The 123095-nt window shown below is 39.3% G+C and overlaps 13 protein-coding genes and 1 long non-coding RNA gene across 21 annotated transcripts; 5 read left to right on the top strand and 9 right to left on the bottom strand.

The window, feature by feature from the left end:
- Nucleotides 1-11596: 11596 nt before the first annotated feature.
- Nucleotides 11597-14414, bottom strand: LOC133718906 (uncharacterized). Of its 2 annotated transcripts, XM_062145788.1 has the most exons (3): nt 14215-14414; nt 13180-13820; nt 11597-12420 (listed from the first exon to the last, which is right to left on the bottom strand). In XM_062145788.1, exons 2-3 carry the CDS (start codon nt 13786-13788, stop codon nt 12388-12390), a joined length of 642 nt encoding a protein of 213 aa, XP_062001772.1. In that variant the 5' UTR covers nt 13789-13820; nt 14215-14414; the 3' UTR covers nt 11597-12387. The 2 variants fall into 2 exon arrangements, with proteins under 2 accessions (XP_062001772.1, XP_062001767.1); XM_062145783.1 differs by lacking the exon at nt 11597-12420 and having other exon boundaries at nt 12927-13820; nt 14215-14413.
- Nucleotides 14415-28378: 13964 nt separating this feature from the next.
- Nucleotides 28379-29948, top strand: LOC133718887 (elongation of fatty acids protein 3-like). Its single transcript, XM_062145769.1, has one exon. The coding sequence runs from the start codon at nt 28589-28591 to the stop codon at nt 29495-29497; it is 909 nt and encodes a 302-aa protein (XP_062001753.1). The 5' UTR covers nt 28379-28588; the 3' UTR covers nt 29498-29948.
- Nucleotides 29949-36711: 6763 nt separating this feature from the next.
- LOC133718877 (calcium uniporter protein 2, mitochondrial) lies at nt 36712-39219 on the bottom strand. The gene is made up of 2 exons (XM_062145761.1): nt 38549-39219; nt 36712-37447 (listed from the first exon to the last, which is right to left on the bottom strand). The coding sequence occupies exons 1-2, from the start codon at nt 39131-39133 to the stop codon at nt 36947-36949; spliced, it is 1086 nt and encodes a 361-aa protein (XP_062001745.1). The 5' UTR covers nt 39134-39219; the 3' UTR covers nt 36712-36946.
- Nucleotides 39220-45314: 6095 nt separating this feature from the next.
- LOC133718844 (uncharacterized) lies at nt 45315-55832 on the bottom strand. The gene is made up of 2 exons (XM_062145722.1): nt 54174-55832; nt 45315-46810 (listed from the first exon to the last, which is right to left on the bottom strand). The coding sequence occupies exons 1-2, from the start codon at nt 55482-55484 to the stop codon at nt 45542-45544; spliced, it is 2580 nt and encodes an 859-aa protein (XP_062001706.1). The 5' UTR covers nt 55485-55832; the 3' UTR covers nt 45315-45541.
- A 147-nt stretch (nt 55833-55979) lies between these two features.
- Nucleotides 55980-64336, bottom strand: LOC133718852 (UPF0496 protein At4g34320-like). 4 transcript variants are annotated; one of them, XM_062145730.1, is made up of 3 exons: nt 64198-64336; nt 62655-64093; nt 55980-56423 (listed from the first exon to the last, which is right to left on the bottom strand). In XM_062145730.1, exon 2 carries the CDS (start codon nt 63827-63829, stop codon nt 62666-62668), a length of 1164 nt encoding a protein of 387 aa, XP_062001714.1. In that variant the 5' UTR covers nt 63830-64093; nt 64198-64336; the 3' UTR covers nt 55980-56423; nt 62655-62665. The 4 variants fall into 4 exon arrangements, with proteins under 4 accessions (XP_062001714.1, XP_062001725.1, XP_062001719.1 ...); XM_062145741.1 differs by having other exon boundaries at nt 55980-56470; nt 62655-64204; XM_062145735.1 differs by having other exon boundaries at nt 55980-56419; nt 62655-64204.
- A 4453-nt stretch (nt 64337-68789) lies between these two features.
- LOC133746516 (eIF-2-alpha kinase GCN2-like) lies at nt 68790-71097 on the bottom strand. The gene is made up of 5 exons (XM_062174718.1): nt 71007-71097; nt 70755-70909; nt 70422-70549; nt 69125-69321; nt 68790-69016 (listed from the first exon to the last, which is right to left on the bottom strand). The coding sequence occupies exons 1-5, from the start codon at nt 71095-71097 to the stop codon at nt 68790-68792; spliced, it is 798 nt and encodes a 265-aa protein (XP_062030702.1).
- Nucleotides 71098-78024: 6927 nt separating this feature from the next.
- On the bottom strand, nt 78025-79662 carry LOC133718832 (geranylgeranyl pyrophosphate synthase, chloroplastic-like). Its single transcript, XM_062145712.1, has one exon. The coding sequence runs from the start codon at nt 79294-79296 to the stop codon at nt 78199-78201; it is 1098 nt and encodes a 365-aa protein (XP_062001696.1). The 5' UTR covers nt 79297-79662; the 3' UTR covers nt 78025-78198.
- A 2587-nt stretch (nt 79663-82249) lies between these two features.
- On the top strand, nt 82250-83461 carry LOC133746429 (uncharacterized mitochondrial protein AtMg00810-like). Its single transcript, XM_062174639.1, has one exon. It carries the CDS (start codon nt 82250-82252, stop codon nt 83459-83461), a length of 1212 nt encoding a protein of 403 aa, XP_062030623.1.
- A 1825-nt stretch (nt 83462-85286) lies between these two features.
- On the bottom strand, nt 85287-87295 carry LOC133727298 (uncharacterized). The gene is made up of 4 exons (XR_009855112.1): nt 87155-87295; nt 86889-87044; nt 85828-85979; nt 85287-85731 (listed from the first exon to the last, which is right to left on the bottom strand). It is a non-coding gene; the product is annotated as an uncharacterized LOC133727298 (long non-coding RNA).
- A 7336-nt stretch (nt 87296-94631) lies between these two features.
- Nucleotides 94632-97193, top strand: LOC133718814 (NEDD8-conjugating enzyme Ubc12). Of its 3 annotated transcripts, none has more exons than XM_062145704.1 (7): nt 94666-94766; nt 95167-95217; nt 95364-95471; nt 96050-96158; nt 96427-96505; nt 96605-96721; nt 96809-97193. In XM_062145704.1, the coding sequence occupies exons 3-7, from the start codon at nt 95366-95368 to the stop codon at nt 96944-96946; spliced, it is 549 nt and encodes a 182-aa protein (XP_062001688.1). In that variant the 5' UTR covers nt 94666-94766; nt 95167-95217; nt 95364-95365; the 3' UTR covers nt 96947-97193. The 3 variants fall into 3 exon arrangements, with proteins under 3 accessions (XP_062001692.1, XP_062001688.1, XP_062001684.1); XM_062145700.1 differs by having other exon boundaries at nt 94751-94816; nt 95167-95219; XM_062145708.1 differs by lacking the exon at nt 95167-95217 and having other exon boundaries at nt 94632-94766.
- On the bottom strand, nt 97044-100230 carry LOC133718800 (uncharacterized). 2 transcript variants are annotated; one of them, XM_062145690.1, is made up of 4 exons: nt 99950-100230; nt 98659-99110; nt 98392-98573; nt 97044-98315 (listed from the first exon to the last, which is right to left on the bottom strand). In XM_062145690.1, the coding sequence occupies exons 2-4, from the start codon at nt 99105-99107 to the stop codon at nt 97708-97710; spliced, it is 1239 nt and encodes a 412-aa protein (XP_062001674.1). In that variant the 5' UTR covers nt 99108-99110; nt 99950-100230; the 3' UTR covers nt 97044-97707. The 2 variants fall into 2 exon arrangements, with proteins under 2 accessions (XP_062001674.1, XP_062001669.1); XM_062145685.1 differs by having other exon boundaries at nt 98659-99282; nt 99950-100228.
- Nucleotides 100231-105984: 5754 nt separating this feature from the next.
- Nucleotides 105985-108208, top strand: LOC133718793 (BES1/BZR1 homolog protein 2-like). The gene is made up of 2 exons (XM_062145676.1): nt 105985-106366; nt 106866-108208. The coding sequence occupies exons 1-2, from the start codon at nt 106142-106144 to the stop codon at nt 107610-107612; spliced, it is 972 nt and encodes a 323-aa protein (XP_062001660.1). The 5' UTR covers nt 105985-106141; the 3' UTR covers nt 107613-108208.
- A 10075-nt stretch (nt 108209-118283) lies between these two features.
- LOC133718782 (uncharacterized) lies at nt 118284-119773 on the top strand. Its single transcript, XM_062145664.1, has 2 exons — nt 118284-118565; nt 118880-119773. Exons 1-2 carry the CDS (start codon nt 118554-118556, stop codon nt 119771-119773), a joined length of 906 nt encoding a protein of 301 aa, XP_062001648.1. The 5' UTR covers nt 118284-118553.
- Nucleotides 119774-120048: 275 nt separating this feature from the next.
- LOC133746262 (uncharacterized) lies at nt 120049-121384 on the bottom strand. Its single transcript, XM_062174470.1, has 2 exons — nt 120994-121384; nt 120049-120890 (listed from the first exon to the last, which is right to left on the bottom strand). The coding sequence occupies exons 1-2, from the start codon at nt 121382-121384 to the stop codon at nt 120049-120051; spliced, it is 1233 nt and encodes a 410-aa protein (XP_062030454.1).
- Between the last annotated feature and the right edge of the window lie 1711 nt (nt 121385-123095).

The following is a 123095-nucleotide window of genomic DNA, read 5'->3' as shown; positions in this document are numbered from 1 at the left end:
TTCGAATATTGATTGAGTGGGTGTGTTACTAACTCGCTAACGTAACAGAGGTGACTTGCTACCTCACTCCTGATAAAAAATATAAAAATAAATAAATAAATAAAAAATTAAGAACATGAAACAAAACAAATGGGAAAGTCTTCTTAATTTATTTTTAGAAATTTCTACCACCAAACTAGCTCGTCTAATATATATTAATGTATAGTTTATACTGGTTCTGATTAAATAGCAAGAGAAAAAGAAGAAGTGCATGCATCTCCATTGTATTATAAGTAATCCTTTATTTGGTTATTTTATAAGGGTTGGGTCACTTACACCGTCGGTGTATAGAATAATTTCCAATCATTAGCTGGTGTAACTGGTGTTACTATTTGCCTTAAATAAAATATACACGTCTCATTAGCAACCCTTTCATTTTATTTTTTTGAAATAAGCAACTCTTTTATTATTGGTCATAAAATTCAAATTAAGTGTACTTATACTTTAAAACGTCAAGAATTATCAAATTTTTTTGAATGAAAAAACAAAATTTGCATATTGATACAAATATTGTTAGGGGCAACCAAATGGTACTAATATGAAAGAAAAACGTATTAGTTATTTAAAAGTGCTTTTAAGTTTTAACACCCTGAATCACATGGTAAATGACAAACCATTAGATTGTGACCCTAGCTAATTTACTAATTAATGTGAACACTCACCAGTACTACTTGATCGATTTGAATGTCATTATCAGTGCCAATAAATAAGTTGAAAGTCAATGCAAACTCATATAACGGTGACCATACCATAGAATCATCAACTTTCTAAATATTAACTGTTGAAATGATTGTACAATAATATGCAACAATATACATATATGCTAGATTTATTATACAGTTCCGAATCACCACAGACTCTTAATCTCAGACTCTCAGTCATATGATATCGTTATTGTGTTAAATCCAACCACTTCTTAATAATGTTACTTGACATGATAGTCTAAAACTATCGAAAAATTAGTTTATTCTTAAATTTTGATGCCCCCTTCATTACAGGAATTCGATTGAGAAGTGTGAGAGCGGAAACCCCACACAAACAAGCCATGTCTCCTGATGGGGGCACTTAGTAAAGTTAGGTCCTAAATTTGTGTGTACAACCTGAGACACCTCACTAGATTGTAAGGCAGATATTTCGTAGCCTTAATTGGCTGACGATTGTACAAAAGGAGTGGCCACGTAGCCCTATGATTGGAACCCAATTAATGGCAGCCACCTGGACAGTAGCCCTTTATTGGCATGGGAAAATTAGTTGGTTTTGCCCGTTTTGGTTGTATTAAATTTGAAAATGGATAGAGACATATTCAAACCAGAAAATTAATAGTAGAAACTGATTTTGTTTGGTTGTGATCCCTTTTAACACTTTTTTGGTTTCCCTAATTAGCTAAAAGGAAAAGATGATGACTGTAGTTAACTTTCTCTAGTGTGATATTTATATAGGAAAACGAAAGGGAAAAAAGTCTAAAGTGAAGAGATCCTTCATGATTTGTTCCCCGTTCTTTTGTACATTAGCCATTTGACATTGTTCCTCATGCATGCTCTTACCTCTTCACTTGAACAAAATCACATTTGGAATCTCTGCAGGATTGAAGTTAAAGAAGTCGTGGTACCAGAAAAGAAAAATCTTTCAAAGTCTAAGCTAGTAACTTTGTAAGTTTTTATCACTTCAGGTGTCGTTTGTCATGTGAAGTGCAGCCAACAAAACGAGAAGAAGAAAAAAGTATTGAATCCTAATATGTGTAATACTAGGCTACAACACTTGCGGTTATTTTCGTATATGTTCATTATGTGTACAGCAGTATAAGAGAATGCGATACTTAATGATGGACATGAATTTCAATTATTTTCCAATATATTGAACATGGGGTTGGCAAGTTTGATTATTTAATTAACATGATTGGTCCATGCTTATCAAAGATTTTACTTGCAATTAAATTAAACTTTTAGTTTCTGACCGACACATAAGTATTAATTCCAAAGTTAGGTTTTTCTTTTTTGTTGTTTTTGTTATTTTGTTTTCGGGAGATAACATCCAAATAATTAGTTAGGTTAATTAACTTGTCCATTAGTCTATACGCCATAGAACTTATACAATATTCAAAACTCAATCCTTGATTGATTGCATAGCTTGCCAATCATGACTTGTAAGGAGAAAACACACTGTACTAATCAAGGAAGTGGATGGACAAGTAGGCTAGGCTTTGTTTTATTGTAATAGTTATATGCATGCTTAGATTAATTTGAATTTCTATTCCTTTTGGGGATAAACTAATTAACTGCAACCCCCACAACTATATCATTGAATGGCATGTGTACCTCACATGCCCTCCTAGCCGCTTACATTTTTAACAGAAAAGATGGGAGAAAAATCCCCCTTCCATTATTAGGGTTTTGTTGCAGACTTGCAGCCTTGTTTGAATAAAAACCAAACCATGTGCAAGCCACAGCCAACATGGCGAACCCACAAAACATATAAAGTGTACTTCCCAATTATGAGCAAAATCTTCTTCTTCTTCAACCTTCAACCTTCAACCTTCTAGTCTCTAATCTAATTAATTATATTCCTTTCCCGAGTATCAGAATTTTACTGTGCCGGAGTTACAGTAGAGTGCCACCGACAGAAATGGTGGGGTCCGAGGAGGTCGGCGGAAAAGTCAGCCTTGTGGCCAATGCAGCGAGTTCGTCGTACGTGTTGTCTGTTTGTGAGGCCAATATAGAATACTTACTATTCGTTTACCATGCAAATTCAAACTATATATATATATATATATATATATATATATATATATATATATATATACGTTGTCGACGACTTGGAATGAAACGCGTTTACATTATCCGGTCGGGGCAATGGACCCGGATTCTCTGACAAAACCTAGTGAGATCCGAGTCGATCTTCTTTGTAGAGCTGGTGCTGGTATACGTAGACTAAGTGATGAAGTATAATGATGCCAGAAACGTCTAGGATAGTAGTCAGCACATATATGTATATATGGATCTGCTTGGTTACTTAATTAGTGAGACTTGGGTTTGTTTATCCTTTAGTGATATTTTAGCTATAGTTAAACTGGTTTGGCAGACTAGCATAAGATTTGTCAACTAGCAAATTGTGGGCACTTACCTAAACTCGAAGATTGTTTATTTGTTCAGAGGAGCTGGAAATTGACTGAGGCATTTGTTTTCAAAATCCTGTAGCTTATTATGATTAGGGTTCATCTGTAATGGTGTAGATGATCTTGATCCTCTAGTTCTTTCAAAGATTCAACGAAATAGTAGAATAAACAGTTATATACAAAGACGAAGTGCTTACTGCCTAGCAAGAACGAAATGGAGATGGGTGGGTGTGTACCTAGCTAGCTAGCTAGGTCAAAGATATCGAGGAAGAAGATGAATCCACAGAAACCTACCAAATTAAATACAATGCAATACGCAATGCTAATTAGATTAATGTGGTCAATTAGGTGAGTCATTAGACTATCTCGTACTCATAGTACACTGAGTCACCGACGCGGTTTGTTTGGTAGATTTGATGGCAATAAGCCAATAAGTTGGTCCAAGTCTCTTTCTGAAAGTTATGAGAACGAATGATTCGTACGGATTGATAGGTATGTAACGTTAATATTGCTCTCTTTCACTTTTGCACATTGTTTTCACTCGTTCATACCTCATTTGAGTCTTCCCCAGTTGGAAGCATTAGATCTAGATCTTTTGAGGGAAACGTTTTTTAATTGTTTAATTTCGGGGATTAGATTAGGTCATTTGGATAGTGATCGAGTAGCTAGAGGCATCTTGAAAGCACTCATTTGTGTGGAGAGTGCTTTTAAACTGCGGGAAAGGAGCACATGAAAAAAGCCCCTATCCCTTAAATAATGTCTCTCAATGAAGTGCATTACATCCAGCTATATGGCGAGAAATAATATCTGAACTCCAAATGGTCGCAGAAGAGTAAAAGAGTACTGGCCACATGAGGAATAGACTCTTGAGCTCTGGCTTTTTTACCGACCAAGGTCAGAGTTAGAATCTTTATTACTCCTTTCGACGAGGCCAAAATTCAAATCACCCTACAAGGCAAATCAATAATGGAGATAGGAATAACTGAATAAGACCACCCTGTCGTCTGTTAACTCCAAGGCAGACTAATAATATGCTTCTTAGCTAGGCCACACCAAAGGGTTATAATGGAGATAGGAAGACCACCCTGTCCTCTGTCCTCATTCTCATATGGTTCCATTAATCATTTCAAGAACAAGACACAAAGAGTTTGCAGGCATAGTTGGTTAATAACATGGATGTTTTCCGAGCATTATTGTGTGAAATAGCTGCATAATGCTTATGGTCATGAAAAGACAAAAACATGTCACCAGCTAACCAAATCCAATTGTTAGTAATGCAATATCAGATTATCAACCACTCTTATAATGCAAGAATGGAGCACCATCTTTGATGAGAGTTTCTATTAAGACCTCTTAATTTGCTCATTTGACCTCTCATACTCTCTATACCTCTTTTTTGCTTTTTTTTTTTTTGCTAGTTGGTGCCTAGTTTAATACAGTTGTTTACTGTTTAGTAGAGACTCATGATAGTATTTCAGGATGTTCTCTAGATGCGTATTATAATCAGGGGTTTTGGCTCATTGTCACCCCCTTGTATTCGACAATTTCTTTAATCAAGGCTTGAGGGCAGCTGCACCGCCCTTTATTCAAAAAAAAAAAATTCTTTTTTGTTTTTAAATATAAATATTTGCTCACTAAACTCCGTTTGAATTTCTCAAATAACCTTAGTTATACTATTCACATACAAGACAATAAAATACTCATTATACATCTAATTCACTCACTACACCTCCATTCTTGGTTTTTTTTTTCCTGCAAACCTGAAAAATGCCCAAAATAGATTTCTAGAACTTAAATCATGAAAACGGTCATAACACAGAAATTGATCAAAACGTCATAAATCAAATGGTTAGACAATGATTCCTATGTTTCTAACCCTTCTAAAAAATGAAACATTACAGAAATTGATATAAATACAAAAACCCAGAACACAACAAAAAAAAAACAAAGAAAGAAACACGCAACTCATGAAGGTAGAACAAAAAAAATAAAAAATAAAAAATAAATAAAAACAAAAACCACCGTCTCCCACCCAAAACTCTCATCCTCCAACCAAACCTTGAACGAAGTCTAGATTAGGAACTCAATAAAAGTTTTGAAACAATTTCTTAATCTTTAATTTGTGTTAAAACTAGGCGGAAAGGGTTGTAAAGAAAATACTAGTTGATTATAATTCGGGTTGTAAAGAAAATACTAGTTGTGTTTTAGAGAAACGGGAATTGAGAGAAAATCGCTGTGTATTCTCATTGATAATAGGGGCCTCTTTATATAGAGGATTACAATGCATAGAGTCTGAATCATACAAGGAAATATAATCTCTAGATTCTTCTAATTAAACCCTATTACCACTAGGTCAAGTAACCTAGAGTTTGGGCCAAACACAAATTAAGGTTTTACTTGAACATTCCCCCTTGTGTTGCCTAAACGTGGTGCTTCTCTCGTTGCCTCGCTAAAAACCTTGCCGAGTAACAAAAACTCAGTGGGACAAAAATAACCTCGGTCGAAGGGGAAAAAGAGCACAACACACCCTTCACGTTTCGAGACCATACATGTAAACATCTCTCCCTGATGACAACGGTCATGGGAGTTCGGATAACTTCCGCAAACGATGCTACCAACATGTTTCTCGAAAGTGGAATTTAGGCAATGACTTAATGAGCAAGCTTGCCACACTGTCCTCAGATTGAGCCTAGTTCACTTTGATCTTGAGGAGAGTCTGTTGTTGCTGATTATCCTTGGTGTTGTCGCTTTTGATGTAGCCTTGCTTCATTTGTGTAGGCTCATCTGTGGTAGACTTCAAACCACATCTTTTCGAACATGCGTAATTATGGATCCAATCCATATACATTCATGAACCACTTCGTGAAGAGTAATAATCTCTGCATGATTTGAAGAGGTAGCGACTAAGGTGTGCTTTGTAGACCTCCAAGATATCACGGTCTTTACCCATGGTGAACACTTAACCATTTTGGGAATGACCTTTGTGTGGGTCAGAGAGATACCCAACATCAGCAAAACCTTCCAAAACACATGTCGTTTTGGGATGGGGATAGTGGACGCAGGCCAGTGTTGGCGGCGTTTCTGGTGTGTGATGGATCCGAATCCATCATCTCTCTATAGGGATAAAACATGCCCATATCAGTCGTACATCTCAAGTACCGAAAGATATATTTTACACCAATCCAATGGGGTCACGTTGGCGCTAAGCTATATCTAGCTAACAAGTTCACTGCAAATGAGATGTCTGGTCTTGTGCATTGAGCTAAGTACAATAATGCGCCTATTGTACTCAAGTAAGGCACTCCTGCCTCTAGCACATCTTCGTCATCATCCTTTGGACGAAGATGATCATTTTCAGGATCAAGACTACGAACGATCATGGGGGTGCTTGAAGGTTTGACCTTGTCAAAATGCCTAAGCATCTATCAACACGGTTCTCAAGTTCCAAACCGAGGCATAATTGTGCTCTCCCAAAATCCTTCATCTTCAAACTCGGATTTCAAGTGTTCAGCAGTTTCCCTTAACTCTTTAAGGGCTTCTAATGAAAATCATGTCCAACATGAACCGCAATAGAATCCGAAACTTGTTATGGAAACGCGTGGGCATATCCCTTCCCAATCAAGTAGTCATCTTAGTGAGCGTTTCAACCTTATTGTAAACGCGCTCCGTGGTCTAGAGCCACTTGACTTGGGTAAATGAAGTTCACCATGAACCTTCATGTATATTCCGTATCTAGATCCCCATAGAGATACGTAGTGACCACATTTGTAAGCTGCTTGTTCAGTTATTCGGAAACTACCAAACTGACAGGGTAGTGGAGTGCAATGACATCCATTACGAGAGAATATGTCTCATCGTAGTCGATTCCAGGGCGTTTTGTGAGAAGCCTTGCGCCATAAGGCGAGATTACCATATCTTTTTCTCATCACGCTTTCTAACGAAGACTCATTATTCAATAGGTTTTAGGTTTTATGTTAGGAGGTGTTGGCATCACTGGCTCAAAAACCTTCCTCTTTGTTAGAGAATCCAACATAACATGGATCGCATCTTTCCATTTAGGCCAAATCTCTCTACGTTGGCATTCATTCATCAACGGAGCGTGGTTCGATGTCATCGGACTCAAACAAACTCATGCGCAACGAAATGCGTGACTACATCATCAATTATGATTGAGTTTCTATCTCACGTCTCATGTACACTAGTGTAAGTTTCATAGAGCTCTATATTCTCAGGAATAGGTTCTGACGTTGAGGCGTCCCCCAACGATAACCATAACCCGGAAGATACTCATGAGACGGATTTTGAGTGTCGATGATCAAAGGATTGGAATGTGCCAAAGTATCCTTCGAACCCACGGGCCTCCCACGCATCCTAGCTGGGGCGATGGCCTATAACGCCAGAGTGCCACTCTCATTGGCGTTGGCGCCATGCCTACCTCCGTGTAGGGTGGCGCTACGTCCTCTTGTAGGTAGGGACGTCCATCCTTGCGGGCATGTTTGCAGCATATTTGTGTGATCTCGTCACTTTAATGGGGATCAAGATGAGACATAGTGGGGACAGACCACGACAATTCATGTCGTTCCTGCTGAACATCTGTGTTCTTATCTCCCCCTAACGACGGGAAGACTGTCTCATCAAAGTGACATCCGCAAAGCTAGCGGTAAGGAGATCGCCTTGCAAGGGCATTAAGTGGCGGACGATTGTTGGAGTCTCAAATCCAACATAATTACCCATTCGTCTGTAAGGACTCATCATAGAGCATTGTGGCGGCGCAATTGGCACATAAACGCACACTCAAATTGGTGTAAGTACGATACTTGTACCCAGTCACTAGTTGTAACGCAGAGGTACATTGAGTGGCGGTGGGTCGTAGACGAATTAGCATAGTTGCATGCAATATTGCATCACCCCAAGCGGATATAAGGAGATTGATGCGCATTACCAATATCCGGGCTACCATCGTAGTCGTTTCCGCGAGATCATTTGGGTGTGGTCATGGGAATATGATGTCCAACATTAGTCCCAATGCAATAACCATCGAAAGTCTTCGATGTAAACTCTCAAGCAATGTCAAATCCAATTGACTGAATAGGATGATCCGGGGAGTGAGCCCGTTGTCATATGGTATGTGCTAGGAGTGTAGCATAAGCAACATTACAATTGGACAATGGCACAACATGTGACTAGCGTGTTTGCGTGTCAACTAACATCATGAGATATTTAAACGTCTGCAAGTTGGTTGAATCAGTCCACAGAATCCCCACGGATTCTATGTAAGAACAAAATGAGTATTTTCATATCCTTTGCATAGGACGGTCTCAGTCCTAATTTTCCTAAGGAACGACTTTTGTAAAACGAGCGAGAGGCTTTAGAAGCAACCAATGAGAATTTTGGTTAGGCCTGAGCGTCTGAAACGCTATTTGAAGCAAGTTGGTGATTGCAGCATCACCTAGGGCGCCATCACCATGATGGACGCCATCCATGGCGTCATGGATGAGGACTACGCCAGCCCAAGGCTGGTGGTGGACGGAGGTGGTGCCCTAGGCAGCACCGTCGGTCACACTTAATCCAAGAATCAACTTTTGATTCATGCTTCATTTCGCTCGATAGAAAAGATGTCCATGTGAAGTCTTTTGTAGACAGATCATCATATCATGACTAGGATGATCTATCATGTCGTGACAAAGCCAATATGTATCTAAATCCAAGAGATCTTCTCTCATAACTTTATTGGATTTAATAGCTCGAATAGTGACATAAGGTCCACTAGAGAGACACATAAACTTCTCTAAGATGCGCCTTTGTTCGCAATCATTAGAGGTATTGCAAAGGAACTCATTTCCGTTCTCTACATGTGTTTTCGTATGGAATCCGTTGGCAATTCATAGGTGCGATTTGCCCTAGGAGCGTAGAGAGTTTTTGCGACAGTAATCAAGGTGCCATTTGGCAGGGGGAACTTGGGCTATTCCATGTCCTTGAATTAATATTGATGACCCAGCCATCGTAGTCACAAAAGTAATATGCTCAAAATCAAAATTGAGTCATCATGAGAAGAACTCGAAATTTTATTCATAAGCCAACGGAGTTACATCATTGTCTCTTTGACCAAAGAAAATCTAATCCAAAATGCTAGCTAATGCAAAATAATGGTAGTCGGCTAACTTCTTTCGGTAATTCCAAAATAAATGTGACCAGGTGAGTAGAGAGATGTCGGTGGAGCAAGGCTCGCTTAAGTACCACTAATCTCAGAAACTTCCTAGACATCACACTTACTTTGGGTGAGCCTACTTTGAAGAAAGACTAAACCATTGGCATTTACTACAAAAACATATGGCAATTGCCTATTACATCTCTTGGAAAAATAAAGACTTAAACAGAATTGGCGATTTATTGATCTCAGCCAGATTTGTAGCCTTCAACCCTTCACTCTAGATCATCTTCTTGATCTTCTTGTTCCACATAGTGAGCTTCTCTTGCTTCACAATATGCTTTGTAGGCGGTGACAATTTCTTCACGAGCTCTACAAATGTGTGCCCAATGATCAGACACTCCACATCGAGAACATACATCTCTTTGCTCAAACTCCATTGATTGAGGCGCTTTGAAAGCGTCATTTAGATGGCTCTTAGTGTTGGTGGCGCCACCAACATGGCCAGAGGCGTTGCCTCCCTCTCTCTTTCCACGTTGACCTATTCGGTTTCGTGTTCGCCTATATTGGCGGTTACCTTCCCAAGTAGAGCTATTATATGGACAAGAACGTCCTGAAGTATCCCTAAGGTTAGGGTTTCGCTCTTGGCGCCTTCTCTTTGGGGCGCGACTATAATTGGACTCCGGAATATGCTCTATTTCCACGGATCTTGAATTATAGTTCTTCACAATGATGTTGTCATGCTTTTCAACGACATTCAGCTCCAATGAGCTCATGAAACCTTGTGATCCGTCCTGCAGTAACATCGATTCAATAGTTCTTAGCAACCATCAATGCAGAGACGGGGAAGGTAGAGAGAGTCTTCTCAATCAACATCGCATCTGTGATCTCTTTACCACAGAATTCCATTAAGGATTTAATGCGAAGTGCTTCCGAGTTATATTCAAGAACTTACTTGAAATCACAGAAGCGGAGGCTATGCCATCTCACTTCTAGGTCAGGAAGCAAGGTGTCACGGACGTTGCCAAATATTTCTTCGAGTGAGACCCACAGCCTTCTGGAGTCTTCTTCATTCATACACTCGTACTGGAGCGAATCATCAATATGACGAGTCATTAGGATGATGACTTTCGCCTTATTTGCCTCTAAGGCTGCTCTATTTGCTTCCAAAGCTTGAGCTTGCTCAACAGTTAGCACGTCTTAGCTAGGCTCAAGAATCATATCCAGGATTCCATCAGCCTTGAGATGCTGGCGGACATCACGAACCCACCTGTGATATCCAGAGCCAGTTGTTCCCAATGGAGCAAAGTCCAATTTGTTCAGGTTACTCATCCTGAAAGAGAACAAGAAATTAGGGTTAGTTTCAGAGCGAAATAGGCTACCACGAAAACATATAAAATTTCTGAGCGTAATTGCTTCCAAGAAATTCGATTCCAAGAGATATTGGATTAGATCGAAACAATGACGTAAGTGGTCGATCATAAATTCTCTACAAACTCTAAGTTTGGAGATCTCAACAAGCTCTAAGCTTGGAGTGAGCACGAACCCCCACAGTTCGGCTTAATTTGGTCTTCCCTATGATGAAGAAAGGGGGGTAGAAGAAGGGAGGTTGCAAGTCCCCGAAAAAGAAGAGAAATTGAATTTTAAAAACTCTAAAAAAACGGGAACGTTTAGTAAAAAAATACCTTTAAATAGGTCGCCGGGAAATTTTGACCGGAAAAAGTGGTCGGAAAAGTCGCCGGAAAATGGCAGGAAAAAAGTCGTTGACCGGAGGCTTACGTGGCACTGATGCTGACGTGGCAGTGGGTCTTGCTGCTGACGTGGCGCGGGTCCTAGGGCTGATGTCAGCGGGCTTCTCGGCCTGTTCCTTTTTTTTTTTTCCTTCTTTTCTTCTTTTCTGCCGGTTCAAGATGCAGCTGCTCAGGTGGCTGATTCACGTCTTTTTAGGCCGGTTTTTGGACTTTTTCTTCTGGTTCCTGAAACTTCAGATCAAGGGGCTTCTGCTACCAAAATATGATGGAAATTGGAGGTCCGGAAGATGGTGAACCGGTGGAATATTTGCTGCGAGTTGTATGGGGCTTCCGGTGGCCGGTTCGGTAGGTTTCCGGCCGGTTCTTGGGGTTCCGCCGCCGGTTCTGGACTTCTGGAATCGAGTTCTTCAAGGTGTGAGGTGGAGGCAGAAAATGCTTCAAGGTTTTGTATTCGGATTCAAGGTTTTTAGCTTCTTGAATCAGGGTTTGACTATTTGTTTCAGGGTTAGAGCTTCGTGCTGATAACTTGTTTTAGAGAAACGGGAATTGAGAGAAAATCGCTGTGTATTCTCATTGATAATAGATGCCTCTTTATATAGAGGATTACAATGCATAGAGTCTAAATCATACAAGGAAAGATAATCTCTAGATTCTTCTAATTAAATCCTATTACCACTAGGTCAAATAACCTAGAGTTTGAGCCAAACACAAATTAGGGTTTTACTTGAACAAGTTGATTATAATTCATTGTCTATAATTGTCATTTTACAAAAGGATATATATGTAATTCAATAATTCAAAAGATACAGAGATCAAATGAGCAAAATTAGAGTTTCTTATAGAAATCCTCTCTTTGATTTGATTTGGTGGTGAAGATGCTTGATATGTTTCCTTTCTGATAGCCATGCGAAGAGTACTACTGTCAGCATCCAAATCCAGCTTAAAGCAAAAGAATTATTAGCATTGCTTGCACACTACTTACAAGGACAGGACATCTCAGATCTCAAGGCAGCTTATATTCGGAGGGTTGCATTAGTTACAACGCCAAGTACAGGTCGCATTCAAAAATTCAAATTTGAAACCAAGCCATACATCAGTTGTGCTTCTAAATCACAACACCAATATCAAACTAGGCAAGGAAACTACTTTACAAGCATTTATCACTTCACTTCAGAATGCAATGTATGCTCTTCCCCAACTGTTAGGGACCTGACCTTGTTCTGGCAGCATCCATGAGAGAGAAGTTTTCTTTCCATTTAAGGGTATAACCAGATAAACCAAGAACCAGAAATAACAACGAGTTTATGCCACAGGAGCAACTCTTAATGTACCATCCTCTATACCGTCATCAATGCCAATACAAACAGCAGCTATAGAATAATACCCAAATAAAAATGTAAGTATTCTATCCTTACACAAGCAAAAGCAAATTATCGGGGAACATATTACCTTCATCACCAAAAGTCATGCTTCAGCAATATCAAATCAACACAACCAACATTACAGACTTATGAACCATTCAACAGTGTTTTTCAAGTTTCACTACCTAAAATCCCTCACGCAAATTATCGGGGAACATATTACCTTCATCACCAAAAGTCATGCTTCAGCCATATCAAATCAACACAACCAACATTACAGACTTATGAACCATTCAACAGTGTTTTTCAAGTTTCACTACCTAAAATCCCTCACACCCCCTCCATAGCTAACTTTGGAAGTCATAGTTTCCAAATAAGACAGTAATAAGTACGCCAAGCTAGGAAATACTGCTTCCATCCACCTGGTACAGAACATAAAAAGAAAAGCATACTCCCCACATTCATGCGAGTAAATACATCTAATGTTGAAGTCACTAAATCTCAAAACAATCATATTCACAAATGCAAGCCATTTATTAAGAAATTTATGTCCGTTGCAGATGTTTTTGAAAGGTAACAGAACTGACCAAGAGTCTAACCGCCGAACATTCTCAAGCAGGAATACAGCTAATGTATATACAGATATAAGAGCAGCAACACTAAACAACCATGCTGATTTCAAAGTTCAGTCTTGGACTAACAAAAAATCAGCGCAGCAATCACAAATACACCAATCAACAAAAACAGATTCTTCAACACATTATCAACCTGCTGCCTTTGAGTTGCTGGCTGAGGGAACCCATGGGCATGGCCCCCATGAAATGAACTGCTGAACCCGTAAGGAAAACCAGAAGTTGTTCCATATACAGTAGCATCTGGAAACCCATGATAATGAATATTAAGCAATGAGGGTATCAGACCACCAAATGCAGTGGCCAAAGTGAAGTTACCAATCCTGGCAGTTGCCGTTGGCATAAATCCTCCCATAAACCCAAAGCTGTAATTGGGAAACTGATTGTTCTCCTGGGGAGGAGCAGTCTCAGGCCTCTGCCCAGCAGGGCGATTAGGAATATTGATACCCGGATACGATTTTGATCTTGGATCAGTCTGTGTCTTGCCCCTGCCATAAAGAGGAACCAACTTGTCTTCCTGTACGAGGGCCTTGCACACCGGGCATTCTTGGCAATGTGAGTGATGGTGGAGCCATCTGTAGAGACAAGGCCAGCAGAAGAGATGACCGCAAAGAGTTATGATTGGATCTTGCGCCAATTCGAAGCAGATGTTGCACTCGAAATCCCCTGCATCATTGGCATTATTCCCCGAGCAAGACTGGCTTTGGGGCGGCACGCTTGTTGATTCCCCAAAACCACTTGCCATCCCTGCACCCAGAAAACTTCAAAATCGCAAACCTGTAGTCCATACAAACCCATCATTAACTCTTCCCTTGTTTCCCACAACATCGAAAACAATTTCTAAACCCAACAAAATCCACGTTATTCATCAAATTACTCAAACTACTCCAACTAAATTCACAACAACAGGTTCCAAACACTAAATTTTCAATCCACTAAACAAAATCACAAAGAAAATCCTCATCAAAGTAAGATCACATCACAAAACAATCAAATCTTGCCCAAATTCCCCCCAAAACCTCCCACAGATCACAAAAATACACAGATCAGAAAAAAATTAAGTAAAAATTCATCCAAACACCTAATTACAGCTAACAAAATCAATCAGCCCTAAATTAACCACAATTGACCGAGAGTAAATAAAAAAAAAAATACAGATCGGAGAAGTTACCTTGAAATTTGATTGGGACGCAGCAGAGGAGGAGGGAGGAGGATAGCAGTAGAAAAGCCTGGGCTGCTAAAAATAGAAGCGAGAAAGTCTCTGTAATGATGGGGAAGTCGAAGAAGGAAGGAAGAAGAAGAAGATTCCAGGTTTTTCCGAATTGAATTTGTGTTTACGATCCTAATTCCACGCTGGCGGGCTGGTGTTGTTATATATAATTATATATATATATATATATATGTTCTCTCTGTCGTTCCCACTAAAATTGTCGTCGCATCGTACGGGCTTATCGAGTCCAGATGTCCCAGACGGACGGTTGGGATTGGGATTGGGGAAGTTTGGTTTTGACTCGGTTTAGGGCTAATAACGATGATGAGGTTTACGAGCCCGGCCCGTTAGTCAAAAGTGTCGGCTTTCGGATGAGAAATTAAGGGTCCTGTACCGATTAGGAGAAACCTCGTAATCCCGTCTGATTCGTTTAATGTCCGGTAGCGTTGGATCTTATGATAGAGGTTTCGTAATTAACGACGAGCGTTGTTTTCTCTTTTAATTAAAAAATAATTAAATCACACAATTGACATCTAAGGATAAGGAAATTGACATGTTAATAACAATCGTCAATTCATGTGGTAGTGGGTAGTGATACATCATACACCTATTGCCTATTGGGTAGAGTCTATGAAAGAACATACAACAACACAGCCCACATACTTTGATTAATTAGGATCATTTTCGGACCCACATTATGAGCGTAGTTGGGTCCTTCATTAACTTAATAGAATGTACTTGGGCCAGGGCTGGGTATGAGTTATATGGTACATGGATTTTTCTTTACGGTAGAATGGTAGATCAAACTATAAACGAATCCACGGTCTTCGACTGTCTGTCCATTTGATCTCTCTGCGGATCGTTCTCCTTCTCCTCTTCTCTTCTTCTGTTTTGGTTACTGTGTTTATTTCTGAGGATGTTTTATATGGTTTAGAGATTTGGGTTATGGAGATCTTTCGATGGGTTCTATGCTGCTGTTCTTGCACAGGATTGTTTTGGTTGGACTCCAAGTTTTCGCCAGCCGATCTAGTGAAGTTTTTGTGTCACCTTTAGGGTTGGTTGGTGGCGGCATCGTCACTACGTCATCTCTCTCCCGGTAGATCTGTATTGTGGTTGAAGTTTGTAGGGCTATTTGGGCTTGTTTGTTTTTGTTTGTTGGTTGGGCTCTTTTTAGATCTTTTCCTTGTAATGTAGTTCTTGTTTGAATAAAAATCTTTCCATCGCCTAAAAAAAAAAAAAAAAAAAAAACTATAAACGAATCCAAGTGATCGATCCATGAGAAAAGCACATCTTTATTTTGGTTATCCAAGCTAGCTAGCCCTTAGGGTTTAGGCTCATTTTCAGACCCACATTATGAGTGTAGTTGGGTTCTTCTTTAAATCGCTATATAAGCTTGTTGCTTCGGGATGATAGCCATGGCAGCTGAGATGAGCTAGGGTTTACAAAGATCACACAGAAATTGAGAGAGAAGAATCGAGAGAAAGATTAGGAGTAGTATTTCAATTAACCAAGTTTTCGTTACAGGAAAATGAGAGAGCTCAGCTATTTATACTACATAGCTAACTAACTAACTAGTACAGCTGGAAAGAATAGAAATCCTATTAAGGTTCCAAATCCTATTAAGCTTTGCAATCCTATTAAGCTTTGCAATCCTATTAAGCTTTACAATCCTATTAAGCTTCACAGATTCTATTAAGCTTCCAAATCCTATTAAGTCTAATAACAGATTCTGTTAAAAAGACTAACAGCAAGGTCAACACGATTTTACATCATGGTCAACACCCTCCCTCAAGCTCAGCTAGGGTGACTAGTCTGAGATTGACACAGTGAGTTCGAAATATAGGTGAGGCTAACCCCTTTGTCAGTACATCTGCAGTTTGTTCTGTAGTGGAAACATACTCAAGACGAAGATCATTGTGCTGAACTCGTTCCTGGACAAAATGAAAATCGTTGTCTAAATGCTTGATCTTAGAATGGAACACTGGATTTGAGGCCAAAGCGAGAGCAGACAAGTTGTCATACTTAAGCAAAGGAGCACAAGGAACTTTAATCTTCAAGTCACACAGAAGATGACGAAGCCAACTAATTTCAGCTGCAGTATTGGCCAAACTCCTATACTCTGACTCAGTAGAACTTCTGGAGACACTACCTTGTTTCTTAGACTGCCAAGACACAGGACATAGACCAAGATAGACAACAAAGCCAGTAGTAGATCGTTTCTGTATCACTTCTCCAGCCCAATCAGCATCACAAAATGCCTTAATATTCACAGCATCATGCAAAGCACCACAAGAGCTATAAAAGATACCCTTATCAAGTGTTCCCTTCAAGTATCTTAAAATTCGTTTAACAGCAGCATAATGTATATCTGTAGGGCTTGTCATGAACTGACATACAGTATTAACTGCATATGCTATGTCTGGACGAGTGAAAGTTAAGTATTGTAAAGCTCCTACTATACTCCTGTACATAGTGGGGTCCTTAAGAAGAGTACCTTGATTTGATGTCATCTGAGAGTGAGGAAGACAAGGTGAGTTGCAAGACCTAACAGACTCCATTCCTGTTTTGGCAAGCAAATCTCTGGCATACTTAGATTGACTAAGTAAGATGCCTTGCTGAACTTTGGTGACTTCTAAACCAAGAAAGTATGACAATAAACCAAGATCCTTCATATCAAACACCATGCTTAACTCAGAGATGACCTCATGAATACCAGCAGTATCTGAACCAGTAATGACTATATCATCCACATATAGTAATAATGCAACCAGTCCTGCAGATGAATGTTTAACAAACAAGCTTGGATCAGAGTGAGAAAACTGAAAACCTAAGCTTGGTAGAAAACTTGTAAATTTCTCATTCCAAGCTCTTGGAGCTTGTTTTAGACCATAAAGAGATTTTCGTAGTAAGCAGACATGATTTGGATATTGAGGATCAACAAAACCTTGTGGCTGAGACATATAGACTTCTTCTTTTAGTTCCCCATGCAGAAAAGCATTCTTGACATCTAACTGCCTCAATTCCCAACCATTCATAGCAGCAAGTGCAAGTAAAACTCTCACAGTACTATGTCTAACCACAGGACTAAAAGTTTCCTCATAATCTAGCCCCTTAGCTTGACTAAATCCTTGAGCTACTAACCTTGCTTTATATCTAGAAATACTGCCATCAGGATTTTTCTTGATTTTGTATATCCATTTGCTTCCTACAATATTTCTATTTTGTGGACAGGGAACAAGAGTCCATGTACCTTGCTTCTGTAAAGCCTCAATCTCTTCCAACATTGCTTGATCCCACTCACTTTTACCAGAAGCTGCTCTAAATGATTTTGGTTCAACAATTTCACTTATATCAGACACAGCAGTAAATCCACTAAAGAATGGAAGCTCAGTGTATAGTTGTTGTTGAGCAACTGCAGAATAACAGTAAAAGTCCTCAAAACCTTTTTGCTTGACAATGCCATTCTTGGCCCTAGTCATCATGGAGTGGTCATTATAGTTTTGGTGAACTATGAAATTAAGTTCTTGAGGAAGATTATGATCTAGATTTCCACCAAACTGCAAAGCATTCACTTCATCATTATTAAGTGCAGAAATATCACCTATCACAGTATCTGTAGACTCAACATTGTTCATTGTATGATGAGGAACTTCTTCAGCAATACCATGACTAATCTCAGTATGCTCAACCATTTGATTCACATTATCAGCATCAGTGAAATTTTCACTTATACTCTCAGAGATATCAACATCTGAATGACTAGAATTATCAAAACCCGCAGAGTCATTACCAGAATTATTTTCTTCAACTTCATGAATTCCTGCTACATCTTCAGTGTCATGAGTGTCATTATTAGATTCATGAACCCATATATTTTCTGCACAAGTTGTCCTATCAGCATCAGTAGTGGCCACATAGTCTGTGTTAGCACCATTGCTAGAAAAGGGCAGGCCTACTGTTGAAGTAGGTGTATTAATACTAGGAGTAGTATCTGAATTTTCATTTTCTAATGCTGAAGTAGATGGGACAGGCACCCAGGGATGAAGAGTAGTGAGTGAGGAAGAAGATGGAAAGAAAGTAACAGGATCAATGGGAGATGGCTCAGGTGGAGATGAAGAAAGAAAGGGAAAAACATTCTCATCATGAATGACATGCCTAGACATCCAAAGTTTATTTCTAGAAATACTATAGCAGAAGACTCCTTTGTATCCTAGAGCATATCCCAAAAAAACACACTGTGTGGTTCTAGGATCTAACTTGTCATGAGCATAAGGTCTGAGATAGGGATAGCAAGAAGAACCAAAGATTTTCAGCTGAGAGATATCTGGAGGGTTATGAAATAGAAGCTCATATGGTGATGACAAGTTTAAGGATTTGCTAGGCATTCTGTTTATAAGATAGCAAGAATGAGCAACACTATGGAACCAAAACTGTTTAGGGACACCAGCTGTAGATAACAATGATATTGCAGTTTCTACTATATGTCTATTTTTTCTCTCAGCAACTCCATTTTGCTGAGGAGTATGAGGGCAAGTGATTTGATGTAAAATGCCTTTGGATGAGAGAAAATTATGAAAAGCTTTACTATTGAATTCACCCCCACCATCTGTTTGAAATTGCTTAATTGTAGAACTGAACTGAGTTTCCACAAAGGCACAAAAATGCACAAATTTGGCAAGAACATCAGATTTATTAGTAAGTGGAAAAATCCACACAAACTTGGTACAATCATCTATAAAAGTAACATAGTATCTATATCCCTCAATGGATAGCATGGAGCTGGTCCCCATACATCAGAATGCACCTTGGTAAAGGGCACAGATGTTGTTGTCACAGAATCACTAAAAGGAAGTCTATGCATCTTGCCTTCTAAACAAAAAGAACACAAAGACCTAGAGGCTGAACTAGGTTCTTTTATTTGTGAACTAGACAACATTTTAGACATGACAGGTTGAGAAGGATGACCTAATCTTTGATGCCATACTGGAAATGATGATGATGAGCTGACAAAAGCAGATGGAGATGGCTGGGATATAGATGATACTGGTGGAGACTTGAAGAGAAATAAACCTTCCTCACTACTATTTCCTTGATAGAGAACTGTTTTGGATGCCTTGTCCTGCACAGCAATATTAGCTTCATCAAGAGTTATAAAACAACCATTGTCTCTGCATAGTTTTGTGAAAGATAACAAATTCATAGCTAAGTCTGGAACATGCAAAACTTGTTTCAATTGTAAGACATGATCAGCAGGTTTAATGCAACTAGAGCCAGTGTGTGCCACATTCAAACCTGTACCATTACCAATGGTTATCTTGTTGTCAGAAGAATATGGTTGAGCAATTGTGAGATTTCTCAGTTCTGAAGTCATATGGTGAGGTGCTCCAGAGTCTCCTATCCAAATTTCACTGTTTGAATGAGTGTTTGATGGAGCAGCCAAGTTATTGGATGAAGAAGCACCACTGCTAGGATGAAAACCACCAGGAAATCAAGAGCTGGATGATCCATTAGATACCAAACATCCTCCTCCTTGAGTTTGATGAAACACACCATTAACACTTCCTGTTGATTGAGCAGTTAGAGCAGCCAGAGAAGCAGGAGGATCAGAACCTTGATAAGCAAAGTTGGTTCTATGAGAACAGTTCAAAGCAACATGTCCTTTGAGCCCACATATTTGACAGGTGGGAATAGACAGAGATGGATGTCCCTCAGGAACATTAGTTCTGTAAAAGCAGTTAGCTGCTGTGTGACCTTTCTTAGAACAAATTTGACATTCAGGAGATGGTACATTGCTTGAAAGCCTGAATTGTGACTGAGAAGTTTGTTGAGGTTTGTAGTCAGGGTTCTGATAGCAAGTACTTGTAAGATGACCATGTTTGCCACATATTTGGCATTTATGAACACGAAAGCATGTGTCCACAGTATGACCCTTTTTACCACATACAGAACACTCAACACCATTCCCATTATATTTAGCATCTTTATTTTTTCCTCCACCCTTGTTATCCCAGCCTCTACTACTTCCATCTCTTTCTCCAGTCCTTGTCTCACCTCCTTGAGCTACCATAGCACTCATGGTAGACAAAAGAGAAAAACTTCCTTCAATTCTTCTTTCTGCAGCAAGCAATTGAGACCTCAAATCTCGAAGAGAAATAGGTGTTTCTCTGCCTTCACCAACAGTTCTAACAGTGGAGTATTCATCAGGGAGACCATTCAAGATGACAATGATAATGTCTTCATCTGGAATAGAAACTCCTACTGATAAGAGCTGATCTCGAGCATTCTTCACACGTTGCAGATACTTCTCAATTGTCTCACTCCCCTTGCGAAGTGTTTGTAACTCAGTTTTAAGCTGCATTATACTCACTCTTGACACAGCAGAAAAACGTTCTTGAAGAGCAATCCAAGCTTCTCTAGAAGTTTTGCAACCTATTATCACATCTACAATATCTTCATCCAATGTGGCCATGAGTAGGCTAAGAAGAGCCATGTCTGTCTGGTTCCATGCTCTATAGGCTGCAGTTTCTTCCTTAATGACTTCACCTTCAGAAGTAAGAACATATCGAGGAGGGGCAACTTCTGAGCCATCATAAAAACCAAACAATCCATTTCCAGCAAGTGTAGACTGGAACTGAAAACTCCATTTGATGAAGTTTCTTTCTCCAAGTCGCATAGTTATGATACTCAGTAAAGAATGAACATCAGCGTGAGAAAGACTAGGAGTAGTTACACCTTGAGGAGCCATCTGTAACCTTTATGTTTTACTGCAAAGAGTTCTTACTGAATAAAGTTCTGTTTGTAGCAAATTGCAGCATTACACTTCAAGAACAGTATTACTTGAATCAAAAGACTCATAATCACACACAGTAGAGAGAAATCAGCTCAAAATTTACTTTGCTCACTAATTGCTTCAATTTCGACACAGATATCACATGGGGATAGCAGTTTTGCTCTATAATCTTGAAGTATGCACAGTTTGCAGTGAGATTTTGCTCGAGAATTGTTCTATAGGCTCCAATTTTACTCTGATTTGCTCTATATACTCCAAATTTGCTATAAGGCTCAAATACACAAAGATTTTGCTCAAGAATTTCTCTAAATGCTCCAAGTTTACTCAAATTTGCTTTGATTTACGCTAGATACTTCAAATTTTACTAGAAATCTCAAACTCATAAAGTTCATAGTTCTAAGAAACAAGATCAAGATCGAATCACCTGAGGAGAAGATGAAAACCAAAACCAAGCTTCGATGAAGATCAAAGCCACAAATCCAAGAGTTGAAGACGAAGATGATCAAACTGCAACTCGCACCAGAATTGAAGCTGAATCTGAGTATACAAGTGACAGAGAATCAATTAACCTTGAGAGCGGAAGCATGACTCACAGGTCCAGGAGCTATGGAGCTCTGATACCATGATAGCCATGGCAGCTGAGATGAGCTAGGGTTTACAAAGATCACACAGAAATTGAGAGAGAAGAATCGAGAGAAAGATTAGGAGTTGTATTTCAATTAACCAAGTTTTCGTTACAAGAAAATGAGAGAGCTCAGCTATTCATACTACATAGCTAACTAACTAACTAGTACAGCTGGAAAGAATAGAAATCCTATTAAGCTTTGCAATAGAAATCCTATTAAGCTTTGCAATCCTATTAAGCTTTACAATCCTATTAAGCTTCACAGATTCTATTAAGCTTCCAAATCCTATTAAGTCTAATAACAGATTCTGTTAAAAAGACTAACAACAAGGTCAACACGATTTTACATCATGGTCAACGGGACTCAGCTGGTAGGTATAGTGATTTATACCTACACTCGAACTTTCAAAGTTTAGGGTGTAGGTTCCCTACACTTGAATTTCCGAATATAAATCCATCGATCATGCTCCGATATAAGGTACCGCTGCACTTGCTTTCTAAATCGATTCTGTGTTGGTTGTGCCTCTCGTTTTCTTCATCTTGTAGGTTTTCCCGAGTTTCTTTTGTCTGCCAACCATCAAGTTTGAATGAACCAAACTACACGACGATTGAGATCAGATTGTATGCATCAAGTCAAGTCATTACCCACCGCATCAAGTCAAGTCATTACCCACCATTTTAGTGTAGGTCTATAAACTTTTCAGTCAGTTTAATTTGGTTGCTACAGTAAGCGATCACATTACTAATTGCTTGGACCCCTAAACAAAGACATATCTTTAAACATTAGGGCAATTATGGTTGAAATGGAAAAAGCGGTTTGAAGATAATGATGGTTGAAACGATAAAGTTGGATATTTCTGTTGCACATATATCACATCAATGCTTTACTAATTGAGTACATGCATAATTTGCATATTACGTCCCAAATTAACTAGATAGATGGCTAAATACCGGCCATATTGTTTATTTCTATGTAAGTTGATTTTAATATTTAACATAATCTTAAGGGCTAAATACTGTTTACCACCCTGTGGTATGGACCTCACATCAATTCAGTCCCTCGACTTTCAATTTCATCAAAAACACCCCCGAACTATCATTTTCTCGTCCAATAGGTCCCTCCGACTCAATTCCGTCTAAATTGGACGTTAAGTTTGACTTTTGAGGGCTAAAATGGTCATTTCAACATAAAAAATTAAAAAAAAAAAAATTAATTTTTTTTTTTTTCTTCTGTTTTTTAGTTTTTTTTTTTTTTTTTTTTTTTTTTTTTCTGTTTCTTCGTTTTATTTATTCATTTATTTATTTATTTTGTCTTCAACCTATATACCACAAGTTATAATAGGTTTATAAAAACAAAAAAAATACTCTAGGTAGTTGAAAGCCGCCAGCTGGTCTACGATATTTGTGACATATCTCCAATAAAGTGAAGAATTTAGGATATATCCCCAATAAAGTGAAGAAATATCTGTAAAAAATAATTTTACACTTTATCTGTAAATAAATATCTGTAAAAAATGATTTTACACAAATATTTCTTCACTTTATTGGGGATATAAAGATATTTACAGATAAAGTGTAAAATCATTTTTTACCGATATTTCTACACTTTATTGGGGATATATCATAAAATTCTTCAATTTATTGGAGATATATCACAAATATCATAGATCAAAAATGATTTTACACAGATATTTCTTCACTTTATTGGGGATATACAGATATTTATTTACAGATAAAGCTAGTGTAAAATTATTTTTTACAAATATGAGTTTTTCCATTTTTATTTGCTTCCCCGCTGTGATCGAATGAGAATGGATAAGAGGCCTATTTCTCAAATATATGTTTATCAATACTAAATAACTAAATATCTTAATTTGTTTAATTAGAGACGAATATTTTTTTAACTATTCCATATTTAATATTTCCTTTACTATTTTTTAATAATGTTTTTTGATATTTTACTATATAAAAAATAAAATAAAAATAAAACTATATAAAGTCTAAATAAAATATTTTAGTACATGGTTTTTTATTTCTAGATATTTATTTTCTTCACTTTATTGGGGATATAACCTAAAATTCTTCACTTTATCAGAGATATATCACAAATATCGTAGATTAGCGAGCGGCTTTCAACCACTTAGAGTATTTTTTTTTGTTTTTATAAACCTATTATAACTTGTGGTGTATAGGTTGAAGACAAAATTAAAAAAAAAAAAGTAAAAAAAAAAAAACTAAAAAACAGAAAAAAAAAAAAAAAATTTTAATTTTTTAATTTTTTTTTTAATTTTTTTATGTTGAAATGACCATTTTAGCCCTCAAAAGTCAAACTTAACGTCCAATTTAGACGGAATTGAGTCGGAGGGACCTATTGGACGAGAAAATGATAGTTCGGGGGTGTTTTTGATGAAATTGAAAGTCGAGGGACTGAATTGATGTGAGGTCCATACCACAGGGTGGTAAACAGTATTTAGCCCTAATCTTAATGTATGATCATGTTTCATATAATGTGGTGCTAATGTTATCACTCAAGTGTATACAAATAATATGTTTTTTGCCTATACGTATTTCATAAATGGACAGATCAATGTCATTTTCTGATAGTTACATGTAAACATTGAGTATAGCTATAATCTAGTTGTAATGTGTTATTGTTTGGGAAATTCGTCCAAACAGTGTCTGAACTTTTCCAGACTATTAATTTTCATACCTATACTTTGAAAAATGTCATAATGGTACCTGAAGTTTTGGCCCCGACCCAATTTCCATACCTGACAACAGTAAAACCGTCTACGGCGTTAAATTTTCAAGGGTATTTTCGTCATTTCAGTATTCATTTTATCCAAATCAGACAACTATAATATATATATTAAAAAATAAATAAAAAAGAGCTTGCCATCTTCTCCATCTAATTGATTCGTTTCTCTCTCTCTCTGTGCGTTGGGAAGAAGTATTTCCTATGAAACCCATCCAATGGCCTCATCATAAATCCACAAAACTTCGTTTGATTTCTGCGACATCGCACCTCAATCAACCATTCTCTCACCTTTCTATTGAAATCTCAATCACCATCTTTCTCGACTTTTCTTGTGTTGCTTTTCAATGGTAGCAGCTGAAAGAATTGAGCGACAATGGGGATCATTGAAAGGATCAAAGAAATTGAGGCCGAAATGGCTCGGACTTAGAAAAACAAAGCCACAGGTTCTTCCCCCTTTCTTAGAACTTCTCCTCAAGGACTAAGTGTTTGTGGGTGTCTAGTGGAAAGGACTGGGTCTACTGAGCGGATTGGGTCGTTTTGTGAGGTGTAGGCTTCAGCAAAGAACATGGAAGAAGAATTGACTGCTGTGGGGATTGGAGAATGGATGACCGTTTCAATCTCATGCCATCTAATTCCTTCCCTAATTTCCTACAGAGCTCCTCAAATCACAGGTGACGGTGACCAGTCCAGTGAGCTCAAACTACAAAACATGGAGTGTCTTGATGAGGTCAGATTCTTTCGCCGCCAGAGAGCTCTCGAATTTAGAGCATTTCACGATCTTCAACTCGATCTCCCGCTTTATTTGAATGTTCGCTTCAATCTCTTCGTTGACCGTTGGTCTGGATTGGAATATATGCAGAGGCAAGTGACGGCCGATACTGCTGGATGCAACGAAGAAGAAGACCCGGATCAAGTTGTTACAGCCGATAACATTGGCTTTGTCTATGATGAAATCCAAGTAGGAATTGAGGATCAAGAACTTGCCTTTCTTCTTGATTCGCAATGTGAAGCCTCGCTTCCTTTCCGGCAATGGCCGCTAGGAAAAGGTCTGGTTCGGAGAGCTTGGAAGATGACCGGATTCGCAGCTGGGTAATCAAAGTTGATTAATCAGAGTCACTGTGGTTAAGTGTGTTAGGGAGTGAACATGTATTTGAATCCCAGGCTGCAGGGGACAACTGGGCAATCGGGACAAAATCGAGCCGAGCAAGAAGAGGAATCCGGTATTGGTCGGTGATTCGAAGCCCGAGGCTGTGACGAAAGAGCTATTCAGGCGAATTCAGAGCATGAAAGACTTGATGCCCTTGGTTGAGACCCGAATGGCGAGTTCGAATGTGGGAGCTATGATTCTTGATTTGGGCGACTTGAAATGGCTCGTGGAGCAGCTTGTTAGCTTGGGAGCAGTTCCGCCTGGCTCAGGTGGCCAACAGGTTTCGGAGATGGGGCCGACGGCGATGCCAGAAATGGGGAAGGTGTTGGGAATATCTGAAGTTCCAGATTTGCCCCTGAAAATCTAACGCCGTAGACGGTTTTACTGTTGTCAGGTATGGAAATTGGGTCGGGGCCAAAACTTCAGGTACCATTATGATATTTTTCAAAGTATAGGTATGAAAATTAATAGTCTGAAAAAGTTCAGATACTGTTTGGACGAATTTCCCTTATTGTTTTGGTTCTCTCGACGGTGAGAGAATGTCAAATTAAGTTTCCACATCAAGGAATACCTGGCCTATATTTGTACCAATCTGCAATTCATAATGATCCCGATTGAAAGAAATCATTGATGTTATTATCAGTCTTTATTCCAAATTAATAACCAACAATGCAATCAATATCTAACGCATTCGATCATGGAATCTTGTTTACTGGTTTTAGATGGTTTTTTGTTATAGGCTTAAGAGCATATTTGATGTCAAGAACGTGAACCCTAATCCCAAAATTAATTAACATATCATTAGCATATGATCTTATTCCTTACGAAGAACGACTTAAGTATTAGACGTAACGGCCACACATGCATGCTTCATAATTCTCAATATAAACGTTTCATCGGGTATTATAAAGTCTTGCTTTACAATTCTCTCACTGTCGATTGAATTTATGTTAGATGTTGATAAGAAACAGATACAGAAGGAGTAGATATCGGAAGAAATATCTTCTATGATACCAATCCATTTAAACAGGATTTTACAGAATTAATTAGTTCTGTTGAATGACATACGTACAGTAGTGTTAGGCAGGTTGTAGACAACATTGTGAGTCCCATGAAATCGCAGTACATATCTGTGAGTTACCTTCGTCTTCTTGTAAACCATTAAACGCACTAGTACAAATATCAAGTATCAAGAATCTGTAAAACATAATTTCTTAATTCTGAAGCAGGTTTCTATAGTATCTGGTCTTTATGGTCATCGATCAGATTATGACCCGCAGAACATAGAATTGAGAGCACACCGATAATATTAATTCCTATGCAGATTATTCAAACTTTTGAATTTGAGTCGTCGAGTGAAATAATCTCAGACTGCAACTTTGGAAAAGTAAGTATGGATATATATACATGGGCGTGGAACACAAGCCATGCATTGCAGTATGATCCTGATCGTCTGATCTTAAGCATATCCTCAGTAAAGATGCTTTTGTGTGTTCTTTTCTAAACCATGAGTTGATTCAGACCCTACTAGCTAGTCACGTAGTCTAATAATTTTACCAAGAAAATAACGAGCATAGATGTGACCCAAATGAATAAAACCATCGAGCTGGACAGTATAGTTTACCAACTATTCAATTCTGAAGTCTATGCGCCTTATACAAGACACTTTCTTGTTCTTTACTAATTAACCAATAGCTTTTTGGATGAGCTAATCAACAAGGATATGATTAAACCATGTTTCTTAAAAAAAAAAAAAAAACGTTTCTTTCCTCGATCTATCTAACATTCTAACTTTTAGTGTTGTTTTATGGCGGAGGATTCAGAACACCGACGTGCAATTGCACCAATAAAAATAGATGGTTGGATGAAAATTATTCTATGTACCGACGGTACAAATGACCCAACACTTATAAGATGATCTCAACCCTTGATATTTATAATTAATATTTTTTATAGATAACCTAAGAGTGTATTTAATATAATCTAACCATCTATTTATATCGGTGTAAGTGCATGTCGGTGCACTGAATCCTCCCCCATGGTTGGATAACATCAAGTGGACATTTTGGTTATTTAAAAAAATGTTAACTAAAAATATCAAAGATTGAGATAATCTAATAGGTGCTGGGTCACTTACACTGCCGGTGCATAAAAGAATTTCCATTGATTTATCCAAATGCATGAAATTTAAAGACTTGTAATTATGATGTTTGATGATATTTTCACCCAAACTTTATGTAAGCATCTCATATTATAGTTATGTGCATTGGAGAGTGCTTTTATAGTTAATTGCAAGTGATGAAGAAGCATTTACTCTAGAACGCTTATAATTATTCTTTACTCACTTTTAAATAAGTGTGCAACAAAGTCCGCAATAGATCTTATTTGGTAAATTTCCTCCTCATTTAGGCCGAAAATGCTTGTCAATTTGTAGAAATTATTCTATACACCGACGGTGCAAGTGACCAAACCCTTATAAAATAATCTCAACCCTTGATATTTATTATCAACTTTATTTTTAATAAACAAAAAGTGTATTTAATGTAATCTAACCATTCATTTATGTTGGTGCAAGTGCACGGCGGTGCTCTGAATAATCTCTCGTGAATTTGTTATTTTTAAGCTCTAGCATACCTAATTTTCTGATCATTACTCAGTGTAGTCGTGCGAATATGTGATATTCATTTCCGGACCTTAGTGTAGCGATGTGAATTATATAATTTTATCCCTAAGAAACACCACAAATCAAAACCTTCCACGTACCATTCCAAAAATGCAGTTGCCAATACGTCCTCTCCTCGGCTTTATACCCACCAGCCATTTTCACCCCGGCTCTTCTTCACTACCTCTCATTCTCTCTCTCTCTCTCTGCGAATTCCCAACCCACCGTTGAATGTACGACTCCCACTGAACCAGCCCCACCGGAGCCACCCTATCTTGACCTAGCCCGTCACCCCAGACATCCCTCCCACCCAGACCAGCCCCCGCCGTCGTGATCCATCACCGGCAACGTTGATGGGTCGGTCCGTGATCCAGACTCTCACGTTCTGGCTCTCGGAGCACCCATCAATCGTCGGGTTCCGGTGGTCTCACGCCAACTCCTGGGGCTCCACATGGTCCTTCCTCTTCACCGCCATCGCCCTTTACCTAACTATCTCCGTCCTCCTTCACCTCCTCCTCGCCCTCCTCCGCCGCAAGGGTCGACCCGTCCCTCTCGGACCTATCCCCGCCCTCCACTCCCTCTTCATGACCCTCCTCTCCTTCACCATCTTCGCCGGCATCACACTCTCCTCCGCCGCCGAAATCAAAGAAACCAAATGGTTCTGGCGGCGCTCCAAAACCCCCTTCCAGTGGCTCCTCTGCTTCCCCCTCGGGACCCGCCCCTCGGGTCGGGTCTTCTTCTGGTCCTACATCTACTACCTTTCCCGCTTCTTCCACATGATCCGCACATTCTTCACCATCCTCCGCCGCGGCAGATTAGTCCCCTTCCAGCTCTTCAACCACTCCATCCTCACCTTCATCTCCTTCATGTGGCTAGAATTCTCGCAGTCTTTCCAAGTGCTTGCCATACTTTCGACCACGTTGGTGTATTCTGTTGTTTATGCTTATCGGTTCTGGGTCGCAATCGGGCTGCCGCGGGCCGGCTTCGCGTTCGTGGTGAACTGCCAGATGCTGCTGCTGGGCTGCAATGTGGCCTGCCACGTTGGGGTTCTGCTGATGCATTTCATGAAAGGCGGCTGTAATGGAATCGGGGCTTGGGGTTTCAATTCGGTGCTGAATGCGGTGATTCTGTTGCTGTTCTTGAACTTCTACGTGAAGATACATTGGGGTTATGGGAGGAGGGTCGCGTTGGCTGCGGTGGAGGAGGCCAAGGCGGAGGCGGCGGCGGAGGAGGAGGAGTTGGTTAGAGTCAAGGACAAATAGCTTTGAGGGAAGGGGGGTTTTACTGTTTATGATGTAAGTAATATCAGTGGGTAAAAAAAGTTTTGGGGGGGATGGGGTGTCAAAGACTCAAAGTTTTGTTTTTGTATAAGGTCTTTGAGTTTTATACATGGGTCTAGAAGGGTGGTGAGGTTGAGTTGAGTTGAGTTACATGTCTCGGAAGGTAGAATTTTGTTAATGGTTATGGATGTCGCATGTGATTCAGGAGTAAAAATCTTGGTGGGAATTCGAATCAAATTGTTCAATTTTTTTTTTTTTTCCTGGGTTTGAGCAGTGCTGAGAGTAGTAGTGTGTGTTCTTAGCTATACCTGTTCTTTTTTTTTTTTATTAGTTTTTACTGTGTGCTAATAGAGGGACTGTAAATAGAGTGCTGCTCATGTTGTGTATGTAATATGATCATAGTCCTAGGTTGTGAGATGAATCTTTTCTGTGATTGTTATGTGTTAACATTAAGTTCACAAACACAAACACCTAGTGTCTACTGGTGTTCAAAAATCCGAAACTCATAACATCATGTCCTTCATTTTGATCGTCAATCTAACTGTTAACTCTTGATACCGGTGGACTGGTGTGTCGAAGAAGTTGCTCTTGAGCACGCTCAGAATCTCTACGAATCGTGGAATGAGAGTTCGCTAATGTCAATATCGTTTGTAACATCGATCGCCCAACTGTACGTTTGAGTTACTAAATGAAATCGATCCTATAAGCCGAGCACTTAACCTTAACCAACCGGTCCAACACTCCAACCTACTAAGTACGAGGTCAACTGAGGCGGGGAGGAGGCATTAACAAGGTGAGTGCAGAAGTGAACCCAAGTGTTGCCATACATTCTCCCCTCAACTCATAGAAAGGTCACTACAGGCTGTATATGTGGTTCTGAGCAGATTGCGGAGATGTTGCAACTAGTGCCAGACCAATTCACTTGCAAATCGTGTTGTATTATTGTTGGGTGTAATTGAGTGGACCTTTTGTACGATTTGCAGAAAAAAAAATAACAACCCAATCTTTTTATAGGGGTACGTAGCACTAATGTGTTATCACATACACAAGAAATATACAAGAAATTTGATGCCACAATCTAATAATTAAATCAACAAGAAAACCAAAGTATGGCATTTGGTGCGGTGGTTAGGATTTGATACCTCATCAGCGAATGATTTGGCTTATGACTACTTTTAGATTAGGGCTTATGTAGCAAACGTGTGCCCCTTTAAAGGGAATTATAATGTGTTGGCCCTTGAGATCATAAAATTTTGGAGTCCATGCTTTAGTACAATTTTTTGGCATTTATAGCTTTCAAATTTTCAATAGGCTTTCGTAATGATCTGTACATCCAGTCTTATTCACCCGCTCAGTTATGCTTAATTGTCATTAGATAAATTACACGGTGGAGAATAATAAGATAGTTTATTTTTAGGATGTTTCGACCTAGCAGAACTCTGCTAGGGTTGGGAGAGCGCCGCCCTCGGCCATGGCCTCTCTGTACCTTTCTCCGTCCTGAATGGAGTATACCTACGGCGTCTTCTTTGGAGTTGCCCAAATCCTGTTCACTTATTGCCGGTTTTTCTTTGTCGCATACGTATTCTGAGCCATCGTGGCTGGGAAGCGTGGAGACTTGGGTTCCAGATCGATTGTATCTTGATGTGCAACCCTATGCAGTCCCAATGGTGGTGCCATTTTGTGGTGGCTTGTCTAGGCCTAGGCGAGCGCGACTCAAAGGTAGTATCGTGATGACGGAGGCGTTGGAAGATCTGGGTAGATCTTGGCGGGCGCGATTGGAGTTTTTGCGGTCTTCCGGGTCGGGTCAGATTTGGTCCGCGATTTCTCTCCACTACTGGCGTCATTCTGGCTGTTCGGCGTCCTTTTTTCGGCTGTTCGATGTCTGGATTGCAGAGAGGAGTTGCGGAGAGCAACATCAGCGTGAATGGTGGCGTCGTCTCTTTGAGATGAAGGCTGATATTTGTGCAGCTTCTCTAGGAGTTGCTACCGGCGGCTTTCTTTTGAACAGGTCGTCTAGGTCTGTGGACTATTGTCGCCGGCTGGTGGGTGGCTTAAGCCAGAGTTGGGGCGGCAGCGGAACAGACAAGTCCAGAGCCACTATTGCGTTGGCTCCAAGGGCAAACCCTAATTGGGTTTGGGCTTGGGCTCTACTTTCCTGACTTGGGCTTGGACTAAGGCTGCAGAGTGTGGTCTTCTGCTGTTCTAGATTCGAATTTGGGATCCTGGTGGATTTCTTATAAAGATTTGGGATTCAGGACGACATCTCCAATTGTTATTTCATTTAGCTAGGTCGCAAAGATCATAATCTCTAAGGGTTATTTTATCTTGCTTCGGGGATTATTGATTTTTGTTTGGATTAAACGTGAACTATCTAAAAGGTGGGTGTACTGGGGTATAGTGGGTTCTTGTTCTTGTTTTAGAATAGGAGTCTCAGGATACTTTGAGAAACGATTCTTTCTGTCGACCCCTTAGGGGTGTTTCGTTTTTGTACTGCTTGCTGAATCTATATAATGGGCTGACCTCTTTCCATTAAAAAAAAATATAGTTTAAATTAATATATATTGTTGCTATTATCAAACGATAAATCTAGATTCCACGATAATTAAGCACAACTGAGCATGAAATTGACTGAATTTCACATATGTTGAGTTTGGGTTCCTGCAAGTTCAATTAAACATATTGGACTGCCCATTCATATGTATGTTTTGAATAACGGGCTTGGGTGATAAAAGAGTATAAGGAGGAGCTCCTTTGTGGTGTGAGGCTGTCCGCCATATATTGGGTAGAGGACTCCAACCTATGCAGTCTAATATGTAGGCCAGACCCAATACAAAGATAAGCTGGGATAGGCCCAATTAACAAACTATTCAAATACATGAGTGGACCGGTTAATCCAAAAGGTCCACCGTGCACTGATAAATCTCGATTGAGCAAACTATTGAAGTCAGTGGCACACTACACACAAGCAGGACTGCAACTCCAGAATCCAGATCAATCCTAGCCTATCCAGACCAATATGCATATGTTCTGTGTTGTCCTAAACCATCTTTCAAAGGAAGACCCATATTACTTCAAATCTATTTTCCAACATCTCTCGCTACTTGGACTCATTCCAAAAGTTTATGATGCTCCGCATTTTGTGTTAAACTACACCAAAACCATTAATTGAAACTACTGGATTATATATACCACAAGCATTTGCTGCCAAAAACACATAAGAAAATCAAACTTTTCCTTTCAATGAGATCAAATTCCTAGAGACTTTCTGATGACTGGAAACTCAGACAAGAATAGTGCCAAAGAGGAATCCGATAAGAAGAGCAATTGTCCTGTATTGAAGCCAATGATTACCTCGATTATTATCCCAGGGCCATAACATACAAATTCCAATCATCTTATTTTTCTCATTGTTCACTTGTTTGTAAGTCAATTATTCACTACTAGTTCTTCTTACACATCGTGGCCAGCTATACCCCAAGTTTCAATATACCAAATGCCAAATCAAATGACTGAATGAAACCTTCTAGTTCATGATCACCTACCAAAAATTGTAAGGTACACACAATTCGTACATACCACTCAAAAATGATGGAGTTGAAAGAGATAGAGAGCAGAACCGTATAAGCTAATATATTCACGAACAAGGCACAACATTTTGGACCTCTTTATCCATCTTTGGATTCATTTTCAAAACGTTAGACTAGCAATGCACCATGTTAATCATGCAGTACGACCAATAAGCTCAAAATAAGGGAATTCCGCCCAAGTACACATGACAAGAAAATATTTTTTCATTTAGTCTAGTTATTGGACTAAATAAATGGGAAGAATTTTTTTATTAGTGTCTGACCATAAAATAATGAGTCAATATCTCCACATTTAGTATGTAAACCTCCCCTAATTTTTGTAGAAATTTAATCTCCATTCTACCCTTTTCTATTGAAAAAATAAAATAAAATAAAAATAAAACTGTGCGTCCTCTTTCTGAGCTTCTCCTCACCATCCCTCTCTTCTGCTCATGCCTAGTTCTTCAGAAGTATTGACGGAGAAAAAGAATTCATATAGCCTAGCTCGCAAAATTGATTCTGACATCTCACGATGATATTAACATAATTAGAAAAGGCAAAAGAGATAGATTCAAAGAGCACCCAGCATTTTTTGCACTTACATAGTGAGATCGAGTTGATATGTAATTCTTAGACAGAAAGCAAGGTAACTAAGGACAGAAAAAAGGGCTGTTCAAGAAGCAAAACAATTGACCAAGATTGATTGCAAAATTCTTGCATTTATCAACCATGCATCTTGGGGGATTTGGCGATACGGTTCTTAGAATGAATTGCTTTTCATGCGTTTACCAAGGTATTTTTTTTTTCTTTTTGTGAAAATTGAATTACAAAAAAGTTGAGCTACTGGAGATTGACGGCACTGCAAGTGATTTGGAGGAAAAGATGTGTATGCAAAAAACTGATATAAGAAAGGGACAAATCTAGAAGTTCAATGGAAAAATTTTGAAGAGGAGATCCACAAATCAAATGTGGAGGTATGAATAGAAGCACTCTAAAATGATTTATTGCCTAATCATAAAATTTAGTTTTTCAACATTTTTCAGAATAAAATCCTCTTACCAACAGAATAAATAGGCAAATCTTCATAAAATATGACTTGATTGAAAATTGTCTTATTAATAATTGTAGTTGAAAATCGATTATTAAAGCCATTCAGGACAGTATATACGCCTTGTAGACATTTTGATGAAGACTCGTTGTCTTATAATATCATAAACACATCACAAAGCATATAGAGTCGCACGAGAAGATTTTGATAAAGACTCGTTGTCTTATAATATCATAAACACATCACAAAGCATATAGTGTCGCCTACGCAAGCAACTCCACTTAAAATAAATGCTTTATATCATTATCATCAACATTCGCTGCACGAAAAGCTTGGTTGGCATGGGCCAGCACCAACACAGAGACCATTTCCTTTCACAATTCCCTCTTAGTTGATCGAAACGTAACCGAAGTGTGTAGAATGTGAAGTTCATAGTTTGCACAATTTGAATGACCAAAAACCAAACGCGTAGAGATCCAGTTTGGTAAGTTCAGACCCAGATATAATTGAAAAAGATGGAAGACCCTATGCATATGCACCTAACTTTGATGACAACACTGGAAAGACAATACCCTTCCCTTACTCGATGTGTATATCCAATCCCCAGGTATCTCCCTGTGAGGATAACCTCGCTGATTCCATTATATGATTTATCTTAAACTTCTATCTCCGATCATTTTAAATATTGAAAGCATATTTTGTACCCTATTATACTTGAAGAACTAATCTCGTCTAATCTTTTACTTAATTTATAATAAACAAGAAAATGTTGGCTTTGTGACCGTGGACAATAATACTATTTGTTTATATAGTGGATTTCAGATGCGAGGCGATTAGCAGCTAGCAACATTAAGTCGGTGGCAGGGTAGAGATTCCTGGAACGCCAAAATTGGGTCGGGGATTAATGTGGGTTTTGGATTCATGCTATGACGATAACTAGTTTTTAACAAATACAAGAACGTGATCATGTCCACATTCTGTTGCCTACCATCCAAACAGTAAAGCGACAATAGCCCCAGCTTCTTGGAAATTTCATGTGGTCATCTTCTAGGCCTAACCCTAGCTCTCACTGTCTTACTTGGACGGTGAGAAATTAGGACCAAATGGCTCGCAAGTCTATGCTATGGTTATGCAGACTCGTATTCATATTGATATAGATGGGTCTCTCATGGTCCCATTGTCCCTTTCCTAAAGGCAAATGCAGAGGGGCAATAAGCCTGTCCACTTGAACCTCCACTAGCTATGCTCAACTTTATAGTCAGGAAGCCAAGATGGTTCAGAAATCAATTCCATCACTAATTCGTTAGCAAATGAGACTCCTCCTCTTATTTCTCCATGGCATTTGCACATGTTATGGGTTCGGTTTAGCACAAGTTTCTTGAATATTGGTTGCTTCTAGACTCTAGTCCCATTGGTGGAGTTTGCGATGAGGTGGGATTAATCCCTCAACTCCGAGAAGTTATAGTCCAAGGTAGTATAAGGTGTTCGATGAAGTGTACAAAGGAAATAAAATAAGCGCATGTTTCGTTTTCTATGAGAAAAAAAAAATTAAAAATCATATATTGAGTCGGCTACTATTGCTTGGTTTTTTTATTTTTTATTTTTTATTTTTTTATCTATTATAGGCAGTCTCGCAGACTCCATGCACCTCTCTTTGCACTCCGTTTCAGCTGGACATGGCCTTTCGCCTAGGAAAGGTCCTTCTCAATGACATCCATCCAATATATGCTTTTCTTGCTTTATTTTTTATGTTTAAGGTGTTGAATGAAATCCTTTAAATAAAAGAAAAATAGACAATAGGGCAAATATTTTTTGATTTCCTTGACTTCGGATCAAAACAAGATAGAATAATTTCCATCAAAACAAACGGCTAAAGGGAGTGCAGTGATTCAACTTTTGAAGAAATAGACTAGTGATTTCCTTTCCAAGAACACCAACCAATTAACATTGTTTACAGCCTTGAATTGGGTGTCTACCGTCAAATTATCTTTATTGGTGTGCTACAACTGTTGCTGCATAGTGGTTGAGACTTTAATTTTGGTTCACGTCAAAAAAAAAAAAAAAGACTTTGATTTTGGTTGGAGATTGCTGTGGTTTTGGAAGCACATGTAGCAAGCCGATTCTTTTTTTTTTTTTTTTTATCAGTTACAAAAAGTTTAGATGAGAGCTTGGTTACACTACACCACCGTCACCAGGACAAGCCTACAATCTCAATTCTAAAGAACTTACGTGTGACACGTACCTGTCGCACAACCTACATATATAGATTTTCGTAGGAGACTTACAGATCACGAACTAACGAGGCCTGTTGGTAGCAGAGACTAAACTCGGGTGGGGGTTCCAGCACTAGTCTGCCCTTACCAAGTGAGCCAAACCTCGTTGGCACTTTAATTTTGGTTGGAGATTGCAGCACATGTAGCAAGCCGATTCTTTTGAATCCATGATGTAATCTATCCCGTTCCCCATAACACAATGAATATCCCACTAACTTGGAAACCATATATAATGGATCTCCCTTCCTTTATCCATTTACTATAGTAAATTAGTGGATTGTAACTATAGGGAAAGAAACTTGAATGAAATTGAGGAACAACACTAATTTCATTCATGAAATGGTTGTCAATCAGAGTGATCAGTAATGTATATGATAAAAATGAAAAACTACAACAACAAACACAAACACTCTGCATATCATTGTTTACAGAAAGCCGGAGGGGGGACTAAATTTCTAGAGTTAAAAACCTGCGGTTTTGGTGTAGCAAAATTGGGGTTTGTTATTTAAATTTTTTTTTTTGTTGCCTCTGTAAATTAATCATTTTATAGAACATTGGAACCAAACTTCATCTGCATCCTCTTAGTTCCATCAAAAGCAGTTGATGGGTTGCCTAACTCCGATGAAGAAGAAGAGAAGGGGTAACAATATTTTCTAAGCTCCTCATACCTACCCAAATCGAAATTGTGATCCTTCATCAATTTCTTCTGCTTGGCATCAAAACGGCTCTGGAAGAAGCCTTCGAAAGAGGGCTCTTTGGAGGTCCTGAGGAAGAAGGCATAGCAAGCCATGAAGTACATTGAAGTCACATAGAAACAGATGGGTTCCATCACATCCCATGAGAGTTCCCAAAAGGTCAGCCTCATGAACCCGGCTGTTTGGACAACGAGATAGCCAAGCCCCAACCACAGTTCCCTGCGCACCAAGGAATCGGCTTTCTGGTCTATTAGGGATTTCTGTTTCTCCATGTCTTCTAGCTCCTTCATTTTTGCATCGTTTGGAGTGGCCCCAGGGATGGGAATGAGGTCCTGGATTGCTTTTGCTACCTGCAGTAACCAAACAGTTTGAAACACATTTGGGCAAAGCATACTCAACCTAACAAGCTAGCTATCTTCATCAATCTTGGACTCTTATGCTCATCATATAACAGATACACTGAACAGCAATATTTTGGACTCATAAATGGCTATCTATATCTATGCCTGCCAATTCTTTAGAAAAGAGAAAAACCTTAATTTTTTGAAGATTGAAAAGAATACTGAATTGGGTCATTTCACAATGAGGTAAGGGACAAATGGGGCTGAAGCATCAAGGATAAGACAGAAGCAAGGCCACCTACCCTACACTAAAATGGAATGTACTAAAAGATACCATAGAAGTAGTGCATGTCAACAACTAAGACACTAATAAAAAAAACAACAATAACAACAAATCCGAGATCTATGGGATTATCTTAGTTTCAAAACACTATCCTATTCATCCATATTAGCAACACCTTAACACCACCACCTAAAAAAGAGTAGAAAGCAAACCTAACCCTTCCCACTTTACACCGGGCCCAGTTAAATAAAAATAACTTTTACCACCCGAAATAATAATCACACACCTAATCTATCCAATCAATTAACTTATTCAACTCAGATAAAATTAGAAAGAAACTCTCCCTCTTCCTTGTGATATCAATTTATATTTTTTCGTGAAAAGGTTTTTTTTTTTTTTTTTTTTTTTTACCCTTTTATAATAGAACCCAAAGAAAAAGAGGGTAATTTTTTTCTTCTTCTTGTGATTTTTTTTTATTATTCACTGAAGGCTCCTCAAACACCCAAAGGTGAAAATTAAAATCTGCCACGGTAGAAACTGAAACGTGGGAACCCTTTTCACGTTTAAGAACTGGCCTGTTGAAGAAAACAAAATAATCATAAAAATTATATCAGTTTTCGGTAGTCCCCAAATCACATACACTAAAAATTTATCATCAAATTCTACCACTCTCGGCCACACAGACCAAGACGTTCATAATTTATCTGAAACAACAGAGAAATAAAACAACCAAAACAAGAACAGGGTAAAAAGAAATTCATAAATCAATTAAATTTAGAAGTAGAACAACCATGGTAAAAATGTTTAACAGTGAATAAGAAATTAACCTGTTCAGGTCTGAGGCAAACGGCGTTTCCCAAAACGATAACGGAGCCACTCTCGTCCAGCGATTTCGCAAACCCGAGACCCAGATCCGGATCCGAACAACCCTCCGTGCAAATCCCAACAAACTCCGAATACGTCACCCACGTTTTCCGCACCTCCCGGAGTTTCGCCTTCACCGCCTCCATCTGCGCCACCCTCAACAACTTCCTCGTCTCCTCCGCCGTCAGTCCGGCCATGACAGCCGGCGCAGACACCTTCTCCTTCTCCGGCACCGGCGCCGGCGCCGGCGGAGCCAAACCGTCCAACCGAATCCGGCTCCCGGGAATGCCTACGGACCTGAGCTTCTCCATCAGGTTCTCGCCGATCGGGACCGACCAGATCTCCGGCTTCGCGACGCCGGCCCTCTTGTGAATGAACCGCCGGAAAATGGCATTGTCTCCCGGCTCGGGCGCGATGCTCGCCTCCCGAGGCTTCGCCGCCGGCCGGAGATGCACCGCCGACGAGGAAATCCGGCAGTTTCTGAGGGTTTGGGTCGAGATCTTGGAGATATTGAAGATGCGCTCGGCTAGGGTTTTCTTGAACGCCATAATTAGCAAAAGGCTCTTTCTTTGCTTTCTGGTTTTAGAGAGAGAGAGAGAGAAAATGAACTGGTTTTCAAGCGCAATTAACAATGGAGGCCTCTGTGGATTATATAGGTGTCCCAATAACCGGGACGACTCCGAGAATTTCAAAATATCGCGGTATTTTCCGGGAAGAACGGGTTCTCGGCGACTAGATGTGAACATATGCCCTACATTCGGGAATATTCGTTGCTTGGTCTCCAACGGACATTAATCTCTTGAAAATATCGTCCGCGGCGACTAGAGGCCGATTTAGGCGAGATAAGGACGTTGAGGTGGGTGATTCATGGCCGTACACGTGGCATGGGAGAAGGGGTTACAGTCCGATCATGTGAAAAATTAATAGTAACCTGCGCTGATGTTGACTGGGGTCTATGGTGGACTGGCGGGGGTGACACGTGGCGGAAGGGAGAGGCGTGGTTGGTGTTAATAATAGGGTCGGCTTCAGGGGATTGGAACGCGAGGAAGTTGGGGGATGGCAGCTCAGTAAATAAGCGTTACGGCTACAACGTTCACGAAAACGTGGCGCCACATACACGCATTAATCGCCCAAAACATGAACAATTATCTAATTTTTTTTACCAGTATTTTTGGTAAAAAGAATTTGTATTCAAATTTTATCTGGAAATAGAAATTAATAGTGATGGATTGTGATTACACCTAGGAAAAAAAAAAAGGGATAAAAGATAAGTCACATGGAGAGACAATTTGATACTCTGAATTTCCGATGTGATCGTTGAGTTTTTCTATTGGAACCTCCAAATTTACTCACTTGACCTCTATGTTTTTTACACCTCTTATCAAATTTTCAAATACTAAATTTACTCACTAAACCTCACTAAACTTCCTCAAATAACCTCACTCATATAATTTGCAAACAAATTATTATCTTTAAAATAAAAAAAATTTAGTCATTTCAATGGTTTAATCACTCTATAAATCTTAACTAAATATACATTTCTTAATCAAACTTGAGTTTCAAAAATTAATGTCTAATCAATAAGAAAATGCCATGAACTATTATGTTTTTTTTTTTTTCTATTTTAGCTGTGCAAAAAAAATGAATAAATCATTTGTTTTTATTCTCAAAAAAAAAAAATCATTGGTTTTTTTATGTTTTTTTTTCTGTATTTTTGGTACCACATGATTAATTATTTAAATATTTTTAGTTTTTTTTTTTGCAAATATAATGGATTGACTTAGATTTAGGTCATAAATCATAAGAGGATTTATTTTGTTTTCCCTCACCAATATGCGTTCAACATATATATCATACATTTTTATGTCACAGGATCTTAATCATATTTTTAATTATTATTAAATATATATGAATGCTTTAATGAGTATGTAGTGAAATTGGAAAATGAAAATAGATAATATTTTTTTGGTATAATTATTGTTCTTAATAGTCATTTTATAGTAGATTATATATGTCATTTAATAATTCATAATAGAGTGAGGTCAAGTGAGCAGATTTAAAAGTCCCAATAGAAACTCTTTTGAAAGAATTGTTCTACAGTTTACGAAGTATCATGTATTTGTGGTTTGTCTAGTGTGATTGGTTCATATGGATTTTACTATATTGGTGATAGATCCAGTTTGCTTGTATTATTGTGTTTTTTTTACCCCCGTGCATTCACCTTATCGATTGAGACCATTGTCACGTGGTACTGTGGGACTACAGAATGATTGCTTCTCTTTGATCGTTGTGAGCCTGTCAGAGTAAAAATTTATCATAATAAAGTAGCCGAAAAACAACGTGGGGTGAAATTCATATTATCTTGGAATATGTCATATTTTGAAATGCGGTAAAAGTCTTGTGAAATTAAACTGAAATTGGACAATGAACTGAAATGACAACACTCTCAGGAGTGAGACTCGTAGGTCAATCACGACAATAGAGAAGGGCGGTTCGGCTCAAGCTCAAGTGTGGCTGAAAAATAGCACGGAAAACATACTTATCCGTACATACCTAAATTGAAGGAAAATTGAGCTACGATAAAGGAAGATGTTCGACCCTTACTGATAGGAGCCAAATTATGAATAAGTAAGGCTGATGACCAAACTGATGAGTTGGATCGATAAGAGACTCGAAAAATGAGGGTGTTACAATACATGGTTACTACTTGGTCTAAATATTCCGTTCAAATGTTAAAGAACTGATCCATTTGTAAACCTAGACGAGTAAATCCAGGGCACACCATGACTAAGAACCACAAGCTTCTAAGACTTAATTATCTCTTAATTAATCTTGATTAGTCGCACTATTAACATGTGGCTTATGGATCATGAATAAACCATTCCGATTTCCATGGTCAAGTTTCGAAAGCTAGCTGTTTATATTACTAATCGTATGAATCACATCCTTATCATTCAAACCATGAATTTCATTGCGTGTGCAACAATATAAAACACCCTACTTAAATATTGGTTTAGCTTAATCAAAATACGTAATCATGTTTGGCAGCAAGAGTCACCAGCTGTTAGGATTTACCTAAATATAGGTTTTCTTTCCTAATTATTGATATTTTTAGTTGGGAAAAAAAAATGGCGTCCAGTCACGATCGACTCATGAACCACCTAGATCATTCTTCAAAATATATATAATTATATACACACAGACACATATGCAATAATACAAAGAACGTACAGAGTTTACATAATTTAGTTTAGATGGAGAGTGAGAATACTAAGCTTGATATCGACATCTATAAAAGAAAAAATGCATAATTGTAAATGGGCAACTTTTTTCTATAATAATTGTAGAGGATTTGATGCTGTTACCCTTTGGAATTTGCTAGCTTCCAAGTACATGTAGTTGCATTATCCCTTTAGAAATAGTGGTACCACCTTGGTTCTGGTTTGGTATTTTAGAATACTCTAGAACGGTAATGACCATCTAGCTAGTTAGGATGATCGATCATCATTTTGGTATATGTCCATTATGCAACATTGTACCCAATAGAGCTTAGTTATTTCATCTCAAAGTATAGTGCAAAATTATATGTCCCATATGGTCCATCAGATACCAATCCTAATTTCCAAAATCTTAAGCTGTGGCTAATTCGAGCCGCAACTATTAATAGAAAATATTTAGTTATCAAAACGATATAATGATTAGATAGAAATGTTAAACGCACATAAAAGCTAAAAAGACTCTGAATAATATAAACCCTAGGTGAGTATATTGTCTAACCAACCACTAACTTGTTCGAAGTGAGACAATTGTATTTGATCCACACAATTCCGAACAAATCCACCAAATAATTAGAGGACAGAAGACACCCTAAACCTAGATTGACAAGAATAAATCCTCATTCATGATAGAAGGCTAGAGCGCAATATGCTTTTGTTAGTTATCACTCTTTTCAGTCCTAGTACTTGACTACAACAAAAAAGATCTAAATCCCTTTGTCAAATCTTTGATATAGAAGATCTCATATATGTTCGATCAATAGCTTTGCAGAACAGTAAACCTTCTGCATTACTGGTTTTCCTGAAGATTACTGGACCAAATTACCTAAGTCAAGAAGAAGATCATGAAGTAGACCGCTCCGGTTGACATTTTGCTCAATGAACTCGAGGCAAACAACAACTGCACTAGTAGTTATTGTATAGAATCCGATGTTTGAGTACACAATGCTTTATTCCTTTTGTCATTATTTGCACTTAACCATGTAACTTGTGTATAAAAGTGACAACAACAATATCGTATTGAAGGAACCTCAGCCTTCTTGCTTTACTAATAATTTTAGCTGCATTGTCAATTGGGAAAAGCAATGATTGTGAAACTATTTTCTGATCGTCGATAGCATATATTCTTTAAGATATACATGTTTTATTCTTGCAGTTTTTGCCAAAGTTTAATAAGCTTTGAAGGCAATGCTTCAAAGAGAGCCTCCTCTCTTTCACTCATCTTTCAGTCAAAAAAAAAAAAAAAAAAAACAAAGCTTCAAAGAGAGCTTTGAAGCATGAAAATATGGTGTTTTTTAAGTAGGTAAAGCTTCAAATGGAACTGCTGATATATAGCAGCTATAAGCTAACCAAGAACCACTGCATAATGAGTGATGAGTTATGAGAACTGAGAAATGCTCCAGTGCGATTTAGTCTTTATAGTACTTGCAATAACTTTCCAAAATCTAGTTGGGTTTGAGTCAATTTTGATAATTAGCAATATTGAGAGATAAGCGATTTGAACTTGAGATCTTAATTAAGCTCGCAACTTCAAGGGTATTCTTAACCACTGATACAGTATGCTCCCGCGTGATTTTAGTTTTATACCAAAATTTTGCTCAATCAACATCTAAGATTAGTTATATCAACCGTCCCGATAGAGAAACTTCATGAAGAAGCAATGACTGGCTGATAAAAGAGTCGTTCAATCAACGAAAAGGCTATTAGATATTAAGTAGAGTTCTGTGATCGAGAAATTTCTGGGTTCAAATAGACTCTCCTTTCCCACAATCATACTCTCATTGTCAACATAAACTGATGCTTCTAGAGTTCTAGAGAGCTTATGAAGCATGCTGTATGTAGATGGAGCAAATAACAAGCCATACAGTATTCACTGGCTTGTGTTAATTAATATCAGCAATTGATTGGGAATTCAAGAATTTTGTTATAGAAAACTTATGAATAATAAGAAACGGATGATGGATTTTTATCCATCATTTCAGCAACAAAAAGGGTTTGAAACTTCCAAAGTCAAATTCTGTGGTTAAGAAATTTCTGGTTACAAATAGCCTGTCCTTTTCCGTAGTCATACATGATATATTCACTTAACAGATGCACTGACTACTTAATATGTTCACAATGCCCTCCAAGGGTCCGTGTTATTTACAGTAATGCCACTAGCTCATGCTACCTTGGGCATGCCTACCAAGTCTCATTTCCTGCACTCCACACAAACTATTATTATCATTATCTCAAGATGTTTGTAAAATAGTACACAGAGGTCCATACATGTTTTCAAGTTCTTAAGTCCATACATGTTTTCAAGTTCTTAAATCAATTAACAATGCAACAATTGAGAACTATAGTCACATGTATTCCAAACAGAATCAATTTAAAGCAGTGTGATTTCCTCAGCCTCTCAACTGAAGCCAATTCATACTCCTCATCTTCATTGGGAACATATAGCCGCAATGTATCAGACTGAAGAGAAACAATTAATCTCCATCTCTACCTAAATAGAGAAGCACGAAACAGAACTGTTCTTAAATCCATCCCATACTGCATATCAATATATGAAGAGACACGCAAATTGAATGAGGAATATGATACAGCAAAAGGAGATTAAAATATAGAGAGTAAAGTTTAGCCTTGAAAGGGATCTTTCAGCAACCAATAACAAAGCAGTACACATTTGGCCATCAAGAAAGCAGGGAAAAAAAAAAAGAGAGAGATAGGGAGCATTTGTGTTCTTCTATCTTCAATTTCAGCCAAAAAAAAAAAAAAAAATTCAATTTATCAAAACAGAGAACATCAGCAAGAAAAGGTCCTGCTACCCGACCAGCAGAGCCATCAAACATGAGAACCTCCTAAAACCCATGACACTGGTAACAGAACTGTCCATCCAGTTCATTTTGTTGTCCACTCATTAGCAACAGCAAATTGAATGATCCAGGCAAAAGGTGAATTTTGTCCTAAAGTTTAAATCTACTGTATTCCCTTCATTACTATCGGACCGAGATATCTTCATGTATTTCTTAAAACATGTATAAAGGCTTTCCAGACAAATCTCTTAAAACCCAAAAGACAAATCAGCCTTTGAATGCACGTTTCTATTATATGACAAACTCACAACTAAAGGGCAACAGTTTACTTCAATGTCATCCAACATGCTTTCTATAACAGCATTAAACAGCCAAGGAACATCATTAATTCAAGTAGATCTTGCAATAAATGAACTAGATGAAAAGGTCAAAGCTGAAAGAAGAAGTAAGAACTCTTTGCACTAAAGCTTGCTTGAAATTTGAAACACACTCTTCTATAGTGTTATTATATGACAAACTCACAACTGAAGTGCAACACTTAACTTCAATGTTATCCAACATGTTTTATATAACATCATTAAACAGTTAAGGGACATCATTCATCAAATTCAAGTACATCTTGCAATATAGGAACTAGATGAAAAAGTCAAAGCTGAAAGAAGAAGTAAGAAACTCTTTGCACTAAAGCTTAATTGCTTGAAATTTGAAACACATTAATGTACAAGCTTGCTTAATAATAGTCTTACATTGTCTTTAAGAAAGCCAAATCTGTGTCATTGACCCAAAGTGCAGAATTTTTCCTTCAAAAATGCACTCTACATTTCGCTAAATAGACCACCAACAAGAAAATAGTGATCAGGAGAACATACCAAATGGCTGTTCATTTGATGGGATGCCTAATTATTCTCTGCAAAATCACTGTCCTTGCCTTCCTTATATTCCGGCCACACTTATCAGCGTTTTGGCTTAAACTTTCAATGGTTTCCATAAACTTTTCCAGCTTTTTGTTGATCTCAATCATCACTATCTTCACAGCATCCTCTTCTCTAATAGCAAAGTCAGCATTCTGAAGCAGTGCCTCAATCTCGATTTCAAATTTCTCAACAAGCACCCTGATGTTGTTCAAGTCCGTCATTGTAATCATACTTCCAACCTGCATTGAGCTTATTATCTCCCTCTGCCCTTTCAGAGCCCTCTCGTAGCGGCTCCAAAGCATATTACACCATTTTCCAACAGAACCTATCGGAACAGCCAGTGCACCTGCCAAGGCGGTTACAAGTGGCGGTGCAGCAATGGCAGCTGCCACCACCGAAAATATCAATACAGACACGAAAGTGGCAACAAAAATAACATTTGACACTTTCCGCCAAGCTTTCACTGATTTCAACTTCTTATCAAGCTTTCTCTTTCGGACTTGCAATTTCTGGAGCATCGATGCCTGTTGGTTATAAACTGCCCGAAACAGTACAAAGAACTCCTCCGTGAAAGGGTCTCCGGCTGCCTTAAATGCCCTCAACTCCTGCAATGTCCTCACACACCCCTTCCCTTCGAAACCAGCTTCTACTTCTTCCTCAAACCGCCTCACCGCAGCCTGAATTATCAGCTGATTGTTCACTGCACGCTTGAGACATCCCTCGAGGGCAGTACAGAAGTCCAATGTCTGGAAACTGTTCTCAAAGTACTCCTCCACTAGAGAGAACATCTCTTGATTGTTCCATACATCCTTCTTGCATTCGAGAATGACACTGACCACTTCCTGGTTCATCTCAAGCAAACAATCAGTGACCTCTTTGAGTGAGTCCAAATATAGGGACCTAACTTCAACTCCAGTGGAAAGGGAGTTGAAGACTCGTCTAGTGCGCTGTTGGAGAGATACATCAAACGATTGTAAACCTGAATCGAGCTTACAGGCTGCCTCATAAGAGCTCAAATGGGCTGTGTACTCGGATTTGATATTGGTATAATCCACCTCCAATTTTTCAGAACTCCTAAGGGCTTCTTGAACGCGTGTAGCAGCATAGTTTTCTTCGTTATTTTTCAGAAGTGTTTCTACTGACGCTTGCCTTTTGTGAGCAGCCAAAACAGGAACTGTAGGTGTTGAGGTTTCCTTCTCTGCTTCTTTACACGGGACTACCCATATTTCTCTATCCTGTATGCACAAAAACCAGAATTTCCGGATGTGAGGTCCAAAAGAAGTGTTTTGAGTGCTTCACATAACACAATTTTAATTTTGTTGTAGTATACATGAATCATATTGTAGTATATATGAGTCATAGTATAAATGTCTATATCATGTATAAATAGGCACTTGAGTGTATAATATAGGTATAGAGACTTGTGTGACAAGCTTTATGCCAAAGGGCAACAAACATGGCAATTATCATCATCACAGCTATCATGTTGAGCTGCAGCTGTAAATCAAGTTGATACCAAGCTTGATATTATCTTTGAGCTTTCACACTTGTAATGTATTCCTATAAATACCCTCTTGTATGAGATGAATAAACACACATGAATCTCCATTCTCTCTGAATTATTACTCTCTCTATATTTCTGTCAATTTATGCTTGTCCTCAAACACGTTATCAGCACGAAATTGCTCTAGAATTAGAATCAAAATTGTCAAAATAGAGGAAGTTCATAATCCGATTAAAGCCATTTTGCCAAACCTACAAAAAACCTCCAAACCCTAGCACATATCAAAACCCTTGATCCAAGAAGCCCAGAACCGGTTTCAGAAACGACAGAACCGGCCGGAAACAGCCTGAACCGGCCATCGGAAAAATTGAACCGCTGCCGAAGCCCTGCCGAGCCCTGCCGAGTCCTGCCGAGATCTGCCGAGAAGCTGCCGAGCGAGTCCTGCCGAGTCCTGCCGAGACCTGCCGAGCGAGCCTTGCCGAGTCCTGCCGAGACCTGCCGAGAAGCTGTCGAGCGCATCTGCCGAAAGCTGTCGACAGCACCTGCCGAAAGCTGCCGAGACCTGCCGAGCGCATCTGCCGAGCCCTGCTGCGCAGCTGCCGAAGCACCTGCCTAGCAGCTGCCGAAGCACCTGCCTAGCAGCTGCCGAGCTGCTGCCTAGCAGCTGCCAGCTGCTGCCTAGCATCTGCCGACAGATTCCGACAACTTTCCGGCGACTTTTCCGGCAACTTTCGGAACACTTTTCCGGCAACTTTCGGGACACTTTTCCGACAACTTTCCGGGCACTTTTCCGGTGACTTTCTGGACACTTTTCCGACAACTTTCCGGGCACTTTTCCGGCGAATTTCGGGACACTTTTCCTGCAACTTTTCGGTCATTTCGGACAACACTATTTCGAGGTATTGCTTATTAAAAGTTCTCGTTTTTGAGTTTTTATTCATTTTTCTTCTCTTTCTTTTTATCGGGAACTTACAATCAAAAAGCGGAATTATAGAAATTCACGCTAAACGAACTAAGAGCGTTCGTGACCAATGAACTAAGAGTGTTCATAATATTCGGACTAAGAGCGTCCGCGAGCATCGATTTATGACCCTATTAAACATCATTGTTTAGGTCTAATCCAAATATTCTTGGAAATTGATTTCTTGGTAGCATAGCTCGGAAATCTGATTACTTTAGTTTTCGTGGAAGTTTAAACTCCGAAACTAATATATCTTATCTTCTTATCTTCAGGATGTCGAATGAACCTAGACTCGATTTTCAAATCCTTGACTCAACAGGTTTGGAATACCATAGTTGGAGAACCGACGTTGAGAACCATCTCACATCGAAAGGGATATTGCCCATCATACAGGCACCAATTGCGGGCCTTGTGTTCCAACGAACATCCATAAAGCATGCACAAGCAATTATCTTGATGCGACGCCATATGGACAAAGCACTCAGATTAGAGTATATGTCCATCAAAGATGCAAGGGACCTATGGGCAGCGCTAGAAGAGCGCTTTGGTAATATCCAAGATTCCCTCCTCCCTGACTTGAAGGTTCAGTGGAACAATATACGCTTCTCAGACTTCAAGTCTGTTTCTGAATACAATTCAGAAGCTCTTCGCCTAAAGGCCATGCTGAAGTTCTGCGGAAAACCTCTCACAGAAGAAGAGCTAATTGAGAAAACTCTCTCCACCTTCCCCGTCTCAGCAATTATACTATCAAAGCAGCATCGCACTGAATTTAATGCTGGACGATTTACAAAGTTAAATGAGCTCATCAATATTTTGTCGGTAGCTGAGAAGCACGACAACATCCTTGTAAAGAATTATAATTCAAGGCCCGTTGGAACCAAAAGCGTTCGTGAGGCGAATTATAATGCACCCAAGAGAGGGCGCAAGGAGCGGTACCATACTAATAGGGGACATGTGTACCCTAATAACAGGGGACATGAAGGACGAACGGGTCCATATAACCGCCCCAACAAAGAAGGCAGCCGCAACTATAGTGCGGGCACACGTGGTGGTAACTACACACGTGGGAGAGGTGGATATAACAACACCATAGGCCGTAACACTGTGGGCCGTGGAGGTCGCACCATACGCCGTGGTAGTAGCAGTAACAACCCGCCTAGGGAATATCCACAACGTGCACCACCTGCACCTCAAATCAAGGGAGGCAACCACAATGACATGTGTCATCGGTGTGGTTCAATCGAGCATTGGTTTAAGCAATGCCAGGCAAGTACTCAACTAGCTGCACGCTACAAGGAGTACAGGGAAACAAGGGAGCAAGAAGCCAACCTTGCTGAAGAAGAAAATGGTGAAGATGTCAATCTCACCATAGAAGACTTCAAAGCTGTAAATGAAGAGCACGAGGATGCCGCAGACTTTGATTAGAATAGTCTTTTCTATTTTCCAATAAAACGGCAAATGTGCCTTAGTCAATAAATGACAATTGTATTAACTCTTTCTCATGTGGCGTACCTAATGAAGTATGATGTCTAGGAAAGTAATTGAGATCGGGGTATTTAAGCGAGCCTCGCTCCACCAACATCTCTCTACTTCCCTGGTCATATTTCATTGGAATTACCAAACGGATTGAGCAATTACAATTTGTATAAGTTTGATTTTATTTTGGAATAGACTTTGGAAACTTTGATGTAATCATTGGCTTTTTCCTTATTAATAAAGTATCGCATTATCATTCAATGTCATGGACATGTGTTAATATTCCGAACTTTATTTTTTCAGTATGTTTTCGGGAGAATTGGAATGCCTTCTTGATAGTGGCACCACACATACTATATTACGACATAGGCAATTATTCTTATGGATGACGCCTAGTCAAACTTCAGTAACTACGATGGCAGGACCATCACAATTGATTCATGGTCGAGGACCAGCTCAATTTTTGTTGCCAAATGGCACAAATATTAATATCACCGAAGCTCTATATGCTCCAAGGGCTAGAAGAACCCTATTGAGTTTTAAAGATATAAGAGCCAATGATTTTCATGTGGAAACACATAGTGAGAATGGACAAGAGTTCCTTTGCATCACCTCTAATAACTACGGAAATACACGAGTTAATAGAGAAACTTATGTGTCGCTCTAGTGGATTGTACGCAACCACTATTAGAGTCATTGAATCCAACCATGTCATGAATGAAAATTTATGGGATTCTGACACATACAGGCTTTGGCACGACCGTTTGGGACATCCAGGTCGTGATATGATGATCCGTATATTAAAAACTTCACACGGACATCCATTCTTCAAAACGAAAAGAAGTACGAACCCAAGAGAGGTTCAAAGAATTACTTCTCAAGCATATCATTCGTTTTGCAAAGCTTGCTCTTTAGCAAAAGTAGGATTGAGACCATCCTATGCAAAGGACACTAAAGAAAATATACCATTCTTGCAAAGAATACAAGGTGATATTTGTGGACCTATCCATCCAACTTGCGGACCATTTAGATATTTTATGGTGTTGGTTGATGCATCGACACGTTGGTCACATGTCATGCTCTTATCCACAAGAAATGCTGCATTTGCTAAACTCCTAGCACAAATCATTAAGTTAAGGGCTCACCACCCTGATCACCCTATTAAGTCAATTCGTCTTGATAATGCTGGGGAGTTTACATCAAAGACTTTTGATGATTATTGCATGTCCATTGGGATCGAGGTTGAACACCCTGTCCCTCATGTACATACCCAAAATGGTCTCGCAGAAGCTGCCATTAAAAGACTTCAAATGGTTGCTAGGGCATTGGTTATGCGCACCAATCTCCCTATTTCTGCTTGGGGCTATGCAATATTGCACGCAGCTGTGCTTATTCGTCTAAGGCCCACTGCCACACAACCCTTTTCTGCGTCCTAGATGGTAACTGGGTATGAACCAAATGTCTCACACTTACGCATATTTGGGTGTGCAGTCTATGTGCCAATTGCGCCGCCACAGCGCACTAAAATGGGTCCTCAAAGACGATTAGGCCTTTATGTTGGCTATGACTCTCCAACCATTATCCGCTACATAGAACCCTTGACAGGTGATCTATTTACCGCTAGATTTGCGGATTGTCACTTTGATGAGACAGTCTTCCCGTCATTAGGGGGAGACATGAACACTAATGTTCAACAAAAAGGACAGGAATTGTCGTGGTTTGTCCCCACTTTGTCTCATCTTGATCCCCGAACCGCACAGTCTGAAATAGAAGTGCGGAGAATTCTCGATCTTCATAACGTAGCAGAATCGATGCCTGATGCGTTTTCTGATATCGCTAAAGTGACGAGATCACACATACCTGCTGCAAATGTACCTGCAAGGATTGATGTCCCTAAAAGACATAATGTCATCTCAAGAGTACATGAGAATGGCGCCAACATCCCCTCTATGGGTGACACATTGGCTAGGCCCACGGCTCCTGCCAGGAAGCGCGGGAGGCCCATAGGTTCGATGGATTCTCGCCCAAGGAAGAAAGCGAGTTTGGCACAAAATAATCCATTAATCATCGATACAAATAATCCATCTCATGAGAATATTCCGGACTATGGTTATGTCCAAGAGACATCATTGGAGGACGCTCCAATGACAGAACCAAATCCAGAGAATAGAGAGATCTCCATGAATTACACTAGTATACATGTGATGATGGATAGAAATTCTATGACTATTGATGATGCATTTGCATATCATATTGCAAAAGGAATTATAGAATACGATGATATCGAACCTCGCTCCGTTGAAGAATGTCAACGAAGAGCAGATTGGTCTAAATGGAAAGATGCGATCCAGAATGAATTGGATTCACTAACAAAGAGACAGGTATTTGGGTCTATAACGCTGACACCACCAAATATAAAACCTGTTGGCCATAAATGGGTCTTTGTTAGAAAGCGTAATGAGAAAAATGAGGTTGTTAGATACAAAGCCTGCCTTGTGGCGCAAGGTTTCTCACAACGCCCTGGAATCGACTACGAGGAGACATATTCTCCCGTAATGGACGTTATAACATTCCGCTACCTTGTTAGTTTGGTAGTTTCCGAAAAACTTGACATGCAGCTTATGGATGTGGTTACAGCATATCTCTATGGGGATCTAGATTCAGAGATATATATTAAGGTTCCAGATGGACTTCAATTACCCAAATCAAGTGGCTCTAAACCACGGAGCGCGTTTTCAATAAAATTAAGACACTCACTATATGGATTGAAACAATCCGGACGGATGTGGTATAACCGTCTAAGTGACTACTTGATTGGGAAGGGATATGTTAACAATGAAATATGCCCTTGCGTGTTCATTAAAAGGACAAGTTCCGGATTTGCAATTGTAGCAGTTTATGTCGATGACATGAACCTAATTGGAACTCTAGATGAGTTAAAGGAAACTGCTAAATATTTGAAATCCGAGTTTGAGATGAAAGATCTTGGGAAAACACGGTTTTGCCTCGGAATAGAACTCGAACACCGTAGTGATGGGATTATGATCCATCAGTCAGCATATACTCAAAAATTACTAAGGCGCTTTAATGAAGATAAAGCAAAGCCTGTAAGTACTCCCATGATCGGCCGTAGTCTTGAGCCCACAAAAGATCCGTTTCGTCCAAGGGATGAGGACGAAGGTTTATTAGAGGCTGAAATACCCTATCTAAGTGCGATAGGCGCATTATTGTATTTAGCTCAATGCACAAGACCGGATATCTCATTCGCAGTGAACTTGTTAGCTCGACATAGTTCTGCGCCAACACGCCGTCATTGGATTGGCATAAAGACAATCTTTCGATACTTAAAAGGTACGATTGATATGGGCTTGTTTTATCCCTACAGAGAGAAAAGAAAAGACGGAAGCATGGGATCAGACCCCAAGAGGCAAAAAACCATCTTCCGTAATGTAGACGCCGGTGACACTATCCATGGTGACCGACGTTCTCCTCCTCCCATCCATCAAAATGATAATGATGTTTTGATGGGATTTGCTGATGCAGGGTATCTCTCTGACCCTCATAAAGGTCGCTCCCAAACAGGTTATGTCTTTACCATGGGAAGCACGGCGATATCTTGGAGATCTACAAAACAGACACTTGTTGCTACTTCCTCAAATCATGCAGAGATTATTGCTCTACATGAAGCTGTGAGTGAATGCATATGGCTAAGGTCTATAAATAGACACATTCGAGGAACTTGTGGTTTGAAGTTTACCACAAATGAGCCCACATGCATTTATGAAGATAATGCAGCTTGTATTGAGCAAATGAAATTAGGTTTCATCAAGGGCGACAATACCAAGCATATATCACCGAAATTCTTTTACAATCAGCAACAGCAAACACTTCTAAAAATTGAAGTAAATCAAATCCGATCAGAGGATAATGTAGCGGACTTATTTACTAAGTCGTTACCAAAAACCCCTTTCGAGAGAGAAACATGTGAAGAGCATCGGATTAAGAAGGTTATCCGAACTCCCATGATCTTCAAGGGAAGTCTAAATCAGGGGGAGTATCCAGAAACATACTCCACACTCAAACGCGCGTTGTGCTCTTTTTGTCCTTCGACCAAGGTTGTTTTTTCCCACAGGGTTTTATTACTTGGCAAGGTTTTTAACGAGGCAATTTCGAAGCGCACGGCCTAGACAATGCTATTAAACATGAAATATCCAAGGGGGAGTGTTGTAGTATACATGAATCATATTGTAGTATATATGAGTCATAGTATAAATGTCTATATCATGTATAAATAGGCACTTGAGTGTATAATATAGGTATAGAGACTTGTGTGACAAGCTTTATGCCAAAGGGCAACAAACATGGCAATTATCATCATCACAGCTATCATGTTGAGCTGCAGCTGTAAATCAAGTTGATACCAAGCTTGATATTATCTTTGAGCTTTCACACTTGTAATGTATTCCTATAAATACCCTCTTGTATGAGATGAATAAACACACATGAATCTCCATTCTCTCTGAATTATTACTCTCTCTATATTTCTGTCAATTTATGCTTGTCCTCAAACAAATTTCACCATTTTCTGAGCTATAGCAAGCATATAATATATGTGGTGCATTGCAAATTAGTAAATGAATAATCCTAGATAACTTACCTTTTCCCCTGTCCCTTCAGTTCGTTCGACTCCCACCTCCATGTTTGTTGCCGAATCCAATGACTCTGGAATGCTCACTATATCTAATGCCATTGTAGGTGATGGAGGCTTAACTACTGCAACATCAATTCGATGGGGTGCCCGACTACTCCCTTCAATTCGCTTGTGACTTTCATCTCCCACCTCTACATTCCTTACTGAATCTATAGACTCCTTCACATCCCTGCTGGCTTGTATATTAATTACATCCAATTCAACCTTAGACAATTGAGGTTCAGCTGCAGCGCCTTTATATTGATGTCCTTGTAGCGCACCACTCCCTTCAATTTCCTCAATCTCCTTTTCTAAGTTACTTACCAAAACCAAGGCCTCCTTCACATCATTTTCTATCTGCAATTTCAGTATATTGAACAGCCTCTGAAGATTTTCATCTAATTCAAAAAGATTGTTCATGTACTTGTACTTTTTGAACCTGCTCCACAGAGAACCCTTGGAACATTTGTAAACGAGCTCTACACCCTTCTCCAAATATACTATGAAATCTTCCAAGACTTCCTCCTTTGGAAAATGCAATATCTTGTTACGTTCTGCTACCTCTTGTACCAGCGGTTTTAAGCAATCCAGCGTGAACTTAAAATCTTCCAGGAGTCTTTTAAATGTGGAATTCTTAACCTTTACTTGTACAACAACATCAAATATCGCCTGAAATACTGCTTCAAGGTGCAACACCTGAGCAGGAGCAGCTCCTTCTCTTCCGGTTGACGCTGCAACACCATTCCTTTCGATCCTCTCTACTACTTGCTGCTGCTTTCTCAATGCATCAATTATATATTGCTGGTTGCTAAGAATCTCTAACTGTCTTTTCCCCAATTCATCTTGTTTGTCCCTTGTTGTCCTTACCAAAATCACGACTTGGTTGACTTGCGCTATTGACTGCAGCCTCATTATTTCTAGCAGACGTCTAAGAGATTCGTTCAACTCATCAAGCTGGTCCGCATAACCAGGCGTCATGCAGTTGCAGCAATCGCCCCAGATGCAGATGTTCCAGGTGCTGAGGCTCGACAACTTATCAATGAGCACTATGCCCTCATCCATTTTCCTCTGAAGTTCTTGTATCTCTTGGACGGCAAGATTCAGCTGCATGTTCTGCAATCTAATCTGTTTGATGATCTGTGGCTGTAAACAATCTAGAGTGAATTTGAGACTTCTGAGGTTGGTTTTAAACTTCCTGGTATTGCTAAGGGCCAACTTAACCCCATCATAGAGCAGTTGAAAAGGTGCTCCTCCGAGAAAGTTCAGAGTCATAGACATGATTACCGATCAGATTCAGACCAGCTTTGCTCAATTCCAGACCCTCCTTCAGTTCATCTTCCTCCCCGACAAGAACCTCTGGATCCAGATTGAGAACTGCGGTGCAACCTGGAAAAGTGAAGAGTAAGGTGACAGTCGTTCAACACATGCGACTAGCTTGCATTCAGGTTATCTACTGGTCATTGGTCAAACTGCCCAATAGTGTTTGGTAAACCCCCTAATTTAATTGGTCAAAAGACGAGCTTTGCTGTCTGGGGTTAATCTTGCTATTTCTATGAAACTGAAAAAAAAAGTGAAATTTGAATCAGATTCAAAAGAAATCATCTTGAAGAATTCGGGAAGTAACAGGAGTTGGAGAACTTATCCGATCACTGATCAAATCAGAGGGAGACGTTCTTTCTTTGAAGATTGTTATTGGGACGAGTAGTCATCTAAAATTATTCGATAAGAACGGTGTGTACTCATCTTTAAAAGATACAAAAGTATATATGGAGGGAAAGCGAGGCTAATGTTCATCACCAAATTCATTTGAAAATGTGCAGAACTGCATGTTCATCGTACTTATAAACTAGGCTACAAAGATCTCAGTACAAGCAAATAACTGGGAAAAGAAAAATAATTCATACAATCATGATAATCTTAAGTTAACTCAGAGGGGCTAGCAACTAGCAACATAGTCACCCTGAGCAAACTTGTCCTCTGGATAAAACACAGCTACAACCGGATTCCCACTAAATTTCCAGCCATTCATCCCTTTGCGGGCTTTTATAGAACCACCAACATCCGCTTACTCCAAAACACCTGCAAATACATATAACTCAGCCTCTCAACAGAAGCAGTACGTCTTCCCTAATACTGAGCCAGTTCATATTCCTCATCTTCATTGGGAACATATAGCCGCAATGTATCAGACTGAAGAGAAACAATCTCCATCTCTACCTAAATAGAGAAGCACGAAACAGAACAGTTCTTAAATCCATCTCATACTGCATATCAATATATGGAGACACAAAAGTGAATGAGAGAAGATGAGGAATATGATTCAGCAAAATTAAGGAGATTAAAAGAGAGAGAGTAAAGTTTAGTTTTGGAAAGGATCTTTCAGCAACCAATAATAAAGCAGTACAAAATTTGGCTAGTGTTGAAGGATATCGACATAATGTGTGCCTCTACAAACTAGGGTTTAGAGTTGTAATAGGAATGTGTTCTAAGTATTCAATTGTAATCGGATTCTATTACCTTTTTGGGTACCTTGTAACTCCCTATTTAAAGGGCTCCTATTATCAATAATATACACACAATTCTATTCTCCTACAACACGTTATCAGCACGAGTTCTAACCCTAGCCGGAAAAAAAAAGAAAAAACCCTAAAAACCCTAAACATCAAAATCTGCCGCAGCCTCCCTGCCTCAGTTTTCCTGCCGAACCTGCAACCCTCCCCTGCAGCCTCCTGCTGCATCTTCCTGCAACCCCCTGCACACCACGCTGCTGCTCCCTGCACACCTGCGCATCAGTCCAAGCACCAGCCTGCACGCACCTGGTGGCCCATACAGGCCTTGCTGCTGCCGCACCTTTTGCCGCGCAGCCCATCAGCCTCGCAGACCTGCAGCCGAGCAGCCCAGTAGCCCAGCAGCCTCGCAGCCCCGCAAGCCGCAAGCCGCAAGCACTGCAGCCCCCTGCACACCCGCCCAACACCAGGCCTCCACAGCGCCGACCCGATCTCGACCCGCCTGCAGCACCGACCCGTTCTCGACCCGCCTGCAGCAGCCCACTCCAGCGCCTCGTGCCTACACCTCCGCGCCTCCCCGTCTGCCAGCGCCCCGCGACCGCATCTGCAAACCACCCATCGCTGCAGACCAGAAGAAGACGCGGCAGCAAAGAACAGAGGAAAGAAAGTAAGCAAGAAGAAGAAGACCGAAAGAAAAAAAAAGAGGAAGAAGAAAAAAAAAAAAAAAAAAGTAGAAGGGCTGGGCCCGAAAAAAAAAAAAAAAAAAAAAAAAAAAAAAAAAAAAAGGAGGAAGAAAAAAAAAGGGGAAGGGAGAAGGGCAGCCCACCAACTGCCAATTTCCGACCAGATTCCAGCAATCCTAATTTAGCTACACGCCTGCATCAACACGCGCGTGTCTTCAAATCAAAAACAATCACGTAAGTTTTTATAATTAAGGTTGCTGCTTTCTTGTATTTAAATTCCTTTTATTTCCTGCAAATATTGGAATATATGTTGCCAAATGATTTTGATATTGGAGTTACCAACGTCTCTCTCTACTTTCCTGGTCATATTTGATTGGAGTTACCAAACGGATAGAGTGACTACAATGTGTCTTACTTTGATTTTATTTTGGATTAGATTTTGGAAACTTTGATGTAATCATTGGCTATTAATAAAGTGTCAATTCTTTTACTTAATGTCTTGGACATACCTTAATTCGAACTTTATTATATAAGAGCCAATGGTTTTCATGTGGAAACACATTATGAGAATGGACAGAGTTCCTTTGCATCACCTCTAATGACTACGGACATAAACGAGTATTAGAGAAACTTATGTGTCGCTCTAGTGGGTTGTATGCAACCACTATTTGAGTTATTGAATCCAACTATGTCATGAGAGACGACTTATGGGATTTTGGCACATATAGGCTTTGACATGATGATCCGTGTATTAAAGACTTTACACGGACATCCATTTTCAGAACGAAGAAAAGTAAGAACCAAGAATTGGTTCGAGGAGCTGCACATGCGCCTCATGGCCCCATGATTGTGCACAGACAGGCCATAATTGGCCGGCACCGCCTACCCCCTGCGGCAAATACATGGCATTGACGCCATAAACTCCTCTCTCTACTTCTCAAGTCTATTGTGACATTATGGCTTAACCAAAACCTTCCTTGGTTGATTATAAAGCCCATGTTTCGTTCTGTAAAGCCTGTTATTTAGGATTGAGACCATCCTATGCAAAGGAGATTGAGGAAATAATTCCATTCTCACAAAGAATCTAAAGGAATTCTATGGATTTGATCAACCAACTTGCGGACCATATAGATGTTTTATGGTGTTGGTTGATACGCAAACACGCTGGTCACGTGTTGTGCCATTATCCACTCGTAATGCTGCTTATACTACACTCCTAGCACATAACATATGGCTACGGGCTCACTACCCAGATCATCCCATTCAGTTAATTTGACTTGATAATGCTAGAGAGTTTACATCGAAAATTTTCGATGACTATTGCATATCATTGGGTATTGATATCAAGTATCATATTCCCATGTACACACCCAATTGGTCTCACGGAAAAGCCACCTTTAAATGACTACAATGGTAGCCCGGACATTGGTAATGCGCACCAATATTTCCGCTTGGGTTATGCAATATTGCATGCAGCTATGCTAATTCGTCTACGACTCATAGCAGCCACTCAACTTTTATTTGCGTTACAGCTAGTGACTGGGTTCGAGTCTTATCTCGTACTTATGCATATTTGAGTGTGCGGTTTATGTGCCAATTGCGCCGCCACAGCGCATCAACATGAGTCATTGCAACGAATGCATATATATATTTGTTGGACATGAGTCTCCAACTATAAAGTCCGCTATGTAGAACCCTTGACAGGCGATCTCTATTTCGCTGGATTTGCGAATTGTCACTTTGATGAGACAGTCTTCCCGTCGTTAGGGGGAGATTAGAACGTCAATGTTCAACAGGAACGACAGGAATTGGCGTGGTCTGTCCCCACTATGTCTCATCTTGATCCCCTAAAAGTGACGAGATCACATATACCTGCTGCAAACATGCCTGCAAGGATTGATGTCCCCACAAGAGGACATGGTGCCACCCAGAAGATGGGTACGGCAACACCACCATGGATGGTGGTATGGTGATGCCACAAAGGTGGCATAATGGCGTCATAGGCCATGGGTTCCGCTAGAGAGCGTAGGAGACCCATAGGTTCGATGGATTCTCGCCCTAAGAAGAGAGCGAGTTTGGCACAACTTGATCCATTGATCATTGATACTCAAAATCCGTCTCATGAGAATATTTTGGATTGTGGTTATGTCCAAGAGACATCGTTGGGGGACGCCTCAATGTTAGAACCAATTCCTGAGAATATAGAGATCTCTACGAACTACACTAGTGTACATGAGGACGTGGAATTATTGAGACCAATGACATCGAACCTTACTCCGTTGAAGAATGCCAACGTAGAGAAACTTGGCCTAAATGGAAAGATGCGATCCAGGTTGAATTGGATTCACTAACGAAGAGGAAGGATTTCGGGCCTGAGATGCCAACACCTCCTAACATAAAACCTGTTGACATTAATAGGTCTTCGTTAGATAGCGTGATGAGAAAAAGAGATGATAATCTCGCCTTATGGCGCAAGGCTTCTCACAAAACGCCCTGGAATCGACTACGAGAAGACATATTCTCTCGTAATGGATGTCATTGCACTCCACTACCTTGTCAGTTTGGTAGTTTCCAAATAACTGAACATGCAGCTTACAAATGTGGTCACTACGTATCTTTATGGGGATCTAGATACGAAATATAATGAAGGTTCTTGTGAACTTCATTTACCCAAGTCAAGTGGCTCTAGACCACGGAGCGCGTTTTGTAACGAGGTTGAAACGCTCACTAAAGTGACTACTTGATTGGGAAGGGATATGATGAACTATGCCCACGCGTTTCCATGACAAGTTCCGGATTTGCAATTGTCGCGGTTTATGTTGATAAACATAATTGGAACCCTTGTGAGTTAAGGAAAACCGCTGAACACCTGAAATCCGAGTTTGTAGGGAAGGACCTTGGGAGAACACGGTTTTGTATACCGTGTCAATAGATGCTTAGGCATTTTGATAAAGTCAAAGATGCACTCCCATGGTTGTCTGTAGTCTTGGCCCTAAAAGGGATCCGTTTCGTCCCAGGGATGATGACGAAGACGTGTTAATAGCAGAAGTGCTTACTTATGTACAATAGGCACATTATTGTACTTAGCACAATACAAGACCGGACACCTCAATTATTATGAACTTGTTGGCTAGATATAGCCCCGCGCCAACGCAACGCCATTAGATTGGCATAAAGACAATCTTTCGATATTTGAGAGGTACGATTGATATGGGCTTGTTCTATCCCTACAGAGAAAAGAGATGACGGAAGTGTGGGATCGGACCCCACAAGGCAAAATGCCACCTTCCGTGCTCCTCCTCCCCTCCATCAAAATGACAACAAGCACTTCTAAATATTGAAGTAAACCAAATCCGATCAGAGGATAATGTAACGGACTTATTTACTAAGTCGTTACCAAAATCCACCTTCGAGAAACATGTGAAGAGCATCGGATTGAGAAAGTTATCCGAACTCCCATGATTGTAGCAATCAGGGGGAGATATTGACATCAAGGGGAGGCATGATGTCTACATGTTCGATCTCGAAGAGTGAAGGACGTGTTGTGCTCTTTTTGTCCTTCGACCAGGGTTATTTTTGTCCCACAGGGTTTTTGTTACCTGGCAAGGTTTTTAACGAGGCAACAATCAAAGCGTCATCACCAAGTTTGAGCGGCACAAGGGGGAGTGTTGAAGGATATCGACATAATGTGTGCCTCTACAAACTAGGGTTTAGAGTTGTAATAGGAATGTGTTCTAAGTATTCAATTGTAATCGGATTCTATTACCTTTTTGGGTACCTTGTAACTCCCTATTTAAAGGGCTCCTATTATCAATAATATACACACAATTCTATTCTCCTACAACAGCTAGTTTATAGAAGGAAACAAATAAATAAATAAATAAAAAAGATAAAAGAAAAAACAAAGGAGGGAAAAGCATCGGTTTATTAAAACACAGAACAACATCAGCAAGAAAAGGTCCATAAAACATGAAAACCGCCTAGAGCCCATGACACTGGAAACAAAAGTGAAAGCTTTGTTTTTTTCCCGGCCCCTCATCAGTCAATTATCACTTTTCCTACAATTTAAATCTACCGCATCCCCCTCACGATGCTTATAGATAACCGTTGCACCAAGATATCTTCATGACTAACTGCCATTTATAATCCTCTTTATTTTGCAGAAATACAGTTGTTTGCCTAAATCATGTATGACGGCTTTTCATAAGCTAAATCTCTGTCAAAAACTATATACAACCTTTCAGCACACCCTTCTAATATATGATAACTCACAACTTAAGTGTAACGGTTAACTTCAATACCATCCAATCATGCCGTCTATAACAACATTAAACATCAAAATAACATCATTCATCAAATTCAAGTACATCTTGCAATATAGGAACTAGATGATAAAGTCAAAGCTGAATGAAGAAGTAAGAAACTGTTTGCACTAGATCTTACTTGAAATTTGGAACACAAGAACCTCCTAAAACACGACACTGGTAATTAACAAAACTGTCCGGTTCATTCTTTGTCCACTCATCAATAACAATCAATTGATCAACGTAAAAGGTGTATTTTGTCCAAAAGTTTAAATCTACTGTATTCATTCACAATGACTATAGATTACCATAGGAACGAGAGATATCTTCATGACTAACCACTGTATTTCTTAAAACAGGTATGAAGGGTTTCCAAAAGACAAATCAGTCTTTCAATGCACACTTTTATTATCTGAAAAACTCACAACTTAAGTGCAACCGTTAACTTCAATGTCATCCAATATGTTTTCTATAACAGCATTAAACAGCTAAGGAACATCATTCATCAAATTCAAGCACATCTTGCAATATAGGAACTAGATGAAAAAGTCAAAGCCGAACGAAGAAGTAAGAAACTCATTGCACTAAAGCTTGTTATCTGAAAAACTCACAACTTAAGTGCAACCGTTAACTTCAATGTCATCCAATATGTTTTCTATAACAGCATTAAACAGCTAAGGAACATCATTCATCAAATTCAAGCACATCTTGCAATATAGGAACTAGATGAAAAAGTCAAAGCCGAACGAAGAAGTAAGAAACTCATTGCACTAAAGCTTGCTTGAAATTTGAAACACATCAAGTACAAGCTTGCTTAACAATAGTCATACATTGTCCTTTAAGAAGGCCAAATATGGGTCATTGACCCAAAGTGCAGAATTTTTCATTCAAAAATGCACTCTACATTTCGCTAAATAGATCACCAACAAGAAAATAGTGATCAGGAGAACATACCAAATGGCTGTTCATTTGATGGGATGCCTAATTATTCTCTGCAAAATCACTGTCCTTGCCTTCCTTATATTCCGGCCACACTTATCAGCGTTTTGGCTTAAACTTTCGATGGTTTCCATAAACTTTTCCAGCTTTTTGTTGATCTCAATCATCACGATCTTCACAGCATCCTCTTCTCTAATAGCAAAGTCAGCATTCTGAAGCAGTGCCTCAATCTCGATTTCAAATTTCTCAACAAGCACCCTGATGTTGTTCAAGTCTGTCATTGTAATCATACTTCCAACCTGCATTGAGCTTATTATCTCCCTCTGCCCTTTCAGAGCCCTCTCGTAGCGGCTCCAAAGCATATTACACCATTTTCCAACAGAACCTATCGGAACAGCCAGTGCACCTGCCAAGGCGGTTACAAGTGGCGGTGCAGCAATGGCAGCTGCCACCACCGAAAATATCAATACAGACACAAAAGTGGCAACAAAAATAACATTTGACACTTTCCGCCAAGCTTTCACTGATTTCAACTTCTTATCAAGCTTTCTCTTTCGGACTTGCAATTTCTGGAGCATCGATGCCTGTTGGTTATAAACTGCCCGAAACAGTACAAAGAACTCCTCCGTGAAAGGGTCTCCGGCTGCCTTAAATGCCCTCAACTCCTGCAATGTCCTTACACACCCCTTCCCTTCGAAACCAGCTTCTACTTCTTCCTCAAACCGCCTCACCGCAGCCTGAATTATCAGCTGATTGTTCACTGCACGCTTGAGACATCTCTCGAGGGCAGTACAGAAGTCCAATGTCTGGAGACTGTTCTCAAAGTACTCCTCCACTAGAGAGAACATCTCTTGATTGTTCCATACATCCTTCTTGCATTCGAGAATGACACTGACCACTTCCTGGTTCATCTCAAGCAAACAATCAGTGACCTCTTTGAGTGAATCCAAAGATAAGGACCTAACTTCAACTCCAGTGGAAAGTGAGTTGAAGACTCGGCTAGTGCGCTGTTGGAGAGATACATCAAACGATTGTAAACCCGAATCGAGCTTACAGGCTGCCTCATAAGAGCTCAAATGGGATGTGTACTCGGATTTGGTATTGTTTTCGACGGGCTGTTGTGGCGGCGGCGGCGGCGGGGGTGGTGGTGCATCAACACCTTTGTTTTTACTGCAGTTTCCTCCCATCATTGGCTTTCAGATAATTTAAAGCTCCGAGAAATCAAAACTATGAGTTGTGTAGTAAAAAAAAAAAAAAAGAAAATTCCTTTCCTCTTTCTAGTCTTCAATTCAATCAAAAGATCATAAATTTAGCAAAAGCTTGTAAACCCAGCTACCAAAATGCAATCTCAATGCAAAGAAATCCTCAGAAAGCTACAAACTTTGAGTTAAATCTAGTCCAAGAGTGGATTGTAGAACTAGAAATGACCCAAGCACTTCAGTTTAGATCAGATCCTAAGCACCCAAAAGCTAAATTTCAGTGGTGAACTAAAAACCAGAGATCAAAGACTGGAAGTCAAAATGTGAAAGCTGCGGAGTATGCTATAAGATCTTGGTACCTGGAATTCAGCTCAAGTATAAAGATTGCATGAAGCTTCCACCCACCTCAGTCCTCCACAAAGTGAAGGAATCTGAAATTCCAAGCAAAGACTATGTCTTGCAAGACCCAGAAGTCAATGGTCCCCAATTCGAAGGCATGCCAAATCGCATGGTAAGGGATGAGGTTTCATTGGAAATGGAAGGGTTTAAAGGCAAAGGAGACCCGAGATGAAAATGGAAATGGAAAAGGAAAAGGTGAGGAAAGAGGTGATTGGTGAGGTTAGAGGCCACAATGTCGTCAATCACGAAGAGTGTCTTTTCCTCAGAGTAGAAGTTTCAAGTTTCAACTACTCTACAGGTATTCTATATGTCTTGTCTGAACAACAAGACAAAACAATATCTGAAACTCAAAAGCGATAGGCAAATATTGAAGGGGGAATATTTTAGTATATGCTTGGATTTTCTCAAGCAAGTAGCTCACATGAAAAGGCCATACTTTAAATTTTAAAGTAATAATGGAGTGTAATGCAGTTGGATCTTTTGTTTGGAATTGTAGGCTAAAATTTGTTCAACTTTGTATTTCAGCTGTGAATTTTAGATTCAATAATATATGAAACCCAAAATAAAGTTGATCATACCATTTTTTTTATGCTTAAACTCTGTGCATCTAAATGGGTGTCATCAGTATCTTAAAATCAAGTAGAGAATTCAAGCTTCTCTTGAGTATCTTATTTGAAAAGAAATTAATATTAGAATATGGAGATTTTGAAAGGTCAAATATTTCTTTAATTTTTAATCAATGTCATTTCACCTACCAATTCTGACTGTACAAATAGTCTAATTCCATTCAGTTAATTCAGGTTTGCATCTCAATCATGTACAATAATAAAGACTGGTTCTTTCCTTTTTCTACTAAGGAAAGATCAGTTCGTCTCATGTATCTGTTAGCTTTTGGCCAGAGTCGGCATTGAATTTTCAGAGACTTACAGTAAAAATCTAAATGAGGCCTATTAATTACAAGATTTAAAAAAATGTGTATATATATTTAAAAAACTTGTAAAAAGAAGATAATAAAAATGAACAAAACAAAAACAAAGAAAGAGAGTTCCCTGAGGTTCAAACCGGTAATGAAAATACCTAGCGCTCTGCTAGGGTTGGGAGAGAGCCGCTCGTGGCCTCTCTGTACCTTCCTCCATCGTCGATGGAGCAAATTTTCAACACTGTTCTCGGCGCCGTTACCTTGGCGCACGACTTCCATCGTGCGTGCTTACCAGTTGCGGCAAGGATGCTTCCCGGCAACGTCTTTCTGGTCCCAGCCTCTATCTGATCGTGGTTGGTGGGGAAAAGAAGGGGTCGTGCCACCTTGCTGGGGTGGAATGGCACCGGCTGTGAATCATCTCCGACCGAGTCGGGCAAGGCTGAAAGTGGGTCTCTTGGATAGATCTGGTCCTGCGGTGGTGCGGTGTACGGCGTACGATTGCTTGACCAAGAGTACTGATGATGGGACGATGACGTATCGGCGGCCGGAGTGGGCGTTTGGCTTCGGTGATGGCTTTTCTCCAGATCTGACCAGCGGGGCTTGGGTCTGGTGCAGAAGCTTTCCGGTCATCAATGGGCATCGCCACAAGAGTGGTGAGGCAGGCGACAACGCCTTGATTAGTGCGAACAGGTCCAGGACGAGGTACCTCCTGCGAGGATCGGCGGCGCAGCGGCTGGGGTCGTGGACAAGGCAGGTCTGGGTGCCCAACTATGGATATGGACCTGGGCTCCTCTTGGTTTGGGCTTTTCAAGATGGGCCTTTGATTGGGTTCTGTCTTCTATTTGGATTCGTATTTGGGATCCAGGAGACTTCTTACGGATTCCTCTTTCTGCTATACTCTGGATTTGGAATTTTGGCTACCTAGGTAGAAGATTGCTCTCTACTCGACATATTAATTTGTGTGGAGTGGGTAAGGTCGGTCACACTACCGTCGGTTACCTTGATAGAAGGTTACCCTCTATTCGACGTATATTTTTGCGTGGAAGTATGATCGGCCATACTATTGGTACCGTTTTACATAGCCCGAATTACATTCGGTGCTTCATCAAATGCTTAATTGCATCCCTTAATGCCCTTGTTAGGTTTTATTTCCGATGTATTATTGCATCTAGTATTGTTTTTGTTGTTTTATATTTTGATGTAGTTTCTAAAAAATAAAAAATAAAAAGGTTCAAACCTAGGTAAATGTGTATATATATTTTAAAAACTTGTAAAAAGAAGATAATAAAAATGAACAAAACAAAAACAAAGAAAGAGAGTTCCCTAAGGCTCAAACCTAGGTCCTGGCAATTAAAAGAAGAGCACCTTACTATTCTCAAAAAAAAAAAAAAAAAAAAAAGAGCACCTTAACAAACTACACCACTTCGTACTTATGCAAACATTTGAAATTTGAAATTTTTATATTATATACACATGCTTTTAGGGTGGCGGCAGAAAAGAAGAAAAAAGTTTTTTTTTTCTTCTAGGGTTTTTTTTCTTTCTCGAAGCTATGGTTTTTTTTTCTCTTGACTATTTGCTCAGAGCGTGCTGATAACGTGTAAAAGTGAATTGGAATTGGTCTACTCATTTCATTTCATAGTCCCTTTATATAGGGATAGAATTACAACGGAAACATCAATTAACATCAATTACAATAATGATAGTAAATGCTGATTGTGATGTGATTGCAATTCCTTGATTCCATCTTCGTCAGTTACTTTGACGAAGACATATAATGTGTTTATCCTTTAACATTGCTTCAAATTTGATATATTTACAAACCCAGCATTACAGCATAACTTCTACTTTGGTATAAAAATCCGCCTTCACATCAACTTCATCTTCCTCAAAACGATAACCCTCATATTATCAACTATTTTTGAAAAAAAGATGAAACCTGTAGCTAGGGTGCGATTTATAAAAAAAATACCGTACCAGGCACACTGTCCTATAGGAAAATATGCAAATATGCATATTTAATTCTCTATATATATACACGATCGAAGCAATATGGTGTTGAAACTTTGAGTTTTTTTTTTTTAGATATCCAGTGTTTTCGTAGACAGATTGAATCTTCCATGACACTTCAAATTGTCCCTGAATCATCCATGGCATGGCTCCTGGTGGGATATATATTTACTATGTTATTTTGGGATCCGGCTCCTCTAAAGTGAGGAGGTTATAAATTTACGTCAATTTCATAAAATCTTGACCATCTGTCCAATCTAAGGGTCCTGACAATTGACACATCACTATTCCACTAATTTTTGGTTTTTCATCTTAACCCTAGTTAACTTTCCGTTCTCCAAAAAAAAAAAAAATGGGGAATTTCTCGTCAAGTTCCTTCTTCGTTCTTCCTTTCCTATTTCTCTTTACTTCCATGGCTGCGTACTAACCATAGAATGACTTCTTGCACTTGTGTTAATTAATATATTCATCAAGCTAGAATCAATTCTATGTTATTCATTCTATTTTCATAATTACGAATCAAATTATCAAATTGTTTATGGTTTGGGTACTAGAGAACTCGGATGACCAGATTCAATTTTCATAATCCTATGCTCATCTTTGATGGGCCTGAGAATTAGAAAATTGTTTATTAGCTTGATCATGCATCATCAATATTAATGAACTCATCTTCAGCATCGCAATTGAGAATCTGCTATGTGATGAGTTCAAAAACTTAATCATGGAATTAAGTTCAAGAGTTCTTAAAATTCATCAAGATGCAATACTAAATTAAGATATATTAACTCCATTGGAAAAAAAAAAAATTCCCTTCTCTTCCAACACAAAAAAAAAAAACAACAACAAAAGCAAGTTCAGTGTGTATTTTGGTCTTCGATCATGGTTTAGGTATCTTCAGATGTCTGTATTAATGGAATTCCACTTCAAATCAACATTTTCAAAAGTCCTAATCCTCTGTACAGTGTACAACATCAGATTTGTGATTATGAAAACAGAATAAATAGCATAGGATTATTTCTTTATGAATTTATTAATTAACAGAAGTGCAAGAACAGTCATTCCATGGTTAATGCACAACCATGGTAGCAAAAGAGAAATAGAAAAGGAAGCACAAAGAAGAACTTGACGCAGAGAAGAACGCTGACCATAAATTCCTCTTTTTTTTTTTTTTTTTTAGAGAGTTAACGGCAAGTTAACTAGGATTTAGATAAAAAATAAAAAATTGGTGGAATAGTGATGTGTCAATTGTCAGGACCCTTAGATTAGATAGAGAGTCAAGATTTTATGAAATTGACATAAATTCACAACCTCCTCACTTTAGAGGAGCCGGATCCGTTATTTTGAATGACCAAAATGAAATGAAAATTGGTGTGGACTTCATCATTCTATCTTTGTGTTAAACATTTTCATACATACAGTTAACTGCATGCATTTGGTTGACATGGTCGCTTGCCCTGTGAATAACAATGAGAATACTATGACTTTTGCAGATGTTAAAGGCGTCTGATTTGCAGAACTGAGATCAAAACAAACATAAATGTGTTTCGTTTTCTTATATATGTTTTCTTTTTTTTTTTACCGAAAAGATGAATATCTTCGATTCATGAATGCAAGAAAAAAAATCTTTTACATTTTGAGATATTCGAAGCAATTAAAGATTTCGTACTCGAAATGGAACTTAGCAATTAAATCTTTTACATATGTTGTGAAAGGTTGGAGCATCTCAAACAGTATAATCCCTAGGCTGAAGATGTCTGCCTTGCAATCTGGCTTTGCCCTTGCATCGTCATTCATCCTCTCAGGTGTATGGTAAGCTGAATATGTTGCCAAGTCATCTTTGTCATCTTCTTTACCTATAGTTTTCGGGTTGGACAAAAAAATAAAATAAAATTAGAACATTAACTTGCTAGATCATTTCAGTCTTAGATCCATCCATTATTCAAAATCAAACTTAAACTCACCTAGTCCAAAATCAGTGATTTTGGCTACACCATCACGGTAAAGGATATTGGCTGTGGAAATGTCTCCATGCATTATACTTTTACCATGGATATATTCCAGACCATGCACAACATCTCGAAAAGTCTTTCCACAGTCCTCTCTGGTCATCCAGTTTTCCTTGCAGTCTTCACCTAGCACTAGTTTTGTTTTCAATGCTCTGTAGAAACACGAAGAACTGTCAGCTCCGCATATGTTAATTCCAACATAAAATCTCACTCATGCATCCAACTGCCCCTCCACACCACTTATCTAGTTACTTATTATATGAATTTCATGCATTATGATTATGTGTATGATTTATGATGCTTGGAAGCAAAACAAGAAGCTAAGTCTTTTCCTTTCTGTGTCCCAATAAGCTTTTCAATTATGTGTAGATATAAGCTTTTCAATTATGTGTAGATACTTCTATAACTTCCAGGATTCCTACTTTATTAGCTAGAATATATAACATTGATAACTGCATTACTTTTCTTGCAGGAGTTGATGAAGGCAGATCAAGTGAAGAATGGGGCTGTTTGCATTAAAAATGTTAGTAGAAATGCAATGTTTACATAAACATTTATGTATGAATATGTAATCGATCACCTTTTGCGGCAACTATAAATAGGAGCATTTTGTAACTCATTAATGTTTAGGACTGTGGCTTGGGAGCAAAACGAGCCCTTCATTTCCTGATAAACTTGTTTCTGGATTTCATGTATTCAATCTCTATGCTGTTTGTATGACTTCTAGGATTCTTACAGAATATAAGACTCAAAAAGTTCATTTACTTGCTTGCAGGAGTCGAGGAGGGCAGATCAAGATAAAGCATGGTAGTGAATAACATGGCAGATACTTGGTATGAACGGGGGATCATCCTGATCTGGTGAACAAATGGAAGGAAAATTAAAAGTGATGCGTCCACAACTGAAATTGGTAAGGCTGTGGAAAAGAGCGCAGAGAGCTAAGTATCACATTCTTCTATATGATCATGAACAAAATAGAAGGGTTGTTGTGGAAAGTACTTTTTGTTTCCGATGTGGGTGTACAGAAGAAACTGGAATCCATGTTATCTAGGCTTGCTCTTAAGTAAAAAAGTGTTGGAAAATGACTAGTTTCACTAAGTTTGTGGCACAACTGTAATAAAGTTCATAGGAAATCTTGTTTTTAGGGATCTAGGTATAAAAGTTTAATGTGTAAATATTGAACACCTGTTGTGGTAAACGTTAATAGAACGTTATGCATAAACATTTATGTATGATTATAACTGTCAATTACCTGTCACACAGTTCCAGTTGGATGTACAAGCATGAATTGTTTATTTCTACTAGACCCATGTCTCGACCTTCATCAACCAAACCACAGTATTTGCTTTCAGTCCAGGACTGAACCAAAACAAAGAATGCCTATGTATTATATTAAGATTATACAATAACAAAATAGTGAATGTAAGAGTTTGGACTTTAGAACAGTACCTCATAGTACCGAGCAACATTCTTGTGATTTAGCTGGGACCGTCTTCTCACCTCCTTACCAGGAAAGTGCACCATATATTACTCATGGTAGTATGAAATCCAACTAAACCAAAGTACTGCATTTTAAGCTCTTTACCTTATCAGACATGCATGGCTGGTAGCTAGTTTGTGAGTTAGGGTCATCTACAAACACTTCACCAATAGAAATCTTCTTGATGGCATAGTTGTGTTCATCAAAGTTGTTTGTGCAGTGGACTGCAGTTGCACATCCTCCTGATGCTTGAAAGGATACTACAATACAAGAAAATGTTATTCAAATAACAAAGTATTAAAGACAGATCGAAGAAAAGAGAAATCATAAATTGAGCAAACTGTATGAATTAGCTACCAAGTAGTCTGTGTTCCGTGAAATGTGACAAGAAGAATGAGGGCAGCTGCTTCAGAATTACAAGAGAGAACGAAATCATGTCATTACTCATTACCAAACCTCTATAAAAGAATGGAATTTTATTATACACCCAAATTGTCATTCACTTATTAGATTAAACCCATCCTTAAGATTCTTTTAAGGTCCTTCTTTTAATATACATCCAAATCTATTAATTAGGTTCATCTAAAAAAAAACATATTAACTAGGATAAAAGTAAGACATGTTTTTGTTAAAAATTACTGAAGATGCCATAAGCTCCAGACATACCTATTGAAGTTTCATGTTCAATACGTATGTGTCGTTTGGTTGATTCCTCCTCAAGAACTATTTGTGTTTTGTTTCTTGTTCAATAGGTATGTGTCGTTTGGTTAATTCCTCCTTAAGAGGCGTTTGTGTTTTCGTTCCTGTTCAATAGGTATTATGTCATTTGGTTAATTCCTCATCAAGAGGTATTTCTGTTTTCGTTCATGTTCAGTAGGTGTGTATAGTATGTGTTTGGTTAATTCTTCCTCAAGAGGTATTTGTGTTTTCGTTTTTAGGGTTTATGTTATTGAACAGGTATATACGGGTTTCAACATGGCTAGCGTTTTTAATTTTTCTTTTTTCCTTTCCTCAATAGATTCTAAAAATTCTTGATGGCTAAAGGGTACTCCCTACCTAGATTTTAGGAAGATTTAAAGAAGACTTTCTTTTTCCTCATAATTCAAATTATAAAATGCTACATTTAATGAAGATTTTCTTTAATTAGTATCCTATATAATCAGAAGAGCAAAATAATCAATTGAAAAACATGAAAATATCTTAATTATAAATATACACCCTAAAAAGAAAGTTCAATTATGTGAATTGGGTGTAAATTTAGAAAAAAGTATGGATGAATACAGGCTTGATTTTTTGGGTTTATATCTAATTTTCTCTTATAACAATCCATTGAATAAATGTTCATCACCTTGTTAACACCAGGTGGTGCCAAATATGTGTTGATGGTTACTCATGTTATCGAACGCCTGATCTCACCCATCTGCTGAGGCATGTTGGCTTGAAAATTAACTGATGAGATTGAGCACAGGTGAAAATTACATATGTAAGTAATACATATATCCGGATAAGCTTGAAAACAAAATATATATTCAACATCAAATAATTTCGATCACCTCAATTCACAGTCCTCACTTAATGAGACATGCACATAACAAAAATTCACTGGTGGAATCTCTTTTAAGTTTATAAATTTAGGTAAGATTTTACACTCTATCCAAGCAATCAGTATATAAAATAGGGGCATTTCGCTCTCCTTTGTTTACTCTGATGCCAAAACAGAAATTAAGCACTAAGATTTCAAATTCAGAAAAGAAGTTTCCGGCCCAGTTAAACGACTTGGATCTCTAATATACTGCGCCACCTAATCCACCACAACACAAGTGATCAAGTGCCATCAGCTAACAAATTAGTATAAAAACTATGATCAAATTACAACTAGTTCCATAGGTCCAGCACAAATTCTTCCACGAAATTAAGCACAACTAGTACAGTAAGTTCAATTTAGGTTCAGATCCACAAAATTAAGAGCAAATAAGCATCGGAGAGCATCCAAAATTTCATGGACAATTGAAATCAGCTACAGGTAATTTGATACATTAAGTTCAATTTAGGCTAAGTTCATATCCACAAAACGAAGCACAATAAGCATTGGAGAGCATTCAAACATGGACACTTGAAATGGAGAATTGAAATCAGCACCTAAGATTACTCCCCAAACCTAGCAGCTATTTCTGTGTTGATTTGGTTATGACTTCACTTGTGTTTTCTCTCGAGTTTGTGTAGAAGAAAGATGTCAGAAACTGATGTTCTTGTGTCTACAAAGAACCTTAACGTCTTTTTATAAAGAATGGACAAGAAGACGCAACTGTTCGTTCAACTTGAATTTGATTTGAACGGTTACAACCAAAACCGTTTTGGATCAGTTTTATCCAAAATCAATTTTTATTTGTCTTTATCCGAATTTATAAAAAAAGAAAAATATTTTGATACATATCCAAGGCCCAAGAGTGTTACCTCCCATCCAATGGGCCTTCCCTTTGACTTTGTCCATTTCACTTATTACTTGTGTAAACATATATAAAGGGAGCAAGCATGAGCTTTGTCTCCAATGTGGGATCACTATCCCATTCCAAATTGGTTCTAACACGTCTTAGCCTGGCTTAATTATAGTATTAGATTGAGTAAGAGTGTTGAAATTAGTCTCCATTAGGCTACCATAAAGCTCTGGATTCAATGAGGAGTTATGGTTACAAATTATGTCGGAAGGAGTAACAATATGGAGGTGTTGGTGATAATTAAGATCATAAGGTTCTTCACAGATTGACTCTGCTTCCAAACTTCTTTAATGTGTTTTATCGACGATAGGTTCTTAAATGGTTCTTGCTTGATCATGCCTTTCTACCGTTTCTATTTTCCTAATAATTGTGTGTTGTCATTTCTATGTCATCTGTCGGGCCAAATTGGCCATACATCTGAGCCTGATAGTTCCTAAATACTTTTTTTCTTTGACCAATTTGAGCTAGTCTTAGGCAGTTTATGCTTTTTAGTTCATACTTCTCACTCACTAAGAATTATCAATAGCAATCCATTAAACCATTGATAAGGTGTAAAGTCAGGGATGTCATGAGCATGTTCCACAAATCAATATTTGAATGTCACAATCCTTGACAACATAGCCATATACTTTAGGTACTCAATCTGCAGCTCGGATATTAGAGTTATTGCATTTGTGTTTAGAGGAAATCTATCTGATGCTGAACTTTCTCACATATTCTCTAAACACTTTTTATATGAGGTTGCCACATTTTTTTTGTTCTTTGAATACCATACTTATTACTTAAGACCATCTTTTCGATGTATTTTTAAATAGTTTCTTTCTCCTAAGTTCCTAACTGCTTTTGATAAATAAATAAAAAAGTTCCTAACTGCTATAAGAGATTAATATTTTATGACGTGGGTTTATAACTGTCATCAGTTGGCGGAGCCATTAAGAGCAATGGTAATGGGCGCTCCTTGCGATTACCAAATACTTTCTGATTGTTTTATTCCTTTTTATTCTTGCAACAACATTTGATTGGACTGTATCACTGTACTGTATTGATGTCAATTGATGTTCCTCATACAGTCATACTTATATCCTTACAATTGAAAACGCCAAACCCTGTTAATTTTCTTTTACAGGCACGTCATTGTGTGTTATTTTGAACCTAGACAGGCTATTAAAGTTTCCAAACGCCAATCATAAGTGAGGGAAACTGTAAGTACAAAAGTTTGTACGTTTTATGTGTTGGCGTTCCCATACAAAAGGAAGTGAAATATCTTATCCCATTTCATCCTTAGAAGCTGGAAAAAGAAGCCTACAAAGTTCATCAAAACTGGTCTCGGAGAATTTCAGGTAATTGCATCTCATGTATAAGCATGGAATTGCAACATGTGTTGCAATCCCCAAGTCAGCCCGAGTCAGTCCTAGTCAACCCTACGTTTTAGGGAGTTTGTTTTTGGAAAGTATATTTTGGTTTTAAAATATTATTGTTTTAAAGATATTTTCTAACTGGTGAAATCGCGCCATTGAAGTCCTAGTCATTTTAGGATTTGTTTATTTAAATTGGAAAATCTTTTATTAAAAAGTCTTTTCCTATTAGGAGTCCAATTAGGGTAAATCTGGGTAAATCTTTGTGATTGAGGATTTGGTTTTTGTCCTCCATATATTCAGAAACGTGAGGTTATTTGGGGACTGCTTTTGAGACTCAAGAATCATTGTTCTTCTTGTGTTGCTTAGAAAGAATTGCATAGGAGTCTTGAGACACTTGTTCCATGTAGAAGTGTCTCACCAATCATTCATATACCTGCATTGATTCTCTCAAGATCAGTAGAGAAGATTGGTGTTGCAAGTGGAGCGATATTTGCAGATCGTTCAAGTGAAGAAGAAGGTCAAGATTCAAGACAAGCACCTCTTTAGTGAGTCTAGAGATTGTAGCCGCGTAGAGAGCTATATGTGTTTGTAAAGAACCATATCCTTCATCAATAAGTTGATTGATTTTATTTGGGTTCTCAAGAGTAAGAGCCCCGCAGTGTTTTTAATCTCAAAATTGAGGTTTTCACTGCGTAACCAAAATTGTGCTTTCTGTGTGATTTTTTTGATTTCTGCCCAGTAAGGATTGCAACGTGTCTATCAATCCCCATTTTCCAGAAAAACGTTTTATCAAAGTATTTTCAGAAACACCAGGCAATTCAGAGTGTTATGAAACTAGAAGCAGCAGAAGCAAAGTTGCAAGAAAGTCGAATATGGGAATACTAGGGAAGGGAGCAGCTGCAGCAATGGCAACAGTTGAGGCTCAACAACAGAGACTGACTCTCCAAAGGACCATTGCCATGGTAGTGCAAGTTCTTCTAAAATCTTTTATGAGTCGACTATGTGAAATACAGATATCTTTGGCTGTTTTATACTTTTTGAATGAGAAACAAACCACTGTTGAGATAAAAAATTAAAGATGGGTAAAACAGAGAGAAATGAGTAAGCTAAATCACAGCAGCATTCCAATCTAAGAGAAGCCTGATAAGTGATAACTCTTAGAAAACAGTTGCCTGAAGGGAAGCATCCCTGTGTATATGTCTCTGTTTTAAATTCCTAAAGGCGTTGCTAGACTGATAGCCAATCTCATGAGGGATTTTCTCTGGGACAGTGTAAGAGAGGATATGAAGGGACACTCGATAAGACGTGAATTAGTTTCTTGAATGAAAAATAGAGGAGGTTTAAGGGTTGGTAATCTGGTTGATAAGAGTGGTTGTGGAGAATCTAGCTGAATTGTTATCAATGTGGCATACTGTGAGTAGAAGCAAATGTTGTGTTAAAAGAAATGCAAATATATACGTGTGCTCCTAATCTTAAGCACACGTGTATTTTTTTTCATGAAAGTTTTACAGAACTTTACATTCCATATTTCTACATAAGTGGACTTGAGTGCAGGGTTTTCTACACCTTCTCCGTCTCCATCACCTTCCTCAGCACCAATAGATGTAAGATGTACGGAGTGAATTTGTATTAAGAATCAGAATACCCAAAATTAAGCAATTGATGGTACAAGTGAATGCCATCAGCGGGGTTGAAATAAATTAAGCATGCATTGAAGTGGTCAAGTAGGGTTGCATATGTTAGTTCGTGTACTTTTGGGCTTATTTATGAAGTAGGAAATGGATTGTGGATAGTTTCTGTGTACCTTATGATATATATTGTATCAGTAGTGTGAAGGAAAAAGGATGGATCACAAAATCTGCCAGGGGATAGAGTAGTATATACTCTTCTGTGGGAGTGACATCAAGGTATTGTATGCTGATATGCCGAAGAGCATTAGTTTGGAAGTATATCTATAATGAGGTTTATGGACAGTTTATGAAGACTTGCTTTATTTTTTTCTGTTTACATTTCAATGCAAAGATGGTTCAAGTAATTTATACTGTAAGGGCTCTTTGCTATATGCCATGGCTTTTAATCTAATTTCTTTATTTCTTTTCGATACTATATTGATTATAAGTTGGGTACTCCTATCTCCTATGAGACATCGCTATCATATTATGATAAAGCTATTGCTCTGAATCTAACGAATCTAACGTCTGTAGATCATGTTTACAAGAGAAACCTAAAACAAGATAAAAAAACTACTGTAAATGGGACTTATCAGAGATCTATAAATATGGGTGCCACCATTTATAGAGTATTTGCCGATTGACATTTTTCTGTATGGTATATTATTGTTTTCCAAATCCTCCCATAAACCGATGAGTTTGAACTACAACACTGTTTGTTTTTAGACAACACCTGTTCCTTGCCGTTTTCTCTCAATCCCAATTTCTTATTTCCAAATCTTCAAGTGTTGTTGAGTGTACAACTGCAGATCCATTCTTAGCAGTTCTAAGCATCACTCCAACTATATATATGAGGTTTGTTTTAAAAGCCAGTACGTTAGAGAAGGAAATTAAAACAAGAGGGAGGCTTAGGCTCACTCATTAGATCTGGCTGGGAACCAAGATGTCGGTTTGAAAGGTGTGAAGACTGAAGGGGGCGTAAAATGTGAATGTGAGCTGAGATTTGAAGCAGATGAGCTTAGGTTGAAGTTTAATAAAGCAACTGTGATATGCCAGTTGGGGCCCTATTTTTATAAACGGGCCAATATCTAGAGGGGAACTACTCGAGATTTAAGGAGCCCAAATCTAAGTTGCAGCAGTCAACGGTGTGTTAATAGAAGGGGAAAAGAAACAAACACAGAAAGAATTAAAGAATGAATCTTCTTATTCATCGAATGTACATGGGGTTTCTAAACTCCAATACCAACCTCATTCCGCGCAAATTTCAGCTTCTTTCTATTTTACAATGCATTCTATTCTTACCTTGTTTGTTACACATGGGGTTTGAATCCTGGCAAGTATAGATGCTGTAGTTACACGAAGTACACCCAGATTTGGGGGAACTGGCAAGGAGTTTAGAACCGAAAAGAAGACACCACCCGAAAAATGCGACTCATGAGTTAACTATGACCAGAGCGCATAACAATAAACATGTTTATCAGAATGTGAGAAAACAAACTAATGGACCTGCTCAGTCAATTCCCATTAATGCACCATACTACAATACCAGTAAAAATTGAAACCCTGCAGTACTAGAACATTCAACTCCTATAAAGTATAAACATATACATGGAAGTAATAGATTTTGCCTCCCTGGATCAAACCCCATGTCCTAATCCTTGATCATCTCTATGACTCCATTCTATTTCTCAACAGGTTCAATATAATCACCTGAAAACACCCAGCAACTCTGCATAACAACTCAACTTCTACTTGGCCAGAAACAACCAACTTCTACTTCTGCATTTTCATACCTATCCACAATTTTCTCAGAAATCAATCTATAGTTGAATGCAATAGGTAAAGTACGAGATTAACGAATACTAATTCCACATTTAAACAAAGATTTTGACACAGATTTGAAAAAGTAAAAATGTGTATATCTCGCATTTCATTTCAGAGGATGTAGTAAACTGTGAGAGACTCTAAATTGAGTAAATTCTAGTAGACAACCAATTCTAAAATACAACAGCAGAATCCCAACTCCTCAATTTTGCCTGTAAGCAATGTAATTAGCCAAAGCAATCAAAGGAGCAGCCTTTTCCGGGTCGAATCCGACGAGCTGTTCTTGTGCATCCCTATTAAGTTTCTCCGCAAATTCCTTCGATTTCTCAATCCCCATTAGCTTAGGATAAGTCACCTTATCAGCCACCAAGTCCTTCCCAGCAGTCTTCCCCAATTCCTGTGAAGACTTCGTCACATCCAGAATGTCATCCACAACTTGAAACAACAGCCCAATGTACCTCGCAAAAGTCCGGAGCTTTTCGATTTCCGAGTCCGACCCGCCTCCCAAAATCGACCCGAGAACAACTGCACATTCAAGAAGAGCCGCAGTTTTGTGGAGGTGTATGTACTCCAGGTGCTCCAGTCCCACATCGGATAACCCCTCGGAGTGGATATCCACGACTTGACCCGCCACCAATCCCTCCGACCCGATTGACCGGGCAAGCTCCTCCACGGCTCGGACGATTCTAGAAGGCTCGACGCCGACGGTGGAGACGGCGAGGTGCTCGAACGCGAATGATAGAAGCGCGTCGCCGGCCAAAACGGCGACGTCTTCGCCGAAAACCTTGTGGTTGGTGGGCTTCCCGCGGCGGAGGTCGTCGTTATCCATGCACGGCAAGTCGTCGTGGATCAACGACATGGTGTGGATCATCTCGACGGCGCAGGCCGCCGGCATGGCGAGGGACTCAGACCCTCCGACGAGCTCGCACGCCGCGACACACAGAACGGGTCGGACCCTTTTGCCTCCGGCGAGCAAAGAGTACCGCATCGCTTCGTGGATCGTAATCGGGTCTTTCAGCGAAACGGCGGCGTCTAAGGCCCGGTTGACGGACTCGGCCTTCTCCACCATGTAGGTCTTGAAATTGAAACTGGGCTTCCCGGATTCCTCTTCCTTCCGCTGCTCCTTCACAGTCTCCTGCTTGGTCAGGGTTGCCGTGACGGAACTGGGTCGGCGTCCTTTCGGAGAAGCGAAGGAAACGGGTCGGGTGTTGAGGCTGTGGAGGAGGTGGAGAGATGGGGATCTGGATCGGTTCAACATTGAACAGGTTTGGCCCCATGAGCTCAGATTCACACAGCTCATCTCGTTTCGATTAGCTCAAACAAATCAGCTTTTTCGACGATGGTGTGCAGTGTACAGAAGAAGAGGACTGTGTCTTGCTTATATGCGAGAATGGAGGTCCGTAAGTTTGGCAATTCTATTGAAGAGTCATATGCTGGGTCTGAATAGGAGGTAAGGATTAGACTCACATTAACGATTATGGAAGTGTAGAGAGAGAAACATAGTGACAGGAGAGGAGGAGAGAGAGGGGGTGGAGGAGTGGGAAGAGCAATATAGTGAGAGTGAGGGAGGAGGTGTCATCGAGGAGGATAGGATTTTGGGTTGGATAGGATATTATTGTGGACAATTGGCATTTCATTTCTTACCCGATCCGCCATGTGCATGTATAATTTGGCTCCTTTTATAGGTTTAGATTTTTCACAAATGGTAATATCAAAATTTTTGCAAAGAAATAAAACTGGGTGATTTGAGTGGATTCACATGTACTACGTTTCCAGGTTTCAGACCGTTCAGATTTTGTTTTCATTGATAAGAAGATAATAGATTCTTTTATGCAATTATAATGTTACAAGGTACAAAATTATTAATGATTACTAAATTATAATCCGTTTGACACTTAATTTACTTATTAAAAAAAAAAAAATATCAGTAAAAAAAGATTGAGTTTGTGTGTTTGTGAGTGCTGGCTTCATGCAGTGCGAGCAGGACAGATGCCGCATTTGTGTAATAAAGAACAAAGAAGACGGCAAAACGTGTTTTGAGCACAAAGCAATGTTTAAGTTGCATTCTTGTCGAGAAAAAAAAAATTGTTTAAGTTGCATGAAAACCCTCCAATTATCCTCATCGATCTTCCTCTTGTTCTCCGTTGGAATTCAACTCTGTGATGTGCTTCTCCGTTGGAATTCAACTCTGTGATTTGGTTCTTTCTCAACCAATATGTATCTGGGGCTAGCTCGTAGGTTTGTCCATTTTTTGGACAATAACTCTTGGACTTGACTCAAACTCTTAAATCAAAGAAGGATCGAATCTGCCCCATGTTGCTATGAGAAGTCCAACCCATGATCATCACACTCAATCGGACCCATGATGTTTTGTTTATAAATAAAGTTCCATGATTTCGGTCAAACCAATAGAAAGATTTATAGTACATACATTCGTAATTCAATACACAGACACATCAAGTTAATTAATTTGGTAGACTTTGCTTCATGCATTCGTACATTACTTAATGCATTGTAGACTAATTTATTTTAATTAATTTACATTTATATCAAATCAGTCTATATCCCTACATTAACGCACCGTAAACAAATAACTTTCAAGTTATTATTTCTTTTGGCAGCATCTTCGACATTTTTTTTAAGTTATTCAAATTATTTCAATTCATTATTCTGACTTTTCAAAGTTTTTGTAAATAATAACGTGTCGCTACAATATTTTCCATATGTGGCTACCAATTTTTGGCCTTAAATGCGTTTTTCCACTCTCGTAATTTTCATTATACGCGTATTTTGCTCGGCGAGACTCACGTTTTTGCTGCAGTCCACCAAAACACACACACTCGCAATGAAATGAATACATTGTCATACAGGTACAGTAGTATAGATAGTTACATAGTGCATAGGTTAGCCGGCACGACAGAAACAGGAAAGTCATGTAGCGATATACACCCGCAACCTGTATCCAGGAAAGTCATGCAGCAATGAGATTATACACTAATTTTCATTTTCTATAAGAAATTTCAAGACACAAAATGTGCATTATTTTCTCTAATTTAATCAATCTGAAACCAAACCTTGCTTCATTGTTATATGCTGCAGGTCCATTTCTGGCATCGTCAGTCAGAGAAGCAAACAAACATGGTGGCCAAACGACCTCTGTATTGTGCAAATTAAGACATTGGAAATAACGTCCGGTTTGTAGTTTAACAAAGGCCAGAAAAACTAGAGATTAAAAGTCCCTCAAAAAATGACAAGAAGCAAACCAAGCTGGGAGGGATCTCCATGACTCTCAAAAACTGACTATCATGTGTTGGCATTATTTATTTGTACAAGAAGACAGTGCTAAAGATGAAGAACCCAGCTATATATATCTGCCTACAAATTTGAGACCGAACATTCGGTATTTTGGTACAGGTCTAGATCCATGATCGATCACATGCAGAAATCAGAAACTTCTGTTAACAAAAACCAACAATGCCAGAGAACTTAACCCCTAGTGTAACAACTTAATCAAGTCACCAACACCAATGGAAATACTGGTTTGCTTAACATATATATCCAAGCAGTGGCGGATCCAGGATTCAAACCTTGGGAGGGTTTGAACTTCTTAACAAGAAAAAAAAAATTGTGGAGAATCTCGACGGTGCGAGAAAATTTTATTAATTGAACAAAAAAATATATACCCTAAACACTAAACTACCGAAACACAACAAATTGAAATCAATCTTAAACTCAATTTTTTTCCCAAATTGAATGAATTGAATTGAACGAATTGAAATATATGATAACTCAATAGAAATCGATAACGGCAAATCATCTATTAAAGATTGAATCATTCTCTTAAAGACTGTATCAATGTCTTTATTTCCTTTTGTCTTAATTAGCTTGATTCTAGCTCTCTGATTTTGTAACTGTTACTAATATTGAATCACACAATCATTGTATATGGAGCCAACTGTAATATAAATAGAAAAGCAATCTCAAGTTTGAGGTATGCAATCCAATTACAAAATCATTATCTTTCATGGTATCACAGCCCTAGTCTAACGACACAACATTTTTTTTTCCCTCTCCCACTCCCCTTGTTACGATGACTACCTCCAGTACTACTTCCAATCCTATTTCCCCTTCCTGTTGTTAAGCATTCTACCATACGCCTTATTCTTGCCATTGCTGTCAATTTTGGGTGGTCTATTAAACAGCTAGATGTTCAAAACGCATTTCTACATGGATTTCTCACTGAGGATGTATACATGAAGCAACCTACTGGATTTGTTGATGCTCAGTTCCCTCATTTTGTTTGCAAATTAACCCGATCATTATATGGCCTCAAACAGGCACCACGGGCATGGTTTTCTTGCTTCTCCTCATACCTTGAAGAACTTGGTTTTGTCTCTTCCATGGCTGACTCTTCCCTATTTGTCTACCATTCTGGAACTGTGCTAATTTATTTATTAATCTATGTTGATGATATTCTGATCACGGGCAATAATTCATCCTCTATTGCTACACTTATTACTCAATTGGGCAAACTATTCTCTAAGAAAGATCTGGGCAATCTTCATTATTTTTTGGGTATTGAAGTTCAACGTTCTACTGCTGGTCTCTCCCTCACTCAATCTAAATATGCTCTGGATCTCTTACGCCGCACAGATATGCTTGATGCCAAACCCTATGCCACTCCAGCTGTTAGTGGTAAACGTTTGAGCATTCATGATGGTGATGTCTTATCTGATCCTACTGTTTTTCGAAGTGTTGTCGGCGCCCTTCAATACCTCACAATCACACGTCCGGATATTGCCTTTGCTGTTAATCAAGTTTGTCAATTTTTACATAAGCCTACTACCACACATTGGGTTGCAGTAAAACGTATTCTACGGTACATCAAGAAAACTCACAATCATGGTCTCTTTTATAGGCCTGGTTCTTTAAATATAAATGCTTTCTCTGATGCGGATTATGCTGGAGATCCAGATGACCGAATCTCTACTGGTGGCTCTTGCATCTATTTGGGTCCTAATCTAATATCTTGGTCTTCTAAGAAACAAGGAGGTGTCTCTCGGTCAAGCACAGAAGCTGAATATCGTCAACTTGCTTATACAGCAGCAACCATTTCATGGTTTCGCCATCTCTTCAAAGATCTCAAATTGCCTCTCTCTTGTCCAACTTTATGGTGTGACAATATCAGCGCTCTTTCTCTAGCATCTAATCCAGTATTTCACACTCGGACTCGCCATGTGGAGGTCGATTATCACTATGTCCGTGAAAAGGTGGTTCGTCGTGAGCTTACTGTTCACTATCTCTGCACAACTAATATGATTGCAGATCTATTTACCAAAGGTTTGCCATCTGCTAGATTCTCTTCTCTAGTTCTCAAGCTTCCTGTTTGTGCACGCCCCGTCAGCTTGCAGGGAGGTGATAACTCAATGGAAATTGATAACGGTAAATCATCTATTAAAGATTGAATCATTCTCTTAAAGACTGTATCAATGTCTTTATTTCCTTTTGTCTTAATTAGCTTGATTCTAGCTCTCTGATTTTGTAACTGTTACTAATATTGAATCACACAATCATTGTATATGGAGCCAACTGTAATATAAATAGAAAAGCAATCTCAAGTTTGAGGTATGCAATCCAATTACAAAATCATTATCTTTCAATATATACTTAAAATTACTTTGGGAGAAGAAGAGTAGAAGATGAACACTTTTTAGAAGAAAAATATTAGAAGACTAGAAGACGAAGTCCTCAACGTCTCGACGAGATGGCTGCAAATCGCAGTGGCAGTGTCACACTGAGGGAGTGAGGTTTGAGAGTTCAACTTCGGGTAATCAAGTGAGCTTAACCAAGAGAAAACACATTTACAACAACAAAAAATAGCATATATGTCAGCCCCCGAATTTCGAACAAAAGAAATTCGAATCCGAAACGCGAAAACTCAACAGATCTCCCAAATGCTTAGAATTTTTTTTCATTTAAACTAAGCAACACAATAACTAAGTCCACACATGTCAATACAGACTCAATCACTAGAGTCAAATATTACATCACCAAGTGTTTACAAAACTCAAAAGTATCAAAATCCAAATGTAAACGCTCACTAAGAGAATACTACGAATAACAGTACAATAACAAAATAGGTTTTGAATCTAACATTGCTGCACTACACGCCGCGATCTCAACCATGGTGGTCCTGACCTGCAGGAATAACCCATATACCATGAAATAGTGCAGCGAGTTGCAAACAACAAACCCAGTAAGCTTTTTAAGCTCGTATAAGTAAACTCAAATAAAAAGACTCAACACCATAAGCGTAACAATTTCTCAACTCAAGAATAAGTAAAGCAACCCAAAATCGACTCCACAAATTAGTAAGAACTCAAGTCCCTTATGGACAATAAAAGAAAGAAACCACTTGAAACTCTATTTTAAAAACGTGTATTCATGAGTCACAAGTAACCCACGTGTTACCCCTATGACATATAATGGCAGACAGACTAGAGCTCTAACTGAATCATAACCCGTCACCCAGCCAAAGACATGGTATCCGATATATTTGCCTCTATCACTACTGTGACACCAGATCCATAGACTGAAAACATTTAAAAAGTCCCACATGACTCAAAATGTTACACCAAACTCAAGTACTCTTTCAACACAATATATATCAACAATTACATAATATATTGCATTCCCGAAGGCGCTCTGAAAGGGTGAGATGATCTGTGAAAGAAACTTTTTTAATCTGTTCGCAATCACTTTAGAGCAGATTTTGTACAACACATTGCAGAGTGCAATTGGACGTAAATCAGAGACCTGTGTAGGCTTTTGCACTTTAGGAATCAAGCATACATGAGTATAATTAACAAATCCCACCAATTGACCTGAGTGTAGAAAGTTTTGAACAGCACTCACGACCTCAGGACCACTACACCATAAACTTTCATTCATAGCATTCGAAAAACGCTATGGTAGGATATCATAGCGTTTTACTAAATGCTATGTCTGCCCGAGCTATAATAGGTTCAAGGCTTTTCATAGCATTTCAAAAAACGCTATTAAAAAATCACATCCATAGCGTTTATAAAGCGCTATCATCTATAATTCAATAGCATTTACAAAATGCTATTGTTTATGCTTCAATAGCATATATGAAATGCTATCTTTACTCATTCAATAACGTTTATAAATTGCTGATTCTATAGAATATAGCGTTTCTCAAATGTTCTTATATACTATTTAATAGCATTTCATAATGCTAGTATACATTTTCTTATAGCATTTCGGGAATGTAACAATAAGTTCCTTCATCTTTTAACTGCTCGCAAAAGTAATACAAGAACAAGCATAAATACAAGTAATGTTTGTAATATATTGCAAAATTGCACAAGTAATACATTATCAACTAACAAGGTTATGTACTTGTGTGCTAGTAATACAAACCCTACAAACCTATTACTTCTCCAAAACATCCAGAAACTATATCTATTACTTCTCCAAAGCAGCATCAACACTTGCATTATCTCTGAGCAACCATTTCAAAGCTCAAGCGGTCTACAGGAGCACAAGTAAGTTGATGAAACTTACATATTTTAGTCACAATTTGAAGGAGATAAATTTTCTCATTCATAAGTCTCTTGACTCATTTGCAAACCACAGCTATGCTAGTGTACTTCAAAGAGCTTGTCTATAGCTTCCGACTTAGCATGTCCTATTAAGTATTAGTCTGTTCATCCTGCAAGAGAAAAGTTTATCATGGTAAGCTTACAAATAAGTTATTTTATTGTCTGGCTAACAAAATGCTGCAAAAAGTTTATCATGGTAATCTTACCAACTAGGCAGTGCTGCAGCTCCTTGTTGATAACCTTGATCCACCATCTGAGTAGGTGTGGGTGTGGGTGTTGGAGTGGTTCCAGTGCTGGAACCATTAGTTGGAGTATGCATGGGAGTGGAATTGGGAGTCTCAGATGTCCCTTCCATAACCTGAAATTTTATTTTGAGTGGATAGCTTTGATAAGCAGCAACAAGCACAATTCTTAAAAATCAATATTACTAGCTTCGTCTCAATTGACAATTGATATGCATAAATTCAAAGCAGATCAATATTAAACATGCCATAAATGAATGATCCAATCCATTTCATCCCTAATACTGGAATTTGGACCCTTTATGACTTTATCAAAAAAAGTTTCCAATTTTGTAGCTTAATAACCCTCCAAAACCCCACCTCATTAAAAAGCTGCAACTTTTCACCATTGCATGATATAAACAACCACACAAGTACACAACCTGACAACCATACAAAGCTGTCATTTTAACATAGCCTTAATGCCTTAATGTCATAACCAATGGTTCAATCCATTTCATTCCTTATACTAAAATACAAAACCAGAACAACAAGCTTCCAACTTTCCACCTTAATAACCCTTCATGCCAGAAACAAACGAACCCACCTCATTGAAAAAGCTACTAAAGTAAAGCATTTCATTTATCAAAACAATCACCCAATCATATCAGAAAACCAGAGAACAAGCTTTGAGCCTAAAACAATAAAAAAATTGACGAACAGTTTCTGCATTACTGGGTTAAACTGAAGAACAAGAACATATACAGACACAAAGAGAGATAAATTAAGAGAACTTGCTGCTAAGTCAGAAGAAGTGTTCTTTGACAATTTCACAATTATACAAAAACAAATCTGAAACCATGCACCACAATTATACCAATAAATCCAAAACCATTGATCCTCAGTCCTCAGTTCCTCACATCCGAAACCATTGTTAAATGCCTAAATAAAAACCCACGAAATTGAAATCAACATCAATTCTAAACCCTAAAAATTTCCCCAAATTGAATTGAATAAACATAACAAAATTACATTCAGTTGATTACCCCAAATTGAAGACGAAGAGTAGAAGCCTTCGATCTCTGAGACTCTAAGAGAGGAAGAGAAAAGAACGCAGCACCTTACAGCAGCTATACCCAATGAAAGGAATGCAGCAGCCTATACCCAGACAATAGCAGCAATGGGTGATTCCTCTGAGGGGCCTGTTCAATTTTTTCAACATTCAAACCCATTTCGTACAACTCAATTTTACTCATACATAATTAGATATACTCATATATAAAATGAATCAAAATCATAGGAAATCTAATACAGTGGGGCAAAGGCGGTATCACAAGAGGGCGAGCCTTCAATCGGAGGTGGGCACGGAGACGTAGTGGAGCTTGTCGGCGGTGCATATCGACGGCTTCTCCGGAAGCTTAACGGCCTCTTTGGCTAGCTTCGTCATTGGAGAAAGCTCTGACGCGGAATGACATCGAAGGTGACGATGATGACGATAACGATGACATGGCCAAGTGAAGAAGAAGCACGCAGTGAATATCGTAGTGAATTGAAGAAGCCATGGGGATTAAGAGAGAGAGAGAGAGAGAGAGAAAGAAGCTCGGTGCCTCGGAGGGGATGAAGAGAGAGGGCGACCACCGAAAGAGGAGAGGCTTTTGGGGTCTTGGTCATTGCTCTTCATTTAAAGTGTCGCCCACTTAAAATTAAGCCCGCCTATGTTTTTTGAGTTTTCATTACCCGCTTGCTCCCGCTCCATTTTTTTAACAGCGTTTAAAATTTATCAAACGCTATCAAAGAACACATATATGCAATCTATAGCACTTACTTAAAAAACGCTATCATTAAGTGCTATGAATAAGCAGTTTTGTTGTAGTGGACCAACCGTATCCCAGTACTTTTGAAAAAATAGAGGAGGCATCCCATTTGGCCCCGGAGCCTTGGTAGGGTACATTTGGAATAGAGCCACTTTGATTTCCTGCTCACCATACGGTGCACAAAGCTCAATATTCATCTCATCTGTCACTCTAGGTTCAAGTAAATCAACCACAGAATTCATATGAGCCTGATCAATATTAGCAGAACCAAACATATCTAAAAAATAGTCCAGGACAACCCTTTCCAAACCCTCCTCTGAGGACTGCCATGTACCATTCCTATCAAACAGCCCTTGCAACCTATTCTTCGCTCTCCTGTTTGAGGCCTTTCGGTGGAAAAACTTGGTGTTACGGTCACCTTCATTCAACCATACAATCTTAGAACGTTGCTTCCAGTAAGCATGTTCATCTTCTAGGAGCACATCAAGCCTGGCAGATAAATCAAAGGTCTATCATTTAGCAATGTGTGAATAAAATTTCTCTTAATTGAAGGGTGGTGCTATTCACACACCATATTTCTCTATTCACACACCCCTTCTGTAACGTCCCGTATCTTAAATTACCAATTTACAAGTTAGTTGGACGGTAAACGACCGTTATTTTCACTTTTACTGTCGTTTAAGTACTTTTAGTGGCCCTAAAAGTTGACTTTTTGATCAGGCCAAAATTTGAGAAAATTTCCTTCATGAAAGTTGTAGAGGACGTTAACCCGAGCGCGGGCATATGTGGTACGTAAAAATTGGAGTTCGTATGCGAAAGTTTTGACTGATTTAAGAAATTTACTGTTCATGGTAAAAAAAATATATAAATTTGGAAATTTTACTGTGGTAGGTTTCCAAATCCGGAAACCTACCTTCCTCTCTCCTCTCCCCCGATCTCTCCCTCTTTCCTCTTCGGGCGGTTTGCTTTCCCCTTCGATTTGCCGCCGTCCGGCCATCAACCGGTGGAAAACCGGCCACCACAGGGTCGCCTCCTTCCCCTCAACACGCTGGTGCCCTTGGTTTTCAACAATTTGGCCGGAAAACCCCGAATCGAAGCAAGGAAGTCCACGGGGGCAGTTTGAGCTTTCCGGCGATTCCACCGTTTCCGGCCGTCCCCGACCACCAAATCACCATCGAAGGTTCGGTTTTTGCCCAGGATTGTTTTGCCCCTAGCCTTGAGTCACGATTTGCAGTGTGGAGGTCGAATCGACGATTTCAAATTCTAGGGTTCTTGAGTTTTTCTGGAAAAACTTCACCAGCCGGTTTCGACTGTTTCAAGGTAAAATTGGATGATGTTGTAGTTAGGAAGTTGGTTGGGTTTGTTGAGTAGAAGCTACTGTCCAAATTTGGTGGCCATTGGAGGTGGTGGCCACCGGCGCGTGAGCCCCACGCGCCGCCACTGTGGGTAGCGCGTGGAGGCGTGTTGGGCTGTGTTTTAATTCCAATTTTTAGCCCATTAAATCCTATAAATATTGTAGAGCTTGTATATGAAATTTGGTGAATTTTGGAGAAGCTTGGAATTAATTATGAATTTTTGAAGTTTAGGGTTTCGATTATCGAATTACGAGAATCCGGCCGTCGGATATCTCTCGGTTCTGCCTTGGAACCTTTAAATTAACGAATTGGTATTAGTAGTATAATTTGGGTTGCATCCGAGAAGAAGTGGAGATGTAATTATGAGGAATTGATTTTAGGAATCATATTAAATTGTTAAATAATTATTCACGGAATATAATCGTGTACAGGATGTCGTACCGGGCTCTAGCTCGATAAAGGAACTCGTATACGTGACCGTCGGAATAGTACTGTGAGTGGACTTTTGTTTTAAATAATGATGCATGCGTTTATATTCTTGAATTAATGCTTTACCTAATTAATATATTACTTTCGAGCATACGAATGGATTTCGGAAATTTATTTCGGTTTATCTCGTGGTTTTGCTTTCAATAATGATTTTCTAAGATTGATTATGAATTATCTCGGTTATGACTTTCGGATATTAATTTTGTTATGCTCGGATTTGAAATTATGATTTATGTTGTTTTTCAATAAAGTATTTTCCAGGGTATTTTCCAAAATGGAATATTAGTTCATTATTGAACTTCCTTGCTTATTCATTATTGACCCGAGAATATTTTGGCGTGTGGGACACGCCGTTGATTTATTGATCTTTCCTATTTATTTATCGACTTTCGATTTTGGCATTGGGAATGTCTTGATGATGATTTTAGAATTTGTTTTGTGTCGGTTTACGGGGATTACGATTTATTATTATTTCTCGCCTTTTGCTATTGATTTGGAGATACTTTGGCGTGTGGGACACGTCGTTGGAAATTCTTTTACGAGAGATGGGGGAAGCCTTATGTATTTTGGATTTACTGGATTTTCGGTTATGTTTCCCTGTGCCATACTGAGGGGTGATTTTATCATGCTAGCATTGATTTTCCGCCTTTGTGGCGCGGTGATGGGATCACCGTAGCCCTTCCGCCTTTGTGGCGCAGGTTACTGTCTCTGTGACAGTAATTCTGTAGCCCAGTATCCTATCGCTACACTTAGTGGCGTAAGGGTATATTACGGGAGTTATGGGAGTTCTTTAGCCTGGGAGGCTATCACCCAACCAAGCCTGAGTGGCTTATTTGTATGGCTATCATCTTCCCCTACTTATACTATTTTTGACTAGCGGGGACTAGTCTGAGTTTTCTTAACCAGCGGGGCTGGACTTATATTTTCGAGTATTGAAATTTCAATCTTTTACTCTGTTGTTGTGACTAGCGGGGCTAGTCGGTTTTCTGGAGTTCAACGTTTTTCGGGTTATTTTCTTAAGTGTTTTATAAATGTTGCATGCATCCGGATTTTTTTATATATCGAAAAATGTGGGAAAGTATGAAGTTTTATTTTGGTTTATTCATATTAAATTATTTATTTTTGTCCACTCACGCTAACGTGTTTTTCAATTACTTTCCCCTGGGCCCTTCGGTTTCAAATGCACAGTTTGCAGGCGAAATTAGTTGAGGTCGGGCGTACATTGGAGTTGAGGCATAGTCAACAGCCTAGCTTCCGCGGTTGCCTTTGAGTTAGGTTGTCCTTATTTACCTTTCTATTAGAATTGCTCTGATTACCTATGGGATTTATGTTTTTCAAGTTGAGGTTTGTATTTTGTGAATTGGAGATTGGTGTTGAGTTGGGGAGCAGGGTGGCTCCAGAAGTATAAGGATGATTTGATTTAGAAGTGTAAATGCTTTCTACAGGTTTTGGGTAGCCCATTTTAGGGGAAGTTCCGCCAAATTTTTGGTCGAATTTCTTCTAAGGTGGGCCCCGCAGGGCCACTTTGGATTTCAGGGTGAAATCCGGGGTGGGTCCTGTCACCTTCTAATTTTCTATTACTTTAATTCAATCTTTTTTATAAATTACCCTAAATACCCTCCCTTGTAAATCTGTTTCTTTTTTCTTTTTTCTTTTTTCTATTTGGCAATTCAATCATGAATCAAACATCATTATACAATAATTCAATTTTTTTTAACCTATAAATGAAGGAAAAATAATACATTTATTAAGTAGAAGGACCTGTATTATTAGACAAAGAATATGCTTCCCAGGTAATCACCTTCACCCAACTGAATCCAAATTGTAAAGTTTGTTCTCATACTTTGCAAAGTACTAAACTCAATGCTTGTTTGTTTATGACTCTTAATCCAGGTGCATCATGCAATCTTCGTGTCGGGAAAAAATTATGTTCTACTAGCATAATATAGTAGAACAAATCATGTTTATAATCATAAGACCATCATTATTAGGCTATTGTAAAGTTCTATAGTTGCTCAATGGATTTGAATACACCAAATAATTTCAATCAGAATCTTCCCAGGAATAATGGATTCAAAGGGGCTCGAATGATCACTGAACTCATATTTTTTTTTTTCCATGACTCCATTGCAAATCAAATGTAAAATTTTCTCAAAAGATGGGTCTAAAGTTTCTTGTTCTATCATGATTAAACTTCAAAGCATCATAATAGAGAGATAGAAATCATAGAATGACTATGCTAGAGAAGTTTTTGATGAAAAAGAAAAGAGGGAATCGAAAAGAGTTTTAAAGTCCTCTGTGTTTGCGGGAAAATAAGGGTTTAGGATTTGAGAATTTTTTTTTTTTTGAGTAAAAAGGTCATCCCATTATGTAATTTAGCAAGCAGTACAAAAACGATTCACCCCTATGGGGTCGACAAAAAGAACCGTTTCGTAGAAACTACTACAAAGCCACCCCTAATAAAAGAGCAAACAAACTAGTAATCTCCTAGCACTCCCACCTTTTAGGATTAAGCCCAAAACAAAGAAAAGTAGAGACCCGAAGAAAATAAATTGATAACGAGGTCTCTCTTTTCGTTGCGATCTCTCCAATCAATACAAGAAAAGCATAATCATATTCCTCTTAAACAAAAGAGGAATAATGATCAAATGAAAAATAAAAAATAAAAGGCCCAGAGACCACTTGTAAGCCCAATAAGCCCAGATTGGAGAAATCCTAGCAGTCTCCACCAACGTTTCCCAGCCGCCGGCAAAGATTTTGTTGTCCACACCGCAACCATCATCCGACCCAGCACCTTCATCGTTGGCAAGATCCAACGCACACTCAGAGATGGCACTGCACCGGCCATCGCCATAACCACCGCTGGAACTGAAGACCACGTCAACCAGAGACCAGCTCGAGGCAAACTACCGCCTCCGCCATCGAAGACCAGATACTGCGCCAACATGAGCCAAAGACAGCCAATTAGACCTGCCCCGAGATCTGCATCACTACCATCATTGGAATACAACGAGGAATTTGAGAAGAAGACGAAGCCGTCAACCCACCAAAATTCACTATTCAGACGCACACAGCCCAGCCACCAAGCACCACCACCTCCAATAGAAGCAATCTGGCTGCCGCGTCACTCGCTACCATCACCATCGATCGACGGATCAAGAGCAGATCCTTCCTCACTATCAAGAGGTCCACCAAACCAGATTTGAACAATCAGAGTTCTAATCCCAATCCCACCAACATCAGCAACATCGCCTCCTCTAACCGAAGATAGAGGTGGACGAAGAGATTTGTCGCCGCCGCCATAAGAATAGAGAAGCAAGCGATAAGTTTTGTCGCCGCCGCTCACCGAGGAGACGAAACGACAATATTTCTCTCTATCGAGAGAGAGAGTCAAAGCCATAAAAATAATCTTAAAATTGATGAATTTTTTTCTATTCTTTAGGATTTGAGAATGATTGACTTGCCAAATAGAAAAAAGAAAAAGAAACACAATTATAAGGAAGGATAGTTAGGTAATTTTTAAAAGAAAATTGAATTAAAGTAATAGAAAAATAGAGAGGGTGTGTGAATAGAAAAAAAAAAGGTGTGTGAATAGCACCACCCTAATTGAATACTTAAAATATAAATTTTTAATTAAACATCATGATTAACTATAATTATGTTTTTTAACACATGACAGTTTTATATTGAGTAGTGGTATCACCAACAAAGTATTGGTGGTGAGCAAATTTGAATCATGCATCTTAAAAGCGCAGCCTGTCCGAGGCCGATTAACTCAGTAAGAGTGAGTCACACTAGACACTGGACATTGTCATTCTCCACAGGCCGAACTAGGGTTTGAAATATGCATTGAAAACATAATTCAACCCAAACCTGATATAATACCAATCAAGTTAAAGCTCGTAAGGGCCTTGACTAAAGCCCATTAATTTTAAGTCAGGTTGGGACGACTTGTCCCAATGACAACCTCTAGTCTAGTTCACAAGAGTTTAGATGTTGTGTGTGATTTCACGTTTGAATCAGGTTTCTTTTGTTTTCGATCAAGAACTTAAACAAGAATGAACATGAAGAAAAAGGGGACTTTTTTAACTTTAATTTATGTGCTATTATACCGGATCAGTCACTTAAAATCTTGGTTTATTTTGTTGGTATCATGGAAAATAGCGTGTCCGACCTGCTTTTTCAACATGTATCACCATGTCGTGTCATAGACTTTGTATTAGTGTTGGATTTCTTTTAGATCTCTCAAACTAGGCTAGACGAGCCACATAAGAAGGGAATTTGTAATCTGTGTTCGAGAGCTATCGATATTGGTTACTTTTTTGAAAATTCGTATAATTCATTAGTTTGCGATTTCAAAAATGTCACCCCTATTCTTGCACAATATCTAGGGATTACAGGATGAGAAAATTGGAATTTACTACAGCTGTCAATTCCGACATGATCTGATAACACGACTAAAAACCCACACGAAATAAAGCGGGTTGAACCCGCACGATTAAAAAGTAGGTCAGCCGTGGGTTAACCCGCCATGACCCATTTGGGTCGGCCACAGGTCAACCCGCCAACACGAAGTGAACCCCTATAATTCAATTATGATGTACTTCTTATTGAAATTTTCGACGTTGGAAGTATTTGATCATAAGATTAAACAATTTGAAATATTTTGCTTTATAATTATTGAATTTAATTATTTATGAATTATATATAATTATTTATATTCTTCGTCTTGTGGAGTTTTAGCGAATTTAATCAATTTATGCATTTTTTTAGTTAAATGGGTCACATTGTTAACTTTTAAATGAGTCATTTTGTCTAACACTACACGACCTATTTATTAAATGGGTTAAACGGGTTGGACACGGGTAACCCGTTTAATAAATAGGTTGAGTTTGAGTTTAAATTTTTGACACAATTATTAAATGGGTTGAGTTTGGGTTTGTCTCTTGCGACACAACAAATATCTTCACCCGACACGACCTATTGACAGCCTTAGAATTTACCAAAAAAAAAAAAAAAAATCCTTTGCTCTTTTTTCTTTTTAAGGTCCATCCATGTTCTTCGTCCTTTGCCAATGGACCTGATCCATGTTCAACCCAAAAAGAATTAGCGTCGAAGTAAAGCAATACGTATATAATTGTACTCGATCCCAATAAAAAATCAGAAAACGACAAGTCGTCCGCTTCATCACTTTCCCACTTCATCCACAACTCTCTCTCTCTCTCTCAGCTTCTTCTCAACCGGGCCACCATCTATATATATTCATGTAAGTTTTCCTCATTATATTTCTCACAAATCGCATTCTGGGTGGTTAAAGTATGCAACTTTCTTGTCCTCTAATCCCTAATTTATGTTTATCGTGATTTTTTGTAATCTTAGGGTTTTGGGTTTTAGTATTGTTTCTCCTTTTGATCAAAGTTTTGATCTTTTTTCCTTTTAACAATTTATATCATCTTCTTAATACCACTGTTGTTCATAATGAACTGACCCCAATTTCAATAGAGTAATTTTGATTATGAGTAATTTTTGCGCTTGTTTTAACAATTTGGAATCAATATTTTTGTTTAGGGGAATTTTTTCTATCACAGACTTTGATTGAGACTTTCAATGTTAAGACCATGATTTTGAGACTAGAGTTGTAATTGTTTTGCCATTTAATCTGACAGACCCATAAAGAAGGGCAAAGGAGAATAAGACCAGTCAGCAGTGAATAGCAGAGGTTTTCTTATATACTTGTTTAGTCTTGAGATTCTGTGCCATTGTAATTGTTTGTTTCAGTTGAAGGCTACTTATGTTGTTGTTGTTGTGGTTGTGTAGCACAAATGTTAATCCCTATAGCTAATTAGTTTTCTGTTTTCTGTAGCTATGATTAGGCTTTTTAAGGTAAAAGAAAAGCAGAAGGAACTTGCTGAAGCCAATGGAGGATCACCTCTTAAGAGGCAAAGCGCTGGAGAATTGCGCCTTCATAAAGGTTTTTGTTCTCTCTAAGCTTTTGATTTGTTCTATTTGTGATTACTGCTGTGACTGTTTCATCTTTTTTTAAGTTTTTGCATGCCAGTGATTTTTGATTGTCCTGAAAGACTGAAAAAGGATCAGTTGATTAGACGATTTCAATCATATGGAATGTTCGTATTGTTTGAATTTTGGTGATGAGGAGTTTGAGTGTTCTAAACCACAGTATTTATAAGTTGGTTTTGAATGGTGAATGTAGAACATCCTTATCGTTCCTTGGTTTAGTAGTAAGACTTAGCAAAAGGGTTTTCAGGTTTTGTAGCAAGTCAAATAACCTTTTTTAACAAATGGAATGCTGAGTGTGTTATCTTTCTTTAAACTGTATTGATAGATCAAGTTGAGGTAATTTTGGACTTGGCTACAATTGGAATGGGGCAATTGAAATTTCAAAGATTCTTGATTGCATGTTCAAATGTTGTTGCTATTATGAACCATTATCCACATTCTTTACTGTCTTTTTCAACCTATTTGTGTTATTGTTCTCCTGAATTTTATCATCAGTTTAACAGAAAGTACTTTGTTTGGCATCTGATGCAGATATATCTGAGTTGAATCTACCGAAGTCTTGTGCAATATCATTTCCCAATGGCAAGGATGATCTTATGAACTTTGAGGTTTCAATTAAACCAGATGAAGGATACTATACGTAAGAATTGCTCTACTTTTTGTCTGCAAAAGTTTGTCGAAACAGAATCTTCTATCAAAACTGCAAGTACTAATTTTAGACACCACATACATGAATATACTATACCCAGGCTGAAGTGTATATACGTACATATGTGCATGGATTTTCCATTGCCAGACATATTGGATCTTGTAACACGAACACAATTAACAGTGTTGTGGGTTGTCTATTTCTGTTTTCATTTAGTAAAATGATTATATTTCTAATAGTCTTACATTTGTTGTGACAGAGGTGGTAAGTTTTTGTTTTCTTTTGAAGTTTCACCTATCTATCCACATGAGGCACCAAAAGTCAAGTGTAAGACCAAGGTAGACCTGCACATCATAATTTATTCTATTGCTCTCTTCTCTTCTAGTTGATTCGCTTGTGTGATACATTGTCTCATACATGGTACAACCGATTCTCAGGTCTACCATCCTAATATTGACTTGGAAGGAAATGTCTGCCTCAACATCCTACGAGAAGATTGGAAACCTGTCCTTAATATAAACACCATCATTTATGGATTATATCATCTTTTCACGGTATTAGAATCGTCTCGACAGTTCTCTGTGATTTGTTGCCATCCGGTATCAGAATGTTGCTTATTTTCTCGTCAACTTTGTTTGCAGGAACCAAATCATGAAGATCCCCTAAACCATGATGCAGCTGCAGTGTTGAGAGACAACCCGAAGATGTTTGAGTCTAATGTAAGAAGGGCTATGACTGGTGGATATGTGGGGCAGACCTTATTCCCAAGATGCATATAGCTTTTATTTGGTTGCACCAAAGTGCTAATTGACTTATTATCAAACTTAAAATGGATGTGGGATTGTAATATTTGTCGTTCAGACTGCATTTTCTTTCTTCATCTTGTTCAAGTATGGATGGAATTGTGGTGTTTAAAACAGTTCAACTTTTGTGATGCTGGTGATGCTATTATCCTACTTCAATGTAATAGGGACAGAATGCCTGTACTTAATGCATTGTCTCTGAATACTAGTTATGTTGCAGTGACTCGAGCTTATGCTTGATAGGGATTCAGCCGAGGCCATTCATAGTTGAATTTTTTTGCCACGGAAAAAAATAGTAAGGTTTTGGAAACAAGTGCATAATATCATATTACCAACTGCGAAAGTACTTATTCTTCTCTTTAGCATTGACATCAAGCTGAGCATTCCTATAGGTTTCAAAGTGACAACATATCACTCTAGAATCAAATCACATTGACCACAATGTTCATAGCCTCATAGACGTGTATTGCTCAATGCTCAGCTTGGCATTACCACCAATGAATCACAGAATCAGAATGGAATTAGCTTCCTGTCACAAATCTCTTAGCCTCAAAGTTTTAGAGTATGACTCTTCACAAAATATATTCTCAAACTTGTCACTGTCTATTCCGGGTGAATGCGTGTAACCTTCAAATACTAAATCCAAAGAAATTGCCATAGGCATGAGAAATGAGAAGTCGAACGTATTCTATTTTCACACAGATTTGCTGCTCCTTCAACCTAAGAATTACCTCATTTCACTTCGTTAGGCTCATCTCTTCCTCTTTTGCACTGGCAATTCTAGCACTCTCGCGGTCCTTTCTGAAAATCACATACAAAGGCGTATAAAACAAGCAACACAAACCAAATGGAACTGCCATCATCGAAATAAGCCCTTGAGATAATGCAAAGGCCTCCCTAGTAGACCCTTTAATCGGATCCACAGATTTTGCATCATAGCCAAACATCTTCTCTGAAAGAATTCCAACCAAAGGAGCAGCAAAAGAAGAGAAGGATCCTTCGAAAGCCCGATCAAATGCATAAATCATAGTTCGGTGTTTGGTAGGAACAACCTCAGCAAACATAGGACCATTTGCAGCAGTAGCATTCCAGCTGATAGTTAAACCCATCAAGGTGAGAGTGACGGCAAATGTGTAATAGCTGTCTACTGATTGCGGGATAACTTTGAGTAAAAACCAAGAAAATGGAATTCCCATGAAGGCGCTGAACTGCGCACACATGATGCGGCCAGTGTGGGGGTAGATTCGTGACATTCGATCTGCCATTATTCCACCAAGAAGAGACCCCGTAGCACATCCAACAGCAAAGAGACTGAGCAGGGCTGCTGTACTGTTGTGATCAAAACCTGCGAAAATGGACTAGAAGGTGAAAACTTTGTGCATAATGAAAATAGAACTGGAATTTGCAGTAGCAGTAGTTACCTATAAGTTCGAACCACATAGTGAAGAACACCATGGCAGTCCATGGTAGCGACCCAACAACGCCCTGCAAGACAATTATTTGAAATGTTGGCACTTTAACAACCGACTTCATGGCTGTCCAAGACTCGATCCAAACTGATGCTGCAGTTGAAGTAGTACTGCCCTTTATTATCAAATCATCCCTACAACATAAAACCCCCAAATCACTCTTCTCCACCCACAATAACAAAATCCACAATTTGTTCAGGAATTCAAATTTACAAGTACCTCTCAAAACTCTGGTCAGCACCATGAGTGATAGGAACTATTTTTCTAGGGTCAACCACAAACATGAACACAAGGAACCCAATTAGTGAACTCAGTGCTGCCATTAGAATGAAGGCAATACGCCATCCAGGTATGCTCCAGTACATGTTACCAGCCATAAGCGTGGCCACAACACCGCCTCCAATGCCACCCAAAGAACCAACAAGACTTACCATCCCAAACCCAGCCCCTCTCACGCCATCATTATAGCTATCAGCAATGAAAGACTGAAGGGCTGGTATGACAATTGCCAGCCCGAACCCATTCACTGCTCTCCAGAGTGCAGCTTGAGCAAAATGGTGGCTTGCACCCACTGCAGCAGTTGATATTGCCCAGCAGAAAGTGCCCATTGCAAGCACGGTGGGGCGGTCGTATAAGAGGACTAGTACACCTGCAAGGGGAGATGCCATTCCCTGCACAAAGTTCCTGATGAATGTGAGATATCCGAGGTCAGATGGCCCGGCATTGAAAGCTTCACTGACTTCTTTGTACACAGATGGGAGGAGATTCTCATCGGCTCGCTCCATTATAGCAGCCAAGTTGATGAGAATGAGAGACAGAGAAACCCCCAAAACCTTTCTTGTTCTGTGAAAACAACACATGTTGACAGGATAATTAAAGGGATTCTCTTCAATCCAAAATTTCAAGGTGAATCAGAATCAACACAATCATATCCCTATGATGTTGACAATCTCACATTCTTAAACAAAACTGAAAAATTAGTAAAACCATGTAAAGGAACTTCCAATTTTATTGCATTGAAATACTTTAGTTCCATTCCTTAATCACTAACCAAAACTCAGACACATACATCCCATAAGCATAAATTCAATAGCAACAAACACTAAAGAGCATCCCTTAAATGGTAACCCCTTCATTGTAAGGATGCGTATTAAGGCGAAAATTCTACAGTGCTCCGAAGTATTAAAACTCCTAAGCCTTGAGGAGCCATTAGATTAATCATTGTTTGAAGGAGTTTCAATACTTCGGATCACTGTAGAACACCTTGTATTAAGGTGAGGAGTGGCTTGCCAGATCTGAAAGCAATGCTAGAAATCCTAGAACACTCAAAAAGCATTGACTTTACCGATTCCAAACTAATCGGAAACTAAAAACTGATACTTCAGGCATCAACAACCCACAAAAAGCAACCAAATCCTTATATACCAAATTTCACTGACAAAACACATAGACATACAAACTGAAAGAACAACAACATGGGAAGAAACGACGGTTAGCGTCAACAACTAACCTCATGGCTTCCAAACGTCTAAAAAAACCGGGTGTTGATCGAAAAGAGGAAGATGGGTATCTGGAGGCCCGTTTAAGGCCCATAAAAGAAGAACCCGGCTGCCCTCCAAAGAACTCGGAAAGGACAAGCCCTCTGCATCTATGGCGGATCTGAAAACACACAACCCTGAACTTGATTCATATGACGCCATTGTAGTCTCCTACTTGCTTACGTTTTTTAAAATATTTACGAGATTCGATTTTTTTATTGATTTTCATTGTTTTGGGTCGTTCCAAAACGCGCGCGCCTCGGATTTGTCTTGTGCTTAATTTTCTTTCCGTGTACGGTCGGATCAAGGGTGATGGGTTTGATTTTATCCGTTGATTCTGTTTTGTTTTGAATTTTATTTGGGGCTTTTATTTTCTTTTTTTTGTATGCATTTAGTAGTGTTCTTTGACTTTAACTGATCTCTAGTCAACGCATCACTGATGGTGTGTTATGATTGTAACTCGTTTGGATAGAATCTTATCGGATATCTTATTTCTGTATTTACTGCAAAGACTTGAAAGTAATTCAATGATGTATTATAAATTTAAGAGTTATGGTCAACTTTAGAACATAACTAGTGAGAACTATTTTTCGAGTAAATCCTATTAATTAAATTGAAGAAGAGTATCCAAATTGTCAAGAGATAAATCTGTTAAACAACCCCTTAAAAAGAATATTTAAGTCTTCAACAGAGAAAGTCACGAGTAAATTATTCACTAGAAAATTATTGTCTTTATCATGCGTACATATGACTAGTTAATCTGAGATGAGAGTGTATGCACGTAATTTACGAATGTAACTTTGAGCTAATCAGACATACATTAAAAAAAAAAACAAAAATCTTAGCAAATTCAACATACGAACAAACTTACTTTCTTCAAGCCAATGATTGTCATTACTCCATTTCTTCTTGTAATTTGCTCACCAAATGAGTAGTTTTCAAATTTGTACGGTTTATTTTTTTTCTTTAATCAATATAGTTATTTGTTATATTATACAGAATCGAACTTCTACTCTAACGTAATGAATATATAAAATCGTACCCTCACCACGTAAACTAATCCTAATTTGTTCTGTTTCCTCGATAACTGCGAAATTCATTCAATACTCGACGTTTGTGTCTTACCGCTACACGGCGCAAAAACATGTTCGAGTCACTCATGGGAGTGGCACTCGCTTATATCACTAGTCATGCCTTCTGAACTACGATCAGTTTATTTCTTCGTTCAGTTAACTCGGGTCTGGGCCTTCTATGTTTGGGTTCTGACCTTGAGGGCCTGTTTTTCTGCGTTTGCCTTACTGGGCTTTGTATAGGCCCCTAATTGGTTTCATGCATGATGGGCATATCCCATCCTTTAGCTTTTTTTTTTTTTTTGGTCGAGATCCCATCCTTTAGCTTAGTATATAAAAATGTTAGGTGCATCATGCCCTAAGCTAAAGGATGGGATATGCCCTACTTGGGATAAGCATGTATTCTATATAGTGCAGGCAAGGCAACGTGAGGCTTTTGTCCAAAAGCCATGTCGGGTTAGCAAAGAGACAAAGACTACTTCCCAAACTTCTTGGTGCAAATAGCTGGTAGACATATTTCCACCCAAAAAAAAAAGGTAGACAACTAGTTAAATAGATTATATTTTATTTTAATTTTAGTAGACACATGAATTATAACTGCTTAAGTATAACAAGTAATTCGTGAGTTAAATTTACGACTTTTTACTTACACAAAAGTATTTGTGTTATTAGACCAAAGGAATCATACACTACATATTAATATTGAATTTAATTTGAGCAATTGAAAATGAGATTGTGTATAATTTTCTCATCGATCTAATTTCCAAAAGAATAAAAGTATATTCTATCTCAAAACAATATACATTTCAATTTCATTTGTGTTAGTAAATGCATGATAGTGATCGACATAGGAATTTCTCTTTTCTATACCCATGACTAATTAGGATGTGTAATTAATAATTGATTAGGGCGTGGGTTGTGTTGGGCCATGGCTTAATGGAGCCCCACGTGGTCTCTTGGACCGACGAAGACCAATAAGAAGAGCAGCCCCTTTCCTCCCGCACGTGTGCCAAGTCGTTGTTGCCTTAGCCAAGCCAGCTACTCGCCTACTCCTCACCGCTACCATCCCTCTCAAGCTTAGCTGGATCCGCACGTGCTTCTTCCAATGGATTTAGCCATGATATTTCTATTTTGGTCCTCTATTTATGGATTATACTTGGCTGCCCTGTCATATGGTTAGCCAGGGCTGACCAGCTTCATGCTAGTGCCCATTTGTTGACGCATGTCCGTTCTATAAAATTTGTTGTTTTTATGTTAGTTGGTTACTTGAATTACAATTGAAGGATACCTAACCAAAGTCATCTATTTTCTGTTTATTGGAAAATCTGACCAAACTCATGTTGTCCTCTTCTTATCTTCCAATTTTTTGCGTTCCTTGAGTGTAATCCATGAGAGATTAACTTAAAAAATTGGTTTGGATTCACTTTACTTTTTGTTTAAATCGAGAAATTTTGGGTTTTGTGGATCTTGAAAATTTGAAGTATTGATTTCTTCTGGATTGTATTGATTGCCTTATAAAGTGGTGTTATATGGTGCTATGTGTGTCGTGAGAATTTTGATTATAATGCGTTTGGATCAAAATGGGTTTGCTTTCTAATTAATACTCATTGATTAGGTTGCTGAGGAAGAAAACATAAAATTGCAAGTGATAATTCTGAATGTCTTTCGAATGGATGGGGATGATTTTTGGGCTAGCTGAGCTGAATAGTTTTAGCATGAACTTTGAGTTCATTTGGACCAAAGTCTCTCTCACTTGGATTTCACTCTGAGGAATGTAGAAGGTGGGGAAGTTATTATTCATTTTGAAGGGAAAATATTATATTAAATTGAAAGGACACATGGAAAACAATGATTAGTCCACATATGAAACTGGTCGGCCCTGGCAAACCATGGCTGGGTAACCAAGTATCTTCTTTTCATTATTACAATATCAGGGTGTTAAAGCTTACTTGTTTTCGTTTCGACTATATTAAAACCTAGTTGTTACTCCTCTTTTCTTATCCACATATTCATATTTTTGTACGTGTTTGTACTATTAATTGTGAGACAGTTTATCTTTAAGCAAATTTATTAATTTTTGGATGGTTTGTTGGATTTTAAGTAAACTAACCTTATTTTATTGTAAAAAAATGAGAGCTTATACTCAAATTATAAGTTTTCATAGTGTCTTAGGACTAGAGAATCTCCAAGTTAGCATTTTAGATATATTTTGAACATTTCGTCCGCACTTAAATCTATAAAAATGATGTTTTGCTCTGTTTTGTAATGATTTTATAAGGTGTAGCCTCTTAGATGATAAAGATCACGACCTCATAGCTTCCATCTTGAATTATGTTATCATCTTGTCACGTTATCAAATGAAATTAAAAAAATAACAGTGTAATGTATTGAATTGGGTGAAGAACGATAGTACTCAAAAAACGACTTCAAATTGAATTGATTGACAATAGCTATTGTCTAGCTAGTCTTTTATTTTTATTTTTTTATAATATTTTATTACATGTGGAGGAGATTAAATTTTTTTTTTTTTTTACTTTATCAAGGGGAACCAAAAGACTTCCTAGACCTAAGATAAACCTCTTCGGCTCATGTGAAATGCTCCAACTGTGCATTGCAGCACAATGCCTGACCACTTTGACAGCTTCGGGGTTCGAACCTAGGTTGGGGAGTACACCTAACCAGACAAGAACCATTAGGCCACTTGCAGTAGTTAGGAGATTAAACTTCTGACCTGCTTTACTCGTAATCTTATTTCCCATCCCTGTTCACTCAATCAGGCTAACCCTCAAGTCTTTGGCTATGTCCTTTTGTAATTTGTAAATAATTATATTTGAGCTAAAGTGCTAAACTAATTAATTTTTAATTTTTTTAATACATATTTTTAAATTTTTAGCTCATGGCTTAGCCGAGCCTAGAAAGATTAAGCAGCACAAAAGCAAAAGAAATTAAAACCAGAAGAATATGGGTGGGAAGTGGGAGCCACAGTCACGTGGTGAGCCAATGGGGGACACGTCAAAGGGGGGTTGCTTTTTTTTCTTTTGTTTTTTTTTGAAATAAGGGGGTTGCTTTTTTAATTTTATAGATTTCTGTGACGCACGTGTGGACTGACACCGGTGCAAAAGTACCATATTCCGCAGTCTCTCCCATACTATGATACGATTTGGAGGGTAATTTAGAGCGGGAGCGCTGGGTCCCACAGTTACTTGTCCGTAACCGTATCTGTTCCATTCAAACGGAACGTCACGTCCGAGGAACCCGGCCCGGATTAACGGAAATGATCCTCTGCGAGCTGTACCACAGTTGAGATTGATTAATGGAACATTAGTAGTAATCATGTCATTTAGCCTTCGGCTATGATTCTATGAAGGTTTATTTCTTTTTTAGGTTATGGGGTAATGTCCGGTATGCCAGCCAAGTTTTCATCAAATATGTTAGAAATTGTTTTAAAATGTACCTAACTCGTCGGCTCTTGGTCGGATAAGAGGTGAGATCGGTGAGATGATTTTCTTGTAGTGTCTGTAATCTCTGAAATTTAAACATTTTGAGTCTAATAAACGTACAAATATTATTACATATTTAAACTATTCCAAGAAAGATAGTAGTCTGAGAGAAGTTATATTCTCATTTATTTACTTATGTTCCATCTTTATTTTGATAAACTTGATGATATTTCAAGATTAAAAACATTCAACTAGGTGACATTTTATATTGTGTTAGTCTAAAAATAAAATAGAAGGTGTTAAATGAATGAGTATTCACAAATGATTGAATGCGAATGTTTATCGTAGAGTTAGTTTCTCTAATCCCTAATCCCTTTAACAGATTTAGCTATAAACTTTTCACAAATGCTGTAGCTAGAAAATATGCCTGAAGAAATATAATCTGAAAATAAAACTGGGGTACTTGGTACTTAATACTGTAGAAGAATAGAGCTACTTATGCTACACTAGTGAGATGAATAGAGCCTTATCTACTTGTAGATTTCTTTAGGTTGCCAATCTCATTCAAACCTTGCATCAATAATGGACTCAGCCATATCATTGCCTCTTTTAGAACTGGGATCACAGTGTTTGCTCTAGTGGATATGTGTTATTCATAGATCCACATCTTTTTGCAGTTTCCTTGATTATTTGAGTGGTCTTTGGGTTAGTGTGGCTATGATCCACTAAATGACAAGTGTGGTGAATTTGAGTTGTTATTCAACAACTAAAAATTTGAAATTATAACGCTTGAGTTTATATTTTGTCTCAAACTCGTAAGTTTTAATAGCAAGTCACTCGTGCGGATCTCATGACATTTTTTTTGCTTGAATTGATTTTTTTTTTTTTTTTCATTTTAAGCTCATCCAAGATTGTAGTTTCCACAAAAAACATTTTTGAATGATTCTATACATTTGGTTTTTATTTATTCATCTAAAATGTACATTCATTTCACTCTCATTCATCATGTGTAACATCTTGACCTCTCATTCAACAAGTTGGGTAACATCGTTATTAATCTTGAAATAAGTACAGTCTAATCAACTCATTACCTCTATCAAAATTTCAAGCAAAAAGAGTTTATCTGCTACTCCATTGTTTTTCAACGTTTAGAATTTAAAGTTTAGCTATCGAGTTTTGAACCATTTTTGTAATCATTCTTCAAAATGAAAAGTTGACGGTGTTGATAAACAAGTCAGTGTCCCAAATATTATTATTTCTAGCTTTCTCTACCTGATTGTGACTTTAGAACCCTAATCACCTTATTATAGAGGATTAACATATAATACCTACTCACCCTTTTCTCATAAAATTTCTGATCCTACAAATCTCGTGGGGAAGAAATTTGCAATAATTTCCATGCTCTGTGTGAACAGAGAAGGGATAGAGCAAAGAAAAAAAAAGGAAAAAAAACAAAAAACAAAAAAACAAAGGGGAAAGAAAAAGAAAAGAATCCAGTTCTCCTCCTCACACAGTTGTCTTGAATAAAGAAAGACACTTTCCTCGTGAGAGAGGGGCACACAATACAATAGTGCTCTCTCTCTCTCTCTCTCTCTCTCTCCCCTCAACTGACTCTAGAGAGAGAAAGGTCAGAAGGGTCGGAGGTGGTGCTAGAATGACCGGCGGTGGGTCATCGGGGAGGTTACCGACGTGGAAGGAGAGGGAGAACAACAAGAGGAGGGAGCGGAGGAGGAGAGCCATTGCTGCTAAGATATACTCTGGCCTCAGAGCCCAGGGCAGCTACAAGCTTCCCAAGCACTGCGACAACAACGAGGTCTTGAAAGCTCTATGTGCTGAAGCTGGTTGGGTCGTTGAAGAAGATGGCACTACTTACCGCAAGGTAGTCATCATTTTGCTTTCGTTCTTATTGGTTTTGATTTTCGCAGATCTGTATGGGAATCTTTGTGAACTTGAACTTGGTTTTGGTTTTTAGGTTTCTTGTGAATCCATTTGTTCATTCTAATTAGTAGCTAGTTACCCTTTTGGAAGATAATCTTGTAGGAACAGATTGAGCAACTTGATTTCTGTTCTGTAATAGAATATCTTTTTCTCTGTTCTGGTTCTGCTCAGGATCTGAACTCTGTCACAAGGGCTCTATCTGTAGATTATGTTGGATATGTGCAATTTTGATGTTTTGATAAGTTATTGATGAAGAGGCTGTGATTTGTTCATGCATTTTTTGTTTTCTCATTGGTGATGAGATCTGTGTGAATCTCTATTGACTCAAAGTATATCAATGTGTTGAAATCCATTTGATAGACAACTTTTGATGAGTTAGATTTCAATTGGGTGCTCTCTTTATTCACATAATCTTATTGTTTGATTATCTTTGCATACAGGGATGCAAGCCACCAATTGAAATTGCAGGCACTCCCACAAATATGAGTGCGTGTTCATCTATGCAACCAAGCCCACAATCCTCATCTTTCCCAAGTCCTGTGCCGTCCTACCATGCCAGTCCATCATCCTCCTCCTTTCCCAGCCCAACTCGTTTCGATGGAAACCCCTCCTCTTACCATCAAAACCCGTCCTCTTACCTTCTTCCATTCCTGCATAACTTGGCTTCCATTCCCACCAATCTTCCTCCTCTTAGAATTTCCAACAGTGCTCCTGTCACTCCTCCTCTTTCTTCTCCAACCTCTAGAGGATCAAAGCGGAAACCTGACTGGGAATCCCTTACTAATGGCTGCATAAACTCCTTGCGCCACCCCCTTTTTGCAGCCTCTGCCCCTTCAAGTCCTACTCGGCGCCACCATCTTGCACCTGCCACAATTCCAGAATGTGACGAGTCTGATGCTTCCACAGTGGACTCCGGTCGGTGGGTGAGTTTCCAAACAGGGGTACCTTCAGTAGCTCCACCTTCGCCCACATTTAATCTTATGAAACCGGTGGCTGAGCAGAATGTTCTTCAGCAGACTGTTGTTGGGCATGGGGGGATTGGTTGGGGGAACCCTGTGGAGAGGGCACGAGGCTCCGAGTTTGAGTTTGAGAGTGGCAGGCTGAAAGCTTGGGAGGGTGAGAGAATACATGAGGTTGGAGTGGAAGATCTGGAGCTTACACTTGGGAATGGGAAGATGCATAGTTAAGCATCCTCCACCAGAAGATTTAGCTTGAGAATGTGTCTTTATAAATGAGAGGGAAGACGTTATGTGGATTTCACTGGGCATTTCGAATACTTTGGCAGCTGATTAAGCATTGCTTGGTGTCTACTTTCACTTCTGTTACAATTTGGATCACTTCAAAATCATTTTCAGTGCATCATGTATTTCCTTAATTGTACAGTTTAATCCCTCCTGGAGCCATTATAGGAATCTAATCTCATTGAATCTCTTGGTTATAAGAGCGCAATTCCAGGCACAATCACAGAAAGCCTGCATTGCTCAAATCTTTCATGTGCTGGAGAAGAACATAGCAAGTTAAAATTGAGGATGTTATTTTCTGTCTTTAGAATGGAAGGCCCCTAATTAAGTCGTCGTCGCCGGTGGGATAGTGTCACGAGTTTAAACAAAGAATGCGGTTTCTCTGTGGAGCACATGATCCCTTGTAGACTACTATATTGGAGAAACACATGCTCATATTTCTTGAAGGTAGCTGTTATTATTAGATCCTTCTTGTCAGAAACAGTCTTATTCTGTTACGATTTAGTACTGTATTAGCAAAATCCATGACATCAATTGTTTCATTTCGTGTTCTAATTGTGATCGATTTGAAGTCATAAATGGGGATGACAGTAGTAGAGGGGTGACCATGAATTGCAATAAGTTTGAATGTGATTTTTCTTCAGTAGGGACAATAATTTCATCCTGGCTAGAAAGAGTTTTGTTTTCTTATCCATTCATATGTACAGATTGATACACATCATACTGAGAGATTAGCTTCCTGTAGATTGTTGCCTTGTAGTGACGGAGAGAGTTGTGGGGGTCAGAAAAGCATCTCAGAAAGAAAGCTCATCCTCTCCTAGAAGTGGAGAGGGTCCCTTAGGCCATGTGATATGTAGCATTCTGTGAACGCATGTGAGTTATGTCACGCTTGATGTCGCAGTTTACCAACCAATTTTGCTTCCACCAATTATTGGTGGCTATGCTTTTGAGTTTTGACCCCTCCAACCAGTCTCTGTAGTTCAATCATCAATATCAGTTTCTGTACCCAGCGAGTAAATATATGTGTGAACATATTCAACAACAGAAAAGAAAGAGAAAATTTTACAAACATTATCCAAACAGTATCTGGATTAAGGCCGACTCCTAACATCAGTACCTAACTATGCAAAACTATCACTTTGGTACTCCAAGTTTGAAGCCCGACTCAAGAACGGTACAAGCGTTCATGACGGCGTTACGAGTCCAGCCACGTGGCATATTTTTAGGGGTAATTCGGTCCAACTTTTTTTTTTACTTAATTAAAAAAATTTATGAGATCAATTTTTTTGTTTCTTTCTCCCTTCTGTTCTTCTTTCTTCAAGGACAGAGACTCTCTCTCTCTCTCTCCTCTGTTCTTCTTTGTTCTTTACTTCACTATTCTTCTCGTTGCTCAGAGGCATACTCCATAAATGAATACACACAAAGCTAAGCAAGCATCAAACTTGGAATTCAATATTGATTCATAAACTCAAAGAAACAAAAATGTTGGATTAAATAAACAAATCACCAGCTTAATTTCACATCATCACCACCAATTCCCCAACCTCTCTCTCTCTGACAATTGAAGATCTTAAGAAGGTAACAAGCTCATGAAAAGATCAGGATGACAGAGAGCTAGCTGAGTTATATATGAGAGCTTCATACATGTTTGCTGCTCAATTAACATCTCTAACAAGAGCCCATTTGATTGACATGATTGACGAGAGGAAACAAGCATGGGTCGGCCATGCCAATTTCTTCTTTACACTCAAATCGGTCATGACTCATATAATTGAATAAGAAGACCACACCACACACTTCCAATTCTTCATCAACACCCAGAAAAGCATGAAGCAATCCAAAATGCAAATCCCCAAATTCGAGGGGTGAAGAACAAACCCAGTTAAAAAGGATAAAATCAACCAAAAGTAATCAAACAAATTGAAGGATCTCGATGGAAACGACGCCATCGTTGGCCTTGGCCTTGGGTCGTGAGAGTAAAGTACAGTAGGAAAAGTGTTAGGCTAATACCCAATCCCTCTTCTTAATCACAGGCCCAGGCCCAATCGTATGAGTATCTCGTACCTGGTACCTTTCAAACGTTGTAGATCTCCAGGCATGGATGTTGATCAGACTTAGGACTGAGTCAACCTGCCACCTTTTGTCTCTAGTAGTGTTGGGATGCTTTTGTCCTCCTTCTCAGTAGTCCCTGTCATTGTGACAGATCCCAATTGTTGAGATCTCTTATACTATACCAACGGCTCAATTATGGGCAACCGTGAATGAAAATGTCTTTCTTTTAATTGTCTTTTCTTTCGATTACCTAAGGTGCCTATTATCTGGTATCAGAGCCCTTACATGATCGTCCTGCACCAAGCTCCACCATCAACGTCCTTGCTCCCACCCACCCTTCCCATGGCTTCACCGCCTCTGCCTGGCACTCCGGCTTCTTCCGTTGCACCCACCACTCCCTCCCAGAGCTCTACCCCACCTCAAGATGTGCACCAAACGGTGGCTCGTCTCCAGGCCCAAAATGATGAACTACACCTCTCCATGGATACCTTCCAAACAACCATCACCACTCAACTTCAGCAGCTTCAACAAACCATTGCGAAGGCCTTGCTCCGCCTTCCACCACCCCTCTTTCTCTGCTCCCTCGTCCCCACTTTCACCATCTTCCCCACCCATTTCCTACATAGCTACTCCAAGCACTATCCCTCAAATCACATTCGGCTCTGTCCAATCCCCCATCACCACTACTTGGTTCGGACTTGGAATGTCCAACCCATCTCTCCCCATACTCCACCCCGCACCAGCTCACTCTGGTCCTTCAATGGCAACTGCAAGCTCCATATTTTCTACGGTGGTTTCTACACACCACCTACCACCACCACCACCCCCACCCCCACCACTCTCCAACTCCGCTCCCACCCCTCCACAACCATCACAAGGATCGGCTGCAACCCATCCAACACCACTCACCTCACCCCCTAACCATAACATTCCACCCTTACCACCTCACCAAGATTTCCACTCTTATAGACCCCCTCGCTCGGACCTCACCCGCTTCAACGGCGAGGACGTGGTCGGATGGTTGGCCATGGCGGAACGCCACCTCCGAGTCCAACGCATCCTGTACCATGAAAGGGTGTTTACAGCATCGTCCTATTTCGGCCCCGATGCCTCAGTTTGGATGAATTCATTTGAACAGAGGAATCCGATCATTACATAGGAGCAATTTGTCTCTGCTATGCTCCATCACTTTGGCTCGAGCTCTACTACCGACATCACAGCCCAACTGTCTCACCTCCAACAACACTCGTCAGTGGACGATTTCATCAATCGCTTCACTAGACTCTCTTGCCGGGTTCCCGGGTGATCAGACGCTCAACTTCTTCACATTTTCTGTGGAGGACTTAAACCAGAGGTAAGACACGATGTGATGGCCTTAGAACCCAGTTCCCTTACTCACGCTTCTCTCGCTTCCACCGAACCACCAACTGGCCTTCCACCACCAGACTCAACCCAACCCCCACCTCCCATACCATTGCAGGCCCACCTCCCTCATCTTTTCACACCCAAACCGCTTCCAGCTCTCACTCCAACACAAACACCCCTCAATCCTCCAACCGACCTTCTCGCATCCTCTCCCCATTTGAACAGCGAGAACGTCGAGCTAAGAACTTGTGTTTCAATTGCGTTGAGCAATATTCCAAGAACCACATCTGCAAGAACCCCATCATGACAATCTTAGAGGGCACCACTCCTGCGGAAGATTCCCAAGAATTCCATGACTGCACCATCGATATGGAAGAATCGACTGCTAAGTCAGACCCGCTCTTACCTATCCATACCATCAGTAATTCCCAACTCAGTGAGATGATGCGACTGAAAGGTTCAATCTTGGGCTTGACTGTTGATGTCTTCATAGATTGCGGAGTGGCCACCAACTTCCTCAACCCCGCCGTGGCTGTCAAGCTCGGCCTACCCATCTTCCCTCCTCCACCACAAAAGTTCACGGCAGCCTCCGGCCATTGCCTATCCCCGGCGGGTTTAGTCCACGACGTCACCGTCGAAATGCAGGGCTACCAATACACCAACTCATTCCTCCTCCTACCCGTGGCCGGCTGTGACTTAGTCTTGGGTGCACCGTGGCTAGATTCCTTGGGTTATATCGGGTGGCATTTCTTGGAGAAAACCATGATGTTCATCGCGCATGGCAAACGACATATCCTGAGAGGTTTAACCTCTAAACATCAAACCCTTGATGAGGTTGACCTATTGGGCCTCTTAGCCAAGGACCATCTCAACATCATGGCCCAAATCCTCCCCTCACCCACTGTGACCCCCGACCCCACCATCATACCAGAATTATCCGAACTCTTCCACCAATTCTCCACACTTTTCGAACCCCCCACTGGGCTTCCTCCCCCACGTTTTGTGGACCACAAAATACCCTTATTGCCAAACACGGGCCCTGTGAATGTTAGGCCCTACAGATATGCCCACTCTAAAAAAGAAGAGCTCGAAGCCCAAGTCCAAGAAATGCTTAACCAAAGCATAATTAGACCCAGCAGCAACCCATTCTCCTCTCCCGTTTTGTTGGTGAGCAAAAAGGAAGGAACTAGGCATTTCTGTGTTGATTACCGCTCACTCAATGCGGTAACCATCAAAGATCGCTTCTCCATCCCCGTGGTGGATGAGCTCCTCGACGAGCTCCATGGAGCCACTCACTTCACAAAACTCGATCTACGCTCCGGTTACCATCAAATCCGGATGTTTGAGGAGGATGTTCACAAGACTGCCTTCCGCACTCATGATGGGCACTATGAGTTCGTGGTGATGCCTTTTGGGCTATCTAACGCCCCATCCACATTCCAAGCACTCATGAATCACATCTTCAAACCTATGCTACGTAAGTTTGTGCTTGTTTTCTTCGATGATATACTCGTTTATAGCAAAGATTTACACTCTCACATTAAACACATACATGAGGTTTTTCAAGTTTTACATGATCATAGCTTGAAAGTCAAGCTCTCTAAATGCTCCTTTGTTCAACCGAGTGTTGCCTATTTGGGTCATATCATTTCGGCCCAAGGGGTTGCCGTTGACCCATCTAAGGTCCAATGCATCATGGAATGGCCGAAGCCTCAATCAACCAAGGCCTTGCGAGGTTTCTTGGGCCTAACCAGCTACTATCGCAAGTTTTTACATCACTATGGACTCATTGCACAACCATTGTCTGACATGTTGAAGTCCAACAACTTCCATTGGACCCCCAAGCCGAGGAGGCCTTTCACAAGCTCAAACAAGCCTTGTCTTCAGCCCCCGTGCTTGCCCTCCCGGACTTCTCCATTCCATTCTTCATTGAAACAGATGCCAGCGGCACGGGTATTGGCGCGGTGCTCCAACAAAACCTCCACCCCATAACCTACCTGAGTAAGGCCCTCTCTCCCTGCAACCAAGGTCTTTCCGTGTATGAGAAAGAAATGTTGGCCATCCTGTTCGCGATCGAAAAATGGAAACATTATATCTTGGGTCAGCCATTCACCATCCTCACTGATCACAAGACCCTCAAACACTTGCTTGATCAACGGATTACCACGCCGGCACAGCATTAATGGCTTTCCAAATTGTTGGGCTATAACTATAAGATCGAATACCGCGCGGGTCAACTTAATATCGTCCCGGACGCCTTGTCGCGCTGCCATGAAGTCTGCCCTATCCAAGCCTTCACCACTCCGGTCTTCGATTGCCTTCTCCACATCAACCGCGCCTGCGAGATGGATCTGGAAGCTAAAGACATCAAGGCAGCCCTTTCTCAAGGCCTCCCTACCAAGAAAGGCTTCTCTTTAATCCAAGACCTGTTGTATTACAAGGATCGAGTATTCATACCTGCCACATCTGATTGGCGTTCCAAGCTGCTCTTCGAATTCCATTCTTCTCTTTCGGCAGGACATTCCAGTTTTCTTCGCACCTTCGTGCGCATCTCCCGAAGCTTCCCTTGGCCCGGTCTGCGGCGCGATGTCAAAGCCTTTGTGGCCCAATGTGATCAATGCCAACGGCAGTCGTACGAAACCATCAAACCCCCGGGACTCCTTCAACCCCTTCCAATACCGGAGAATGTCTTCTTTAATGTGTCCATGGACTTCATTGACGGATTACCGCCGTCCTAAGGAAAAACTACCATACTTGTGGTGGTTGACCGCCTCTCCAAGTATGGCCACTTCATCCCGGTATCCCACCCCTACACCGCGGCCTCCATAAGCCGACCTCTTCATCAAAGAAGTCTTTCGCCTCCACGGCATGCCTCGCAGCATTGTCACGGACAGAGACCCAATCTTCATCAGCCAATTCTGGGAGAATTTGTTCAAATTGCAGGGCACAAAACTATGTCGGAGCTGCGCTTACCACCCCCAATTCGATGGCCAGACCGAGGTGCTCAACCGGTCCCTTGAACATTACCTTCGTTGCTTTGTGGCTGACAAACCTTCCTTTTGGTCTAATCTGCTTCATTAGGCGGAATTCTGGTACAATTCAAGCTACCACAACACCATCCAAATGTCCCCATTCCAAGCTCTTTATGAGACACCACCTCCCTCAATCACAAAGTACTTACCGGGTAGCACCGCCGTCCACGCCGTGGACGTCACGCTCCAGAATCGGGACAGTCTCCTCACTTTGCTCAAGTCGAACATGGAATTGGCACAAAACCGCATGAAACAGCAAGCTGATCGGAACCGTACCGAAATGGAATTAAATGAAGGGGACTGGGTCTTCCTCAAACTCCATCTGTACCGGTAGCAATCTTTGGTTCGCCGTGCCTCCCACAAGCTGGCCCCTAGATTTTACGGCCCCTTTCAGGTCATTGCTCGCGTCGGTAAGGTGGCATACCGCCTCAAACTTCCTCCCAGTTCCAAGATTCATCCAGTTTTCCACGTATCTCTCCTGAAGAAGAAACTTGGTGATCGGATCTCGGTCTCTCCCACCCTGCCTCCCTTAGAGGACGACGACGCTCTCTCTTGGATTCCTTCTAAAGTGCTGGACATGAGTGTGGAACGACGTTTCAACAAATCCGTCACCAAATGGCTGATTCAGTGGGCCGACCTGCCTCTTGAAGATGCTACCTGGGAGGAGGCCCAGACCATCATGAACCATTTCCCGGATTTCAAGGCCTGAGGACAGGCCTTTTGCCAAGGGGGCGGGACTTGTTAGGCTAATACCCAATCCCTCTTCTTAATCACAGGGCCAAGCCCAATCGTATGAGTATCTTGTACCTGGTACCTTTCAAATGCTGTAGATCTCTAGGCATGGATGTTGATTAGACTTAGGACTGAGTCAACCTGCCACATTTTGTCTCTAGTAGTGTTGGGATGCTTTTGTCCTCCTTCTCAGTAGTCCCTGTCATTGTGACAGATCCCAATTGTTGAGATCTCTTATATTGTACCAACGACTCAATTATGGGCAGCCATGAATGAGAAAATGTCTTTCTTTTAATTGTCTTTTCTTTCGATTACCTAAGGTGCCTATTAAAAAGAAGAATAGAAGAGAGAGAAAGGGAATGAAAAGAGAAAAGGGGATCTGCAAAAGATAAGGGAAGAAGAAGAAGGGTTCTGCAAAATAAGGTTTGGGTAACGAAATGACCCAAATACCCATCCAAATTTAGCATGTGGATTGTTAGTTAACACTGTCATGGACGGCGTATATGAATGTTGGGTCGGGCTTCAAACTTCGAGTACCAAAGTTATAGTTTTGCATAGTCGGGTACGAAAGTTTAGAATGAGCCTAAGTTAGGGTACTGTTTGTATAATTTTCTCGAAAAGAAATAGCATGGCAGCACATTTTGGTAGAGAATTTGAAAGAAGCCAAGGCTATCTCATACCCAAAGGGTTAAAGGGTCAAATGGCTAAAATTTGATAATTTTCATGTCCAACTCAAATAGTTAAGAGTTAAAGAACTATTTTTGAGGGTCAAAGTGCAACTTAAAAGGGCTAAATATACATCTTGATTTAGCCTATAACCCTTAGAAAAATTAAGATTTTATTCAATTGGGAGACCTAACTGATTGGATTAGAAAGTAGGGAGGCCCACGTCATGTGATACAACTTGCATGCATGTGTGAGTGTATTTTATAATTTTTAAATCAATGGTCCATATTTATTACATCTTATAATCTGACGGCTATAAATGGCAACTGACATCATCTAGCCGTTGTTTTTTTTTTTTTTTTTACTATAAATACATATCACCTCAACCTTATTTTTTCACATCTTCCTTCTACTTCCTCATATATATATATATATATATATATCTCTCTCTCTCTCTCTCTATTCTCAATCTTTCATTTTCTCCCTGAACCGAGGGATGTATTTGCGCCCTGGAACCAACCCACCCCATTGTGGTTGTGGACGGAGTTGTTCATTAGCCAACTAACTAGCTGCCGTTGTCATAATTTGTGTTGCATGCATTTCCATCTCTTCATCTTCTTCATCCTCTTCTTCTTATGCGCGTTATCTTTCCAGCCACTTATTGAACCAATTAGAACTCATTGCAAAAGTGTTTTTTTTTAAAAAAAGTATGAAGTTGATGAAGGTGAGTAGAGAGAAGTAGATGATTTTGTGAGTTATGCTAGTTCAAGCACTCAGTTTATAAAGTTATTTTTTGCTGAAGATAACGAGTGCCACATAGACATCATATCCACTCCAAAATTTGATAATCCAATGCTGACGGAATAAGTGTCATTCAAGAATCTTATCCAAAAATTTGATAACATTTGATCAAGCCAAAAAGTACCATTCCGCATGTGTGGACTGACACTGGTGCAAAAGTACCATTCCGCAGTCTCTCCCTTACCATGATATGATTTGGAGGGTAATTTAGAGAGGGAGCACTGGTGCAAAAGTACCATTCCGCAAAAATTTGATAAGAATCTTATATCAATTTTGAAATTTCACAAACAAACCACAACGAAACCTGTGGCCTCGAAATCATATCCGAAAATTTGATAAAATGCGATTAAGCCAAAAATTGCTTTATATCCATTTCGAAATTTCACAAACAAATCACGACGAAGCACATGGCCTCAAAATCATATCTGAAAATTTGATAAGATGTGATCAAGCCAAAAATTGCTTTATATCCATTTCGAAATTTCACAAACAAATCACGACGAAACACATGGCCTCAAAATCATTTTCGAGAATTTAAAAATATTGATGAAATATGCCACATATATATAATCGAATAAGAAATCTACAACATTGCTTGTGAAGCAACAAGTGGAATTTGAAAAGTACAACTGGAAAAATATTTTTTATTATAAAAATAATTTCAATTACTATAAATAAGAATCTGATAAAAAAGAACACACACACACACACACACACACATATATATATAACATATTCAAATTTTTAAAATATATTTTAGGGCTATAATTTAGCCTTGACAGGTTGGAGGCAGTTGATGTCACATCGATAAATAGTAAAGAAATTAGAACTAAAATTTGGTCTCAAGGCTATTTTTTGCTTGGTGGGTTGGAGATAGCCTAAGAGAAAGTTTTAGTAGGGGAGAGAGGTCCTCTAGTGACGAACTTAGAATAATGACTCGATTAAAATTTTAAATTAATGTCCACTAGCGGTATAAGTAATTTCGCTAATGTCAAGTACCTCAAGTCAGACCAAAAAAAAAAAGGACCTCAACTTCCGCATATGACTATTGAAACGTCTCCAAAGGTTCCGCGGCCTAAATTAGTGTGTCCACCAAAAAGTCTTATTTTTTGGTCTGATTGTCCATTGAAAAGTTGAGAAATTTGAAATGGGCTACCTATTTGCACAATTGCACATAAGTTCATTGGGTTTCTTCATTTCTGAAGCCCTTATATCACAAAGGGATTTTGTCCATTTACCCCATTTCTAGGGATTTTTTTCCCACTTACCCCATTAAGTTTTTTTAATTCTCCCTTACCCAAAACACTCTAAGGAAGTCTTCCCTAAGAGCAAGTTCACCGGGCATCCTATTGCCCGGGCACCACGTCAAAAGCAGCAAAAATGGTGACCCAGCTGACTATTCATGATTCCACCGGGCTTGGGGCAAAACCACAGTGGGAGGCCCAGGTCACGAACTCGGGGAGGAGGGTGACTGAGCCCGTGACCCAGGATGCCAGCCTGGCCCAAAAGGAAGCAGCTCGGGGAGACGCGCCGTGGGGGGGGGGGGAGTGAGCTTCAGTTTCTTGTCTCTAGCGGCGACAAAAGCAACAGGCGCGTTGCTTTCGTGTTTTTGTCGTTTTGTGACTGCAGCCGGCGACGTGGCTTGTAGCCGTTGGAGTCCATGTGCAGATTTGAATGCAACGGTCCACAGATCTGGACCGTTGCTTATGATTATGAAATGGATCTGACGGCTGGAGATTGCAGAGGTTAAAAAAAAAAAAAAATACCGTTAGATTACAACGGTAACAAAAAAAAAATTAAACCAAAATTTTCTATAAATACCTTACCTCCTATTTTACTTCTCACACCAAAAAAATCATCTTTCTTCCTCAAAATTTTTTGTTCCTTCTCCTCATAGCTTTCATACTCTACAATTTTTTGATTCCAATATGAGTGTACGAGGCAAACGATTGTCCAACCCGTAGGAGATCCAAGTATTGACGGGACACGTTGGCAGACTATTGAAGACATTCAATTGTGCAAGTCTTGGAGGGCTGTTAGCCAAGATCCGGCAATCGGTACAGATCGAAGAAAAGATGATCTATGGATAGAGGTACGCCAACACTATGCCGAACATTGGGATGGATATGTCCGAACATTGCAAGCTTTTCAAGGGAGGTGGAAAACCTTGAAAGTCGAACTTTATGCTTGGCATTGTGCGTTAAGGCAAGCGAAATTGTGGTACAAGAGTGGTGCGAATATGATTGATGAGGTATGAATTTGTAGTGTAACACGAATATTAGTTTTTATGATTCTTTTAGTGTATATTAAAATTTAATTAGTTGATACATCTTACTTTAAATTATTAGTTGAAATATTTTGTTGATAATTATACTTTAAATTATTAGTTGATATATTAAAATTTAGTTGATAATTATACTTCAAATTAGTACTTCATAATCATACTTTAGACTTCATTTTATTTAAATTATACATTATACTCACCTTATATTTAAATAGTTGATACATTGTACCTCGTTTATATTTGTACTAATAGATTTATACTTTTTTGTTTAAATTAAATAGGTACGTCAAGCACAAGATTTGTGGAGAGCTGCGATGACCAAATCGAAAGGAAAACAAAAAAAAGGTGATTTCATTAGTTTAGAATGTTACGAGATTGTTAAGGGGTTTCAACAATTTGATGACATTCCAAACCATTCCTTTTCGGCTGGAGGAACCTCCAGGGGAGGAACTGAACGGATGCACACACAACAATCCGTTCCTGATTCTCATGTCCAGTTGGACATAGATGCAGATGAGGTAAACGCCGATGCAACTCCCAATCCTTCGGTGAGGCCTCAAGGAAAGAAGGCTGCCAAAGAAGCTCTTCGGAAAGGAAAGAAAGCATCTAATGATTCCAGTCCTCTGACAGCCGCTGTGGAGACTATAGCAACCAACCAAACATCAATGCTGTCTGCCAAGGAGAAACGTGATGAGGAATATGCTCGACATCTCCGTGACCAACAACAACGAGATTATATACGCTTGCAATTGGATATTCAAGAGAGGGAATTCAAAAATCAAGAGAGGGAAGAGCGTATTATGGAGATGGACACAAGTAAGATGACGCCAACCAAAAAGAATTACTGGCAAAGAAAACAAAAAAAAATTGCGGAGAAAGAAGCTGAAGATGCAACCCGTGGATCTGGCTTCCCACAACCACCATTCACCGGTGGATATTATCCACAACCTCCTTTCCCCGGTGGCTATCCACAACCTCCTTTCCCCGGTGGCTATCCACAACCTCCTTTCCCCGGTGGGTATTATCCACAATCTCCTTTCCCCGGTGGCTTCCCACAACCACCATTCACCGGTGGTGTCCCTTCCCCACCTTTCTCTTCGGGTGAATCCACCAACCCCAACCATATGGATGACCCCACAAACACAAATTGGATTCCTAATGAAGATGAGGATTAGGAAAATTAGGGAGTTATATATTTTAAATAATTGTATTGTTATGATTCCAATGCTTGGTTTTTCACTTATGTAATATTAGATTGATGAAATGAAAATTTATTTGAATAATACCCTTACAAATGAAAAGCTAAATGAAACCACACAAACATAATTAAAAAATAAAAACGAAAGTAGAAACCACACAAACATAATTAAAAACATAAAAACTAAAGTAGACTTTGCCAAACATAATTAAAAACATAAAAACTAATAGAAAACACACACAAATAGCAGATCTAGATACTCCTATTGCCTTGAAATTCCCAAAAGTGTTGAATGAGGTCTTCCTGAAGGTTGGAGTGACTCTGCTCAGATCTAATTTGTTGGTAGCGGTCCATGAATCCGTTCATATGATGAGCATCTCTACCAACAGGATCAAAGTCTCTACCGGTTGGTCCCTCCCATACCTCAGCAATCCTGGGCCTCATATTGTTATCCTCCTCATCATCGGACTCCAACTCATCATCGCTGTCTTCAGGTCGTTCATTTTCGACAATCATGTTGTGTAATATAATACACGTCAACATAATGTATCGAAGGTCCTCTTTATGCCACCCACGAGCAGCTCCTCTAACAATGCCAAACCGTGACTGTAATATACCAAAACATCTCTCTACATCTTTCCTATACCCCTCTTGAGCCTTTGCAAACTCGATTTCCTTGGGGCGTGTATGATTTCGAACAGTTTTCAAGAAAGTCGCCCATCGAGGATAAATACCGTCTGCGAGATAGTACCCTAGATTGTGAGCTCTGTTGTTAACTTGGAATTGGATCAGAGGTGCTCTACCGGCGGTAAGCTCATCAAACAACGGAGACTTTGCCAAGACGTTCAGGTCGTTGCATGCCCCGGGCATTCCAAAGAATGCGTGCCAAATCCAGGTGTCGTAAGATGCGACTGCTTCCAGGATGATAGTGGGGATCTGTTTCCTACCACTATATTCTCCAGCCCAACCTGTCGGACAATTCTTCCATTGCCAATGCATACAGTCGATGCTCCCAATCATTCCTGGAAAACCTCTCCTCTCAGCTTTGGCAAGAAGTCGTCTGAGGTCGGCTGCAGTAGGAGCGCGGAGGTATTCTGCTGAGTAGATCAACAATTCCTCGTGTAAAGTGCTGAAGGGCTGCGACGGAGGTGGATTTCGCCATCCGACAATACTCAGCACATTGATCTGCCCCTACACCGTAAGCAAGCATTCGTAAGGCAGCTGTCATCTTCTGCTCCGGAAGCAGTCCGACTTTGCCGGTAGCATCTGACCTTTGAACAAAGTAACGATCATACTGGCAAAGGTCAGTAGATATACGCATGAAGAGATTGAGACTCATCCTGTAACGTGTTCGGAAATCCGGATCTTTGAACACTGGCCGGTCGACAAAGTAGTCGGCCAACATACCTTTGCCCCTTTCTTCTCTAAATCGTTCCTCATTTGGTGCACGACCCGGATGAGAACCGTGCCCTCGGTGTTGGTTTCCAGATTCTTCTGCGACTGCAGCCATGACAATGGCGTTGGTGGCCATCATCTCTTCATCATCTTCATCCTGAGACCGTCGAATTTGATCCCACAAATTGTTCATTGCAACGAGGGAAATTTAGGAAATATGTAATGCTAGAGATATGAAATGGTGAAGCTTTGTTAAGCTCGGATGGTGTGTGTATGTAGTGAAAACATCATGTCTATTTATTGAAATTTTTCACACATAAAAGTGTCGGTGGGTTATCACTCACTCATTTCAAAAAATTTGTCCTTGGTGTGCATGTGATGAAAGTGTCGGTGGATTTTTAAATTTTTTCACACTTTTCAAAAACTTGTCGGTGGACAAAATTGTCGGTGGAGTTAAAAAAAATTTCACACTTTTCAAAAACTTTGTCGGTGGTGTACATGATAAAAGTGTCGGTGGAGTTTTAAATATTTTCACACTTTTCAAAAACTTATTCGGTGGTGTATATGTGATAAAAGTGTCGGTGGAGTTATAAAAAAAAAAAAAAAAAAAAAAAGAGTGTCGGTGGACATATAATTTGTCTACCAATAAAATTTTCTTTGATTGCATTTTCAAATTGTTTATCAATACTATTTATTTACATCATACATTTCTCATTTTCCAAAAAAAAATTAATAAAATATTCGATGAACAGTAACTGACTGGTGACCCTGACCCAACGGGTGGAAGCAAAGATCCAGTGGCAGTGAATAGTTTCCTGCCCTGGTGACCTGGTGACCCAACGGGTGAACTTGCTCTAATACCCTATTAAGTTTTTTTTGTTTTTTTGGTTTATTTTTGAGACTATTTTACCCTCACCCCCTTGTTACTTAGAGAGAGAGAGAAAATGGAAGAGAGAGAAATCATAAGACACTTCGCCGGAGCTGGTTATCGGTCGCCGGATTCCGATCACTGACCGCCGCCCACCGGACTTTTCTGAAAACCTCACAGGAAAGGTTTATTGCCCCCAATACACCTCTATTGCCCCCCAATAGAGGAGCAATAGAAGTCTATTGCCCCATAATATAGGGATAATAGAGGTGTATTACCCCCCAATAGACGTCTATCGCTCCCCAATAGAACTTTCGGTCGCCGAAGTGGAAACTAATCTTCCTAAAATTAGATAAATAAAAGGGCTAAATACTGTTTAGTCCTTGAGTTTTCGACCAAAAAACACTTCAGTCCCTGGCCTTTTAATTTCACACGTTTAGTCCTTGTACTCCAAAATTTTGAACCAATAGGTCCTTTCCGTTACTCGCCGTCCAAAACCTCAGTTACTCTCCGTCAAAATGTCTATTATACCCTCAATTTTTTTTTTGTTTTTACATTTATTCTTCTTTGTTTTTTTTTTTTCACTTACTCGATAAGTTGGAATTCTCTCTCAAGTCTCAGCCCCTCAAATCTCTCTCCTCTCAGACCTCGCCGCCCCAAAATCGAGCGTGGAGCAGCTGTTTGGAGCTCCGATTCAAACCCGAAATTGAGGCCGAGAGACAAGATGATCCGACCTGGGTAAACATCTTCACCTTTGAAAATAACCGGAACATCCCCCTTCAACTCGGAGCCCTCACTGGCCCAAACAAACACCAAATTCAGTATCTCCCCACTCTCCTCGTCCCTATGAATCTACAAAATCACAATTTCACAATCCCAATTTTAAAATCAGATCAGAACAGAAAAATAAGCAGAGCGACTTCCAGATAAATAGGTTCAGACCCATCATTAAAACCAGGCTTTAAAAATCGAGGGTTCTCAGCAAAAGATGCAAAAACAGAATCTAAAAAACAAGAAAAAGAGAGGCTGATAACGT

Source organism: Rosa rugosa, chromosome 1 (assembly GCF_958449725.1).
Source record: "Rosa rugosa chromosome 1, drRosRugo1.1, whole genome shotgun sequence".
Classification (NCBI taxonomy): domain Eukaryota; kingdom Viridiplantae; phylum Streptophyta; class Magnoliopsida; order Rosales; family Rosaceae; genus Rosa; species Rosa rugosa.
This window is presented reverse-complemented; position numbering and strand designations above follow the sequence as displayed.

Coding starts and splice junctions, on each gene's coding strand:
- LOC133718906 (XM_062145783.1), bottom strand. CDS start 13,788: ATGGCAAGTGGTTTTGGGGAATCAACAAGCGTGCCGCCCCAAAGCCAG.
- LOC133718887 (XM_062145769.1), top strand. CDS start 28,589: ATGGGTCGGTCCGTGATCCAGACTCTCACGTTCTGGCTCTCGGAGCAC.
- LOC133718877 (XM_062145761.1), bottom strand. CDS start 39,133: ATGGCGTTCAAGAAAACCCTAGCCGAGCGCATCTTCAATATCTCCAAG. Junction 37,448..38,548: donor TTTGCCTCAGACCTGAACAG/GTTAATTTCTTA, acceptor TGGTTACTGCAG/GTAGCAAAAGCAATCCAGGA.
- LOC133718844 (XM_062145722.1), bottom strand. CDS start 55,484: ATGTCTATGACTCTGAACTTTCTCGGAGGAGCACCTTTTCAACTGCTC. Junction 46,811..54,173: donor CTGAAGGGACAGGGGAAAAG/GTAAGTTATCTA, acceptor TTGTGCATACAG/GATAGAGAAATATGGGTAGT.
- LOC133718852 (XM_062145730.1), bottom strand. CDS start 63,829: ATGATGGGAGGAAACTGCAGTAAAAACAAAGGTGTTGATGCACCACCA.
- LOC133746516 (XM_062174718.1), bottom strand. CDS start 71,097: ATGAGTAATGACATGATTTCGTTCTCTCTTGTAATTCTGAAGCAGCTG. Junction 70,550..70,754: donor AGCCATGCATGTCTGATAAG/GTAAAGAGCTTA, acceptor TATAATACATAG/GCATTCTTTGTTTTGGTTCA. Junction 69,017..69,124: donor AATCACTGATTTTGGACTAG/GTGAGTTTAAGT, acceptor CGAAAACTATAG/GTAAAGAAGATGACAAAGAT.
- LOC133718832 (XM_062145712.1), bottom strand. CDS start 79,296: ATGAGCTGTGTGAATCTGAGCTCATGGGGCCAAACCTGTTCAATGTTG.
- LOC133746429 (XM_062174639.1), top strand. CDS start 82,250: ATGAAGCAACCTACTGGATTTGTTGATGCTCAGTTCCCTCATTTTGTT.
- LOC133718814 (XM_062145708.1), top strand. CDS start 95,366: ATGATTAGGCTTTTTAAGGTAAAAGAAAAGCAGAAGGAACTTGCTGAA. Junction 95,472..96,049: donor AGAATTGCGCCTTCATAAAG/GTTTTTGTTCTC, acceptor CATCTGATGCAG/ATATATCTGAGTTGAATCTA. Junction 96,506..96,604: donor AAGTCAAGTGTAAGACCAAG/GTAGACCTGCAC, acceptor ACCGATTCTCAG/GTCTACCATCCTAATATTGA.
- LOC133718800 (XM_062145685.1), bottom strand. CDS start 100,032: ATGGGCCTTAAACGGGCCTCCAGATACCCATCTTCCTCTTTTCGATCA. Junction 99,283..99,949: donor AGACGTTTGGAAGCCATGAG/GTTAGTTGTTGA, acceptor TTGTTTTCACAG/AACAAGAAAGGTTTTGGGGG. Junction 98,316..98,391: donor TATGTGGTTCGAACTTATAG/GTAACTACTGCT, acceptor CCATTTTCGCAG/GTTTTGATCACAACAGTACA.
- LOC133718793 (XM_062145676.1), top strand. CDS start 106,142: ATGACCGGCGGTGGGTCATCGGGGAGGTTACCGACGTGGAAGGAGAGG. Junction 106,367..106,865: donor ATGGCACTACTTACCGCAAG/GTAGTCATCATT, acceptor CTTTGCATACAG/GGATGCAAGCCACCAATTGA.
- LOC133746262 (XM_062174470.1), bottom strand. CDS start 121,384: ATGAACAATTTGTGGGATCAAATTCGACGGTCTCAGGATGAAGATGAT. Junction 120,891..120,993: donor CTTACGAATGCTTGCTTACG/GTGTAGGGGCAG, acceptor TCTACTCAGCAG/AATACCTCCGCGCTCCTACT.